This window comes from Dendrobium catenatum, unplaced genomic scaffold (genome assembly GCF_001605985.2).
Source record: "Dendrobium catenatum unplaced genomic scaffold, ASM160598v2 fragScaff_scaffold_1089, whole genome shotgun sequence".
Taxonomy (NCBI): domain Eukaryota; kingdom Viridiplantae; phylum Streptophyta; class Magnoliopsida; order Asparagales; family Orchidaceae; genus Dendrobium; species Dendrobium catenatum.
In genome coordinates, this window is record NW_021319551.1 from 607,632 (window position 1) to 717,574 (window position 109,943).

General features: G+C 34.4%; 2 protein-coding genes and 1 long non-coding RNA gene across 5 annotated transcripts; 2 read left to right on the top strand and 1 right to left on the bottom strand.

Moving 5' to 3' along the window:
• Window positions 1-15,853: 15,853 nt before the first annotated feature.
• Window positions 15,854-32,844, top strand: LOC110098294. 2 transcript variants are annotated; one of them, XM_020825070.2, is made up of 12 exons: window positions 15,854-16,206; window positions 17,883-18,004; window positions 18,653-19,097; window positions 19,346-19,455; window positions 19,546-20,359; window positions 21,227-21,655; window positions 22,053-22,241; window positions 22,449-22,676; window positions 22,971-23,201; window positions 23,308-23,386; window positions 23,948-24,131; window positions 32,049-32,844. In XM_020825070.2, exons 1-12 carry the CDS (start codon window positions 16,000-16,002, stop codon window positions 32,500-32,502), a joined length of 3,492 nt encoding a protein of 1,163 aa, XP_020680729.1. In that variant the 5' UTR covers window positions 15,854-15,999; the 3' UTR covers window positions 32,503-32,844. The 2 variants fall into 2 exon arrangements, with proteins under 2 accessions (XP_020680729.1, XP_028554292.1); XM_028698459.1 differs by lacking the exon at window positions 15,854-16,206 and adding an exon at window positions 16,587-16,611.
• LOC114580545 lies at window positions 29,260-32,041 on the bottom strand. Its single transcript, XR_003701992.1, has 2 exons — window positions 30,893-32,041; window positions 29,260-30,719 (listed from the first exon to the last, which is right to left on the bottom strand). It is a non-coding gene; the product is annotated as an uncharacterized LOC114580545 (long non-coding RNA).
• Window positions 32,845-43,471: 10,627 nt separating the features above from the next.
• On the top strand, window positions 43,472-82,725 carry LOC110098301 (calmodulin-interacting protein 111). Of its 2 annotated transcripts, none has more exons than XM_020825080.2 (12): window positions 43,472-43,852; window positions 51,567-51,725; window positions 51,827-52,692; window positions 56,079-56,268; window positions 68,380-68,587; window positions 69,609-70,096; window positions 71,008-71,434; window positions 74,473-74,553; window positions 74,760-74,950; window positions 75,121-75,263; window positions 80,950-81,203; window positions 82,640-82,725. In XM_020825080.2, exons 1-10 carry the CDS (start codon window positions 43,562-43,564, stop codon window positions 75,253-75,255), a joined length of 3,036 nt encoding a protein of 1,011 aa, XP_020680739.1. In that variant the 5' UTR covers window positions 43,472-43,561; the 3' UTR covers window positions 75,256-75,263; window positions 80,950-81,203; window positions 82,640-82,725. The 2 variants fall into 2 exon arrangements, with proteins under 2 accessions (XP_020680739.1, XP_020680740.1); XM_020825081.2 differs by lacking the exon at window positions 82,640-82,725 and adding an exon at window positions 82,045-82,210.
• Window positions 82,726-109,943: the final 27,218 nt, after the last annotated feature.

Sequence of the window (109,943 nt, forward strand, 5' to 3'; positions counted from 1 at the left end):
CCTTTGTGGACATGTGTTATTGTATAATAACTGACTGAGTATTGACTTTTTGTAATTAAGTTCACTCAACACTTAAGGTTTTGAATTATTTTAATATTAATTTTTTAATTCCAAATACTTCCTAGATCCACATGGCCAATATATAAAAGCTTAATCTTATTATTATTTTAGAAAAATTTTACTTGAAGTTTAATGATAATTATTATGTATTGTACAATTATTATTATAATGTCAATTTTATTAAATGTTATTATAAGTAAATATTTTCCATGATCCTTTTTTTGTAGAGAAAACTTATAGCGGGGCCTATGCATAAATAATGATAAAAATTACATGTCCTTAGAGGATCATAAGCTCACTAAAAGAATAGCATTTGAAATAAAACCTAAGAGCTTTAGATCCTATCAATTACAGAAAAATAAAAGCAAAGCCAAAATGAAATACAACAAAACTCCAAAAAAGAAAAGCACCAACAACAACAAGTTTCTAGGCCATCATCCCAATTAACGGCTACTAGGAGCAATCAAACGACCCAAAACCAATCCAAGTAAAGAGGGAGATAACATCCAAAAAGACTAAATCTGCAGTAACAACAACACCAAAACAACTCCCAAAAAAAAAGGACAAACGATCCAGAAAGCGACAGCCCAATGAATAATCTCCACCAATAGCAACTGGATGCCCAAGAACAAAACCATAAAGGGAATAAAACCTGCAAGAACAATCATAACCAAAAGGAAGATGGGGTAGCAACCCAACCCCACAACCAACACCAAATACGCACCAACAAGTCGAAGGGCCAACAACAAAGCCGCCAGCTAAACACTAAACAAAACACCCAAACAACCAAATATCTACATTCTAGATTTCCTCCTACAATGCTTATTGCCACGAGAAAGTGCCTTCTCAGTTACATGGCTAACATCTAAACCATATAATTCCTTAAAGGAATCATCAGCTCCAGGAGGCACTAACTCACTTATCTGTTTGGGTAAATCATTCTTAAGGAAAACAACATCAATAATAGGGTTCTCACCCAAAAGAACGGGAACTGCATTAGTAATAATTTTATTACCCACATCCATATCTAAACCAACCACGTTAGGCACAAGAATATTAACTAGTAAAGGATTTAAAATATGACATTCGACTTAGTGTGTCCCAAAATGTTATAGTGAGCACAATAGGTAGTAAACTCCTCCAATTCAACATGTTGAATGAACCCCATAGATTACGAACGAATCGAAACTTGGTCAGAGTACCTCTTGGTGACATCTAACTCCACAAGTACATGAGCAATCGAGGGCCTCGAGCCATTTAACGTAGCATTATCCGTTCGCAAATGACGGCCTAACTAGGAGCCAAGGCCATGTAAAATTTGGGGAGAGAATAGATGAGGATGCAGATTGGGGAAAGACACCCAAATGGGTATAGTAGGAGAATCAATGTTAATATCTAAGAGAGGTGTCCATTTAACCAACTTCATGTAATAGTTGCTAACGAAGTAAGATAAGTGCGAGAAAACATGACAATTGACATGGTCATTCAAAAATTTAATCAAAATGTTCTTTGAGTTCAGCAAAGTGACATAAAATTCACCACAAAGCCTAAGTTGAAAGAAAAACTTGTGAATGGCATCCAGCGAAGGCCGCCAGCCAGGAAATTTTCTTACCAATGCAAACTCAAAAGGAACAGCTAAAGCCCTCATTTGTTCATCAGAAATCGATAGAGAAGGTAAATCATCGCAAGAAATGATTTTAAGGTCAGGAAAATCCGAAGGAGGCGAGGATAAGGCATCCCGGAAAGAGCGCGATTTAAACTTCTCCTCCAAAAAACCAGGGTCACCCACACGATTAATAGCCATCCAACCAAGAATCGCAAAAGGAAACCAGGAATTATATAAAAATGAATAAGATTACTGAGAAATTGCAGGCGAAAGCAAAAAGGAGGCGGAACTGCAAGAGATCCCTAACCCTAACCATTCCATGATCTTTTTTTCTTTTTTTTTTTTTCATTCCATGATCCTAATATATATTTTTTTATTCCATGGTCCTAACATTTTTTTTTTATTCCATGGTCCTAATATAAATAATGTATTCATGTGCTTAGAGTTTGTTTGGGAAAGTTACAACTTTTAATAAAGATGGTTATAAAACGATTGAGGTGATTGTATATTTTTTAAGTTATTATAAGAAATAGTTTCTTAGCACAAATTTTATATGAAAGCACAAGAAAGTAATAACCAAATAGATTTGTGATTGCATTTTGAAAAGCAAAATGATAAGAAAGTTGTTCCAAACCAACTCTTTGGTTTCATTTGGGACAGCTTTGCTATTGTTTTCTAAAGCAATTTTCTAATTCAAAAATATTAATTAGAAATTTTTGTACTAAAAAATAACATTAAAAAGACTCTCAAACGAAGCTTTAAACTCATGACTTTTAAATCAATAAAAAGGCAATATAATGATTATTTAATGCTCATCCTCTACTTATGGGTATCATTTATGTAATACTTTAATAAGAAGGCATTTATATGATAATATAACTGCAAATATTATATATAAATTATTTTTTTATTAAAATATAATTTGTCAAATATGACTGTGCTATGCCAAATTGAGAAAGGCATCCAAATTTCCTCAGCATGGGTGGGCCCTTTTTGGACAATTACCAAAATTGCCCATCATTTTTTATAAAATCAACTTTGATGGCTAAAATTCATTTCCTTAAAAAATAAAAAAAAATAAAAATAATTTAAAAAAAAAAAACGAAACGATGGTTGTCCAAAGTTTAGTTAAAACAATGGCTTATTATTATTTTATTATTTTGATGTAGATGTGTTTCGTCATATTCAAATAGCTACACGCTTTTTTAGTGTTTAAGTAGAAGAAAAGCAATGCCTTTTTTTTATAATTTAGTTATGAAAACAATTTATTAGATTTAGTCTTCGTTTGGGACGGCTTTTTTATTGCTTTTTAAAACGAAGTTTTAGTACAAAAATAAAAAATTTGTACTAAAACTCCGTTTTAGAAAGCAATAAAAAAACCGTCCCAAACGAAGCCTTAGGCTTTCTTTGAAACAACTTTTTAACTACTTTTTAAAGCAGCTTTTTAGTACAATAATTATAATTTTTGAACTAGAAATATATTTTAAGATGAAGTAAAGAAGCTGTCCCAAACGAAGTCTTAATATGTCATCAAAAATCAATTTGATATTGCTTGAATGTTGATATATATTTGAATTAAAAACTTTAGGATCATTTAAACTCCGATCTCTTCAAACTTATCTGCAAACACAAACTAAATAATTCATTGAGATGAATATATCAATATCGAAAAATGAAATGATTTGACTAAGTTCAAATTAAGCATGTGAAATGTAATTGAAAATTTTAGAATGCTTACAGTCAAATTGAGCATCTCGATAAGATAAATCCAAAAAGCTCAAAATCGTCTAATTTTATCATCATTAAAGTATTTACTTATAGAATTAATGACTATGCTTTAGAGAATTCGGAATTGTACCCATCAACATCGAGGTCTAAGGCTTCGTTTGGGACGGCTTTTTCATTGCTTTCCAAAACGGAGTTTTAGTACAAAAATAAAAAAATTTGAACTAAAACTCCGTTTTAGAAAGCATTAAAAAAGCCGTCCCAAACGAAGCCTAAGTCTTAGAGTCCGGACGTTATTATTTGATCTTCTCTATTTGATACAATTAGCTAGGCCTAGCTCTATAAATTTTTCCTTCATTAAATTTTTAGTGTAATAATTCTTACTTCTATTTTAAGCTTAAGCTCCTTTTAATTTATATGTGCACATTTTTTATGCAATACTAAGGTGTCGTTTGAGACGGCTTTCTTACTGCTTCTTAAAGAAGTTTTTTAATACAAAAAATTTAATATCTTTTACTTAAAAACTGCTTTAAGAAGCACTAAGAAAATCGTCTCAAAACGACGCCTAAGACAGAAAACTAATTCTATATCGTAATAAAATTCAAGATCTTATATTGATAATTAAAACTCTCAACTAACAAATCAAGATTAAACTCTTAAAAGACCAATATTAACAGCAAAAGATTCAATGGAAGGGCCTTATTTCCTTGCATCATTTAAGGGATGATGACGTAAAGAATGACAGCAAAACGAGGCTAAATCTTTAGTCAACACGAAAATTATGAGCTAAGCTACTTCTAAAATTGGGAAAGCAAATGCATTTTGTTAGGTTAATATGAAGCTTCCGAAGCACATTAAGCGGTTGGAGTAATTGCCACAAGTAGACCTGTCAATTTTGGGTCACAGGTCGGGTTCGGGTCGAACACGGAACTGATCCGGCACTATTCAGATACAGGTCAACCCGACTTGTTTTTGCAAACAGGTCGATTTTCCGGACCCGAACCCGATCTGCTTCAGGTTCGGGTCAACCCGACCAGAACTGACCCACGTTGGCAGTGTGCACGCCGTGCAGCAGACCCGGCAGCGTGCAGGCGGGGGTAGCAAACGCGGGGCAGCGGACGCTATTGACAGGTCTAGCCACAAGCTAAAAATCAAGTACAATGAACTCCAGAATTCTTAGAGAACTAAAACTCCTTCAAATTTAAGAACAAAAAATACCTAAAACAACTATGTTGATTTTATCATCCATGGCATCTTAAAATTTGACCAAGCATAAATTTTTTATTTGAGACAAGAAAATCAAGCTATTTAGATACTTAGAAGAGCAACATGGAATACAAATTATGACTAAAAGTATACTCCAAATGATAAATTTATTGATCAAATGATCATCTAGTTTTGATATTTCCACGTCATTAAAATTATGTGAATCTGAGCAGTTTATGTGCCTTAATCGGACAAAAGAATCAGAGGCAAAAAGGTCTGAATCAAATTAGGGGACTAAATTTGCCTCCTCTTTTATTGCACATATGTTGAGCACATAAGAGAAGGTCGCCACGCCCCCAAACTAGTAGGAGGCGACTAAAGAGACACTTTGGCATCAACTCTCTATAAGCTTCCTTGTGGTGCCCTCCAATTATGACTAGATGTGTCGGATTTCACTTGATTGATCCAATTAGATCTAGAAGCATTCACATTCTAACTTTCTCGATTTTATTTATAAAATTAAATTCTATTCATAAAATCCGCACCCTAAATGACCATACTCTCCATCCAATTAATGATTCTTGATATATCTTCAAAAAATTATCTTGATCAAGCACGAATCTCGAGACGAAATTGAACCATAAACTTCAAAAATTAAATCTGGGAGCTCCCAAACTATGATTTTAGCGAGCTTATATTCAAACTGAGCGTCTCAGAAATACGAACCCAACGACACCAAATTCAACTCGATCCGAGCCCAAATGAGCCTAAATCAAGCACCGAAGTGTTGTTGGAAAGCTCGTACCATAATTTGAATTTCCAAACGGTCTCCAATTTTAACGAGCTTATAGTCAAATAGAACGGCTCGACGAGACGAATCCAACGAGACCAAGATCATCGAATTTTGACATCACTAAGACCTTCAAATGTCTAACGAACGGTGCACGATCAAGGGATTCAATATCAGCCATCCATTCGACCACTCCCTATTTGACCCTGATCTCACACCTATTTACGAGCTATGCCACTCCAGAAAAACTATAAATAGACCCCTCATTTCTCAAGAGAGGGGACTCAAGAAAGAAGAAGGGAAGAAGAAGAGAAGGAGAAGGAGAATCAGCTCCTCCTCGACCACCGCCGGAGTTCTTCCCACCGCCTGAACAAAGCCGGAATTCTGTCAGATTTTCCGGAGACGCCGGAACTCTGCACAACTTTGTAACTGAATTTCAATTCAGGAGAAACACATTGTAATATGATCGTCCTAACTTGTGGAACGAATCAGCCTTTTGTATCTCAAACGACACTAGTGGAACTTTTCAACTGGGCGTGGCCCCGTGATTTTTTCCCCTTTTCAAGGTTTTCCACGTAAAAATCCTGGTGTTCTTTTATCTTCTATTTGTTTGTGCTGAATATTCGTACAATGCTCGGACGTAAAATTACAAACTCTACCGCCGCGTATATTCTAGCCAGCAACAATTCTAGTGATCCCAAATTCTAATCTCACTGGCGATATTAAGTCATTCAGTCCATCTCACTTTAATCAAGTGGTGTCTTTTTCGTATTTCTAAGGAAAGGCCAATCTCAATGATCAAAAGCATCTCCACACTCTAAAAAATATGACACATTTTCAATTTGATGACTATCTTAGTATAGGTCATCACTTAAAAATAATAAAAAACTTATTAATAATTAATTAACTCTCTTTATCTCTCTCTCAAAAGCATCTCCACACTCTTAACTATGGCAGATTACATCCTTATTTGGCGGGATTGAGGACACCGTTATGCATCGGGATGTCAACATTATAGGTGATTTATGTCGTATCTTACACTAACAGATGTATATTGATGATGGTAGGTAATTCGAGGATACTGACAGTCAAAAACAGCATGCATGTAGCGTAGCACATGCTACCGCAGATCCATACAATGCTAGCTCTTCTCTTACACTAATGAGGTCCCATCACTTACAATTCCTACACTACCAGACATTAAGGTTGCATTTACTCCATATTTCGTATCATCATCCTTACCTTAAGTATCCACCACACAGTTTGAAGACATTGTTGACGAGTAGCACTACCTACGCATTAGATTGTTGCGTGAATCACAGTATTTTGCTCATGGAAGTGATGCGATACCACATCTTCATAAGAGGAGGCATTACTAATATGTATTATATACCTTTTGGATATTATAGTTATATTTATGATGTTCATGTTGTACTCCTTTGGCATGGATTATATAATACTTCTTCATTCTATTACATCTATCTTCAGCATTTTTTGTTTAAATGTTTCAATTTTTAGCATGATAGTGAAAGTCTATCTAAACTAACTACAGTAATTACCTAAACAAACTAAGTAGTTAATTTTTAGTAGTAGCTTCTAACAATACCAACCTAGCCTTCATTCATGAACAATTAAAAGACAATAAAAAAAAGAAAAATTACAGCATAATATGGGTTAAACATTAAAACAGAGAACAAACCTAAATACTTCCAATAACATCAACACAAAAATATCAGATCTAAAATAAATAAATTAAAAAAAAAAAATCAGATCACATATTTCTAATTAGCAAGTGCAGGCGAGCTTGAAGCTGTGTTTGAGTTTGATAACATTTGATGGTATACTCAAGCTCTTGTTGAATATATTATCAATTTGTTTGTTCCATTTAAAAACTTCTTTCCTTGCACAACATATCTCATCAGCTTTTTATAGGATTCTAACAAGAATTTATCGAGTCTATGATACCATTTATGGTACAAACTACAGTGATCTGCATAAACCATTGAGCTTTCAATGACCACCTCAACTGAACCTTCTATATCACACCCGATTTCAAGAATTCGACCCTTAAGAAAGTTCAGGGAAACCAAATGGCCACCATATTCCGTGAACCTCTACTATAAATATCTCCATCCCACGCCTCTAAGATCATCACCCGCACAATACGGTTTTATGCCACAAAAAGAAATCTTCATTTTTATGCCAAAAAATTCTTAACACACTGAAATATTTTATTACATTTTACCTTTGTTCCAAGGCTCTCATTGTTATATAGGACCAAACTTTCGTTCGACTAAGTGCCTCCCTCTAGAATATAATCATCTGCTTCGTGGGAATTCTTCAAATCTTATCCATAACTGACGAATACATTATTGAATAATATATAAGAGGTTGCACAACTCTTGCAAAAATAATTTAAGACTACACGATATAGGTCCTACTCATCCTAGGAAGCTCTATATATACAACTTATATAGCCTTGAAATCACAGGTAAATGATCTAAACTAAAAAAAAAAAATCATTTAATCATATTTAATGCTATTGACTATATTACAAGACAACACAAACATATATATATATGATTTTATAATACACATTAATTTTATAAGACAACTTTACAATTCAAGGAATATGACTACTCCCTGCAACACTTTACTACTCAAGCCATACCAAAGTTGCCACATGTAATGTAAAGCTGTAAAATATATCTCGAAAATATAACATTGATTGATTCATATAAGTCGCCCTACAAACGAGCAACTGTGCATTGGGCGACTTTGGCTATTTTAAAATTTCTTCTTTCCATTAATTATATGGCGAATTAACTTTAATTAGTATTTACTTTAAAAATTAACCCTAGGCAGAACACTTTCCAAAAGTCTCCAGCCGGAAACAGTTCCTCCGGGCCACTCCATGTCTCCATCATTAACCTCCTAACCGGCGCTAGTTATAAGCCCAAAGCTCCACCGCTTCTATCTATTCCGTAACAACCACCACAAATGTCTTTCACACTTGGGCTCCAAGAAAAGGAGAGGTGGGTCGTCGCGTCTTCAAAGAGAACTCTAGCTTCTTCTTGATTGTGCTTATCATACTGAGCAGGCGTCCTCTCACACGCTTCTCCTACAACCATATTTTCATTATCCGAATGCTTCTTAGCTATATGATATATTTCTGTTGGAGCTATTTGGAATTTTTTTTTTTTTAATTTTTAATATTATATATATAACAATTATACAACAATATCAAATATATTTTAGTTTATATATTTGTGATTTCATATTGCCCCTTCATTAATACTGAAAATTGATATTATTGATGGCCTCCACGCCTTCAACTCCATTACAGATGGAGAGCTTTTATTTATTTATTTTTTTTTTTGACATTTAAGTCAATTAAGTCAAACTTATACATACATCTCATATGTAAGACTCGAATCTAAGACCTTTTAGTTGATAACTAAAGCTCCCAACCAATAGACCACATTGAGCTACGTAGCTTCTACGAAGTAGTTCACTTGCACTCATTTTAAATTCTCATAATCTTTATTCTATAGTTAGATAATATGTTGATAGCAGACTTCTCATTTACTCCTACAAAGCTTAAAAGATATCTTGTTAACTCTCAGCAAAAAAAATTTAAACTGTTTAGCTATGGCAAGTTGATTTATTAACTATATGGACAATGTTATCGGGAGGAGTCACTACTAAAAATATATGTTTTTCGTAGCATTTATTAGCAGCAAATTAAATACGGCTGCTATAGACAGGAAATCACGTACACCGGTCTTAAACCGCTTCTTACTATGTTATTAATTCGCGCGAATGAAAATTAAGACGCCAAATACCGCGATTGGAAATAAGCCATAGCCTCCAAGCGCATACCATACCTCGTCCCGAACTCTCTCTCGAGCGAACTTCTCCAAGCGACCTCTCTCGAGCGATCTCCTGCGAGCGCGAGCGATCCGCCTTCTCTGAGCGCGATCTCCGTCGTCGTCGACGGCAACGCTGACGCTGAAGCCGACGCCGATGCCAAACCCTAGCTCATTCTATACGTCGTTTGGGCCTCTCGCGATCTCCTCAGCAAGCGACCTCCATCCTCCGCAGCCGCCTCCTCCCCAATCATCGACGACGCCGAGGGTGACGCCAAATCCAACACTGTAGGTTAAAAAATGTGATGTAAAAGCCTAATTTATTAGTAATGAGTCGGCAATGCATGTGACCTTATGAACTATGGCAGGCCAGTTCCCGGTTATACAAAACCAATATCACTAGCCATGACTAATAACGACTGGCCGGTCCTAGAATATTAGTTCAACGTCCATAAAGATTAATATGACAAATTGGCAAAAACATTTTTCATATCAAATTCTTTATTATTAGATCTATATCATGCCATTCACGATGGTTGAATTTCTAGCACACACACAGATAAGGAGTTGTAATAAGCATCTAATTTTTAGATGAAACTCAAAAAAATGAAAAAATTAGGGGGTCTGATACAGCTGAAATGATTCTACTATATTTATTATCAAATACAAATCATGTCATTCACAATGATTTGGGAAATTGTTGATATGCTACAATAAACATAAACTACACAAGAAATTTTATGGTGGGGGTTGCAAGAGCCATGCAGTATGGGAGTTATAATTTGCTTGGTTGTTTTTCTTTAAGGAATGGAGAACAAAGACTAAGAAGTCCAACATATAAATTGTTGTTGATTATTGGGAGTCAGAGTTGGTGTCGATGGTATGCATCGACCTTATGAGGTGTGGCATGCATTTATGTTGTTAGTGATAGCAAGCGGCAAAGTCTGGTAACGATAGTTAGAAGACCGTAGTTAGGCTACATCGATCGGAATAATTTAATTTGGCAATAATGGTCAGATGATCATATTAAGGTAACAATGGTCAAGGGACCATAATCATACTATGGTAATTGAGATACCATAGTTGGGCAAGGCGGTTCGAGAAATGTAATTAGGCAAAGAAAATTGGAGGATCAAATGTGATGCCCCAAAATTTAAATATGGAATAATTACGTCTTTTATCTCTTAATTAATCTATCAAGGCTACTAATTTCTACTTATTTAAACAAAAGTTAGCAAAAGCAATTATATATATATTAAAACATTTTTAATATTCTCCATTCTTCCAAAATTCAATTACAATAATCAGAAGTTCAATCAATACATCGGTACATCAGTCTTTCTTTTAATGCTTCTAACTACAAAAGAATAAAATATAAAATACAAAAATCTTAACCTGAAAAGCCTAATCAGCCTCACTCCACTATGTACTGAGCTCTTCCTGAAAATATTTAAAAATTACAGATTAAGCTAATAGCCCAGCAAATTATCAAAACCTACCACTGCAAGCAATATATTTTTTTTTCAATATTTTATTATTATTATATAGTAAGAACTAGGAAATATCAATATGAATAATATTAATTTTTATAAGCAGTGGGAATTAATATAAGATATGTAACTTTTGACCAGTGATCAGTAGTCATAATATAAAGGATCAATATGTTCTATCATTCATATAATTATGACCAATATAACACAGTAGGTCATATTTATAAATTATACTTTATTTCAATTAGTGTGTGTGTGTGTGTGTATCTTATGTATGTTGTATAGTATCAATATATGTATATCATATTCTCTATCATATACAATATATTATCATATACAATATATCATGTATACCATGCATTTCATATATATCATATACCTATATCTATCTTTTTCTATATCATTTTTATATTATATATGCATATGTCATATGCATATATAAGCAAAACAAGACACCTGACTACTTGTGATGTTTTTTATATATCAAGTTTGCAGGTTCTTTAGACCGAATATGAATCAGTCTTAATCATATTAGTTATGCTTCCAGAAATGAATCTCATATCACATATTATAAGTCATGTGCCTTTCATTTAAAAAGACATCACTACTTTCCCGTCATTGTATTATATCATATCAATCCATCTCATTATATCTCCTTTTTCATATCACTTAGGATTATATCATCAATTTTATTTAAAGTTAAATCCATTGGCCCATCTCCTGCACAGGATAACATGTCTTCAACCAACCTAGATCAGTTAATCTTTTTTAGCCAGTCTTTCTTCCTTTTACACATATTTAACATCATGAAATTAATAATAACAAATATCACATACACATCAGATGTAATGGTCTTATCATGTAGATCTATCCAATGTGTTCATCAGTATGCATGTATTATGTTAAAGTGTATGTTAGACCAAATGAATAGTAAATTAATGTATATCAATATATTTCATGTTTAGATGTAGTACACTAACTCATGTTAATTTTATATTTAATATTATTCTACTCATTTAAAATAAATTGGCATATATTCAAAAATAATAAATAAAATTTTAATATGAACATGCCAAAATATTTAGGATAATGATATCTATCACATATCAAACATTACACAGTGAAAGTTTATTAGAATAAGAGATATTATATTTTTATCAAATTAAGGAGAGAGAAAAGAGATGAAACTCAAAATCATCAAAAACAAAAGAAGGTTAAGGCTACCTACTATGATTAAAGCACTTTTCATAGCTGAAGAGATAGAAAATACAAATATGATGTATACTTTCTGTCTTATTTTCTCTCCTCTCTTAATCGATATGCATATGAAATGGGAGTGGGAAGGCTTAGGTGCTAGCTTTTAATAAAATGGAATTTGATATTTTTATTTTAAATAATTAAGTTTTTTAACCTAATGCCACGATGGTCAAGACCCTTGTGCCACTGTGCTCAGTCTAACTCTTATAAATATGAGAGTTTAGCAAGCGGTAATACTTTGAAACCACTGCGTGACTATGCAACTAATTTTAAATCTCTTAGATAAAGAGGATAACATCATTACTGTTGTAATCATAACATTGTAGATTTGTAGGTCTCCTAATCAAAATTCTAGAATTACAGGAATTTTATTAAAATTAAATATGAGGCTATTACAGTCTACTCACCTTAGAAATCTTATTCTCGATATTTCTCACTAAAGGCCACTAATAAACAAAACAAACTTACTGATCATTGGTCACATCAATTATATAATCATATAATGTATTCATTCATTCACACATGTATGCATGTTAATCAATCAACCATATAGCATGTTATACAAAATATTTTAATTGTCAGTAATAAAATTTCACAACAGTATTCAAAATAGAGAGCTATACTAATAGATTTCTCAAGTGCATCTCTCACTTTCTGCTAATTAAACTATACACTCTTAACTGAACTGGTGCTTCCATTATTGATGGTGTGGATTATCAAGTCCCACTTTTATTCCTTCCATTTGTGACACTCATGGAGCCTTAACTAGATATTCTAGATTATACAATCCTTTGTTCATTTGCCTATCTAGAATGATCTATCTTGGATCATGATCTCTCTCTATATCCTCTATGTGGGTAATCCATCATGTGTTTGTATTGGCCACATTGAAACCATGTCCTGTGATCAAATAAAACCATCATGCATGCCTCTACTATATCAAGGAAACGTATGTATACTACAAGTTTGTATCATAGGTCCTCTCCTAAAATTAATTAAGCTACTTTTCTTGCCACTGCTTCCTCTTTTGATCACTTCTTCACCTGCACTCTTCTTAATATCATGTTTGAATTAGGAAAAAACTAAACCATTTTTCACCAATCTTTTTCTTTCTTTTGACTAAAAAATTTCATGAATCCTCAAAACCAATAACAAATGCCTCAGCTTATCTTTTAATCAACTTAAAAATCTATAGCATGTCTCCTTAATAGTACTAATCGATTGAGGTGCATAACTAGATAATATAACTCAGCTTCATATTGCAACATTGCCTTATTCCCTTACTCTAATCTCATAAAATTCTCTTGTGTATGTTGTCATGCTGATAAATGTACAAACCAGTCACTAAATGTACTAAAAAAACTCCTCACATGTATAATGAGTTTAACTTGCACTAGAATATGATATCCTATCTACCATCTTTCAACTTCACCTTCAAATAAAAATATTGCAAGTATTACTTCCCCACTTTTTAAACATTACATGCTTCCAAATATCTTTAACTTCTCAGTAACCAATCATCAGCTGCTTGTAGCTCTACATCTCCTTTAAATAATGGGGCTTTAATATATAGAACATCTATAATTGCTTGTGTTCCTGAGTCTCCTTACTCCGAACCTGTCTACTCTGTGCAACACTCATCAATTAAGCAATATAACTAGCAAATTACACATACTTTTAAAACTCAATGGGGCTACTGTACTCCATTCATTTGATACTTTATGACCATATGGGTCTATCACACTCAATATAATTCTCTTTACCTAACAAATTATAATTAAATTATATAAATATACATGTAACTATAAATGCAAAAAATAAATTTACCTTAAAACTACCAACAATTTTCCCATCTCAATCAATTCATATACCATTGATTACGATTTAATTCTTCCACTAACTATTGCTCTAATACCACTTAAAAACCCCAAAATCTAAATGTAATATAATTACCTAATTAATATATCTCTTATTAATCTACTAGAGCCACTAATTTCTATTTATTTAAGTAAAAGCCAACAAAAGCAATCATATACATCAAAATATTTTACTATATTCACTACTTATCCAAAATTAATTTACAATACTCAAACATTCAATCAATGCATTAGTATATTAATCTTTCTTTTAATATTTTTGACCATAAAAGAATAAAAAGCCTGATTAGCCTCACTCCATTGAATATTTACCCCTTCCTAAAAATATTTAAAATTATATAGTGAGCTAACAACTCAATAGGTTATCAAAACCCACTATTACAATTAATGCACGGTAGTAAAAATAATATGCATGTAGTCATTCAATCCAGATTAATATAAGCATGTAATAATAAGAACCAATAACCATCATTATGAACAACATTAATTCATGCTACGACCCAATATGACCCATAGATAAAATATGTCATATCCTAGATAGAACATATCATATCCTATTGGAGAGTGTTAAACCAAGCCTATGATCAAGTTTTGGAGACTTTTCATATTTCTTTTAACTATTAACGGACTATAGAGCTTTAAATTAACTTTTAACTGAATAAAAGGTAAACTCATTCAAAAATTTTCTTTTCTTTTCATTCATCTTCCAAATGTATATATAATAAAATTTATGCAATATAGTACATGAATACGAATTAGAACAAAGCTATTAAAATTTTGTATTTTTAAAAATTGAGATAGGAAGAATGTAACTTAACTCGATTCGACAAACTTTCTAAATTAGGCCAACAGAAGAAAAATTGATCGAAGCCACCCAAAATAAATTCTCTAGAAATCTCTTTTATTTCTCTCTCTCTAATTGGATGCCTCACTTAGGAACTTTTATTACGTCCTTTGACCGGACGTAGATCTACGTTCGGTCAGAGGATTGTTACTCGATTTTTGCTCGGTATTTGGTCGGTATTGCTAGGTATTATTTGATAATAACGAGGAATATCACTCTGGGAAGACCAATACCGAGTAATACCGAGCAATACCGAGCAATACCAAAAAATACCGAGTTTTTCTAGAAGAAACTCGATATTTTTTGGTATTACTCGGTATTGCTCAGTATTACTCGGTATTTTGTCTTCACATAATGATATTTCTCCTTATTATTGGTATTGATCGGTATTTGCTTGGTATTTCTCAGTTTGTGTCTGCGATCTTAGTGCCGGCCGAACGTAGCTCTACGTACGTTCACCGGACCAAATAAAAGTTCCTCACTTAGGGGGAAATATTTTGGCAAAATGGAAAATGACATTTCTTATATAATTTGATTTTGGTGTATACTTTTAATTTGTTATTGTTATGGATATTCTCACTAGACATTTGCAAGATAATTTATCTTGGCATATGTGGAGAGATAATGAAATTGGATTGTCGTTTGGCGTACATTTGGCTAATTTGACTATGTTTAAATTTTTATAAAATTATGCTCCTTCACATAATTTAAATTTTGATGATACTTCTTAAAATTTTGCCATATTAAATTTCAGATGTTTGATATATAAATAATTTTTTTACTGTTTTACATATGTTCATTGCTTTTTTGCGTTATAAATTCTAGTTTTATCGCAACCATCCAACGGCTCTTTTGATAACGTCCCACTATCAGGCCACTTTACCATGAGGCATGGTCCCAATGTCTCCCGTCCGAGGGTATTCTCGTAAAAAGATAGCATGTCCTTAAGAATGATGGGAAGGTTCTCTTTAGTTCGCCTGTCCGTTGGCTAAAGCCGTTCTCAATTTATTTCAGGAAAAGTTAAAAAGCAAGATGCGTATAATACACGATTAAAAAATGACTGATAACGACTAATTTTTAATTAAATTAGATAAATTCCGTTTTATTATATACATTCGAGGGAGAGTCGGATCAAAAGATACGTGCTTGCTTCCCTTTCGTTGCCCCCTTTCGTCTTCCCTCACACAATTCTTCACCAAACTCAGTTTTTATCTCTCTTTCCCTCTTTTCAGCCGCGGGGGTGGTTGCTTGCTTCTTCTTTGTCGGATCGATTTGATGGAGGCGGCGGGCAGTGTGGATGTGCCGGAGGGGGGCCGGGCCACCGCGATCGCGCTGGATTTCTCGGTTGGGGAGCCTTCTTCGTCGACTCCGGTGAAGGTGCCGAGGAGGATCCGGAAGAGGTTGCTCGAGTGCAGGAGCAGCCCACCTTCGAGCGTGGAGGAGATCGAGGCGAAGCTCAAGGAAGCCGAACTCCGTAGGCGGGTGTGTTTATAATAGTTCCGCTTGTTTGTTTCCTGGATTTTTGACTTGGTATTAGACGTGGGCTGTTTGGAATTTGATGATATTTTGTTTGTTTGTTTTTAATGTCGGTGCTTTCATCTTGAGATTCTTTTTTGGCTTTTTTTTTTCTGTTTTTATCTCCCTTTATAGGGTTGATGATCGTTGGATTAAAGCCTTGTCCTTTTTCTTGACCGGTCTAGGGGCAATTCGATTTTCTTTCAGTGATAGATTGAATGATTTATTAGACCTGCTGGTATTATCATGCTTGTTTTTCATTTCTCCCGTGTTGGTGTTGTCCTGGGAACTTTCATGGCTTGTTTTATGTTGATTTTGAAAAATTCTTGCCTTTCCCTCAACCCACTCTCGCAGGAATAATAATCGTTGCCTGTAAGTTGAGTTTATATGTTTGTGGTTTATTCTTGTTGAATTTTGTCTCTTCCTGTAGTTGCTAATATCTTCTTTTTGGTGGATGGCTTTGCTTTTTGTTGTTAGTAATTTTCATCCATTTATTCAATTAATTCAACTAATTTTTAATTGACAGCTTGATTGCATTTGCAAGGTTCCAGAGTTTTGTTTTTCGGTGTTAAAGCTTTTCAATTTTCGGCCTCAAGTTTTTAAATTTAATGTTCTTAACCCGTTTCTTATTAATTTAGCTCAATTTAAAAACTTGCGGGTTTCTTGATATTTGATTCCTAGTTTTCTTTAGGAATCTTCTCTATCAAACGATGTAGCGTGTATGTAGATTTTGTGAACGAAGGCCTTCTACCTGCCAACGATCCTTTCTATGTAAAAAAGAGTTGCCTATACCCTAAAGCTCAAGTTCTCTTGTCGGATTTTGTCCGTGGTTTTCTTATGTTCTCTGGAGAATTTTTATTCTCTAGGTGGGGGTTATCCTCCCATTTCCTCTCATACTAATATCTTTGTTAAGTATGATTGAATAGCGTTAGCAAGTATGCAGCTTCTCCGCATATATTCGATGGGTTTTCTGGTAATGACTTATGATGCATATAAAATGTACAACTATAGTGTTTCAACTTTGTATTACCATTGGCTTGAGCTGGCATGAGCATGTCCTTTCCTGCCCATTGGTTTTTCAATTGCTATAAGGTAAATTGAAAGGCAATTGTCTTCAGTTTATCTTTAAGGTCACTTGCATTCGGTCTTGAGCGTCTGAAAGTTTTTGCTTTCCTTGTGGTTCTCATTCTGCAATTTATTTCTAGAATGCTTGGAAGTTGTTTTATAAGCCCTTGAAATTTTTTAGGATTGATCTTCGTTTGGATTGCATAGAGGCTGCAACTTACCACACTTCCATGGAAAATAACATTTTATTGGTGTACTTTGTTAAGACTTAAGAGTTGTGTTTGGCTTATGGTGCAAGTTAATTTTCTTCTCATAGTTAGTTGCAAATGCATCTATATGAATACTTACAGAAAGTGCATAAATTATCATTATGATAGTGTTTGTGGATTTGCTTTTGGGGAGGCAGGATGGCAAGCGCTAGTTCAATGTTCATTGTTTTTTGTTGTTAAACATTTTGTTTAGTTTTAAATTTGTAGAAGATGCTGTATGTTTTTCTATTCTTCTGTTTTCTACATGTTCTTGCACAAAACCATTTCAAAGTACATGCTGCATATTAACTTGTAATAATATTTGAACAGCAATTTCATGAGTGGTTGTCAAGCAAAGCTAGGCCAAAACCAAGGAGTCCGTCTTGGTCATCTCAAGAAGAAGATCCCGGTCAGCGGCTAGAGGCAAAGCTTAATGCAGCCGAGCAAAAAAGGTTATACTTACAAATCATCTTTTCTTTTTCTTTTTTTATATAAAATGCTTTGTCTTTTTTTTTTCCTAGTTTTGTTATCCAACATGATAACTTACTAGGTTTTTTGTTTAGGATTCCCTAATGTTTTAATTATAATTTAGTTTATTGTGGATTATGAACCTTTTATTCTAGTATGGTATATTTTTGAGATATTGGTTGGGGCTAGGATTTAATGTGCAGGCTATATTTCATTTACTGAAATTTTGATGGTGGAATCCTGAATCTTCCTTAGTTTTTTATAATTGTTCTGAATACTATCTAATTTAAGTGAAAATAAATTATGAATTAAGTAGTTATTATAATTAGATTTTATTTTCTAGCATTGATACAGTATTATATGAGGTGAGCCCATGCCCTGTAATGGAGATGCTGGAACTTTCTATTCCTCTTTTCCTGCTTTGCCTATGCAGGGATCTTATTTCTAGCTCATAATGAATGAATGTTATGAGCTTATAGCTCATAATGAATGAATGTTATGAGCTTAACTGTCGTTAACAATTGTTCCCAATTCTAATTTGACTGTTAGACGATAGGTATTTGTCTTAATTTATAAAAAGATAGCTTCATTGAATGTTATTCTCATATTGAAGAATTTTTTATGTTTTCTAGGTTGAACCTTTTAGCAAATGCACAGATGCGTTTAGCTCGGCTGGATGAGCTAAGGCAAGCTGCTAAATGTAGTGTAGAGATGCGCTTTGAAAAGCAACGTGAAGAGTTGGGTTCTAGGGTCGAATCCCGGGTGCAACAGGCTGAGGCAAATCGGATGCGACTTCTTAAAGCTCATATGCAAAAACGAGCTGTGATCAAGGAGAGAAAAGCCAGATCCTTGTTGCAGAGAACCGCACGAGAGAATAAGTACAAAGAGTGCATTCGTTCAGCTATCTCCCAAAAGTGGTATGCTGCTGAGAGGAAGCGGATGATGTTGCTGGAAGCAGAGAAGTCACGAGCACAAGCTAGAGTAATGCAAGCTTGCAGGGTAGCCAAATTTGTTTGGTGCCAAAGAGAAAGTGAGAGGAGAAAAATGAAAGAGCAGCTGGAAAGTCGTCTCCAGAGGGTATGAAGATAGTTGTTTTAGCTGGTGTTTGTCTGTTTGTTTTGCTTGTTTAATTGTTTCTTTAATTTAAACGTTTGTGTGGATGTATCTTGGTGGTTCTTTTGGGAGTGTGTGTGTGTGGGTGGGTGTTGAGCTGGGTTTTGGGAGTTGGGGTGGGCATTGGAGTGGCTATTTGATGTTTTGATCCTCTGATATATTCATTTGAGATATTGCTTATCTTGTTTCTTATGGACCATGATGGCAAGCAGGCAAAACGACAGCGTGCAGAGCACTTAAGATTGAGAAGTAATGCACATAATGCTGCTGCTCGTGTAAATTGGATCAGACATGGCGATCTTCTTTCGAGAAAGTTAGCTTGGTGAGGCTTCTGGCTATATGTTTTCTTTAGGATTTCTCTTTTAGGTGTCACCAAAAAAAAAAAAAATTTCACGTTTGAGTGGCCATTTAGGTTCTGGAGACAGTTTGTGAGATGTAAAAGGACTACCTTTGCTTTAGCTGAAGAATACATTGCACTGGGTATCAATGAGAATACTGTCAAGACTATGCCTTTCGAGCAGCTCGCACATCTTATAGAATCTGCCGCAACACTTCAGACTGTAAAAGCTTTGCTTGATCGGTTTGAAAGCCGTTTCTTACTCTATCAGCCATCTAGTTCATCTAATCCTGAAAACATAGATCATCTGCTTAAGCGCTTATCATCTCCAAGGAAAAGAACACCACCTGGTAAAAAGAGTAGAGTGGTGGATAATAAGTGCTCTGCTAAGATTTCAAGTTCTGGAGCAGGTAAATTGTCCAGGTATCCAATGAGGGCAGTTCTCTGCGCTTATATGATTTTGGGGCATCCAAATGCTGTTTTCAGCGAACATGGTGAGCGTGAAGTGGCACTTTCTAGGGCAGCTGCGGATTTGACTCGAGAGTTCGAGTTGTTAATCAAGGTCATCTTGGATGGCACTAATAGTGTTCTTATGTCGAAGCTTCCATCACCAGATGTTCTATTACATGATTCAGAGAATCACAAACAATCTGCAACTCAATCTCCTCCAGAAAATACCTTTAGAAAGCAGCTGTTAATTTTTGATGCTGTGTGGCGTTCTTATCTCTATTGTTTTGTTGTTTGGAAAGTTAAAGATGCTCGGCTGCTTGAAGATGATCTTGTCAGAGCGGCCTGCCAGCTTGAACTCTCAATGATGCAAACATGCAAGCTGACTTCTGAAGGAGAGGCAATTAATCTAAGCCATGACATGAGGGCTATTCAAAAACAGGTGCTTATCTGACTACTTAAGTTTTTATATTTGGCATTTTGTTTTTAGTCTCTCTATTATGGTTATAAAAAATACAACCACACCACCATTTTTTTTTTTTATCCTCCTTTTGATGAATGACCACACTCTCTCTTCTTAACTTTAATTTAGCAAATTGGGAAAATAAAAGAAAATCCAAGCGATGAATCCAATTTTTAAATAGGCAGAGGCCTTCAATATCCATGTTTATGGCAACTGGGGACAAATACTTCCGTTCAAATATGCTCTGCCATTTTTGTGCTGTGTATTGCATTGTTTTTTGGCCAACCAACCCTTACACTGCTAAAACCTGTAATGTGAACGAATTAGAACTACTATTACAATATAGCATTCGAACTTCCATACAGAAAGTAGCCCAGCTATGTCATTTGATTTGGAAGGTAAGCCAAAATAAGAAATTTAATTGAAAAAATAACCAACTCTTTGAATTCAAAATTTAAAATTTCACTGGCTTTCATGGTTGAATAGAATAGAAAACTAAGCTATTATATTACGTGTTGACTTCATACATAAGTTATACAGATTCAAAATCATTATTTTTAATTGTTTTATGCATTATTTTTAATTTAGATAATATATCTTTTTTGGCCTTACACTGTTTCTTTAGGTTCCCCTATTAATAGTGCTTTTATTAGATGTTACGCTTGTTTGAGTTATATGAGAACTCAGATAGTTGAGGTCGTCAACATGTGTAATTTTACCCTGGGACAGAGTTCTGTTTCTCTTTTATATCCAGTTTGTGTTGATGTAGCTTCTTTTTGTTCCTTTCATTTGTTGTCGAGTATCATCTTTTCTAATTTACCTTGCAATTATTAATCTACTTTTTAGGTGGCTGAAGATCAAAAACTTCTTAGAGAGAAAGTGGAGCATTTGAGTGGAAATGAAGGTCTTCTACGGATGGAGTGTGCATTGTCTGAGACGAGGTCTAGATTCTTTGAAGCAAAGGAGAGTGGTACCCCTTTAGTTGGTCATGTTGCTCAGCTTTCATCACCAAATGGCTCCAATTCATCAGTGAAATCTGTGGTGGATTCTGTCTCCAGGGAACATTTTATTGAGAAAAGGGGTTCCAAACATGTTGCTCGTTCTTTGTTTGGACGCACCTCATTGCAACCACTTCCAAGTACTCATTCAAGTTCCACAACAGCTGGGCAGCTACCTTCTGACAATGAGCTTCTTGTGAATGAGATTGTTCATAATGATCAAAGTAGTTTTGCTGATGATCTGGATGTCCAAAATGCAATTGGAAGCAGCATCAAGGTTTGTATTTTAAAATTTCTTGATCGGCATTGAGACATGCAGTCATATGATTAGATATAATAACAATGTGCGGTAGAGACTTAAGAAAGGACATTCTACAATTTAAAGATGGATAAATTGATAAACTTGACCGGGATTGAATTTAGCTTCTTTCAACAATAAAAATTGAAGATTAACGGCTAGTTTTACCATTTTTTTAAGAAGCCTTCCACAATAGTTAACTGCTGAAGTTAACCTGTTGACTGAAATAAGAATTCCATAACTTAACTGAATGGATTTCACTTTCCTTTGTCGTTGACATTTTACGATACTGAGTGCCTATTTTATTTTGTTGAATTTGGGTGTTTTTAGCGTCTCATGTCCCTGCTCTCAGCTGTTGTTCACTTTCATCTTGCAGTCAAAAGTTAAGGAGACCATGGAGAAGGCATTCTGGGATGAGGTTATGCAATCTATGAAGGAAGATTCTCCTGACTATGGTCGTATCATAGGACTTGTAAAAGAGGTGCGGGATGAACTAAGTGAGATGGCTCCTCTCAGCTGGAAGCAAGAGATTCACGAAAGTATAGATATTGATATTTTATCCCAGGTAAATATGCAATGTGGAATCCCTCTTATCTAATAATTATCTATTGGAACTTAATGCAATTTATATTTATAATAATTATTTCGGAAATATATACCCTCTTAAGCATGATTGTGATTAAATTTTAGTGTTGATAAGCTTCACGGTAGTTGGGAAGTTTTGCAGTATTGCTGTCTATTCATAAATATATTTATTCTTTTATTTATTTAGGTGATCGAGTTAGGAACTCGTGATAGAGATTATCTTGGAAGGATTTTGGAGTATGCTCTACTTACATTGCGGAAATTGTCTGCTCCCGCAAATGAGGATGATCTGAAAAAGTCTCATGAGAAGTTATTAAAAAAATTGGCTTCAATTGCTCAATCTGATTGTGAAAAAGAAAGCACTTTTACTATTTCCATGATTAAGGGTCTTCGCTTTGTTCTGGACCAGATCCAGGTAATTCCTTTGTACTTAATCTATGGATTTATTGGAGCTTCTTTTTCAATTTTCCTACTATCCTCTTTCTACTTATGTGCTTCATAATACCTTACTTACACCTCTCTTTCTTAGCCACCCCACTTGGCGTTTATCTCAATGAGGATACAATACCTTTTGTATTCGTGGGATGTTATTTTGCTGATTTCATTTCCTTGCTTTTTCTGCTATTCCCGAATTGTTACTGTTTTTGTGCTTGTGCTAGAAAATTACTTGTATGCTTGTTTTAAGACTCTCCATCCTTCTGCTTGCCAGGCTCTGAAAAAGGAAATTAGCAAGGCACGTATTCAGATGATAGAACCAATCATAAAGGGCTCTGCTGGTTTGGAATACCTGCAGAAGGCATTTGATGAACGCTATGGTCCACCCTCTGCTGCTGCTGACACACTCACTCTAACGAAACTGTGGCTATCACCTTTGAAAAACATTGCAGATGAAGAATGGAATGAATATGTTGATTCTCTCTCTCTATTGGCTGAGAGTCATGTAAGAACCATTTTTACATATTAAATTATCTTCAAATACATCTATTGGATTACGTTGTTTTTTTTTTTTATGTGGAGTTATTAACTATTATTTATCTTCTCGGCAGGCTCTTCCTCCGATTACTTCTCTTCGAACAGGTGGAAAAATGCCTTTGGCGCATAGGGAGCCTTCTGCTGAAGCACCAGGTGCATATAAGAGTCCTTGTCCCTGAAATAACCTGTCTTTTCACAATAGTTTAGTTCTTATCCAGTTCAGTTGATTTTCTTGAACCAAAGATGATTTTTTTTCTCTCCGTTTGAACGAAGTAAATGGGATTGGTTTGTATTTATGTGGAAATGGGGATGGGGTACAGCTCTGCAAATGATATTTGGGTTGGCTGTAGTAGTTCTTCCCTTGAACTATCGTTCAGATATGCTCCAATTACCATCAGACCATTTTTCATATGAGCCAGTTAAAAAGCTTTGAAAATTATCAAAAATGTGTGTTTATTAAGGACAAGTTTGATTATATATACCTCCATTTTTTTTATTTACATGAATCCATTTCAATTGCTTTCTGCGGTGTTAATAAAAACAATGAGTTATGGATCTGCAATGCAGTTTCTAATATATGTTTCTTTTGATCATTTTTTAATTGATTTCTAGGCTGTTTACAGCAAAGAAGCATTGTATTTGCAATATGCTCGTAACATCTAGCAACTGATTGGATTCCATTTATTCATATTCATTCTTTATCTGTATGAGCAGTTGATGGACAACCAGAATGCACTGGTGAAAAACTTGATGTATTGTTGAGGCTTGGCTTGTTGAGGCTTGCAAGCAGCGTGGAAGGACTGATTACCGATACAGTACCTGAAACTCTGAAGCTGAATGTGTTACGATTGAGGTCTCTTCAGAGCCAACTTCAACAAATTATTGTCATTTCCACAAGGTAACAATTTTTATAAGAATGTGAATGAAAAAACTAAGTATTTCTATTTGTATTGTGTTGCATTTGTTCCTACAATGGCGTACATTATTTTGTATTTAGTTTGTTAATCTCATTTATATATTCTTAGCTTTCACATGCTAATTTGTTTTATATATTTACTGCTTCCATGATGTGCTATTATTATTATAGCGTTTCCATTGCATTGTGTTTAATTGTGTGGGATTTCAGTTTAGAAGAATTTATAAAAAAAATTTAAACCAAACACAAGCAACAAAAAACCTTGCAGCCTTGGAGTGCCTTAAACTTTCGAAGGTATGACCAATGGAAGGAGTGAGGCATGAGGATAATTAATATGATGGAGGCAAGATAAGGAGGGAGAGAGAGACAGAGACCAATAGTTTTGGTGATCAAACCATATAATTAGGAACATGTGAGATAGTGTGTGAGCGCTGCAAGAGAGACCATTAAATTTTGGGTGCTTAATTATTGAAGTTTAATTTATATATATATTAAAAGCAATTACCTACAAAGTTGAAGTTAATTTCCACTATTAAATTTAGCATATAAAAGATGTAAGCAATGCCCCCCCTTCCTTTTCTCTATTTTTCTTGCTTTTGGTTGTTCGGTTCCTGCTCTCACTGCTTTCTCGGTTTTCCTTGGTTTCAGCTATTCGATTCCTGCTCCCTGCTTTTCCCAGTTTCCCTTGCTGGGCTATTCGGTTTACTTTTCCCGGTTCCCCTTGCTGGCTATCTTGTTCCTGCTGATGCCCCTTGGCTTTCCCAATTTTTGGTTGCTCGGTTGGGCTTCTACTGTGCATTTAATGTTGCCTTTTTCTTTTTCCTTTTAGTTGGCTGTAGTGGGCGGCTGAGCATGGATTTTGGCCTCCTTTTCTTTCCTATTTATAGGGGTTGTTTGTGGCTATTTTAGAGGAGTGAAATGTAGTGATTTTTGGAAAAGAAAACCTGCAGGTTTTATTCTAGCTTGTGAGCTAGCCTTGTTTCCCTTTCCCCTTTATTATTTCATCTCGGAACTTCTAATATATTTCTTCTCTCCACAAGTTACCATTCCATTGTATCTTTCTTCTCAAAAGTTGTAAGACTTGATTAGTCATATAGTATTGTTGTGTTCTTTTATTTAAAGTTGTAAGGTGTCTTTAGTTTTAAAGAAAGGAAACGATTATTTGCATACCTAGTACGCCATAGTTTTTTTTTATTGCATCAATAAATCAGTTGGTGTGTAGCTAGGGAGTGTGACTAGAGTTGATGATGAATTGAAAGATGGCTATGTCAGGCAAAAGGAATAGGTGAGTCAGAAGGAGAATGAATATGAGGGGTGGATGGATTATGGAGGAAAGGATAGAGTCTAATAGATTGGATGCGTAATACATATAATTAAGAATAATTTAGTGGGAGGGGCATAAATAGTGTAGGTGAATTGAGAGGGAAGCAAGACAATGTTTGGTAATAGCGGGGAGGCACAAGGATAATGATTAAGGCTATGTTGCACCGATACCGATACGGCGACACGGATACGACACGATACGAATACGGGACACGTCAATTTTTAAAAATACAGGATACGGGTACGGTGCGGATACGACATCATAATTTATAAATCATACATAAAAATTAAGAAAACAATCAAAGCATAATATTTGAAATTACAAAAAAAAATGACAACAACATCATTTGTAGCCTTGTAGCTTATAATATCAAAATATAAGTAAGCATTAAATGTCTAGTACAACAACGAAAGCATAAACATAAATTGTCTAGCACATAAAGTTTCAACTATTCAATAGAATGAATGATATGATTAGCTTCTTCAGTGGTTTGTCTTTACTTCTATATCATCTTCAATAAATATCATAGATTTTAATTCAGGCTCATCAAGTGAAAGATTAGTAATCTCTAATATTCTCATATCATCAAGAGACTCAAATCCATCTCGGAAATGAGAGAACGTTGCTCGCAGCCGTGGAAGTAAATACGACGCATCTTTTTTTTTCAGATTTCTTTTTGTTTTCAACGGACACATGTATCGGATACGCGTGTCCTTTTGAAATTAAATAGTATTTTAATTTGATATGTCTTTGGCGCATCCGACACATATCGGTGGAGTAACGGAGGCGTATCCGTGTATCGGATACAACACGCCTTCATAAATAGGTGTATCAGTGCAACATAGGATTAAGGTGAGCAAGATAATAGGGATGTAGGGAGACCTATAGATATGGCGATCAATCCATGTATTCTAGTTGTCTACTTTCTAGTTATGATATCTAGATGAATTTCATACACAATTGAAATTTTCTTTCAACTTTTAAAGTTTGAGACTCTATGTAGTTGATTTTGTGGTTAGAGGGTGCCCTTGGTAAGGTGAGGCAAATAGAGAGAATGACAAGAGTAAGCAGAGGGAGGGAAAGAAGTAAAAGAACAGTGAGCTTGCAGGTCCTTTCCAAAGTTGTGATGAATAGAGAGAGAGGCATGAGGAGAATGAGTGTGATCGTGGAAAAGATAGAAAGGGAGAAAGGCCCATAGAGTGAGGATGAATAAAATGAGTTGACAGAATTTGTGTGACGGTGGACAAAATAGGGAGGGATAGAGAGGTCAATAGATTAGTGCTTGATCCATATTATATGCTTTTATCTTATGATACCTAAACGAATTGCTTAAATCATTGTGTTTGACTTGCCCATAAAGCAAGGGAGCAAGGTAAGGGAGCAAGGAGCATGCAAGGTGCAAGGATGTTTGAGAGGTGGGAGATAACTGTTAGAGCAAAGATGGATAAGGAGCAATGGACAAGGAAATTGAGGGAAGGAGGGTGGCAGGAGGGAGTGGGAGTGGAGTGAGCAAGAGAGGAAGGGAGATCGAGGAAAAGTGGGCATGAGGGTGTTAAGAGAGGGAGGTAATGAGAGAAACTATTAAAGTGAGGATGAATAGTAGGAGAGAAAAGTGGTTGAGAGAAGAAAGTGAGATAGGAGAAGAGTGGGCATGAGGGTGTGTACAAGAGAGGGAGGGATGGTGAAAGACCATCAAAGTTAGGATGAATAATGGGAGAGGAAAAGGTGTTGAAGAAAGGAGAAAGGCAAGAAGAGAGTGAGCTAGGTGAGCAAGAGAGGAAGAAGGGAGATAGGGGTAAAGTACGCATGAAGGTGTCTAAGAGAGGGTAAGAGAGAGAGGGTGGTGAAAGCCCATCAAAGTTAGGATGAATAATGGGAGAGGAAAAGGTGTTGAAGAAAGGAGAAAGGCAAGAAGAGAGTGAGCCAGGTGAGCAAGAGAGAAAGAAGGAAGATAGGGGAAAAGTGCACATGAAGGTTTCTGAGAGAGGGGTAAGAGAGGGAGTGATGGTGAAAGCCCATCAAAGTTAGGATGAATAATGAGAGAGAAAAAGATGTTGAAGAAAGGAGAAAGGCAGGAAGAGAGTGAGCTAGGTGGGCAAGAGAGGAATGGAGATTGGGGAAAAGTGCGCATGAAGGTGTCTAAGATAGTGAGGGATGTTTAAAGACCATCAATGTTTGGATGAATAATGAGAGAGAAAAATGTATTGAAGAAAGGAGAAAGGCGGGAGGAGAGTGAGCTAGGTGAGCAAGAGATGAAGTGAGATAGGGGAAAAGTGGGCATAAAAGTGTCTAAGAGAGGGAGAGATGGTGAAAGACCATTAAAGTTTGGATGAATAATGATGCATACAAATAGATTAAAGAAAACCAAAAGGAGAACACTAAGGCAAGAACTTTTCTCAATTCATAATTTAGTAAGCCAACACTAATAAAATCTTAAAACAAACGAAAGTTAGACAATAAATGAAAACCAAAATAAAAATAAAATAAACTACCCTCAGAACAACCAGCAAATGGTCACCTCACATGCATCAAAATAGTAGAAAAATGATTAGTGCTCAAAGATATGCAAACCAGTGGTCTACCACAGCAACTTTGGGCCAACGTCCACCATAAACTCCTCTGGCAAATGCTACCAAACCGGCCAACAACACCTTCAAAAGCTTTAGAAGAAAGATACAAATGCGGTGGAAACTTGTGGAGAGAAGAAGTAGATAAGAGCCTGGGAAGAAGTCAAAGAGAGGAGAAAAGAAAGTGGATAAAGCTCGCAAGCTGTTCAAGAAGAAAACCCTCAGGTTTAAGTAATTTTCACTCACCAAAATCTGCTCCTAAATGTTACAAAACAACCTCTATTTATAGGAGAAGAAAGGGAGCTAAACAGCCGCACACTCAAACCAATCAAAAAAGGGGAGGCAAAAGGCCAACAGGCAGCCGGATGGAGCAGCACATGAAAGGGGGATACGGGACACAACAAACGAACGGACAACACCAGGGGAAAGAACTGGGCAGGCAGAGGAAATGAAAAGGTAAACAAGGGAAATGAACCTGGACAGCCATAATGAGCTGAAAAAGGAAACATAACTCAGTAGCCATCAATTCAAGGCAGCAAAACCCGAAATAACCAAGCCCAACCCAAGGAGCTTGGGACAAACCAAGTTAGCCCATATGCCTTGCCACCAAAGAAACTAGCACACCAAAGGCATAGCATGTCCAAGAGCACAACCTACACATGATCATTGGTTGCCTTCCATCATAGGGTAAGACAAAAACATAAAATTCAAATTACAATAAAGTTCAAAATAAAATTGAAATAAAATTTGCATGCATCAAATAATGAGAGAGAAAAAGGTGTTGAAGAAAGGAGAAAGACGGGAGGAGTGTGAGCTAGGTGAGAAAGAAAAGAAGGGAGATTGGGGAAAAAGAGTTGGCCATGAAGGTGTCTAAGAGAGGGAGGGATGTTGAAAGATCAACTTTAGGATGAATAATGAGAGAGAAAAACGTATTGAAGAAAGGAGAAAGGCGGGATGAGAGTGATCTAGGTGAGCAAGAGAGGAAGTGAGATAGGGGAAAAGTGGGCCTGAAGGTGTCTAATAGAGGGAGGGATAGTGAAAGACCATCAAAGTTTGGATGAATAATGAGAGAGAAAAAGGTGTTGAAGAAAGGAGAAAGACGGGAGGAGTGTGAGCTAGGTGAGGAAGAAAGGAAGGGAGATAGAGGAAAATTAGTTGGCATGAAGGTGTCTAAGAGAGGAAGGGAGGGAGAAATACCATCAAGAGTGGGAGAGATGGAGAAAAATCATCAAAGTGGGGATGAATAATGAGAGAGAAAAAGATGTTGAAGGAAGGAGGTAGCAGGAGCGTGAGTGGTGTGAGCAAGAGAGAAGGGATTTCTTGCAGGTGTGGCCATGAGTATGTCTATGAGACGGAAGGGTAGTGAGAGATATCATCATAATGAGGATGAATAAAGAGGAAAAGGGGGTGAAAGGGGTAGGGAGAGAAACCATCCGAGTGAGGATTAATGGTCAAGGGTTGTGAAAAGGAAGGGAGATATGAGAAAAGTGGGCATGAGGGAATCTAGGAGAGGCAAGGATGGAGCAAGGCCATCAAAGTGGGGATTAATAATGAGATGGAAAAAGGGGTTGACAAAGGAGGGAGGTAGGAGGAGAGTGAGTGGTGGAGCAAGAGATGAAGGGAGTAAGGGGAAGAATGGGCATGAGGGTGTATAAAAGAGGGAAGGATGGGGAGACCATAATGATGAGGATGAATAGTGAGAGAGGAAAAGGGTTGAGGAAGTAGGGAGATAAGGGAAGTGAGGGTGTCTAAAAGATGGAAGGATAGGGAGACCATCATAATGAGGATGAATGGTGAGAGAGGAAAAGGGGTTGAGGAAAGAGGGAGATAGGGGCAGTGAGTATGGGGTGCTCAAGAAAGGGGTTGAGGGAGAGAAACCATCAAAGTGAGGGGATAAGGAGAAAAGGGAAGTAGGGAAATAAGTGGTGAACAAGTATGAGGGTGGTTGAGAGAGGAAGGGATGCAAGGGAAAAGTGAGCATAAGGGTATTTGCGAGACATAAGGAGCGAGAGAGATCATCAAAGTGAGGATGAATAGTGAGAAAGGCAAGGGTGTGGGAAGTTGGGCATCAAGAGGAGAATAAGTATAGTGAGGGTGGCTGAGACAGGAAGGGAAGCAAGTAAAGAATGAGAATAAAGGTGGTTAAGAGATAGATGGAGGAAGGGAGGGAGGGATAAGAATGTTAAGAAAGGCAAGGGTTTTTATAGAAGAAGGGAAGCAAGGGAAATGAAGGGTTCTGTGTTCACAAAGAGGAAGGGAAGCAAGAGAACTATAAAACACAAACACTTCCATTGCCTTATGCTTCTGTGTTGAACACAAATACAACTTTGACATACTCTAAAGGAGGGAGGGGGTGGTTATGAGGGTGGCCAAGAGAGGAATTAAAGAAATGGAAGTGAGCGAGCATTAAATTTGTTAAGAAGGTGGATAACTATGAAGCACAGACACTTATAAATGCTTTATGTTTTTGTGTCGAACACGAACACAACTTTGACATGCTCTGATAAAGTGTAAGATATATGTATATGATATCATACCTCATCTTTCGATTTCTTTAATAAAAAGTACTTTAAATCTTTTGTTTTATATTAATAATCATTGTGTTTATAACATGTTATGTGCAACTTTTAACAAATATTTCATGTCATTGCATATCTGCCGTGCTGAGTCCTTGACTACCTATCTATATCTATGCTTTATAGTGGAGAAAAGAAGAGAAATCATAAGAGTGAGGATGAATAGTTTAAAGAGGAAAGGCAGTTGAGGGAGGGAAGCAAGAGGAGAATGTTATGTGCAACTTTTAACAAATATTTCATGTCATTGCATATCTGCCGTGCTGAGTCCATGACTACCTATCTATATCTATGCTTTATAGTGGAGAAAAGAAGAGAAATCATAAGAGTGAGGATGAATAGTTTAAAGAGGAAAGGCAGTTGAGGGAGGGAAGCAAGAGGAGAATGAGTGTGAGTGGTGGCCCAAAGAGAAAGAGGAGACAAAGGAAGAGTGAGCTTAAGGATGGTTTAGAGAGGGAGGGAAGAGAGGCTATCACAGTGAGGATGCATAGTGAGAGAGGTGGAATAGGGAGAGAGACAAGTGGATGTGTGTTGGAAGGATGAACAAGGAGAATGAGTGTAAGGGCTACCAAAAGAAAGGGGTGGAAGATAGGTGGAAGACCGACGAAGACAGAGAATTCATCATAAGGGTGTCTAAGAAAAGAGGGGGGTAGAGAGAGAGAGAGAGAGAGAGAGAGAGAGAGAGAGAGAGAGAGAGAAAGAGAGAGAGAGAGGCTATAAAGTGAGGACTATGGCTGAGAGAGGTTATTGGATGTGCGATGGAAGGATGAACAATGAGAATGAGTGTGATGGAAGTTGAGAGAGGTAGGGAGGGAGAGAGACCATCAAATTTGATGCCAAAGCAGTAGCGTACAATTGTAATGTGTGATATCGAAGTGCTCTTTGTTAATAAAACTCTTTTACTTTCTTTGATGATGTTATAACTTTTGTATTATTCTATGGAGATTTCACCACGAAGTATATAGACATATATTCTGGATCATTATAATCATAATCATTTTTATCTTCTCTCAACTATTTGTTGTTAGTTTTATGAATTTGCTATTCTTCAATATTTCCTCCTGTTGCATGATATGATAATCATATCTCGAGCAAATTTTTAGCATCTTATCCATCCATGTTACCTTTTACTCTACACTGCTTTTCTTTTTAATATTTTCAACACTTAAACCTATTTTATTGGTATATTTCCTTTCTAGTGTTGGTCGTGCCCAAATTCTCTAAACAATACATCTCTCTTTCTTTTTTTTTTTTCTTTTTTTTTCTTGACGACGTTATGACATATTGCATAACTCTATTGAAATATTTTGTTCATCTTGGCACATCTTTATAATTATTTGTAGTCTAGATTACAGAGTACTATCATCAGCATTTAATTAATCAATTTCAACAGAGTTCACAATGTGAATTGACTAATTTATATTTTCACATGCAGTATCTTGGTACTCCGTCAAATTGTCATCAGTGAGAGTTTAGTACCCTCTTTATCAGAACTGGATACAATAATATCCAACTCTGTAAAGAGTCTTTCCGAGCTTCTTGACAATGTACCCGACATCGGCATTGAAGAAATCATTGAAACAATAGCTAACTCATTCCCAGAAGAAAAACTTTCAACCAGAAAGCAGCTGATGGCGAGCATACTAAAGAAGAGCTTAGACAATGAAGACCCAGTGTTCAGAAAGGTAAACCGCTCCATCTATTTGGCGACCCGAGCTGTTCTGTTCGCCGGAACCGGACATCGCGGGCGGAGACTGGCACAAGGGATTCTGCAGAAGGTAGGAGCTGCTATGTTATTAGATAGAGTGGTGAGAGCTGCAGAGGTATTGATTATTATGGCCAAAGTCTCCTTGCAAGTTCATGGCTCATGGTACCAATTCTTGGTTTGAATAGCAGAAGAAACTACAATGATATTTGTACATAGAATGGATGCTAAATAGACAATAAAGTTAGGCTGCTGTGCTGTAAAGGGTGCGGGACCTGTAAAGTTTGCAAGGGAATTTACAGTAATTGTGTCCGTTGAATATTTAAATTTAGGTTCTAGAAATCTATTATGTAGTTTTCTATGTTAGCAGCTTTGTCAAAATGCAAGCAAATCTGTATCTGTTGATAATGGTTATGTTCTGTGCGTTAGTATTTGTTAAATCAATAAACAAATGTAATAATTGCTCCTTGACTATGCTGCTTTTTTCCTTGCATTACAAGAACATATAGCAAATGGATTTTCAGAAGTCTATAGCAAATGTTTGTAATTCATCATAAGCTTGCAGAAAGTTATAATCCATTGCAAACTTTTTGTATTAAGTTTTTTTTTTTAAGCAATAAAAAAGTTGCCATAAACAAAATCTTAATCAATCAAGTCCCAACTCATTAAAATTAATTCTAATCACAAACATGACAATTGATGATTTCATATTCTAATAAAATTACCAATATGTAATAGATCATAATACATTCAATATGACAATTAAAATACAATTAATAGTCACAGCAAAGTCACATTCAATAAAATCATATAAAATGCATTAAATTTTAAATATGTAGCATCAATGTAGTAGGTTTAAGCTCTTTGCCACCTATAAGAAAATTAATATTCTTAATCCAAAAAAACATAAATAACCAATATAGGGTCAAAACATCATCGTTATAATTAGAAGTGTCAAATTGTGTTTGCGGGTCTAACCTGACTTTGACAAGCCAATTCTTAACCCCACCCGTTTAGGATTCAGTTTCATTTTTTCAACCCGAATCCGACTTGGTTCAGTTTCAGGTCAACACGACCTAACAAAGAAACAATTTTATAATTAAATTTACATATTTAACAACAATAGGTAAAATTTTACATTAGAACTTTAGAAGTAAGTGTATAAATTATTTACAATATTACATTTATAAATACTACATTATAAAATTAGTATTTATATCTAAGGACTTTCAATTTTAGCTTAGAAAGTTTCTCATCATTGCTTGAGCTTTCATAATTTTAGCATTTACCTTAATTCATCAAATAGATAAACTGATAAAGCATTCTAAGTTCAGATTCAACAACAACCAGATAGCCAACCAGAAAAATAGCATTACAACAGCCATAACAGGCTTCAGAAAAACAACAACCAACAGGCAAAAAAGCAAAATAACAAAACAGTTAAAAATCTAGCAATTGCAAAAAAAATAGACACCAAAAATAGATGAAGCCGGTTCCCAACAACAAATTAGGTTTAATAGCATTATAATAATAGTTACACAAAAAATAGATGAAGCATTCAAAGCATGTGTAATAACAACATCTAATAAACTTCAACATCGTGTATTGCCAACATCAATAGCCGAAAATAGATGAAGCATTTTAAGCATGTATAGTAACATTGATGTAAGCATTTTAACAACATGTACAATCATTTGTATTTTATACTATAATTATTAGCATATACCCGATATCATGAAACTGCTGCACTCTGTAACAACAGGTATAATCATTGGCATAATAATATATATAGCCAACAAATGAAGCCTTTTTTTTTATTTAGTCAAGGTTCACTGACAATTCATGTTTCAATGTTGCATAAGTTGTCAAAATGCATGGAAAGTAAAGATTTGTTATTAGGTACTTTGTGCTAGATATAACACACGATATGTCATAGAAAGGAGCTTAAAATTAGAAATAGCCTCAACCCTCTCCCATTCTAAAGATGTAGGATAAGATTTATAGTTGGAATCACCCAACTCTATGTGTAGAAAAGCCCTTCGATAGTATATAGCACTATCAAGCATTATGAAAGTGCAGCTCCGCTTTGTCATAATATTTTGTTGTAGATCTTTTTTTTATTCCAAACACTCTACTTAATACAATCAAAAATCCTGACGAAGATAGGTCAAAAGTGCTCGAACACCCACCCATTCAATACATTGGAAGGACAAATCATGCATAATGATGCAAGCAGTAAATAAATCAAGAAATTATGTCAAGTCAAACTTATAATCAACCATAGAAATAGATGAGTTATAAGTGATTTGCAATATGAGCTGGCCTATATCACATGTATCTCTTTTCTTGTAATTTTGTAAGTGGTGTCTTAAGTTACCAGCCCCATTTTTGTTATCACATAGATACTGTACAATATTTTTTATATTTACACCTTTGTTTACCATTTTTAGGAGTAGAAAATATCTCAAAATAATCCCAAACAACAGAAGTCGTCCTTCTACGTTTCTTTACTATTATCGAACCATCATTACATACACCATCAAATGATTCTACCACATTATCAGCAATGCCAACTTGCTCATTCTCATCAATAAAAAACTCATGAATGGTGTTTGAATCCTACATTTAGTGAACCAATTAAACTATATTATACAAAGTATGTATAATAGTAGTTATAGCTTGTATAACAGAGAGTGCAACAATAGATATAATTGTATAATAACAACAGTTACAGCAAATAGTGAACCAGGAATCAAAAGAGAGCAAGAGATTTTGAGATAGCATCATATAAGATACAACATTACAAGATGAAGCATTTTTGCATAATAAATGATGAAATTCACATCAATTATTCAATGATTCAAGAATTTCAAGTTCAACATTTATCCCCGCCAATAACCACAGGCCATTGTCATATTCTCAGTCACAAACATGCTCATATATGACATATCAATTACACTGCATTAACTACATGTCTGCATTAAATCCCGGATGTCACTGCCACATAATATAATTTATAAATCCCCAAATTAATAAAGCATAATGGTGCTGCATATAACTAAAAAATCCCTAAAAATCCCTGATGAGTGATGCCAACTAAACATACAAGGAGTACAATCCTTTAATAGCAAAACTAAATAACCCTAAAAATATAAACCCTAAAAAACTCGAAAGGAGAAATGGGAAAAAAATGATGCCCTAACCGACATATCAAACCCTTCGATGCAAAAAGCCAAAAACTAAAAAAAACAAAAACCCTAACTGGTTTAAATTGGATGAAACCGCCCTTTGCTTTATCCTTCACACATTTTGATTAAACTAGCGAATGATTTGAACTACTATAGGGTCTTCTGTCATCGTTCCTACCTTGTGTTCAACTGCTACATGAAGCTCACGAAATGGTCGCCTAGCTTGGATGTTGGTGTTGAGTTGCCTGTTATCTCGGTTTGAGTTTCTTTTCTGCCTTTGCATCCAGGCCTTTATACCCCTAGTATTCTTCATGCTTTAGGAACAATTTTTGGTAAACCCTTAAAAATAGATGCAGCTCCGCTTATTTTTCCTCAGCTAGGGTTCCGTCTCTGGCATTTTGTCGGGGTTCCCCCACCCTGCTAGGGCCTCCCCCCTTATGGTGTCGACGACCTTGGTGATTTTCAGGGAAGTTCTATCATCCTTGTTTTGTGTTTTTCTAGATTTTGAGTTTTCTCATTTTCGTTTTGGTCTCTGACATTCACTGATATGGCGCCGATTCGTCTAAACAAAGTTTGAAAAACATAGTTTGAACCAGCTCCTGGTTTGGGTTTTTTAGGGGGATTGTCTCACTCGCGCTCATTTTTGGAGGTGCTTGCTGGTTCAAACTTTGTTTTTCCAGAGCTGTGGACCACTACGTTTCATGGTTTACCTTCCCTGTGGATTTTCGATCAGGAAATCAATGAACTGGCCATCCCTTTTCAATTTTCCTTAGTTGGTTATTTCCCAACTAAGAAACATTCTCTTGATTCAATCTGCAAGTTCTTCTTTAACCTAAAATTAAACAGTGAATTTTCCATCACTTTGCTTGATCATTCGCACATTTTGATTAAATAGCGAATTATTTGGACTACTGGAGCGTCTTCTGTCACTGTTCCTACCATGTTTTCAATTGCTACATGAAGCTCATGAAATGGTCACCTAGCTTAGATGTTGGTATTGAGTCGCCTGTTATCCCAGTTTGAGTTTCTTTTCCGCTTTTACGTCCGCACCTCTATACCCCTCATATTATTCATGCTTTGGGAACAATTTTTGGTAAACCCATGAAAATAGATGCGGCTACCTCTACGGGTTCCTGGCTTTAATTGGTTCGTGTACTTGTGGAGCTTGATATTACTAAGTCCTATCCAAACTGTATTTGGTTAGGTTCTGAGAGTTTAGGTTGTGTTGACTTCCCCCTTTGATTGTATCGTCTGCTATCCCTGCTCCTATCATTGATGGGCAGGTTTTGGGAAAAGTTGTGGATGTTTTAAGGGTTTGTGCTCTTATGAATTTGAGTCCTAAGGGTCTTGATTTTTCTACTATTGTAGTTCTGATTGTTAATTCTGTTTTAAATAATTCTCCTCCCCCTCCTGCTGTGTCATTGCTTTCTATGGGGAATTGTTCAACTGAAGCGATTGCTGTTGATTGTGGCCTTGTAGCAAATTTTGTGGGGTATGTGGAGGTTTCATAGGGTGTTTTACCTGTGAATTATGTTCCTTTATCTCAAGTGAATTATATTGTGGCTAGGGTTGTGCCCGTTGCTCAGGGCTCTCGGGTTTGTGCTAGTGATGGTGGTGCTTTGTGTAGTGACTTTAATTTTATAACTTTTTTGTCTAGTGTGGGTGATGTGTCTGTCTCGTGTGGTTTGACTGGGATTATTGTGCCTTGTGATCTTGTTGAGCAATCTGCTTCATCACGTTCCCTAATTCGAGAATTATCCCCTGTGTATCAGGAGGCTGCCAGCTCTTCGGTTAATTTGGGCGTGGTTAAATAGGTTCAATCGGATTTACCTTATGCCGAAGGCTTTGTGAGCAACGTTAATATTATTAATATTCCTATTTCTGTGTTTGTTGACCTCGATTTTGCCCAGACATGGGCATGATAGGTTGAGTTGACCAAGTCAACCTCTGACTTGGTCAACCCAAGTCTTAATGGGTCAAAATTGACCCATTAAGCCCCTTTTGAGGTGCTCCTTCGGAGGCCCACAGTGTTGTCTAACGCTGAAATGAAAGTTCACGTGACTATGTCTGGAAAAAAATCTATTTTGCTTCAAACAGATTGGTTAATTTTAGAAGATGATTTATCTTCTCCTTCTAGTGGGGATGAAGAGGATTTTCATGTAAGTGAGGAGGAATTCGTTGGTCGCTCTGCCGATCGTGGTATTCATAATGCGAGGGTTAGTAGGTATAATAGGAAAGGAAATAAGTAATTGGATTTGGTTTTATTCTTGTTTGCTTGGCAGGTTGGCAACCTGAGTGCAGTGTGTTATGGCTTGCTTGATTTTTTCGTATAGCTGTTACCCACGGATGGTATGTGATTTGGCTCTTGTGATCTCTTCGTGGTTTTTGGAAGTTTTATGGACGATAATGAGGCCCCGCTTCCCCTACGTGGCTGAGCTGGTTGGCAACCTGGGTGCCTTGGCGTTGGATAGATTGCGATCGTTTACTGCCACCAATGGATGGTCCGTGTTTGGCTACTAGGCTGGTGCTGGGGGCATCCATTCCTGAGTCCCATTTCCTTCATTATTTTGCTATGTTTGGTTTTTTTGGGTCTTTACTGTTTGTATCCAATGATGTTAGTTTGATGACTTTGTACCCCTCCCTTTTTATTCAATAAATCTTTTGTTAAAAAAAAATCAATAAACTGATAGCGACAACAAATAAAAAATGAAATAGCGAAATACCCTAAAATCTAAATGGCAAAACTCAAAAAAGTAAAAATGATAATACCACAGAGGCACAAAGTGCACACTACAGGATTAAGATAGAGAAACTAAGGAGAGCTTCGAGTAGGAGGTGGAGGAGAGGAAACCTTAAACTACTAAACAAAAAATGAGGTGAAAAAGAGGAAGCAAGTGGCGAGATAGAGACGCGAGAGTTGAGAGCCTGAGACTGAGAGCCTGAGACTGAGAGCCTTAAAGACTTAAAATGAAATAATGAATATGCGCATTAGGATAAACCTAAATCAAGCATCCATCTATGAATACACATATAATTAGACAGACGAGACTACTTGCATGGTTCCTTGGGCAAAAATTGAGTTTCTGGGTTGACCTGAGCTAAAATTTAAAATGGGTCGAAATTAGGGACTCGAACCTGACCCGTTCTTAAACGGGTTTCCCTAACCCACAAAATTTGGGTTGGGTTTTCGTGTAATGTCAATTTTTGACACCTCCAATTATATTCTTTTTACTCATTTGAAGCTTAGCATTTACCATATAGGTAGGTTATCACAAACTTACTCCACCTATATTATCTAATATTGTGATAACCCTACATGATATTAATACTTGATATTATCATCAATGTGGATGACACAAGAGATAGTGTTATGGAGATGGGCAGAGCTACAATGGGGTCCAAGGCCCATCAATTAAAAGGCCTAAATCAATTTATTTTAAAAGCTAAATATTACCTATAACTAATAAGAAAGGTGACTCTTATAGAATTCAAACCCAGTTCTTAACTTTCACATGACAACATCTTATCTATCAAGCCATAGAGTACTTAATTTATGCTTTAGTGCTCACTGTATTTTAGTTAAAATATTATTAAATCCTGCAAAGATATATGAGGAAATTTCGTGTTAACTTTTCATATATGACATAAATTTATAAGTAGTAACTTACATTCTTGAAAGTTTAAAATACTATTTTACTATGAATTATTTTAAAAAAAGAAAATAATAACAAAAAATAGTAGTATATTAAAAATCATCAATTTGTGCACCGTGCTAATAAAAATTTCAAGATCTCCCCCCCTGGTTATGGAGCTTAGAGGAGATTTTGCTAGGTATGTATCTATACATTTGATATTTTCATGAGTTATTTCTTAGTCTTACATTATTCATGGACATAAACACCACTTTGACACACTATTGCCTCCTAATATTTTTCAGTGAGTGGCTATCATTATGACTAAGCATTTGATTGATATAATTACTATTATATTTTTTTTAATAGGCTTATTGTTATATATTTATATGCTAAATTCACATGCCAATACTCAACTTGAATGAGCATTAATAAACTTATATGCCTTCTTTCTCATAGATTCTATGCATAATAATGCATCTTCTCTTTTAACATCACTCGCACAAAAATTTTGACTAATAAAATATATTTTACTAAGAAATTATACTTAGTCCTGCTAGAACTCATTTACCAACTCATTAAAATAATTTCTTTATACAAAATTATTTTAGAAAACAGTAAGAAAATTATTATAAAATAAAATCTTAGTTAATCAAGTACCAACTCATTAAAATCTCTCCTAATCACAAACATGACAATTAATGAATTCATATTCTAATTACATAACCAATTGTAATAGATCATAATACATTCAATATGACAATTAAAATACAATTAATAGTCACAACAAAGTCACATTCAATAAAATCATATAAAATGCATTAAATTTTAAATATGTAGCATCAATGTAGTAGGTTTAAGCTCTTTGCCACCTATAAGTAATAAGAAAATTAATGTTCTTAATCCAAAAAAAAAAAAACATAAATAACAAATATAGGGTCACAACATCATCATTATTATTAGAAGTGTAAAGTTGTGTTTGTGGGTCCAACCTGACTTTGACAAAACAATTTTTAACATGACTTGATTTAGGATTCGGGTCCATTTTTTCAACCAGAAGTGGACCTGGTTCAATTTTTGGTTAACACGACCTGACCCGCAATTCCATAATTAGATTTACATATTTAACATCAAAAGGTAAAATTTTATATTAGAACTTTAGAAGTAAGTGTAAAAAATATTCACAATATTACATTTATAAATAATACATTATATAATTAGTATTTACTTTTTCTACAAATATAACTGCTTGGGATGTGATATATTAAACTGCTTGGGATGATTTTCATTAGGATAACCATATAGGAGTCTGGATCTAGATTTTTCTTTTTATATTGTAATGTAATTTATTATGCATTGAGTTGTGAAAGTCTCTAAAAGTCTGACATTTTAAACACTCGGTACCCAAAGAGAATAAGAAAGACCCCATCTCGGGAAATTTCTTAGTCATTTGAGTACCCTTCCGGAGGACGAACCAGATGGAACCTGAAGGAGATGATTCGAAAGGAGATGATCCAGAGAAGGAAGATCCACTCGAAGACGAAGGCTTGAAGAAAAAATTCTCGGCTTTTAAGACTTGCGTCATTTATTAGGATTAGAATCCATGATGTTATCGGTGGAGCCTGGCTACCACTACTTTTCTACATACCATGGGTTGTACTTATACGGCACTTGCTGTGGACTTTACTTTACTATGATTTTTCTGGATTTATATTGATATGTTTATTTTCGGTGCGTAGTAGAAATCGTCTGTTTTTCTTATGTTTCTTTATTGCATGTGTGTGGCCTGATCTTCGCTAGGCTCTTTAGGATAAAAAAACTTTTCTACTCGTAACTAATATTCAAAATTTTAAGGTTTAAATAACATAGAAATCTAACGAGCTAGGAAATTGCAGGAATCGTCCGGGGTCGCATGCATATCAATGCATTTTCTCTCTCCTTCTAATAAGACACCTCCCCGTCTGTGGGTAGAGTTCGGATAATCTGACCTATGAGGATGAAGTGCCGAACTTGAAGAGGCCCAGTCTTTTTCTAATTTTGTTTATATAAGCTTGTTTTTAAAATCTTATGCATTCATGATTTGGACTTTTTAACTAGCATGTATTATATTAGAAACTACTAATTAAAAATTTAATTGCATTAGAACTAGGGGCATTCACCCTACATAAGTCCATTGCCAATTAAAAAACTCTCTAGATGTCAACCCTACTTCCAAAACATTCAACCTATATACCTATCTTTTATAAAGACTGGACTGTATGGATTTTATCTGCTTAGATGATTAGCTGGCTTTCCTTTTCAGGCAGGATGTAAGCCCAAGTGCATTAGTTAGGACACGGGTGTTAGTGTTGGGTAGAACACTAAACCCATCTTATATTTAACGTTCAAGGCTACTACATTCGGGTCTCGTACTACGCCTCATCGGTAGGTAAGTTCCTTTTCTTCGGGAGCTATAAATCCTACCTATCTGCGTCACATAGATGACACCACTCCTATCCTTTCTCTATGAATATTTTGAGTGTATGATTCTCTTTCTGTCATTACTGCCTTAGTCCCTCTGGATGCTGAGATGAACTGTGTATGTTGACTAAGCCATTTGAGTCATTTCTTTCCTTTTGAGTAGAATTTCCTAGTCTCCTCTTTTGTGTCAATCCCTCTTTTGTGAGAAGAATAATATTAGATCCTTAATCGAGAGTTTTTTTGGGCCCTAGGCTCGAGATGTAATTAACCAAAGGGGCTTGCGCCCGTTGAAAATGGAACTCTACCATCAAATAAACTCCACTAAGCTGATGTATATGGTGGGGGAAACCCATTATTTTAATCAGGTCGTATATATTACTACCAATCGGGGTGCGCTGGCGAGAGCCGCTATCCTCAATGGTTAATTGTATGTACGATCTAATCTGCCCTTCCATTGACCCGTTTGTGAGGAGCGTGGAGGCCTGCGATCGTCTCTACCCCTCAGGGTGATGCGGTTGTATACCTTCTGCACTCTGCAGTTGGCGATGTCCTTTCGGAGGTTCACATACATATGAAACAAAAAATTACACAAAATGCAAAGTGATAAGTAATAAATTATATGAAATAGAATTGAAATCTAAATATCACATGAGAAAAATAGCATAAAATATATAAATTGCATAAATGTATTATATAACATCAAGTTTAGATCTAAATTTATTCTTTCTTAATTCCCTACTCATCCACATTTAATTACTAATAAAGTTAAAATAATTAACAACAAATCAGAAATCATTTGTACTATTATTACTAAGGGGATTTTTATTTGAGTCATCATAACAATTTGGCCTTTCATTTGCCTCATCATGTAGGGTCCAATACCTATCAATCTACTTCTTTATTTATTTCAACAATCTTCTTCTTTCAGATACATTTTTCATCAATATAAAATAACAGTAATGCTTAAATTTTTATAGGAGATGGTGACAATATGCGGATTTCAAGTTATCCCCTGTGGTGATTATGAAAGTGGTGGCTACGGCGAAGGTGATGGGCTGGAGGTTGAGGCATTTGAGAGGAAGTTAATGCGGCTTTGGAGCGCAAGAGGGCATGATTTTTTTGGGGCTTTCGTATAAGATTTAGCTAAGTTTCAAATACAAAACATACATAGATAGAGCGAGGCGTATGCCTCATGCCAGCGATATGAGGTGCGCCTCAAGGCGGGCCTCAGACAAGATGAGGTGTAAGCCTCATAAAAAAAGTTTGAGGCGTAAGCCTCGAGGTGTTTTTCACTGAAATTATGTTGAGGCGAGCCTCATATTGCACAATTTTAAACAATGATTTGGTGTTAAATTTTTAAGATAATAAACTATTGCCTAGGTAAAAATATTATTTTTTATGCATATTTATTTAGAGTGGAATATTTTCTTAGGAAGTTAACTTGAGATCTTATAAATGATTATAAATGAGAAAAATAATTTAAGTAGTGGACCCCACGTACCCCACACAGTGAGAAAAAGGCTTGTTGTTCTTATTGTTGATGTTGTGTAATCACTTAACATTATCTTTTAGTTCACATAATAAATTTGATTACTAAAAAAATAAATATGTATGCTTATTATTTTATAATTTGGATTTAAAAATTTATTAGTTAATTAATAAAAATAATTTAAATGTATTATAGAAATTTGAGTATTTTTTTTGAAAAGAATTAAATGTCAAAATACAAAATTACTTCATGATGTATTTAATCACACAATTCTAATAACATTAAAGAGCTTAGCAAGTAAATTATTAATTATGTGATCAAGCACTAATCTTCAATTTTTTTTTCTATAAAATGTCAATAAACTATTTTATTGAAATTGACCTCCGCCGACTTCGCCTTGCCCGAATGCCAGGACTTCCGCTAAGGAGAGAAGCAAACGGCGCCGCCGCTTAAGCGCAATCCAATCTCGGGCAGATGCCTTCGAAGGGTAAGAAGCAGTCGAAGTCCTCGCTTGGACGCTCTCCCGCCGCTCCATCTCCGGCTACTCCTTGCCGGGAACCGGTGAGCGAAGCCTCCGACGACGCCTTTAATAGGCGGCTCCTCTCCGATGCCGCTGCTCGGTTCCCTCACCTTATATCCGAGTCAGCCTTCCGCGGGGTAGTATCTGACGCAGAAACGTTTCCCTCCAACGGCAGCCACTCCAGGATTTGGCTTTCGGAGGCCTTTATGGTTTCCTCCTCCCTTCGCCCCGGGTTTCTCGTCTCGGTAAGCTAAACCCTTCAAGCCTTTTGCTTATCGAAATTATTTTCTTTATCAACTTATCAATGTAGTTAGTTCAACGGTTTAACTTCTTTTTTTCCTGTGCTTGAAATTCACTTCCACAACAATTCGAAAGGTGGTATTTTGTTGAGTTTATAAAATGCTTTCTGATGTCTTTTGAATTAAAAAAAAAATTGTGTTGGATAATGAATTAATTGACGGGCTTTAGTGATGTATGTTTCTTTGCAGTGCTATTTATTGCTTTCTGGAGGTTTGTGAAGTTTCAAGTTTTTTTCTCTTTTTGTTACATGGCTGGCTGGTTTCCATGGTTTCATTGAGCACGCTTTATTAGTTGCATCAGTAAAAAAAAATCATTTGAATCGATCTATGTCACCAAAAGCACTGCAAATCTTTGTCTTTATTTATTTATTGGGAAGCAGTTGAATATGCACATTAGAAGCTGGTATATCTTTCTCAATCTCATTGAACATAATATGATAAGGAAGTGCCCATCTCTTTAGATAGAATATGGTACCATGATTTTTTGTATCTCAAGAGTTATAAACATTTAGTCATTTCAGATATCTTTAGATAGAAGCTGCTATGTTCTTTTCATTATGTTTAAAGCTTGCAGATCAGAATATGACAATGTTGATCTCTTATTGATCCTTGAGCCATCAAGGCCCACCCATCAATATCTTTGGTCAAAGAAGACCTTCTAGCCATTCAGATCAAAAGTTTTCATTCTTTCCAAAGAATTTTGGTATCCTTTTGATTCCTTTGGTCATCAAGGGCCTCTTGTTGACACTTTGGGTTTTCAAGAACCTCCTAGTTGTGGGGTTGAAGGCATTGCTTTTGATTTCTTGCCAATTGATCTCACAATATCCCAAGGTACTTTTAGATGATTCATAGCTCATTCACAAGTCTCCCAATAGCTCTAGGATGATTCATATTATGAACCAGAACTAATTCAGCCTCATGAAGAGGGCCGTCTAAACCTAGGGGTTTAAGATTCAAATTCTACTACAAAAGTGGCATACAAAGTGGAGTCATAGAACAAAATCACAATAAACTCTTTTTAGAAGCTCTGGTCAGTCAAGCCTTGAAGTATTACAAGGGATTTGTCTCTTGCATATATTTAGTGATTTTTCTAACTTTTTTATATCCTAAAATTAAGGTGTTAGATGCTATGTTTTGGGAATTTAGTTGCTAATACATAGGTGGATGAGATTATTTGATAAATTTTTGAATGAAGGTTGTGAGAATACAATTGGCTTTAATGGCCTTAGCTGCCTAAATGAAAATAAAAATTTGTTTTTATCATCGTATTAGTATAATTGAAGTTGAAGAGGCTTTAGAAGTGTAGAAAAACAATAGGACATAATATTCCAATATAAATATGGAAATGCTTAGGAGATTAAGGAATTTCTTAGCTTACTAAAATTTTAAATATTATTTTGAGGACTAAAAAGATGTCAAATGAGTGGAGTGTGTTAGTTTCTATTTTTAAGAATAAAAGTGATGCAAAAGAGTATGCGAATTATATAGAAATTAAGTTATTGTGTGATACATTAAAATTATTGGAGAGAGTGATTGAGCAGAAGTTGCGATGTGATACTAATAGTTTTCAAAATTAGTTTGGATTCATGCCAGGCAGGTCTATTATGGAGATTATACATTTGTTGAAAGGTTTGATGAAGAAGTTTATAGAGAGGAGGGAGAATTTACATATGATATTTATTGATTTAGAGAAAACATATGATAAAGTTCCAAGAGAAATGCTCTAGAAAGTTCTAGAAAAAAAGAAGAAGTTAATAATGCTTTTGTTCTAGCCAATAATGATATGTATATAATAGTTGCTACTTGTGTTCAAACATAAAGTTGTTTGATCAAGTATTTTCCTATTTCAGTTGGATTACATTAAGGAACAACTTTAAGCCTATATCTTTCTGCTTATGTCATAGATGTTCTTACTAGATATTTGCAGGAGGATGTACCTTGGTGTGTGGTTTTTGCTGATGATATTCTTCTTGTTGAGAAGGCTAGAGAGGGAGTTGATGAAAAACTTGAATTATGGAGGTCAGCATTGGAGTCTAAAGGTTTTCGTTTGAGTAGATCTAAAACCTAATATATGGAATGTAATTTTAGTAGTAATAGATTTAGTGATAGAATTGTGACATTGGGTGATCAAATTATTTAAAAGAATGTACGTGTTAGATATCTCAGGTCAATTGTTGAAAGCGATGATGAAATAGATGGTGATAATATTGGCAGAATTTAAGTTGGATGGTTGAAGTTGAGGAATGCATTGGGTCTATTGTGTGATAGAAAAGTACCCCTAAAATTTAAGGGAAAATTTTATTAGATGGTGGTGAGACCAACAATGTTTTATGATGCAGAATGTTAGCAATTATAAGGGAAGTATAAAATCAAGTAATTTATAGATGAGGATGGTTAGGTGGATGATGGATTTACACTTAGAGATAGAATGTGAGACGAGTATATACTTGAAAAGGTTGGAATAACTCCAGTGGTAGATAAAATTAGAGGTCACCTTAGATGGTTTGATCATTTAAAATTTCAGTCTTTTGATGACCCTGTTAGGACAGTAGATGTATTAGAACTGACCTATGTTAAGAAAGGTAGAGGTAAACCTAAACAAACTTGGTTAAAGTATTGAAAATGACCTTTCTTATTATATTTAAATGAAAATTTGACTCTTAATAGAATATAATGGAGAAAAAAGATTCATGTAGCCGACCCCATGTAGTGGGATAAAGGCTTGTTTTTTTTTTTTTGAATGTTGATTTGAATTTGAATTGTATTTTTAAACTGATTTTAGTTTTTCTTATAAATAAAGTGCAATTATTTTTTTATTTCAGGCTAGTTGGGCTGAGTGAATTTGCAAATAAATTTCTCAAAAAATTTCTCCACCCTCACCTCTCTCCCTCTTTCAATTTTCCCAGAATAGTTAGGTTCTTGGTCCTCTCTTCCCTCTTTGTTAGTAATAGCTGACGATCTCCTACAACCTAAAATTGGTATTTATGCATCCATAGTTGTTTTGTAGCCTCTAATGAAGGGTTCGACTTCCAACTACTATCCTCTTTTCCAATCGTGCTGAAAAAGTTAAATTGCCTTTTGTTTTAATGTTGAAATCTAGCAATGACCAAATGTGGTAGCAAAGCACACCGAGGGAGTGTATAATTTCAATCAAAAGAGTAAATGGGAATGGCTTCAATGTAAACTCTAGCTTCAGTTGATTTATTATATATATATTTTTTAACTAATTATTCTCTAAGATATCATTACCTTCCAAATTGTGTTCCCCCTTGTTGATTCACTGCTGGCTCTCCTTGCCAATGCCTAATAGATCCATTTCGTAGGATATTTAAAAAATTATGGGAAGCCTTGTGAGATCTAATTTATGCTTGGGGTAATTACTTCAAGAAGCATAAAATCTCTCCTTACGTACTAAAAACACCTAAGGACAGCCTCCAAACGACTTGGAAGGCTTTAGGCACCAATTATATCATAGGAAGTTTTGGATAAACTATTTCCAGTGATGAGCCAATATCATCTAAGATTATTTCTTAATGTCTATTTATTTGTCAATCAGGTATTTTTGTGTAGTTTTATGAACATCTATTTGTAATGGAAAGTTTCAATATTATGGATCTTACTGGTCATATGATGTTTAATATTAATAATCAGGCATAAATTCTAGTGGACACAGCCAAGCGCGTCACAAGCTGACGTGGCAGCGGGCCGATACTCGTTTTCCAAAAAAAAAAAAAAATCAGGCATAAATTCTCTTTTATATAAATTGACCTTTTATTAATTATCATAATTTTTTGGTTTTTATGATTAAAATGTCGGTCTTCTGATTAGGAGAGTAGATGTATTACATCCAACCTATATTAAGAAAGATAGAGGTAACTTCAAAAGATTTGGTTAGAAAGTATTAGAATTGACATTTTTTATAATTAGATTAAATGAAAATTTGACTCTCAATAGGACACAATGGAGAAAAATAATTCATGTAACCAACCCCACATAATGGGATAAAGGATTGTCATTATTGTATGATTAGAACACACAAATCTAATTTTATCCTCATTAAGAAATAATTACTGTTGATATACAGTACTAATGAACATCTCAACCCCATTAAAAAATTCATTTGTTAATCCCTTTCTTTGAAGAAGTAGCCTATCATACATCTAACTAAGAGACTCTTTAATATTTATATTTCAGTATTTAACGTAATACAAAAAACATGCTAAACCTACATTATTATAAATATTTCTATCAAGCAACTAACATACACAAATAATTATAAACATATTAAGAATAGGATGATAAGCTTAAAACATGCATGTTTTACTTTTATAATTTTCAAAATCTCTAAATATAAAAGTTCATTATAATTTATTAAATTTATTCACATAAACTCTGAATAAAAGAACAAATTTTTTAGAAAATTTCTTACATAAATTATGCTATACTGTCAACTAACATCTAAAAATTTATTAATACTCCAAATTTATTCTCAGAATCTAAACCCACAAATCAATAATTTTTCCATAAAATTTACCAATATAATTGAAAAATCAATACAAATTTTCATATATTACCTATGAGAAATAATAATGAAAAACATTCAAAGAAGGCATTATATTGAAAAATAAACAATGATAAGAGAAGTTTATATCATTAAGAATAGTGGGAACGAAAATGATGAATCTAAACCCAAAAAAAAAAACAGAGAAATAGACTAGATCCAGCTACAGCCAAAACTCCTCAACAATGGAATCTACTTCTCCTCAATAATGAGATCTATTTCTAAAATCCAAAATATCACAAAAATGGAGGAGAAAATTGGGGCTGCTGGTGGTTCCTGAGATAGGAAGAAAGGAAAGATTGAGGAAGACTAAAGAGGAAGAAGGAGCTAAGTGAGGTGGGGAGGAGAGATCTAGAAATAGTGAGGAGGAGAAAAGAAGGAAATGGGAGTGGTTGGGTGCAATGCCTTGTATTTTGGTTGTATTTGATGGATTCTTTAGGGAAATTTTATATTTTTTACTATAGAAGTTTGTTAGTATTAAGTAAAAAATTAGTAAGTTTTTAAGAGAAAATCCAATAAAAATTAAAATATTATGAAGGATTTTCTGTTAGAAATATTCTACATTTTTTTTTATTTCAAAATTCTTGCGGAAAATTCATTGACAGTTTTGCCTGAAATCCCATTTTTGGTAAATAATCCTTTTAAAAATGCATAGCTTTTAAATTCATAAAAAATCCTATCGGAATAATTTTCGTTAGAAATTCTAATGAAATAACTTTTTATAAAAAATATTGATAGAATAATTTTTATAAAAAATTTAGGCAGAATAATTTCCTTTGAAAATTTTAATTAAATAGGAGTTGTTTTCTTATATCTTGGGTCTATTGTTCAAAATGATGGTCAAATTGATGGGAATATTATTAGTAAAATTCAAGTTAGATGGTTGAAGTGAAGTAATGCATCAGGTTTGTTGTGTGATAGAAAAGTATCCCTCAAACTTAAGGGAAAATTCTATAAGATGGTAGTGGGACCTGCAATGCTTTATGGTGCAGAATGTTGGCCATTTAAAGAGAAGCATCAAATTAAGTTAAATGTTATAAAAAATGAGGATGCTATGGTGGATGAGTGGCTTTACTCTTAGAGACAAAATGTGAAGCAAGTATATACGTGAAAAGGTTGGAGTAGCTCCAGTGGCATATCAGATTGGAGAGTCATCTTAGATGGCTTGGCCACATAAAATGTTGGCCTTCCAATGACCCGATTAGGAGAGTATATGCATTAGATTTAGTCTTTGTTAAGAATGGTAGAGGTATACCTAAAAAAAAGATTATAAAGTATTATAAATGATATTTTTTATTAGATTTAAATGAGAATTTGACTCTTACCTAAACACAATGGAGAAAAATGATTCATGTTGCCGACCCCACGTAGTGGGATAAAGGCTTGACATTGTTGTTGATGAGTTGTTTTCATATAGTGAACATTATGGCTTTGTGGAGTAGAAGATGCTTATTTGCTGCAACCCTATTATGTTGGAGAAGGCATCTAAGCCTCACGGTGGTTTAGGAAGCTTTTTTTAGAAATTATTTATTATATTGTGTATGTTTCTGGAGGAATCCATTGCAAACATTTTGAGCCTTTGATAACTTTATAGCCTCTTGGATCGTAGTCTATTTGTCAAATCTGTCCAGATAAATTCTTATATGAACTCTTATGCATGTTTGAATCAAAAGAAAGCGGAGGAAATAAAATGAAAATGAAACAATTTGTAGCTTGATTATGAATTTGCATCCATTGATTTGAGCTTTTTATTTTATTTTTTTCCATTTCATTTCATTCAAATTCATAGCATCCAAACTCAACCTTACTCCATCTGACATTTCTAGATAAATGTTCAATGGGAAAATTTTGTAAGTCTCAATATCTTCTGCAAAAGAGAATTCTCTGTACGGTTCAACATTTTTTATACGTCTCAACATTATTTCAGTCAAATTCTTAGTACTTGTCAATTTCTTCTGCAAGTTTTGCCTGGCCTGAGGGGAAAACCTCGTTAAGTACATTAAGCTTCCATGTTCATGAGGATCAAGGGGCTCACTTGTTTATGATTTCTGTGCTCCAAGTGTTGATACTTCGTTGACCACATATGGGCATTTTCTTATTTGGGAAGAGTTACCCATATCACTCCTTATTTTTCAATATGTCATGCAATGGAGTGTTTTTTAAAATTAACATTTTTTATAATTATAGAGCATGTTTTTCTTTCCAGATTGCTTGTTCTCCTCTTTTGTATATTTTTTTCCAGTAAAAAATGATATTTTAATGAATCAAAATTGTCAAAATGAAAGTAAAAGTGACAAAAAAATTACCACTAATATTTTTTCTATACTGTCACATCATTCCTTAACATTTAGCCAAAGCTGAATTCGATATCTACAATTCCCTTGCCAAGAGAAGAAAACGACGCTAATTTATTGACTCAAGTGCCTGCCAAATCTTAGGCATATGACTTCGAAAGTTAAGAATCCATTAGAATATGGTCTACTTGACCACTCGCTGCCTTTTTCTCACCAGTGATATTTCTGCTAGTTTTAAAGGTCACAGCTACCATGAGTCACTTAATAGGAGACTCTTGTCCATTGCTGCCGCTTTTCTCATAACCTCATCTCTGGGTCTGCCATCCGTGAAATATTTTCTGACATATAAACTTTGCACACCAATAAACATGATGCTAGGGATTGGCTGTTGGAGGCCTTTAATGTCTCCTTGTTCATTCACTTATGCTCCTTGTATAGGTGAGCTAAACCCAAAAAGCCTAGTAATTTTCCCATTAATTATTTTTTCGACCTCTCAATTTAGTTATTCTAACATGCTAACTTTTTATTACTTGGTTTAAAATTGGTTTTAAAAAAAATTGAAGGTGGCATTTTGTGTTTTTGAAGTATAGATAGTACTTGTTGATATCATTTTCACCAAAAAATTTGTATTTTACTAGGATATTTTATGTGGACAATGAATCAAGCCATAAAAGTTACAAATACATGTTTTTCTACAGCATTAATTATTACTTTCTTGAATATTGAGTAGTTTCAAGTCTTTAATTTACTTTGTTTATCATTTTTGGTTTATCAATCTTGCTGATTCTATGTTGACGTAGAGCAGGTTGCTTTAGCTGCATCAGAAAAAGAACCTTTGAAGGAATTCCCGTTGTACAGTTTCGTGGAGAACAGCATCGTAAATTTTGGATTTGATGTTGGCGGTAGCTTCTTAAATAAAGTGGGATTTTACTTTGCTATTGCCAGTGTTTTTTCTTCTAATAAGGTACAAAGATTTCTTAAATTTCTCCACAATCTATTCCCAGACTTTTCATTTCAATCCACATGAATAACTTTTAATTGGCATGGATTCTGTTATTTTTTTAGCTTCAAAAGAATGGAGTGAGGTTGTCATGGGGTCTTTCTTGCACCATGGGTTTTCCTGCAATTGGCCAAGCATTATTTATTTTTTCCATTGGAGATTTTTCAAGTTGTCACAATGAAAGCAATAAAAACAATACTTGCCATCTTCGCTTGCACAAATGCAGGAACCTTAACCTAAATATGCTTCCAATTACTTTTCATGACAGCATACCTACCAACAGTAGTTTAACAGAGTCTGCCTCCACAGCAAATGGATATGGAAATTCTGAATCTCCAAAAACTCCATCCTATCACTCAAAGCTTCCTTCGACTTTTACTACTCCGCTACACTTGAAAATTTCCCATCGCTCATCTCAAGGTAGCTATTCCTCTGCATGTTTGGATGTGTCAGCATTGAAGTTGGCATTGGCTGATGAAGAAAGTAAATTACTCTATGAGAAATTTTCTTCTCAATGGCTTTATGGAAGATTTTTACTTCAAGGAAACCTTGTTGCTGTTCCAGTATGTGGAAAAGTTTTGTTATTTTCTGTGGAAGGTGCAGACGAGTTAACAACAAGATGCTCTAGTCAAGATCTGATCTCTCAAGACAATAATGATATGCTGCTTGATGGGGCTAAGAGGGTTAGCTCGTTGGGTACAGAGTACACAGCTCTCTATGTGGAAGCTAAAACAAAAATTTCTTTCTCTGGTCCCATATCTAGAGCTTTTGGAAGCTCAAGTGAACGAGTAATTCTTGGAGGGAATGCATCTGAATTTATTAATGGAAAGGAACCTAGTGATTTACCAATATTGGGTGGTTTATCTAAAGAATTTGCTGCTTTAGAGGAAATTATTAAATTTTCATTAGCACAGAAGGATCCTTTACTAAGGTCTTTCTCTCTACGAACAACTTCTCATTAGTTTTTTTATTCATGTGGTTAGAATTGTATATTTGAAACATGAATGTTTATGACTTTCTCTAATTTACTAGCCTACTTTGATGGGTAGAAATTACAGATAGAATCTATTTGATAATACATGTTTAATCTGTCTTGATCTTTACATGCTATTCTTCTCAAGCATTGAGGACTGTTCAAGGGATACATGAGTATCATTTTAAACAATAATTATTGCATAGGATAATGAAAATTAACTAAATTATGTTTTAATCTGCACACTTAATTGGATGATGTAAAAAAGTCTAGGCTTGTGCATGGGGTTTTGGCCCAAAGGAATTGATATCTTTCATTAAGTTTTAATATTTTTACATGCATTGTCTATATTTCTCTTAATTTGAAGGGCACCAATTTTCTCCATATTTCTGTTGTTTTTTTTGAAATGAAATGCAATAGATATTATAGCCAATTGTATGTTTTTTGTACATTTTTGTTTGTATGTGAAATGTAGATTTAGCCAAACCATGAAAAAAGTTGATGTTTCAATTTGTGTTAGATATAAATGCTTACAGATTAACCTCAATATTGTTTGAAACGTGCATGCACCGCATTGGTTTTCTTAATCATTCTAGGAATGAATGAAACACATTAAATTTCATTATGATACTCAGATTGCTCCATGCATCATCTTCATCTTTATCCTTATACCAAAATTAGAGGTATTGCTGCAAATGCTTATGCTAGTAGATCATTATGATGACAATGCATCACACAATATGCAAACTTGACTTGATGATGCAGCCAATAGGAGGGTTCTCTTTCACTCTTGTCTATGTTGCACCGATACACCTATTTATGAAGCGTGCTGTATTGGATACATGTTGGACACGATACGTGTCCGATACAGCACTGATACGTGTTGGGTACGTCAAAACCGTATCCAATTAAAATACTATTTAATTTCAGAAGGACACGCTTGTCTGTTGGAAGACGAAAAAAATATGAAAAAAGATGCGTCATATTTACTTTCGCGTCTGTGAGCGAGGTTCTCTCATTTTTGAACCCGCGAGCCATTTACATTGACGTTAATTTTCTAGAAAATATGATATTAGGGCATCAATTATTTTGCATTTGTAATGCTTTGATTTTTGATTCATATATTAAAAAATTATGTTATTGTGGTTTGTATGTCTTCTTAAATGGAAAAAAGAAGCTTTGCTCTCATATATTATTTAGTAAACATACCACCAAATCATGCAACAACATAATTAGTGGAATCATGTCACAAAATTCTTATAGGCAATGAGTTTTAACTCTTCCCTTGACTCAATGCATACTTTTATTTTGATATTATAAGCTACAAGGCTACAAATGATATTGCTTTCATTTTTTTTGTCATTTCAAATATAATGTTTTGATTACTTTTTTAATTTCTATGTATGATTTATAAATTATAATGACGTGTCTGCGTCGTAGTCGTATCTTGTATTTTTAAGAATTGACATGCCTGTATTCGTATCGTGTCGTATCCATGTTGTCGTATTCGTATCGGGGCAACATAGACCCTAGTTTGTGATCAATTAATGGCAAATTTTTTAACTACCCTATTGTTTAATAATGAATAGCTTATAAATAGTTACTTTGGATAATTAGGGTGAAGAATAGTTGGTTATGTTGGTCTTTTGGTGTGCATCTGCATTGATGTGACATTGTAAATTTCAACCAAAATATAATTCTTTAAGTTTCAACTTAAGTATGTAATTAAGAATAATGTTAAGAAGCTTTATTTATTTTTTTGAGCTCCTTAGAGAGAGTTATCTTGATCTCTTGATGAATTACAGGAGAAAAAAGGTATTTTTTCCATTTGTTTTAAATTCTTAGTTCTAGTCCTATTAAATAAATCTTCAGTTTCATATTTTTCGTGTTATTATTTCTTCTATTTTTTCTTTCTACTTTTCTTTTATAGGTATTAAATTTCATCCTCTCTTGAATTTTTGGGCAAAGAGAAAAACTAGTGTGTGTGTGAGAGAGAGAGTATTTTATAGCCTATTGGATTTAGGGGAGAGAGGCAGTCATCCTTGCTTAGAGAGAGGGAGAGAGTATTTGGAGCAATATTGAAATTTGCATTCAAATAGCTATGAAAAGTCAAACGCGATAACTAGTCTATTTGTAAACTCAAGATAATTCAAAAGAATTCAAATTCTAATCATTTCTAACTCTGTTTTCATGCATTATTTATGGGAATACTTTGATTACATGCAACAATGTGGAAAGTAACTTGCATAATATATTGGTAAGAGAGAGTCTCCTAAATGTAAGCTAATTGCTTAAATATCCTCCTTACTTTTCTCTTTTCCTAAGTACTTCAATATTCTATTAGTATTAATAAAATTTTATATTTAAAGTGGGTTGGCTGGCCAAGCTTTATTCAATAATGTAGTATGATTATTTGTCTAAGGAAGAACAACAAGAGTGTGTGTGAGAGAGAGACGGAGAGTGTGAGAGAAGGTGGCGAATACCTCTTTTTTTTGCTTTGCGTGGCCTTATGTGGCCATGCATTCCATGAAACATTCCATGCAGTTTTTTTCCTACTACTTGGTCAAGCCAGATTTGGGTAGGATAGGTTTACCGAAGTCGTTTTGCCTCTTCTTTAGGCTTGGTCTATGCTTATGTAGGTTTGCATGGTCTGCACTCTCTACTAGTTTCTTAATCTCTATTAAGGTTTCCATCTTTTTTGTAGTTCCTCAGTCAACACATAAGCTTGGCTAGTTAATTAGCCAAACTTCATGCTAGGGGAACCTCTTATGTCATGACTTTCCCTTTTAGGCCATATGCTTCTGCAACTGAACATTGAAGATGAGGGAAACACCTTTCAGAGGGTTACCTAAGTCTACTTCGGTCTCCACACTTTCTTGACCTACCAGTTAGAGTTAGTTTGAAGGATTGAGGCTTCTTATCTTTCCTCTTGAGGGGACTCCTCACTTTTGCTGTGGAGTGAATCCTTTCTTTCTGGAAATGTTTCACCTATGCGTATGGTGTTCGCTTTGCTTGTTTGGCATAGTAAGGCTGCTTTTTCTTTTGAAATTCCTCTGGTTGGCATGGTAGCAGCTTCTTTTGGATGTGATTGAATTAGCGATGTTTTGCTTCTTCTTTTGGCATACATGTTTGTTTCTTTTTGATGCTTTTACTTATTCCTTGAGATGAGTTAATATAACAAGGAAACTGAATAATTTTTCCTTCTTGTTAAATGTGCATTTCGGCAACATGGATACATCTTTGTTCATGTTCCATTCCTTAACTGCCATATGATGATTCTTCTTACCAAATACTTCAAGCTTCTTGCATTTGCTTCTGATTAATTTTTATTTTCCCAAATTCAGGTACACTGGTGTACTTCTTCATGGTCCACCCGGCACGGGGAAAACAACCTTGGCTTCATATTGCGTTCGTGATGCTGGTGCTCGCCTTTTCTTGGTCAATGGGCCTGAAATTGTTAGTCAATACTTTGGTGAAAGTGAGCAAGCATTAAATGATATTTTTGATTCAGCAAGGAGAGCTGCTCCGGCTGTGGTATGAATTTTGTCATAACTTTTGCCTTTCCTTTGTTCTCATCTTTTCATTTACATGGTGTTCCTGCTATGGAAATCATCTGCTGCGACCTGTTTTTGACAATTCTCTTACAATCTGTTTTCCTACAGGAATGTAACTCATCAGCTTTTTTTATTGACTTATGAAGTTAATGGAAATGATGATTTGGATGTAGTCAGAATACTTCTCTAAGTTTAATCTCCCAACTGGTTTTTGTGTTGGAATTTGCATAATTTACACTATACATTAGTTATTCTGTATTGAGTTTTATTTCAAGAAACATATGATTAAAAAAAGCAAATTATTACTGTATATACTGAAGCCTCTGCACAATGTCAAACTTAAGTGAGTAATAGAATTCACTTTTGCTTAACATTACATTATTATGTCAACATGTTGTCAACTTTATCAACACTTTTCACTACATAAAAGCAATAAATCCAACTAATATGTGATGGTACATACTTGATTACAGAAGCACGTATGCACTATTTTGATTAAATATGCTTATTCAAATTTGGCAACAAGTGATATTGGCAGTAGATTGGTTATCAATCACATTAGTGAAAATTTTCGGACTTGAAGATGTTGAATGATAGGGAAGATGTTGAATGATAGGAGAAGCATTTGATACCAGTGTTTTAAAGTCTTCTTTTGTTGTTATTACGACTTAATTGAACAAATGAAATGTTGCTAATGTGATCAAAATGCTTACTGTGTGGACAACCTGGAGGTTGTTGTTACACTGTCTTTCAATCGCTTGAATTCTGACTGTTTGACTTTTCTTTAGCCTACTGGAAAAGGCACAGCTTGGGTTTTTGGCTTGGCACAAAATTCAGTTGTGTTGAATGTCAGTTTTACTTTTAACAAGTGATTTTCTCCTTTTTCCGAATTTGGACGAATATGGAAGAAATTGAGTAATTCAGTTTTACATTATAGACTACTTCAATTTAATATACATTAACCATTCCTGTGATGCGATATGCTAATTATTTTCATATGTAATCTATAGCATTCTAAAATTTTTGGCTGGTATGCATAATCATATTGATAATAAAAGCACTTTAAATTTACATGGGAAAATTTGCTGAATGCTTATATGCAGGAGAAATTAAAGTGGCTGTACTGTTTATTTATACAAGTAATTTATGAAAGGATAACCATGACTTGTAGGATGGAAAATTGGTACCTTGCTACTCCACAGGTTTTTGAGGTCACTAATCTCTGAGATTACCGCTTCAAGATCTTGAATTTCATAACATTTTTTTCCTTACTTTGATGTCTTCCATGTTTCATCAAAATTTAGAATTTGTGAGGTCATCTATTAATAGGGCTGTAAACTATGATGCATGGACACAGATATGATATGACACGGACACAGGACATGTCAATTATTGAAAATATAGGACATGGACACGGTATTATAGCTTTTATATTTAAAAAGAAGTGTATAAAAATTGTATAAGGATAATATTAAAAATAATATAGCTTTTTATGCAGTAGGTATTGTGCGTCGATGTCAAGAGGGCATCTGTTGTCGATGTTGAGAGGGTGTTGGTTGTTGATGTTAAGGCGACGTCGGAAAAATATGAGTTGTCAAGTTGCGGGTGTAGAATTGCTATCATCGAACATCAATGTCAAGACAGTGTCCGATTTTGATGTTGAAATGGTTTTGAAATGTCGATGTTGTAACGGCGTCAGACATCGATGTTGAGATGACATCGGGCATTGTTGTGAAACCAAAGTTGTGACCCGTGAAAGAGAAATAAAAATGAGAATATTTGATGAATGAGGTATTGAGTGCGGGCAATTAGTTTGGTGTTGTGGATAGGAAATAAAAAAAATAGTTTTATATTTAAAAAAAATTATAAAATATTTAAGACACGTGTCAGACACTTATGTCCAATTTGTATTTAATATTTTTTAATCGATCACATTTTCGGTGTGGCCGACACGTGTCGGAGGCGTGATGGATGCGTGTCGTGTGAGATACGTGTCAAATACTACATGGCTCTTTGAGGAGAAGTGTCGGTACATCATAGGCTATAAACTGCAAGATTTTCTGAGTTTTTTAGGATTTAGGTGCAATGATGTTTAGTTAAAAGTTATGTATTGTTTGTTGATGATTTGTTTGGTGCATTGGGGTTTAGCCTGCCTCCTTGGAGCTCGCCATCCCCATTAGGGCTGCAAACTATTATGCACAGACACGGACACGGCGACATGGATACGACACGACACGGACACGGGACACGTTAGTTATTGAAAATATAGGACACGGACACGGGTTGGACACGGTATTATAGCTTTTATATTTAAAAAATAGTGTATAAAAATTAAATAAGTATAATTTTAAAATAATAAGTCATTTTCTAGTATTTGTGCTTAAAATGATTAGTATTAGGCTGTCGAGAGTCAGACGTCGATGTCGTTTATCAGTCACTAAGAGAGGAGATGAAAATACTTTCACTGCAAAAAAAAAAAATGAAAATGAGAATATTCGATGATTGGGTATTAAATGCGGACGTTGATTTGGTGTTGTGGATATGAAATAAGAAATTTAGTTTAAATCCCGCAAAATACAAGAAATTATATTTAAAAAAATTCATAAAATATTTAAGATACGCGTGTCGGACATGCATGTCCAATTTGTATTTAATATTTTTTAATCGGACACGTTTTCGACGTGTCTGACACGTGTCGGAGGAGTGTCGGACTAGTGTCGTGTTGGATACGGTGTCGGACATTGCACGCCTTTTTGAGAAGAAGTGTCGGTGCATCATAGGCTGCAAATGAATCGAGCATTCAAAAAGGTACTCATACTTGGCTCGATTATAGTTCAGTTGTGATCGTTTGATTAAGTAATCAAACAAGTTTGAATATTTTTCTAAATAGTTGATGGTTAAATAAACAAGCTTGAACAATTATGCGTTAAACTCATTTATGTTCATGAACAACATCATTTAAAGTTTTTGAACAAGTTCAATACGAAGCTCGATTGATGCATGCAAATTTCAATTTTTTTATTTTTTTTTATTGTAATCTGAATGATATAGTTTTTTTATTTTTTTATGCTATCCTATGATGACAAACATCCAATGATCATGAGTAGGTAGTGCTTGGGCTTGACAATCTTTGGGTGTGCTAGCTATTTGGGTTCTTTGGTCTTTGAGCTGATGGGTGCTTCTCGGGTTGGGCTTGGCTGCTCGCTTTTGGGATGTGTTTTGTTCTAGCTCATAAATGTTTGAGCTGCTGTTTTAGCTCATTAAGTGGAGTGGAATTTTGCCTTTTTCCCTTCTCTGTGACCCCTCGGTTATTTTTTCTCTCCTGGCTCTGTTTCCCGTGGCTGGTTCCTTCCCTCTTTTTGGTTGTCTGTTCCGGTTCCTCTGTCTGCCTGTTCCGGTACCCTGGCTGTCCATCCCGGTTCCTCTGGCCGTCCATTCCTTCCCCCTTGGCTGCCTTTTCCAATTTTCTGGGTGGCTGTTCGGGTGTTGTTTCTGGATTAAATGCAGGCCTTCTATTTCTCCTTACCTGATTGGTTCGGTTGGAGGTGGATTGGCTGTTTGGCTGCCCCCTTTTCTCTTATCAATTAGAGGTGTTTTGAAGCATAAAAGGTTGTTGATTATTTGAACAAAGTCTGGTAAAAAACATGAGGGTTTCTTCTTCCTTGGAAAAGCTTGAGAGCTTGTTCCATTTCTCTCTTCCTCCCCACTATTTCGTCTTGGGCTTTTAACCTCTTTCTTCTCTCCGCAAGTTCCACTCCACTTGTATCTTTTTTCTTGAGCTATTGGAGGAGTTTGTTGGCTGATTTGGTAGCATTTGTCGGAGGAGTTTTGGTGGACGTTGGACCTTGTAGCTGTGGACCTTTGGTTTGTAAGCCTTTAAGCACTTATTTTATATTGCCTACTTTTCGTTGCATGTGAGGAAACAGCTTGTCGGTTGTTCTGAGGGTAGTTATTTTTAATTTTAATTATTGTTTCATTTGTTTGGCTTTCATTTGTTTTTGAAGTTTGTTTGGATGTTGGTATTCTAAGTTTTGAATCGAGTCATGTACTACTAGGCTTGGTGTTCTCCTATCTTAGCGCTTTCTAATCTAGTTGTCTATCGATTCATGTTTGTTTTAAGGTTGGCTTCAAATTTTATTTGGTATATATCCTCATATTAGTTTTATGATAATAAATGATTCTTATTTTATAAAAAAATTAATTTTATTTTTTATTTTATACTCTTTCATTTGAATGAATTTGTTCATGAAATGAGGTATTTGTTCATGTTTGTTGGATTGTTTATTTAAAGTGTTCATGAACAAGCTTATTTATAAGAAAAATCATTTTTAGAGCTCGTTTGTTCGTGAATAGGCTTGTTTGGGAGATCGAAAACTCTCACTAGATATGCTCGTCAACAGGTTCATTTGGTAGCACGAAAGCACTCGCTAGATATGTTCATATGCTATACGATAATTATTTGTTAGTAGTCTCAATAAGGCTCATTTTTTAAGCTAATGAATATACTAGAAAGTAAAGCTTGTTAATAGTTTGATAAATCTCATTTGTTTAAAGTTTGAAAAGCACAAAATGAACCAAGTATGAATCGACCAAACATGAACATCTATCATTTTAAGTGAACCAAGCTTGAATACAAATAGAAAGCTCGAATCGAGCTCAGGTCGAGCTTGAATAAGATGATAAGAAACAACTCAAATATGAACAAGCACTTGCTCGGCTCATCTCGTTTATAGCTTTATCCCCATTGTTGGATGGACCCTTTGGTTAGCTTACATTGGAGTCTGCTTGTTCTCTGACCATTTGCATCATTGGGCTTGTTGAAGTGGATAGGGTAGAGATTAGTTGGAACACTTAAATTGCCTTATACTTTACTACTATTGACTGTTGTGTCTCTTCATATGATCAACTGCCACTGTTGCAGTCCTTTCATTCATTAGCCAATGTTTTTTTTTAGTTGCCTCAAAATTTTGTTTTGAAAATTTAAAGATGATAATATAATAATAATAATATTGTTGATCAACATTTTATTATCATTATTTGTTGTCAACATTTTATTCTTTGATAACTACTGTTGTTGATCCCTAGCTCGGATGAGAAAGATTTAGGTTTTATGTTAGATTGATAGCCTATTGTAAACCTTGTACCAAAAATAATGAAATGAGTCCAAATATGAATTTGTTTTAGTGGTAGGGTATTCCCCAGAAGCAACACTCGACCTAATCCGATTGCATTGAGAAGTAGGCAGGTGATGGAACTTAAGTTGCAAAAATTCGGAATCCAAGAAAATAGCCCAAAAATAGTGGAAGAAAAGAAGATTTCTTGGATGAAAACACTCACAAACACTTCCTTTAGTCAAATATCAAAAGACTTACAAGTTTCCACGGATACAATGCTCCCAATTCGAGAAGGGAAGCTTTCTCCCAAGCCCTAGAGAAGAAGAAAGCTAAAACAGCCACAAAACAAGATGCCCTCAAAATAAACCCTAACTCCCCTTAAACCCTCACATGATCCCCTCCAAAATACCCTAAACACCCCTAGGGCAAACCAAATTCCCTCCCTTATTCATTTGGTGGGCCCCTTGGGCCCACCCGCCCCCCTTCTTTCCCTTCGGCCGACCGCCCAGGCATGCGGGTTCTCCGCCTGCAGTAAACAAGAACCGGCCCTTTTTGGGCCGGTGTTGAAGGTGGATGGACCGGCTGGTCCGGTCCATCATCAGGTTGGAGCTCTAGCCTTAAGTGACACATCATAATTTAACCTTATTGTCGTGAAAATTAAGGAAAGGTGGACTAGAACGTTACTCTTAAGTGATATGCTACAACTTAACCTAGATATGATGAAAAGAAAGCAAGGATTTTGTAGATCTAAATTTGTGATTAGATTTGCTATATGGATTTTGGGGTCTTTGAATATGAAGATAAGAGAATTAGTGGGCATAATGATTAGAAGAAGAAACTAAATGAAAATGATAAAAATTCATGAATATTGGGTAAGGTTATAAGTTATTGTATATTAAAAAATATTTATAATACTAAGCGGGTTTGGATAGTAGTGGATAAAAAGTTGCAAGATAGAATTGTTGATGTAACTACAGTTAGTGATAAGGTGATTCCTACTAAGATAATCAATGATGAGGACATTATGAATGAGGTTCGCAATTATGCTCCTCAAGTTAGATTACAAAATGTTTAAAAGATCAATTTTGGATAGAGTATACTTGATGAATAATGGAAATTTGCTAGAGGTGATTTAAATGGACATATTGCTTCTAATAGGATGGGCTATGAGAGGATTCATGGTGATTAAGAACTATCACATAAAAATGGAAGAAGTTATAGTTGATTTCATAGTAGCATATCATCTTGTAATAATTAAGATATATTTAAAAAAATGAGAAGAACACTTTGTTACTTATAAAAGTGGGCAAACCACAAATATATTTCTTTTTCACTTAGAATGAAATAAAATCTTTTTGCAAATATTGTAAGGTGATTCCAATGGAGGGTTTGACCACACATCATAGAGTAGTAGTTATGGATGTATATTTTAAGAGTATAAAGAAAAAACCATAGCAGTAGGTTAAGGTGGTGAAGTTTGAAAAGCAAGAAATTGTTAATTTTTGAAAATACATTGTTAAGATAGACAAGTTTGAATTTTTTAGTTAAGCTAAAACTAATTTGAGATGAAATTGCTAGTTCCATTAATAGGATTGTTATAGAATTCTTTTTAGAGTCTAAAAATATAGATCATACAATAATGAGATTTGATGGTGGAATAATGAGACACTGTGGTTATTAAGAAATTGAAATGCACTTTGAAAAGTTAAAAGTGAATTCTACTTGAGCTTATAATAATCATCTGAAAAGCTAAAAGATTTTCAAAAAATGTTGTTCTTAAAGAAAAAAAAATTATAGTTTTTGTTTATTTATATAATAGGCTTGGTATAGAGGAAGGTGAACATGAGATATCTTTTTTTTATTATTTATTATTTATTATTTTTGTTTTATTTATTATTATTATTATTATTTTTACATGAGATATCTATATCATAGCTGAGATAAAGGATTAGAGATTTAGATACTTTTATCGAGTTAGATGGATTAGAAATAAAGATAGTAAGATCTTGGTGAAAGATGAAGACATCAAAGAAAGTTGAAAACACTTCTTTGATAAATTATTAAATGAGATCTTTAAAGAAGAAAGTATATCTTAGAAGAGCATAATAAACAATATGATGAAAGATATTATAAATTGATTCAAAAAAGTGGAGTTAGTTTAAAGAAGAACAAAGGTAAGTATTTATGTGTAGATGAGATACCCTTTGAGATTAAAAAGTTATGGTGGATATTCTAGTGACTTGACTAACAAATATTTTCAATAGAATTTTTAAAACTCGAAGGATGCTAAATTTTTATAGAAAAAACATTTTATATCAATATTTAAAAGCAAAGGTTGTGTTATGTATAGATGAGTTAAACTTATGATTTATGCAATAAAGCTATGGAGAGTGTAATAGAATATGGGCTTAAAAAAACTATATTAGTTTGGAGAACCAATTTGATTTGATGCCAAAAAGATTTACTATGGAAGCAATTTTTTGTGTTTAGACAATTACTTGAGAGTAAAGAAAGGATGTTCGCATGATTTTTATTGATCACGAGAAGACATGATCTAGTGCGAGGTGAATTAGTTTGGCATGCATTAAGATGTACATGTTTGTATCAAATATATGTTGCCATTTACTAGTGTAAAGCCCGAAAAATGTCAATTTTAAACCTTGTATGCTTTTCGCCGCGTCACGACGAGATTTAAGTGAATTTTTCAAAGTCGTCAGAATTTGACGAAAATTATTTTATAAATTTGTACATAAAATTCCGAGCAAATCGGTATAAAGGACCTATATAAAATTTCGATTAGTTTGAGAATTAAAAATCGGCGAAGTTTTGAAAACTTTCAATTGTGACTAAAATGCACTTAGTGATTTTAAAATGAAGATAAACCATATGAGGGTAAGATGGACTTTTGGCAATCTCTAACTTCCTAATTTTATGAAGAGGCCGATTCCTCTTCATTTCATTTGCTCATTTGTTCGGCCTAACTGAAGGAATAGGCGGAGGCGAGAGGGAGGCGCACGGACGGGAGGCTAGGACGGCAACTCCGGCGGTGGTTTCCGGCGAGGGGATTTGGGGAAATCGTAGAGGAGACTAAGGGTAAGGAGAAGGTATGTTTAATTTAAGCATTCTCCTTATCTCAAAAATTTTTTGGAAAAGAGAAATCTAGGGTTTGTTAAAAACTTAAATTTTCTTAGGGAAACTTAGGGGGAATGTTAAGGAAGATTTAAAAACATGTTCTAATTATGAAATTTGTTCTTTCCTCCATAAATCCTTAAGTTCAAAATTTAGGATTTTTGCCGAATGTTAATATCTATGGAAAGTTCTTAACATGTATTATCCCAAATGATAGTATGAGAGTTTTTAATGATAGAAATTAGGATTTTTAATGAAAATTTTATTTTCCTATTTTTTATTTTAAGAAAAATCCGAAAATAGAAATTAGTTTAAATTAAATTAGGTTAGGGTAAAAGATTTAATTTGGATAAAATATGTAATTAGACTAAAATATGAATTTTTAGAAGATATACATGTTTTATGTGTTCAATTAGAGTGAGAGAACTTAGAGTGGTTTAAAAAGAGAAGAAGAATTTTAATTTTAGATTAATTTTGTAGATTTTTTAAGGAGAAATTATTTTTCATATAGGTGTTTATTTGTTGTGACCTCGAAGGAAGGAGAACTAGTGTGAAAATCAAATCCCTTGAATCTGTGAGTGCTCATGATTCTTTATTATAGTGATACATTTATTTCTCTTTAGTTATATGTTTTGAAAGTCCAAACATGTTTATGAAATTTTTATGATTACTTTAGATCATGATTATGTTATTCTTATCCTATGATTGATCATGCGATTTATATGTTATACTTCATGGCATTATCACATAAAGTTCATATATTATAGAAATGAGATGATATGATATGGTATAGTATGTTTGCATGTGCATGTTGAAATGATGGAGCTCACCCCCTTATGGTCTAGCTAGGGACGTTGTACTCGTGCATGTTAAAATAGTAAAGGTTATGAAAAAGGAAATGATAAAGGAGTACATTTATGGTACTAGACGGTGACTCATGTGACGGTTGTACTATATATGAAATGAGAAAGTTACGATATTGATATGATGAATGTAAAATGAATATGAAAGATATAGATTTATGATTTATGTGTATGTTTAATGTTATGTTTATAGGAAGAAAAATTTATGATATGTTTTAATGAAATGTGATATCTAGCATATTACTCATTCTGTCTTGAATTATTGTTGTTTAGAGTCATGTTTTACTTACTAAGCATTGACTTACTGTTAGTTGTTAAAAATTTTCAGGTATAATTATTTTAATCATAATGAGAAGAATGGGTGGAAACGTATACCATAGGAGAGGCGCGCCCTATGTTGCACCGATACACCTATTTATGAAGGCGTGTTGTATCCGATACACCGATATACGGATACACCTCCGATACGTGTCGGATACACCAAAGCCGTATCCAATTAAAATACTATTTAATTTCAAAAGGACACGCGTATCCGATACGCGTGTCGGTTGAAAAAATAAAAAAAATTAAAAAAAAAAGACGCGTTGTATTTACTTCCGGGGCTGCGAGCAAGGTTCTCTCATTTCCGAGATGGATTTGAGTCTCTTGATGATATGAGAATATTAGAAATTACTAATCTTTCACTTCATGAGCCTGAATTAGAAGTTATGATATTTATTGAAGATGATATAAAAGTTCAAAGACAAACCAATGAAGAAGCTAATCATATCATTCCTTCTATTGAATAGTTGAAACTTCATGTGCTAGATAATTTATGTTTATGCTTTTTTTGTTGTATTAGACATTTAATGCTTTCTTATATTTTGATTTTATAAGCTATAAGGCTACAAATGATGTTTTTTTTTTTTGTAATTTCAAATATTATGCTTTGATTGTTTTCTTAATTTTTATGTATGATTTATAAATTATAATGCCGTGTTCGCACCGTACCCGTATCCTATATTTTTAAGAATTGACGTGTCCCGTATCCGTATCGTGTCGTATCCGTGTCGCCGTATCCGCATCGGTGCAACATAGGGCGCGCCATAAGAAAGATTATTATATGAGTCTTAATGAAATTATGTTTATGTGTTTTAAATTTTATTGTTGTAGTGGCTATTTCAAATGTTATGGTGATAGTTTAGAGATTGGATATTTTAGTCTACCGTCCGACCTCCGTTCCCGCCTCGTCTATGCTAGCTCACCGGGCCGGGTCGTGACAACTAGTACTAGAAATAGTTGTGTAGTTGCCCTAGAATTTTCAATTATGATATATTTAAATCTAGGATCAACATTGAATTCATATATATATATATATATATATATATTTTATTCGTTATGGACATGATCATGAAAGGTGTTCAAAGTAAGTTATATGGTGTATAATTTTTTATGGTTGATGTAGGTATTAACTGGGGAGACATCCATTGTAATAAGCCACAAATTAGAATAATGAATGAAATATTTTGAAGATATTAGACTTGAATTGATAGAATAAAAATTGAGTATATAATATGTAATTTTAGTTGGTGATATTTGTAATTATCAGTCAATGTTATTATAAGATACAACGATATCTATGTGTGATAGATTTAAATATCTTGGATTTATTATATAGAATAATGAAGATCTAAATGAGAATTTAGCTTCTATATTTTAGACTAAATTAAAATGAAATAAAAAATTGTGTGATGAGATGATATCATGTAGACTTAAGAGAAACTTTATAAAATTCTAATTAAGTTGATATTGTATGAATTTGATTTTGGGTTGTAAAAAATTCATTGATGTCTTATTTGAGCTTGTCAAAAATGAAAATGTTATGATGGACATGAGAAAAAAATTATGAAAGATAAATTAATGAGTGATTATATCAAAGAAACTATTGGAGCAACATTTACTGAAACTGAATAATTGAAAATGAATTTAGTTAGTTTGGACATGTACAACGAAGGGTAGAAAATATGCCTACCTAACAAGTTGTTAAAGTTAATATTAGAGGATTAGGAAGTGAAGGGGTAGACCTAATATTACATAGATAGAAGAAGTTCTGAATAATTTGCATAATAGATTTAATTCCTTGAGCAACACTTTGTAGGAACAAATGAAAAATGAGAATTTATAAAATTGAGCCGAATAGTTGGGATTAGGCTAATGATAATAATAATGCCTCGTTTTTCCTTTGTTCTTCAATATGCATGCTTCTGTCCTATCTAGAAGATGCATATGCGGCTTCTATGTTATTTGTTTTCAGCTAACCTTTTTATACCTTAAGAAGTTTAGACTTTGTTTTCTATTTACGTACTATTTTCTAGTCACAGAAATCTGTGCTTGTGGGTGGAGAAAGTTACAAAAGACTTGGTTGACTTCATTATTCTATCAAGGGCAAGAAAGATAATAATCTATACTTCCTGTTATATATCTTATACATTGCTTCATTCTTTCTAGTTCATCTTATAATTATTTGATGTTTCCAGGCGAACCTATCTGCAGATAGGCTCATTCCCTTTTTTATTACAATTTATTGAAAACTGAATACCTTCTATATATTAAAAAAAGTTTAAATTATGATATTATCTATTTTAAGGGGTGGGTGGCTTCTCGAGTTGGTAACTTAGCTACCTATATATTGATGGGTTTCCTGCCTAACTAAACTTATTAACATAGTATAGTTACTCAACCGTGTAGAGTATTTTTTTTTCATTTTCATTTCCACTAGGTAATGAGAAATAGCTTGTCAATCCAAGATTATAGGTTTCTATAGAATATTATTGAGGATTTATTTCTTAAATATTTTTATTTTATTCATGAACATTTTTGGATGGAAGTTATTATTATTCTACAACACAAGAACTTTTATATCTCAGCGTTTTGCCCAAAATGTTTTATTTTATTATCTACTTGAGACCGTCACTATTTGACAGAAGTTTGGATATTCCTTAAAAGGTCTTTATTGATGAGCTGGATGCCATTGCTCCATCACGGATGGGTGGAGGGGAAGAGTTGTCTATTAGAATGGTTGCAACTCTGCTAAAACTGATGGATGATATCAAAAGATCAAATGGAATTCTTGTAATTGCTGCTACAAATCGACCTGACAGCATTGATCCTGCCCTGAGACGACCTGGCAGATTAGATCGAGAAATTGAAATAGGTATGGACAGATGATCCTTGTCCTATAAGCTGTTATTAATATTACTATTTTTTTAAAGCTCACATTTTTTGTGAAGCTGAACCTTATTAACTGGTAGAAATGGAGAATAATTGCTCTCCAGGCTTAATCAAAGAGCTTGATTAGTTTAAGATACAATAATTTTGTTTTTAGCTCTATGATTAGTATATCATATTTATTGCAGATCTGATATAATAAATGTCAGTGTCTCTAAAAAAAAAATGTCAGTGTCTCCCTTTTTTAAGTATAGTTTTCCCCATTTTCTGTCTTCTTGCATGAAGCTAGCTGTATGCATATAGGGATGCAGATTTTCTTCAAATACCATGATAATTAGAAGCGCCACTGTCTATTTCCCTGTTATGGATTCCACATGGATTGGATGGGATCAAGTTCCTCAAAGTTCGAGCATTTTCCAAAGGAAATGTTGTTTTGGTCTCAATCATCCACAGAAAATCCATAGCTGGGTGAGGTAATGTCAGTGTCCACTCAGCATTGTAATTGAAAAGGACCTCATCGGTACTTTCTGTAGCAAATTTTTGAACGGTGTTTTGCCTTTTCTTTATTTGAATTTTATATTTTCTCGAGTTACGTTTATATTTAAAAAATTTAGTATTCATTAAAACTACAATGTAATACCAAAATTGCCCATGCTTCGGAGCTTTTTAAAGACAGTGGATTTTGCTCTTGCTGATCCCGCAAAACATAAATACAATGATGCCATCGACCTTGCACATAATCTGTACCAAAATGGTGATTTTGCGTAGTGTTAAAGGGGAAAACTTTCTTGTCTCTTATTAACTACTTGGAGTGCCTATATGATAGAGTTAATACTAGAGGTAGGAAATAAATAGGGAAATATCCTGAAATCTCCTGATAGTTAGGTAAAAAGTGCTTTTCTAATGTGTTATTTTCTATCTGGTACTTCCATCACAGAGAAATGAAGGTGAACTTATTGTTTCATTGATTTGAATCTGTTTAAATTCATTGCGGTATCTACTTTCAGGAGTGCCGTCTCCAGTTCAGCGGTTAGATATATTGCATACTCTTCTTAACCACATGGATCATTCACTAAGTAACAGTGAGATTGAGTCATTGGCTTTTGAAACACATGGTTTTGTTGGTGCTGATTTAGCTGCCCTATGCAATGAAGCTGCAATGACTGCCCTTCGTCGCCTTATTAAATTTGAGAAGCTTTTTAAGTGCTCACATTCCAAAACTGGTGCGGTTGATAAGGATAATCAAGCTCCTAATATCCAAGAAATTGGGAAGGCATCATATAATGATGATTTGAATTCTTTATCATCATTCTTATCAGAATTGACTGTGTCACCAATGCCAGTTTGGCAGGATAATTCTCTAAATTTTACTGAAAGTAATAGACTGTGCTGTTCACGTGGTTCTGATGGAGAGGGACAAAATATTTTGTTAAAAGTAAATGCTGAAGATTTTGAAGTCGCAAAGATGAAAGTGAGGCCTAGTGCTATGCGTGAGGTACTAGTTTGCATGAATATATGATTCAAAAACTTGCTTTCTTGTGTCAACTAAGCTTAGCTAGTTTCTATTGGCCTACTAATTAACATCAATGCATATCAATCTCTTTATTGAAAGCCAGTTACAGATTGTGATGTCAATTTTCAAATTAATGAGCAATTTGAAAATTGTCATTGATCTATAATTCTTTGGTAATCTTAGAAAAGAGTAGGTGATTAGGAAAGTCTAGTTTGTTCATTCTTTCAATGAGTCTTTATACTGAAAGCTATGTAGAAGAAAAAGAAAATAAATAATTACAATAACAACAAGAAGTTTTTAACGTGGGATCAGCTACTTGAATCCTTTTTCTTTATTGTGTCCTATTAAGAGTCAAATTCTCATTTAAATAATTACAATAACAAACATAAAAGTAAGTAATCCCAGTAGTTGTCTGCGTGGCCATTTGATCTATTTAGGTCTTACCAATTGATGTCAAGAGAGAGCAATTCATGGGCACTTTCTTTTCTTTCTTGTATAGGAATTTGTGGGAGAGGTATTTTCTTGTAAGCGATGAATCTGTGGCCCTAATTTTCTTACCTGGAACTTTTGCAGCCTCTCTTGTAAGAATCGAAGAGCCATTGGATTGAGAGGGACCAACAGGGGTGATAGATAGGAAAAATTCGAGGCCACGGATGCATTGCTTGAAAGGAAATACATTTCTCATGGTTTCGTATATAAGAAATGAAAGAAAGAGCACATGGATTGCTCTTTTGGAATCAATTGACAACCCCTAATATATCAAATAACAACGAGCTGATGCTATGATCATTTATTTTTATGTTTATTCACCTTTTTATTAATAAAAGTTATATGGGGATGACTTGCTGAATGTCCACTGAATTGTAGAACATTTCGTTTTTCACTATTTTTAGGTAATGCTTGAGCTTCCTAAAGTTAGTTGGGAGGACGTTGGTGGCCAAAGAGAAGTAAAAAGGCAGTTGATTGAAGCAGTTCAATGGCCACAAGTACATCCAGAGGCTTTCAAACGTATTGGGGTTCAACCTCCTAGGGGATTATTAATGATTGGTCCTCCTGGTTGTAGCAAGACCATGATGGCCCGAGCAGTAGCTGCAGAAGCAAAGCTAAACTTCCTTGCAGTCAAGGGGCCTGAACTTTTTAGCAAATGGGTTGGGGAGTCTGAGAAGGCTGTGAGATCAATTTTTGCAAAAGCAAGGGTGAACGCTCCTGCAATTATATTCTTTGATGAAATAGATGGCCTAGCAGTAACTCGTGGAGCAGAAAATGATGGTACTTCTGTTGCTGACAGGGTTCTGAGCCAACTGCTGGTAGAAATGGATGGTATGTTGCACATTTTTACCTGAAGTTTTGCATAAATTGGCAACGCATTTGTTAATATGTCCAGCTGGTTCGGTAATATATAAAAAAATACATGTTGATGAGCATTTAAACCTTGTTCCTTTAAACTGGCAGCAATTGTTTGTCAGTCTTCTAATTTGTCAATCAAGTCAACTTCAGACTGCAAGCATCATGTCAATCAAGTCAAGTTCTCATTGATGACATTAAGCTAATGCCTTGCTCTTATGTATAAATTTTAACATACAAAAACCCATGACTGGAGCTTGAATTGGGTTATGTTAATTTGTTTTATAATTTTTTTATAAGATGGTGGTGAGACCTATCATGCTTTATGGTGCTAAGTATTGGCCATTAAAAGAGAAACTTAAAATTAAGTGTTGCAGAGATTATGATGCATTGGCGGATGAGTGGCTTTATGCTTTGAGACAGAATGTAAAACGAGTATATACGTGAAAAATGTTAGAGTAGCTCTAATGGCAGTAAGATTAGAGAGAGTCGCCTTAGATGGTTTGGTTATATAAATCGTCGGACTTCCGATGAATCTGTTAAGAGAGTAAATGTATTAGATCTAGACTATGTTAAGGTAGAGGTAGACCTAAAAAGACTTAGTTAGAAAGTATTAAAAATGATCTCTTTTTTTCTTAGATTTAAATAAGAGTTTGACTTTTAATAGGACACAATGGAGAAAAAGTATTCATGTAGCCGATCTCACATAGTGGGACAAATGTTTTTTGTTGTTGTTGTTGGAGTAGTATTTGACAGACAATCTGATGGGGACATCAGATTTCGACACGTGTATCATCGCCGGCGGCGCAGATCGACGGCTACGATCCAGAGCCTCTATTTCTGATTTATTTACAGCTTATTTCATATGTATTTTAGTTTTCCTAGTTTGCCCCTGAGGGCATTATTTTGCTTATGTACGCTTGGCCTGTGTTAATTCTTTTCAAGTAACGGATGACTGCCAATGGGATTAGCAGCAAGCCCTTTTAGGTAATCCTTTTTTTAACATTAAATCTGATATTCACATGTCAGATTTAATGATCCCGTGATTTCCTCAGGAGAAGCCACATGAGAAATCTGATTGCTCCCTCTATACTCTCACTGGGGTCGGCCACCTCCTCTTTAATTTTTCTCTCTCCCAATTAATTCACAAACTCCACAAAATCAGCCTCGAGGTGTCATTACCGCCTCCTCTCCTTTTAGAATTAATTTGAAATCTCAAATTATTCCCTCCCATGTAATACAACCTGAAATAATTTCAGCTTGCTGAGATTTTTCCTAGCCTCTCCAACCTAGCCGACTCTTCCTATCTTTCCCGCCAGTCACCCTCTCTACTCCAACCCACAGCCTTCCCCTTCCCCTATTCTCCTCGGACGCTACCTTAATTCCGGGCAATAATGCATGGCGGATCCGGAGCTAGAATGGGGACTTGTGTTTGACGCTCACGGCAACCTCGACATCCAACGATCACCGTTTTTCAACGCGGGATTTGACTCCGACGACGATACCGTTGGGGCCTACTTGGATCGGATCCTACCGACTCTCATTGACGTCATTGACAAATAACGTCCAGACTCCGAGTGGATCATTGACGGCCGTCCACCCGCTCCTCCGAACCCGGCTTCCTTCCTGGCGACGAGTCCTCTCAAGATCACGTCTATTAGTGGCATCGCTAAGTCTACTTACAATTTTTCTCCGCTAGCCACCACTTTCAGAATGAGCGAAGGACTTCAAGGTGAATGATCTAGATATTAAATTTGGGGCTTTTGATTATTTCTAACTATTTGCATTATTTCAATTTTGGTGTTATTTTGTGAGGCTGCTCAACTCTCCACATGTAATTTATTGTCATTGCCTAATCTACCTATATCTTATTCTTAAACTCAACTTGAGTAAACAAAGAGTTTTGATAGCAAGCTAAAAGTCATTGCTTCTATTAATTTCTTAAGTGCAATTCTTAATTCACCATATGTGGTTTCACATCACAATCATAAGCTTGAATTGCCTTATTACCCCAATCATGAGAGGAATCAACATTGGGCCATTGGCCAAACCTATAGGTCCGCTCATTTATGACATTTTGATGAACAGTGCTGACTGTTTTTGATCTGGTCTTAACATCCCATAGAGAGACTGATTGGATGTCTTGGATAGGCAGTCTTATACGTGACCCTTGAAATAATGAATTATCCCCACCCCAACCCCAAAAATCAGGATTTTGTGACATGGTTCTTCCCTTTACAATAAGGGATCACAATGCCCATTTCGGGATTAAAATAATGTTCATAATCAAATCAGATCAGTGGTAAATACTGGGAAAGAAATTTGGAGCGCCAGTGCCTCCAAAACATGTTGAGTAAGAAGAATTCATGAAGCTCTAAGACAACAGGACGATTCCTCCTATGCCTCCTAACCACGTCATTCATGCTATCTATTAAACTTTTGCCTTCTAATTAGGTATATGCTAAGTTAACTCACACACTTGTCAACTTTCCACATGCTTGGGGACTCGATTAAAAACCCTGTAATTCTATGACTGTTATCATGCACTTACCATTTATTATCCTCCCAACTTGTGCTTCTGTCTCACCATTCTTCATTACAATTTATGGAATTGAACTAAATAGCAGATTCTGACAATTTATATTAACCAGAAAGGAAACTTTTACCCGTTATGTACTAAATCAAGCTATATTTTTTTAGGTAGCTCAAAAATTATTTTTGCGAGTTACAAGATCCTAATGGTTGGTCATTTGAATATAAGATTGCTGTTGAAGTTTATTAAGTTGAAACTGTTTCCTATTATCATCCAAAAAAGTTTGTATTTTCGAGCATCAAACATCAATTTTCAGCTTTTATATTTCAAGCAAATTAAGTCTTTTTTGCTCAACCTTTTCTCTCGCGTGTACAAAACTGTTTTAAGGAGTAGTGATGCATTTTTTATTTTTTGAACTTCAACAATTATTTGTAACTTCTAATTTTTAACTTTTTATGATTTTTACAACATTTTTTATCAGGTCTTGACCAGAGAGTCAGAGTTACTGTTATTGCAGCTACTAATCGTCCTGACAAGATAGATGCTGCACTTCTACGACCAGGTTCTGCCGTAAACTTCAAGCATTCTGTTGATGTATTTTATCTCTTCTTGAAAGGGCCTTTTCCTTTTTTCTGAATTTGAATTGATGATATTACTACTTCACAGCTGGCCGCTGAATCTAAAACTGACATTAACTTTGCATTTCAGTCATCCTGGATGTCATGTTGTTAAGCTTACTTGCTGATTCATTAATCTTGATCTGAGCAGGACGATTTGACAGGATTTTGGATGTTCAACCACCAAATGAATTGGATAGGGAAGATATTTTTCGGATACATACACGTCATGTGCCTTACAGTTCTGATGTCAACCTATCGGAGCTTGCTCGCCTTACTCCAGGATATACTGGAGCAGATATAAAGCTTGTGTGCCGAGAGGCAGCTGTTGCAGCACTAGAAGTATGCTTCCTTTTTTCTCATTGTTTTGCTACTTCTCTTTTTGGAAATTGTTCAGCATCACATTATTTTGACGGGAAAGATGAACTAATTGATAACAATTTGCAATCCAGTCATATCAACATTTTCTTCATTTTATACCATCCAACCATAATTTATCTTCTTTTTAACAGGAAAACTTGGAAATATCTGAAGTATCCATGGAACATTTCAGGATTGGAATAAGAAGGGTATATCCTTCAGAAGTTATTTTTTATCAGGAACTTGCAGAGCAGTTTCGGAGGCTTGTTGATGGTGGATCTACCTGAGCTGAATGGTATCAAATATTTGATTTGTCAATCCTGTTTAACATCATATTGTCCATGACCATATTTAAATTATCTATATATAAAGTTGTACATTTTTATTTGCTTAATGTCGGAATATGTTTACAACCACGTACTGGCGTTTTAGTTAGTCTTGTATGGTAAGGGAATTTGATGTTCTTAGAACTAGCATCTCTTTGACATCTTATCGCTAAAGTTGCTTCTCTTTCCAAATATTTCCAAATATGTGTACACACATATGCACTTAGACACACAGTTGTGCACAAGGCCAATTAATGGTCATAAAAGAAGTAAAGAAATGAGACAAGTGGATATATATATATATATATATATATATATATATATATATAATATGTTTACACAAAAGTGTACAAGTTCTAAACTTATGACCAAGAAAAAAAAAAGAAAGTGTACATCAAGGTAATTGTACTTGTAAACCTCAATAAGATTTTGGTGCTCACTTTAGTGGTTTGTACCTCTTCCGCAAACCGAGTCAGTGCGGCCTCAACATCTAATATCACAATCATGAATTTGATAGCGATGTTGTCTCTTTCGGTTTCTCAAACCTATCTTTTATGTTACTTGAAGATCCATTTATTAGGATATCAAATCTCTTATCACCTTTGAAAGATTCTTTATGTTTGAGGAGAGGTTCTCAGTCTTTGGTTGTCAGGCTGGTTGATTTATGGCTATGTTGTTTCATGGCTTCAACACTCTTTTTAATTTCATCATGAGCCATGTTAGCAATCTCTTTGACGGATCCTGATCTATTCATGGAGATTGGACAATAAAATTCTTGTTCGTACAATAGAGAGAGATTTTAACTGACAAAATAAAAATTTAATTTCTCGACATAATCCTTCCCAATATCTTAAATCATTAACCTCCAAACCGATATGTGCCAAAAAGCCTAGGCTGGTATTGGCATTCACTGTAAAGTGATCAGATGACTTGGGCGATGTCGATTTTAGCTGAAGTCAAATCCTGAAGGATCATATTTTGGTCATGCATTTTCCTATTTATTGGATCTATGAATGATGTACACCAAAAATATATCTCAGGTTAGTAGTCCACTCATTCTAGCATTATATGAAAAGAGAGAAGTGAAATATTATTCTTAAGAAATAAGAAATAAAATGAAAAACAGAAGGGAGCAATGAAAAAGGTTCTACTTGAGCTCAATTCTATACATGTTAGGGGCTACTAGAAAGAGGTTTTGGATACTGCAGCTAACTCAAGAGATGCTGTGATGTACGTGGTGCATCATACACTACGAGGGGGTAGTGATTCCAACATTTCACCTAGCCAAAAAGATGAAAGGGGTCCATGAGGAAGCTTGGTTCCATAAAAGATGTTTCCACATCAGGAAAGATGGGATAAGGTATATGTATGCTTGACGTACCTATCATATAACCATTAAAAGGACTATGCCTCATACCTGCAGGCATCCTAAAAGATTCAAACAGTATCTCCTCCAGGGTTTGTAGTTGATGAGTATGGGACTTCCGTAATTACAAAAGCATGAACATGTTCACTATGTTGGAAATGTACACGCTTTTGTTCTGGTGAAGGGGCATTCTTGTAACCTGCATAGGGTTACTTGATTCATCCTTTGGTGGGAGAATGAATATTCTCTTATGTAATTACTCGGCCACCTTTCCATCTACTATTAAGTTAAAAAAAGGACATCAAACGTAGGAAAAAAGGTCAAATGGATGAAAGAAATAATTCATAAACAAGTAGGGTACTTCCATTGCTATCGGTTTGTGGAAACCTTTATTGAGGTCTTTGACCACTGGTGGTTGAATAGTCTCTTATGTAATTACTCGGCCACCTTTCCACCTACTATTAAGTTAAAAAAAGGACATCAAACATAGGAATGAAGGTTAGTAATGAGAGGCGAAGCGAAGAAGAAAGACATATGCGCTTCTAGGTAGAGGATGCTCTCATAAGTTGCATGGTAATGGCATATCATTTATTCATGGAGTAAAAGCTCAAAATAGTCCCTCAATTATTGATAAATGTCCAGTTTAGTTCTATAGTTTCTCATTGCTCTAATTTAGTCCCTCAACTATTAAAAATAGAGTCAATTTAGTCCCAAAGCATAAAATAAGATTTAAAGTTAACTCCAAAGTTAAATATGAAGAGTATTTTAGATACTACAAGTGGATATGAGATTATATTGCTCAATTTTATCAATTAATAAATTATAGTACCTATTTAATTTACTGCATCATAAGGGTGAATAAATAAGGAAAAAACTTATTTTAAAGCAAAATCTAACATAATATAAATTAAAAATTTATATTATTTAAATATAATAAAAATATCATAAGTCAATTTCATATCATTTAGTTCATTAACAAAGCAAATTTACTTTTTGTATTAATTTTAATTTACATTTTAAGTAGGAGTTACTTATTAATTCTAATTTAAATTTTTGTCAATAAATTACAATTATAAAAATAATATAATTATAAAATAATTTAATTATGAAATAACTTATTAATTTTAATTTTGATTATATTTTTAGTTATTTGTGAGTTAATTATTAATTATTAATTTGAATTATCATTATTAATTAATTATTATTAACAATATAATTAAAATCTAAGTTAGTTATCAATTAATTATTTTTTAATTACTTTATATTAATTAATTTTAATTAAAATAGTTAAACTAATTTAATTTGCTTGTGTGATAGAAAAGTCCTCTTCAAACTTAAGGGAAAATTCTATAAGATGGTGGTGAGACCTACAATGCTTTTATGATGTAGAATGTTGGCCATTAAAATAGAAGCATAATACTAAGTTAAGTGTTGCAGAGAAGAGGATGCTCAGGTGGATGAGGGGATTTACCATTCGAGATAGGATACGAAATGAGCATATACGTGAAAAGGTTGGAGTAGCTCCAGTAGAAGATAAGATTAGGTAGACCCGCCTTAGATGGTTTGGTCACATAAAATGACGGCCTTCCAATGACTCGGTTAGAAAAGTAGAGGTATTGGATTTGACTTATATTAAGAAAAGATAGAGGTATACCTAAAAAGACTTGGTTAGTAAATATTAGAAATGATCTTTCTTTATTAGATTTAAACGAGAATTTGACTTTTAACAGGACTCAATGGAGAAAAATGATTCATGTAGCCAATGTTTAAAATTGCGTATTCGGGTATTGAGCCGTTTTTCATTCGTGAGGTGAGGCGTAAGCCTCAAGGCGTTTTGAGGCGTAAGCCTCAAAATCAAAAGATTGCGTAAACATAAAATGATAAATTTTTTATGTACTACTGAGTGAATTATATAAAACATAAAAAAACATAAGATATGAAGTGAAATCAAAATATTACAATAATAAGACAACATGAAATATAGTTCAACTCAAAATTCTATCTTTTACAAATCCCAGTATTCTTTTCATTAACATATAATTCAAATTTCCAAAAATAAATAGTAATGACATATCACATAAGAACTCATAAGTCATTAGCACTGTCATCACTAAGGGGTTCTTCATTTGAATCATCATTATGATGAACTGCTCTCTCCCCTTTCTCCTTGCTTATAAAGTCCAATGTCGGGCATTTACTTTAAGATTTATGTAAATTTTAATATATATAGCGTGAGGCGTAAGCCTCATGCCAGTGAGGTGAGGCGGGCCTCAACCAAGTTGAGGCGCTAGCCTTATAAAAAAAACTCGAAGTTGATTTGTTTTTTATTGGAATTGCGCAAAGGCGATCCTCATATTGCACAATTTTAAACCATGCATGTAGCCGACCCCACATAGTGGGACAAAGGCTTGTTGTTGTTGTTGCTGTTATAGTTGTTGTAGTAGTAGTAGTTAAACTAAATTAATTTGTTCCTTTGTTATATTTCTCTGGCAATGCTTGTTCTACGGTCTTTCTATATCCACAGGTTTGCTTTTCCTTTTCTCCAGTTGTTCATTGCTATTCGACTTTGTCCGGCTCGCAGCCGCACATGAATCCAAAATACGAATCAAAGCACACCGCAACGCATCTCGCTCATGGCTTGCTCGCTTGTGTTGCCTTGCTCGCTTACGTCGCCTTGTTCGTAGCTTCTTCCTCGCAAAATTTGATCTCCAGGGCTTATAGCGGGAAGGTAAGTGAGCATGTAACAAGTAATTTTATTTAAATGTTTGGAAAGAAGCGAAGCTCTCCCGCTTTTTCTATTAAGTTAAACGACAAATTTAACCTAGGGACTAAATTAGATAATTTTTAATAGTTGAAGGACCAAATTTGGGCAATAAGAAACTCTGAGACTAATTTGAGCAATAGTCGGGGGACTATTTCGTGCTTTACTCATTCAAGAAGTATGAAAGATAATCCGAGTAACTGAATGCTCCTCAAATATGAATATGAATCTAGGCATAAATATAATGTGTAAAAACTAGATCTCTGAGACTAATTTGAGCAATAGTCGGGGGACTATTTCGTGCTTTACTCATTCAAGAAGTATGACAGATAATCCGAGTAACTGAATGTTCCTCAAATATGAATATGAATCTAGGCATAAATATAATGTGTAAAAACTAGATCTTACGTGTTGACCAAAGCATTTTTTGTAATTTTTTTGAAAGTCTTGTGCATCCTAGTTAGTACTACAAGAACCAAGGAGGTGTTGCTGTTGCAAGAAAGAAGGTTGGCTGCTAGCAAAGCATGACACCAATTAACCAAAAAGCTTGTTAAGAGTAATCATCCATACCTGGGATGACAGAGGTCATTTATCCAAATTCTACAAATAGATCAACAAATACTTAAGATATATCATCAGCGCGCTCCATATCAAATTACAAAGAGTCATGTAAAAGAACGGTAGGTTGAACAAGACAATCCTTCCAATGGAGGAAGAATGGTGCGAGAGCATATCGATAGTCTAGCCATTATGCTATGAATCTAGTGGTGCGAGGGCATAACAATATATCACCTATGGGTAATGACCTAGGTTCTCGGGGAAGACCGCAGGGAAAGTGAAATTACTCATGCTATGAATCTAGTGGTTTTATTCATATACTAGTTTAGGCTATGAGGTGATATATTATTTTCCTAAACTAAGCGGTCTTGTTTTTTATATTAAAAACTTTTTAATCTTTGTGTAGGTCCATATTTGACATTGCTAATAACTTTTTTATTTGTCACAAATATGTACCTGATTTTTTAACGTAGATCCCAATCTTGTATTTTACTAATAGAACTGCCAATGGTAGCGTTAAATGACCAAGCTGCATTTAATGGTTTTTTGACATCAGCTACTAGTAGGATCTTATATCATAGGTCTTGCTATATGAAATCTAACATCGTCGGGATCTTGAATACCTGTGACGTCGATGAAATTTTTAAGGGTTAACAATGGCATTTGTATCCCAAATATATCAACTTTATATGCTAGCATGGACCTACACACTGAATAGACATAAGAAACGAGGAAACTTACTCTAGCATGTCAAACGTAGTTGCAATCTGTGTGAAAATGATAGGGTTTTATGCTAATTTACGGTATAACTTAAATTATCATTTCATCTTGTTGGCACCTTGAATTTTATTTCTAATTCTAACTTTTCCTTTGCTTTTTTCTTCTATTTTCTTCTCTTTTCAGTGGTCTGTTGTAAAGCATTAACATCAAAATTATTTATTGATTAAGATTATCAATTTCCCTCTTTCAGGTCAATTTGACTTTTCAAGTGGACCTAACTTTTAGAGATGGTCAAGTCGACAGATCTGACAAAGGGAGTTTTGCAATACATGAGGTTATCTCAATTTGCTCCTTTACAAGAGAAGAGGAGGTTGCTATCCAGAGTATGAAATCCCTCTTTGATGATAGGATTGTTGATCATATTACTGTAGAATTTACTGGTGGAGACCCTTGACGTTAGAGGGAAATCACTTAAGGATTATCGGGCGTCCGGAGCCTTTGAAGGTCTGTTTATTACTTATTTCTGTTTCATTTTGAATTTTTAACCATTTAGTTTTTAGCTAGTTGCATATTTGTGCTAGTGTTTCTTTTCCATCTAGAAGGGGAATTTTGACCTTCAAAGTAGAATTTCTCCTTGTTTTTTTTTGTTAATTGTTTTTTAGTCATGTGAAATATATGCATGCACTTATTTCCCCTCATGCCGTCATAAGTAGAACCGGTCTCATTACTTATTTTAACAAATGTTTGAATTATCGTCTTTATTTAACATTTCTGCCCTCCATATTGATATTTATTTTTAATAGGGTTAAAATTAAAAAGTTCTACAAAATGTTTTGATGATTGAAAAAAAGTAGTACTTATACAACTCACTTTGGTCTGTTGGTTGGGAGCTTAGGCTACCAATTAAGAGGTTTTGGGCTTGAGTCTTGTGTATGTGATGTGTGTGTGAGTGGCCTAAATGTGCAAAAAAAAAAAAAGTACTTGTTCAATAGGCCAAACTTTACAAGAGGATATTAGCTGCATTGTCAAGAGTGGGAGGACTATTGTATATGTACCTAATTGACAACTCATATAACTCATTGGTAGCAAGTTCTTCATTTTTTTTATCTGATAACTGAATTAATAAAAATTTAGGTTTCGTTTGAGACAACTTTCTTACTACTTTATAAAGCAGTTTTTTCGTGTAATTTTTTTTTTAATTAGAAATTTTTGTACTAGAAAATTATTTTAGAAAACAATAAAAAAAATGTCCCAAATGAAGCATTAGTCTCTCATTTTCTACTGAAGCCGTATTCTATTTTGCTTATGCAGTTTATGCTCAGTATTTTTTTTCCCTTTCTTTCAGGTTAAATGAAATTGGGGATATGTCATACGAATTTTTTTCCTGCCCTATACAATTGTTCAATCTGCAGAAGTGCTACATAGTTTTAGAAAGATGCATTTCTTGTGTACCGAAGTGCTAAATATTTTTATCTGGCATTCTGACTGTAAGGCCAGTTGGTTCCCTGTTATCTGGTTGCAAACTCGGTTAGATAGCACTAGTGTTTATTCACTTTGTTCATATTTGTAGATCAATCTATAGTAAACCATAGTTAGTGAAATTTTAGGCTATCTAAATAGCATCCAAATCGGGCTTTCGTGATTCTGAAATTCTCTAATCTGTAGCCAAAATGATGTAGGAACATCTTAGATAAGTGCAGTTTTAGGTTAAGAATACATCTTTTACCTATTTTTCTAGTGTTTTCCAGAATATTCTATAACTAACTTATATATGAAGCATTGTATTAGGATGGGGATATCATGAATAGTAATCTCCTTTGGAAGCTTTAAGCTTGTGTTATTGGATTTCTGTCAATGTTCTTCTTGTATCCTCTTCTTTCAACGATTCAACGATTAATTGCCCACATCACAAAAGAATTAATTTACCGTTCTTCTTGCAGATAAGAAATGAGGGGACGCCTAAGATGCGATGAGTTGAATTTAAATTATCTCCAAATTGAAGGAAAGTAGCTCTCAATGGGCAGCTTCATTAAGATTAATGGTGCTCTGTGCTAATTTGTCTTTTTTGACAAGTGATTCCTGTCTCGATTATTGTTTCCCAAGCACCCTGATCATTCTCCAGCTAAAATAAAAATTGATTATCTCAATTGCATTTTACTTCCAGTCTAAGTTTTATTTCAATGGTTTGTATGTCTATAATCTGAATAATTTTATTGTTTTTCTTCATCTTTCTTTGTCTGGCTTTGCTGTATCTGGCTTTCCATATTCTTCATTGTAAACCTTTATCAGCATAATCAAAGAATTTAACTAATCTTATGTTCAACGGCTTTATCTCTTGTAGATGCTATCTGTTTTGTGTTTAACTGTCCAGCTTTCTGTGGATTTTTATAAGTTTTACCATCATTCAGTTTCTGCAGTTATAGCGTTTGGTATGCTTGCATGAACCTAAAAACATATATAAATTATTTGATTGTGTTATTAGTTTTAACGTCTTAGACATAAAAGATTAAATTGTCTTTATATTAAAATTAATTATGTTATTTATTTTTTTAAATTCTTAAAGACATTAACAAATATAGAAAAAATTATGTTATCTCATTTAAAATATCCTATACCATATTCAGATATTTTAAATGTGAAATTTTTAATTCATTTAAAATTATAAATAATGTATCAAGATTTAACATATATAATTTGTAAAATAATAATTCTAATATAAAAACAGGTATTAAGCTTTGTTAACTTTCATAAAAATTTTTGAATTATGGGATTTCAGTTTGGAAGGTTGTGAGAAGTACAAAATGCGAATGAATAGATTTTTTTTTTATTTTTTTATGTTGAATTTATGTGAGGCAAATATGCCTAATAGTTGAAACATTTACATTTTAATAAATATGAATATAATAATTTATAGGAAAAAAAATGTTGTACTGAATATCTGTCTCATATTTTAAAATACAGTGCCTCAAATAGTTTAATATATTGAAAATAAAAAACGAGGATAAGTGAAATTGTTAATTTTTCTATGAAGCTGAAGTAATTTTCTTTTCTACTTGTCAGATCAGAAAATTTTACTAACTCAATTTATTAAAATAATTGATTGATCAATTTTTACAAATAGAAATATAAATCTCAGATTAAAAATATTATAATAAATTTAAAAAACTTTGAATATTTAGAATTTAACACGTGAAGGATCATGGTAGGAGAGCCCTTCAACAATACCACAAGAATTATGATTGAAGCAACAAAGCTAGCCATAATACCAATCATAAATGGATGATTAGTTGAAGTTTGAAGCCACTTCATGATCACTTCCATTACATTTATCTCTTTAGAACCTCACAGAATCATTGAAGCATCCATTTTACTTCATCACTGAACCTTCTGAGCTGCCATTAATGGAGTTGAACAATTCTTCCAACACTCCTTACCCTAAAGCAATCAATAATTTAAATAGAAAGCTTCATTATATCAATCAATACAAATAATCTCAATTACATAAACATAAACTCTAACAAAAAATAATAATTAAAATCAATATATTTCATTTCAGTGATACTTTGAACGAATTTTCACATATTGAGCATCATATTTCATCAGCGCACATGAAATATATGAAAAAATTAGAATCAGAACTTCCTTCATCAATAATAATAAAACTAAAAAAAATAATAACACATTTCCTTCAATATTCAGATTTATCTAACTTTGTTAATGTAAATATAATACCTACTATAATTGTATTGTTGTATTGCAATATTATTTCTAAGATCGGGCCAATTCATTTGCACATTCACCATCAATCAAATACACATCATTATTCATGCAACCATTCTGGTCAACTTGTTGTGAAACTCTGTACTCATGTGCCACTGAAAAAAATAAATTTCTCATTGATCTTGCATTCATCAAAATTTGGATCTACAATGACTAATGTCTTCGTATATAAGTATGTAAAGCCATTGTAGCTACAACTTGTCACAACCTGGCCCGATATTACATAGGTCATACTGTGTCTGATTATGATAATAATAACTCCAAGATGTAGTTGGAGAAGTATTGAAACAAAACTTTTAATTTATATACTACACAACAACTATTGAATGCAATATAAAGTCAAAGACTACTAAATCTTAATATGATTTTTTTATATATCTTCCAAAATATATCTAATATGAAATCTATCTATAATAGCGTTTGATAACAGAGAGAACAATAAAAATAAAAGAAAGCATGCAAAAATTAAAAAAAAAAAAACTAATAAAAAACATACCTAAAACAATTATCAGAGCCTATTACACAAACTACTTGTGAGAGCCAGTTTTCCATGTTTTCCTTCCAAGATCGTCAAGAACGAAGTTGGATCGTCCTGGGACGATCGGTACAGGTTTGTACAGAATTTCTGGCTGGGAGGTTCGTCCCAGGACAAAGTAGGGTTCGTCTGGACGAAATTTGTCGAGAGAGCAAGCCGTCCAGAGATGATTACTATTCGCGTCTGAAATAAATTCGTCCAGTCGGCAAATCGTCCCGGGACGATGTTGGATCGTCCAGGACGATCTGCATGGATATATATGAGTTTGAGATCTTTTGAAGAGAGAAAAAAAGCCCAGGAGAGAGAAAGTCGAAGGAAAAAGGAAGAAAAATGATTTTTGGGCGACTTCGGTCCGTTTCCGCTCGTCGCTGTAGTTGGAAAAATTGACCGATTCGAGGTAAGACACATTCCGCCTTTCTCAATTTTCAGAAACGAGAATTTTGACGACTTTTCTTTTTCGGATTTTTATTTCGGTTAGCGAATATTTGGTTTCGTTTCACACTGATGAACTTTTTACCGCGTAACTTTTGGTATGTTTCTGAGATGATGTTTGTGCACATTTTGAGTATTTTCTTGAAGATTTTTATATAATATTTTGGATTCTGCGACGTTTTAATCGAACTACGAATTATCTGGATGTCAAAAAATGTTGCTTCAGTACAATAAAAGTCTTACAATAATGTTTTGTATTATTTGTGGTAATTTGGTAAATTTATGAATCTGTGAATTCTGTGTAAATTCCGTATACTGCCGTTATGTTGCTGACGATTTTTCTGACGAAATCTGATTTTCTGAAATGAATGCTTTGATGTGCTGTGATATCAGAAGGGAGTTATAAGGGGCCAGAATCCTTTGAGATTCTGTCTGTGTCAGGGAAATCTGAAAAGAAAACATGTTATGTTATGAAAATTCTGTATATCTGTTCTGTTATGGTGCTATGAGCACAAAGGGATGTATAAGGGGTCAGAATCCGTTGAGATTCTGTCTGTGTCAGGGAAGGGAGGCATAAGGGACCAGAATCCGTTGAGATTCTGTCTGGGTGAAGGATATCTGGTATCTGATTCTGATGTGTGAAATGTGATTTTATCTGATTTAAAATCTGTTATGTATGCTTATGTTTGTTCTGTACGATTATATCAGTTCTGTAAAATTGACTTGATTATTCTGTTATGTAAGGTGAATTCAGTTCTTCTGTTCTGTTCAGTGGTTTGATTTCTATTTGATCAAGTATCTGTTCTACGATTTCTGTATGGCTACTATTCGGATGTATTTTTGGTTGTGAATTTCTGGAGATTTTGATTGGCGATTGTAGTCTTGCTGAACTGTTAACTCATCCATATTTTCTGCGTGGTTTTCAGGTTCTTGGAAAGGGAATGAAGTTTTGGACAAACAGTTCTGTGTCTGATCAGTGATTAGGTATTTTGTACTTTTGATTTTTGTATAATCATGACTTTTCTGTTATGTTCTTTCTATCTATAGCCATGCACTGTGTTGTACATGATTATTTTGATGAAAGAAAAAAAATGATAGATGAACTGTTCTGTATATTTGGAAGTTATAGTAGCTATGTGTTTTCTGTTCTGTATGTCTGAAATTTGGAAGAATGTCTGAAGCAAATTCCAAAACTAGATCATGTATTTTCAACATTTGTCGCGTCCCGACGCGAAGGGATTCTTTCCGGTCGGGTTGGGTCGTGACACTACTCATCTCGCCTCTTACCCCTCCCCAGGCTTGAAAATAGAAGTAAAAGAAGGGATGGACTAACACGACTCAATAGACAATCACAACCTAAAACATAAATCAATAACTAAAATCAAAAGAACTGAAAACACTGCACTGAATCATATATTGAAAGCATTTGAAAGAAAATTGAACGGTTCCAATGCTACACTTCGAAGCATCAATAAATAATTTGCATTTAATAAAAGGTTAAGTACAATGAAGTTTTACTCCTTCCAAAATATACCGCCCTTTGTATAAAAGAAAATGATCATGAGTACTTGTTCATATCCATTTAAAACTTTGGATATTTCATTGATTAAATCCTTGCTCCTTATTTTCTCAAACTACAAATATTAAATTCAACTGAACTAATTTATATTATCTGAAAACGATGAGTCAAATTTCAATGATACCATCATACATGCCTACTAAAAGAAAATTCTCATTGATCTCACATTTATCAAAAATTGGATCTATCGTAAATGATGTCTTCATATATAATTAACTACAAGAAATTCAGGTATTACCGACGGTTTTTTCCGGCGGTTCCTCTTAATATGAATAACGGCTAAATACTGTACGACTGATGGGTTCTTTTTAATAACTTGTTCTCTTTATTTCCTTTATCTTCTATATATTCTCTTGTAATCTCACTTTCTCAATATACAGAATATAATTTCTTATTTTTCCTCTATCCGTACTCTTCTTCCTCTCTATTCTTTCATGGTATCAGAGCATACCTGGTTCTATGGCTGATCAAGAATCAGTCATCTCTCCCACCTCCCCCCCTCTCTCTACCGCCGGCGACACCTCTGCCTACACCGCACCGGCTCCTCTGAAATTCCTAATATCCAACCTAAAAACTCTAGTTCCCAACTCCTTGTCATCGGATAAATATCATGTTTGGCGCATTCAAATACTTCAGCATTTTTTCGCTAATGGGTTCGCCGAATTTCTCACCGGCGAGGCTTCTTGCCCCTCCGACAATTCCAGTGATGCCTTCTTTAAATGGAGCCTGATCGATAAGAATCTTATCTCGGCACTCTTCTCCACTATATCCCCTGCCATTCTTTCATATGTCTTGACAGCCTCCACCGCTCATGACGTCTGGCAGATTCTGGAACGGCGGATGCAACCCAACATTCGCTCTCGAATCATACAGCTCAAGAATGAGCTCCACAACATCAAGATGAACAATGCCACTCTGAAACAATATCTAATGCAGATCAAGAATATTGTCGATAACATTGCCTTGTCGGGATCTCAGATCGACACCGAGGACATCCTCATCTACATTCTGAACGGGCTTCCATCGAGCTACAACTCATTCAAGACTTCCATTCGTACGTCTCTACATCCCATAGATCTAGACACTCTCTACTCTTTATTATGCAGCGAAGAAATCGCTCAACAACGGGAACATCAGAAAGATGCCATGGCTAGCCAAGATAACTCGGCTTTCTATACCACTCGGTCGGTCTCCAATCGAGGTAACGGTTTCAGCCGAAACCTCAGGAACAAGAAATCTGACAATCGGACTACTCCCAATCCATCCTATGCTCGGTCGAATCAATCTCCTACAAGAACTGAACGACCAATGTGCCAGATCTGTGGCAAACAAGGCCACATTGCCTTGAACTGTTGGCACCGGAACAATCCTAAGTATGCACCCACCTCGAACAATTCGCGAGCCCTTCTTTCTCAATAGACCCCAACGCCTACTAAGGATTGGGTCCTCGACTCCGGTGCAACCATACATCTGACGTCTGAGTTCAGCAATCTTTAGAACGGGTCCACTTACCATGGTTCGGACACCATCTCCACTGCAAATGGAGCATCTCTACCTATTCAGCATGCCGGTCAAGGTCTTCTCCCTCTCCCGGATTCGGCTCGTAAGCTTCATTTACGCAAATTACTGCATGTTTCATCTCTTACGCACAATCTCATTTCAATTTCTACCTTAACCAAAGATAACAACATAGTAATCTCTTTTGACGCTAACGGATTTGTCATTAAGGATGGCCAGGATCACCGCCCTCTTCTTCATGGTCAAATGCGTAACGGGCTCTACTGTGTGCAGAAACATCACCACGGTCTCTCCCACTGCTCTCCTCACCCGACAGCAATCTACCCGCCTCTAGCATACGAGACTCGGCCACCCGCACACAGGAGTTCTCAACAGACTTCGACACCTGCTACCATCTTCTGATATTGATTCTGCATCTTTTCATTGTAATTCTTGTAGTATGGACAAATGCCACAAACTTCCTTTTAATAAAAGAACAACCGAATCTTCACATGTTTTTCAATTAATTCACTCCGATGTTTGGGGTCCCGCTCCCATACAATCTTTAAACGGTTTCAACTACTATGTGATTTTTGTTGACGATTACTCAAAATTTACTTGGCTATATCTTATGCACTCAAAAAATGAAACGTTTTCAAAATTTAGTCATTTTTGCTCTCTCGTTAACAATATCTTCAATGCCACACCTAAGGTTTTGCGTTCAGACGGCGACGGTGAATTCAACAGCACTCAGTTCAAATCATTTCTTGCAGCTCGCGGTATTATTCATCAAACCAGCTGCCCTCACACCCCTGAACAAAACGGTCTTGCAGAACGGAAACACCGCCACCTAATAGAACTCACCCGCGCTCTTGTACAAGACGCCCATCTACCCAAGCATTTTTGGACAGAAGCCGTCGCAACGGCGGTTTACCTAACAAACAGACTACCTTCCACAGCCATTTCCAATCAAATTCCCTACCAAATCATGCACGGTACTCCTCATACGTACGATCACCTTCGCACCTTTGGCTGCCTCTGTTACCCGTGGCTTCGTCCGTATGCTAACGACAAGCTCTCACCCCGCTCCCAACCATGTGTCTTCCTCGGTTACTCGTCTCATCAAAAAGGGCACAAGTGTTTCAATACTATCACTAATAAATTACATATCTCTCGCCATGTTACTTTTCAGGAAAACATTTTTCCCTATCAACAAACGACAGAAAGTCTTTCTCCTCCTTCGGATACACACGTTCAATACATTCCACCTCTCATACTCACGCCTACGCTCCTTCCGCAACCCGCATCCCACGACAGCCCTCGTCCGAACTTGACCACTCCTGCTAACCACGCTCCATCCTCAGACGAGGTCAACCAAACTACTCCCATGCTGCCAGATCCTCCTACAACATCTCCGAAAATCATTCAGAAGCACTCTATGCAAACAAGGGCTAAATCCGGAATCCATAAGCCAAAACAAAATTTTGACCTCTCATCTATCAACACCAACGTGCTCACTCCTTCCACGTTTGCTCAGGCGAATAAAATTCCACACGGGCGGGCTGCTATGCATGAAGAATTCACCGCCCTCATACGTCAAGGCACGTGGTCACTTGTACCACAATGTGCTAACACTCCAATTCTAGGATGTCGTTGGACGTTCAAAACAAAGCAACTACCAAACGGCTCTGTCGATCGCTACAAAGCCCATCTTGTAGCACAAGGATTTGATCAAAAGCTTGGCGTCAACTACACTGAGACCTTCAGCCTAGTCGCCAAAATGCCAACCATCCGGGTTCTCCTCACTCTGGCTATCCACCAGCATTGGTCTATCTTCCAACTCGACATATCAAATGCCTTTCTCCACGGCGATCTTACCGACACAGTTTATATGCGGCAACCGCCCGGTTTCATTGACACCACACGACCGTGTGCAAATTACAAAAACTCGGTTTCATTGACACCTTCCGCAACACGTGTGCAAATTACAAAAACCCCTCTACGACCTTAAACAGGCACCGAGACAGTGGTTTCATAAACTCACCTCTCTACTTCAACAATTCGGGTTCAGGTTTAGTTGTTCCGACCCTTCTCTCCTTATTCTTCATCGACAAAATGTTCACCTATACTTTCTGATTTACGTTGACGACATTCTTCTAACAGGAAACGATCCCTCCACGATTCAGTCTCTTCTTCACTATCTTCGGTCGCACTTTGCCCTCAAACAACTCGGCAACGTGTCTCTTTTTCTCGGAATTCAAATCCTCAAAACTCCCTCCGGATATCTACCCAACCAACGTCACTATGCCCTCAAGATTCTTCAAGATGCCGGACTTCAAGACTGCAGCGCAGCTCCAACACCGATCACGCCATCACGATCCAATTCGACCGCTGACGATCAACCATTCGCAGATCCTCACTTATACCGCAAGGTTGTCGGAGCTCTACAGTACCTATCCATTACCAGACCAGACATTGCATTTGCCTCAAACCGAATCTGCCAACATATGCATGCTCCTACTGATTTTCACTTTCAACTCATCAAGCGACTGCTGCGGTACATTAAAGGTTCACTCAACAACGGATTACCAATCTCTCTCGGCAACCTCTCTCTCCGGACCTACGTGGACGCTGGTTGGGCCTCTGACACCTCCGATTGGAATTCTATATCAGGTTTCTGCACCTATCTCAGAAACACTCTCATATCCTGCTCCGTCAAGAAGCAGACAACTGTAGAAAAGTCATCCATCGAGGCCGAATACCATGCTCTTTCTGCCGCTGCCTCAGACGTACTATGGTTGCGACGCCTTGTTGAAGATCTTCAATTACCCCAACTTGCTCCTACCAACATTTATTGTGACAACACCTCTGCGATCACCTTGGCAAAAAATCCCGTCTTCCACGCTCGCACCAAACATATCGAATTGGATTATCACTTTCTTCGCCAACATATGGATAGCGGAGCCATTTCCATTTATCACATCAGCTATGCCGATCAGTTAGTCGATATCTTCACTAAACCGTTGGCAATTACCAGATTTCAAAGCCTTCGTGACAAATTGATCCTTCCTCTACAAGAAGATCAATTTGCGGGGGGATAATATGAATAACGGCTAAATATTGTACGACTGATGGGTTCTTTGTAATAACTTGTTCTCTTTATTTCCTTTATCCTCTATATATTCTCTTGTAATCTCACTTTCTCAATATACAGAATATAATTTCTTATTTTTTCTCTATCCGTACTCGTCTTCCTCTCTATTCTTTCACCTCTAAGATTTCAACCAGTTTCGTAGAATACCGGCGGTTTCCACCGGTTTGAAAACCGCCGGAATAAACCACGTAGGAAACGATTTCCGGCGGTCTATTTCCGACGGTTATAATCATCGGCGGCTTTCCAGAAGATAGAGTTCCATAACAAGTTGACCATAATGGTTCGGAAAGTCGCCAGTGATTATAACCGCCGGAAATAATTTCCTACGTGGTTTATTCCGGTGGTTTTCGAACCGCCGGTATTTTACGAAACCATTGGAAATCTTAAAGGAACCGTCGAAAAAATCCGCCGGTAATGCCTGAATTTCCTATAGTGAATCAATAACTAAAATCAAAAGAACTAAAAAAAATGTGTTGAATCATATACTCAAAGCACTCAAAAGAAAAATGAACCATTCCATTCCTACACTTTTAAGCATAAAAATAAAATAAAATTGCATTAATAAAGTTTAAGCTACAATGAAGTTTTATTCTTTCCATCACATATACTCCCCTTCGTAGAAAAAAGATCATGATCATGAATACCTAATTAAATCCTTGCTCCTTAATTCCTCAAATAAGAAATATTAAATTCAACTGAACTAATTTGTATTATATGAAAATGTTGAGTTAAATTTCAATGATAACATTTTATATGCTAACAAATTTATATAACAATTTGAAGTCAACCTTAATAATGAAATTAGATACTTCGTATTGATAATATTACTAAAGAAAACTAAACTATTACAATGCTACATTTCCAAGCATTTATAAACAATTTGTATTGAATAAAGGTTAAGCTACAATGAAGTTTTATTCCTTCCATCATGCACATACGACCCTTCATATAAAAAATCATGACCATGAGTACCTGTTCATATCCATTTAAAACTTTGAATATTTCATTTATTAAATCCTTGTTGCTTATTTCCTCAAATAACAAATATTAAATGCAACTGAACTAATTTGTATTATATGAAAATGTTGAGCTATACCATCTTACATGCCAACTAATTTATATAATAATTTCAAGTCAACCTCAATAATGAAAAGAGATACTTCATATTGATAATATTACCAAATAATAACCAATAATTTATATAGCAAACATCATTATATCATTCAATACAAATAATCTCAATTACATAAAAATAAACTCTAACAAAAAAAAAAAAAAAATCAATATATTTCATTTCATTGATACTCTAAACGAATTTGCACATATTGAACATCATATTTCATCAGCATGCCTAAAATATTTAAAAAAAGATTAGAATCAGAATATCCTTCATCAATAATAATAAAACTAATAATAATAATAACACATTTCCTTCAATATTTGAATATATATAACTTCGTTGATGTAAATGTACTACCTACTTTAATTGTATAGTTGTATTGAAATATTATCTCAAAGTTCAATTATTTCATTTGCACATTCACCATCAATCAAATACACATAATTAACTATGGAACCATTCTAATCAACTTGTTGTGGAACTCTGTACTCATGTGTCACTGAAAAAAAAAAATTCTCATTGATCTCACATTCATCAAAAATTGGATCTATCATGAGTGATGTATTTATATATTGTTATGTAAAGCCATCATTACTACAACTTGTTACAATCTGACCTGATATGACTCGATATGACACATGTCATACAATGTCCGATTATTGCAAGATTGACTCCAAGATCAAATTGGAGAATTAAGTACTGAAATAAAAAAAATTTTAATTTATATACTACACAATCACTATTGAATGTAATATAAAACAGAAGAATATTAAATCTCAACATGATTTTCTATATATCATCCAAAATATATGCAATATGAAATTTATCTACAATAGAGCTTGGCAATAGAGAGAACAAAAAAAAAAAAATTAAAATCAAGCATGCAAAAATTAAAACTAATAAAAACATATTTATAACACATATCAGAGTATGCTATCCAAACTACTCAGCTTACTCCATACTCTTTCCTAAACTTGAAAATAGAACTGAAAGCAGGCATGAGCTAACATGGCTCAGTAGGCAATCATAGCCTAAAATATAAATCAATAATTAAAACCAAAAGAATTGAAAACACTGTGATGAATTACATACTGAAAGCACTTGAAAGAAAATTGAATTGAATCATATGCTGAAATTGAATACAATTAAACAAATACTAAAATTAATTGAATTATAAAAAAAAACACTTCATAATGATTATCATAATAGTTCTTAAGCCCAAATTTCATGTATGTTCATAACCAAAATTCCACCTTGGCGCCCACTAGCACCGGCAACACAACACTTTGGTAACAAAATCCGACTTCACTCGCCTACTAGTGTTGGATACATAACGGTAACATAATCGATCCAACCTCGGTTGCCCACTGACACCGACATCACAACACTTCGGTGATAGAATCCCACCTCAGTCGTGCACTAGGGCTGGCATCATAACACATCATACATATTTCTTTCATATTTTTTAATGCAATTCATTAATTAAAGCATAATTGAACTAAATTAAAAAAAAAATGTCAAAATATCCTAATGGTAGATAACAAATTAAATACTACTGAGAAAAATTATAAAATTTTAAAACATAACCAAATTACTAGGGATTATATAAGATATGATTTTCAAGCTTTAATTAAACTAAAGCATTATTTTTAGATGTCAAAAAAAAAAAAAAAAAAAAAAAAAAAGTTTAGATATTTAGGCTAAAATAATACTTTAATAATATTATTATAATTAAATTTTAATATAAAATTCATAAAAATTCCTTTGGGGATTTAAAAATTATTGAAAATATCCATAAAATAGCTCATTTGATTTAAAAAATTCTTGTGAAATAGTTTGTAAAATGGACAACTCACAGTTCTAAAATCCCCACTAGTACAGTTAAGTATCAATTTCTTAACAAATTTAACGAGTACCTCAAAATTATAAAAAAAACTAAAGGACAATAATAGCTATGTTATAGAGAAGACGGTTTATAATTTAAATTTATAATGATTTTCAAATAATTTTTTATTGTTGTAGATAAAAATATATATTTTCCAAAATTTTGAGTTATAGCAATCCACCCTCCTTAAAAAAATATCATCATTGATATTCCTAGATCAAAATAAGTCAGAATAAATATGGATAGAGCTGTATCATCTTAGATTCCTTCTCCCAAAGAAGATACATGAAATATATTATGTATATTAGACATATGATTAGGCACCAACAATTGTAAGCATAACTGCTAATCCTCTCAAAAATCTCAAAAGGTCCAATATATCATGGACTCAGCTTACTGATTCTTCTAAAACTGCTGACACATTTCATCGGGCTGACTTTGACATAAAAAAAAATCACCAACCTGAAATTCCACTAGCATGTGTTGTTGATTATACTACTTTTCTACCTATCCTTTGTAGCTCTCAATCTTTCTCTAATAAGATAAATCTTTGATGTAGTGTCATCCACAAAAACATATTTATCACATGTCTATCACCCACCTATGTTAAATTAAAAGGGTTCCTGCTCTTTTTATTATATAAGACTTCATAAGGAGTCATATCTATGATGGACTAATAATTATTATTATATGCAAACTCTATTAGTGAGATATAATCCTATCAACTGCTGCCAATGTCTAAAATATAGAGTCTAATCCTATCAACTGCTGCCAATGTCTAAAATATAGAGTCTCAAATGATCATTTAGTACCTAAATAGTCCTTTCGGACTATCCATTTATATGTGGATGAAAAGTCGTACCAAAATGTAATTTTGTATCCAGCCCCTACTAAATGGATCTCCATAACCTACCATCCATCACAATCAAATATAATCACTTTTGGTACACCATGAAATTTAATAATATCTGTAACATATATATGTGCTAACATATCAGTCTATTGATTTGGAATGAAATGTGCTGACTTCGTCAGTCAATTAACTACAATCCAAATGACATCATGCCCCTATCTTGATAAGATTAAACCCATAATAAAGTCCATCATGACCTCTTCCAACCTTCACTTAAGAATAAGTAACGATTCTAGAAAACTACCTAGTCGCTGGTGCTTTGCCTTTACCAACTGACTGGCCTCACACTTTGAAATGAACTCCACTACACCTTCAATCTAGGTCACCAAAACATACCTTTCAAATCTCCATACATTTTGTTACTTCCTAAATGAATAGTATATCTCGAATAATATGCCTCTTATAGGATCTCAACTCTCAATCTTACAACAGAAGGAACTCATAATCTATCATTATAGAAAATAACCCCATAATTAGATAAGAAAAGTTTAAGACTCTTACCAGCTTTAATCTGACCACTCAACTTTAGATACTCTATATCTGATTTTTGAGCTTCCTGAATTCTTTACTATAAAGTAGGATGAATAGTCATCTGAGCAAATAAATCTGAACTTGTTTTAGTGAATGTCACATCTATCTCCAACTTCTCCAAATCTAAAATAGGGAAGTCTATAGAAGTAAGAAACAAAAGAAAATTACTTGATGACTTCCTACTTAAAGCATCTACTACCACAATCATCTTACTAAGCTAATACTAAAAAGATATATCATAATCCTTGATTAGTTCTAACCACCTTCTCTGACTCAAATTTAGATCATTTTGAGTAAAAATTTACTTCAAGCTTTGATGATTAATAAAGATCTCACATCTTACTTCATATAAGTGATTCCTCCAAATCTTCAATACAAATACAACATCTGCTAACTTGAGATCATGGGTCAAATAGTTCCTCTCATATGGTTTCAACTATTGAGATGCATAAGCAATTACTCTACTGTGCTGCATTAGCATGCATCCTAAACTTATCAATGACACATCAATAAAAACTTGAAACCCCTCCGTACATGAAGGAATGGTTAAAATAGGAGTAGAAGTCAAATAATTCTTTAGTAGCTGAAAACTCTCCTCACACTCTAGAGTTCATATGAAAGCTACTGACTTTTGAGTGAGTCTCATCAAAGACAAAGAAATCCAAGAAAAATCCTAAACAAATTTTTGATAATAACCAAAGCCTAAGAGACTACAAACCTCAGAAATATAGTAGGCATTGGCCAATCAGAAACAACCTAAATATTTTAGGGATCTATTGAAATGCCTATACTTCTTAATACGTGACCTAGAAATGAAACGCTCCTCAACTGGAACTCACAATTCAAAAACTTAGCATATAACTGATGATGCCTTAGAATCTCTAGAGCAGTCCTCAAGTATGTTGCATGCTTTTTCTTAGATCTAGAATAAATTAGAATATAATCTATAAAGATGATCACAAATCGATCTGGATAGTTATTGAAAATTTGATTCATCAAATCCATGAAAACTGTTGGGGCATTAGTTACTCTGAACATCACGACTAAAAACTCATAATGCCTATACCTCATGTTAAATAAAGTCTTTGCCACATCCTCTTTTCTCACCTTTAGCCGATGAAAACCAGATCATAGATCTTTCTTTTAAATTATTGAATATATAACCCATAGAGACACGCTATTAATATGAATCCCTTGTTAACTAACTCATGAATCTGAACCTTCAACTACATAAGCTCCTTACATGCCATTCTATATGCATCTTTAGAGATAAGAGAGGTACTAAAAAAAAGATCCATACAGAACTCTACCTCTCTATCTGGTGGTAAAGTCACTAACTCCTCAAGGAACACATCTGGAAACTCCTGAAGTATAGAGACACTAAACACAAATGTTGAATATAGTCTCAATCCTATGATAGATGATAAAAAAAATTGGCTACCTTTTCTCCAAAGCCTATCCACTTTTAAAATAGAAACAAGACAAGAAAGAACACATATGAATCATACAATGCTCTCACCTTCTAATACAAAGTCACTTTCTTCTTCAAGCAATTAATCTGAGCCCCATATCGAATCATCCAATCCATACCCAAAGTGACATCAAATATAAAAATAGGTAAAAAAAATAAAAAAAGATCTCCAAACTCTATCAGAAAACTCTAAATCATAAAAATAAAAAATCATATTAACTATCATTCCATCTCCCATAGCAAAAACCATAGACAAAGAAACATGTAATAATACATAAGGAAAATTAAGAGAATCAAAATAATGCTTAGACATGAAAAATGGATAATTATAAGTTATACATATTACAACATCTGGAGAGTCGCTGGCCTCTTACTGCGTCAGATCGTAAACTCGTGGTTGTACCGGGGTCAAAGCAATAAAATTAACAGCAACCCTCAAACCTCCATAATGCTAACCTCTTGCTGATAGACATGCACCCCTACCACTAGAAACCTAAGAATGTGATTAGAGTGGCACTGCCCTCAGCCTACCCACAGTCGGCTTCCTAGAGCTAACAGTTCTCATGTCAGAATATATATCAAAACCACCCTATGGACACTCAACAATTTCGTGTCCATATTGACCATAGTGAAAACATCTACTTGATGTTTTGAAACACTAACCATTGTATCTCCTATCACACTACTAACATGATGGGGCTCTGTTGATTACACTACTAGAACTAAAAACTACCTCTATCATATCCCAAAGGAATTATTATCAACTGTCCCCTCCTAAACTAAGTAGGTTCATTCTATTCTTCTAAGAATGGCTATTGTTAGCTACCTCACCACCAAAATGTCTTCCTACTTGTAGTTCATCATTGGTTCACTGTTACCAGATCTCTCTTTATCCTCTTGGCTCTCTCAACCAATTGAGCAACATTTGTGATATCTTGTGCCCCAATGGCTACCTTAAAGCATCTTGGAGTTCCTAAAAAATTTTGTAACACTTCTCCTTAGAAGTGCTGCCTTAGAAGTGCCAACTAACCATGGAGCATACCAGGAGAGAGTAGTAAACTCTACCTCATACTACATCACTAATATGCTTCCCTGAATCAACTTCATAGTAGACATGGGTTTAAACCATGTCCTGAATGTCTCAACAATCTTATCCCAAATAATCAGGGTATTTACACGACCTTGAAACTTCTCTCCGCTGGCCAACGATCAGCGCTCTGCCTCACCATCTATTAAAAATGCAGCTAATGCAACTCTCCTATCATGAGGATAATGTATCTAATCAACAGTTATCTATATCCTCATAAGCCAGTCCTTAGCTTCTCTAGGCTTGATAACACCTGAAAGTCAAGGAGACTGTAATCTCATAAACTTTTGTAAATATATGTCCATATCATTAGATCAGGTACCAAATACTAATGCGTGAGCCTCACTAATCAGCTATGCTACTATACCGATAATATGAGAAATCATCTCAGAATTGATCACATGAGTTGTACCCTAAACCTAAACTACCTAATTGGAGCTCTGACCATTGGTCGTATCTGGGTCTCACTGAGGTGGAACAACCATTTCAAAATATTGAACACAGTTATATGCGACATACCCATAAAAGTATGCAAAATGAGGGCTTAAAACTACTGAGAAGCATCTCACCTTCTACAGATTAAATCTATGCTTTTGTTACAATTTACTTCTCTAATTTATGCTTTTATAACAAAAAGTTTGTCACAACCATGCCCGATATGACCCAATACCACATAGGTCATACTATGTCCGATTATTACAAGACTGGCTCTAATATCTAATTGGAGAAGTACTAAAATTAAAATTTTAATTTATATACTATATAATTATCATTGAATGCAATATAAAGCATAAGACTACTAAATTTCAAAATGATTTTCTTATATCCTCTAAATTATATATAGTTTGAAATCTATCTATAATAGTAATTGGTAACACAGAGAACAAACAAAATAAAAGTCAAGCCTACAAAAATTAAAATTAACAAAAATATACCTACAACACAAATCATAGCCTACTATCCAAACTACTCAGCTCCTGTCTTACCCTTTCCCAGGACTGAAATAAAAGCAAATGTCGAGATGAGTAACATGACTCAGCATGCTAGTACAACCTAAAATATAATCAATAACTAAAATCAAAAGTGTTGAAAATGCTGTGTAGAACCATATACTGAAAGCACTTGAAAGAAAACTAAACTAAATCATATAGTAAAATTGAATATAATTAAATAATTACTGAAATTAATTGAATTATAAAAAATGCTTCATAATTATTATTAGAAAAACTCTTAAGCCCAAAGTTTTATATATATTCGTTATCAAAATCTCACCTCGACACCCATTAGCATTGATATAACAACATTTCAGTAAAAGAATCTCAACTTGGTCTTCCACTAGCTCTGGCATCATAACACTTTGGTAATAGAATCCCACATCGGTCTCCCACCAGTAATATAATCCCACCTGAGTCACTCACTAGTGCTAGGATCACAACACTTAGGTAATAGAAACCCATCTCGCTTGCCCACTGGTGTCGACATCAAAACACTTCACATCACATTTCTTTCACCTTTTTTATGCATTTTATTAATTAAATCATAATTAGATTGAATTAAAAAATTGTATAAATGTCCTAACGGCAGACAACAAAATACTACTAAACAAAAAATGCATAATTTCAATACACAACCAATTTATCAGTGGTTGTACAAAATATCATTTTGAAGCTTTAATTGAACAAAAACACTTTTTTTAGATACCAAAATAAAATTTTTAGTAGATAAAATCACTATTTTTTCAAAATCACCGAGCAAAAATTTTTTAGAATATACTGAAAATGTTCATAATCTCACTTTTAATAAAATATAAAAAGTTACGATGTAAAAGTTTTATCAAAATAAAAAATAAAGTTATCCTTGTTTTTCAGTAACAAAAAGACATATTTGATCAAAAAAAATATCATAAACATCGAGATGGGCAAATTTCTCAATTAGACTGATGGACAAAAATCACTCTATGACTGACAAACCCAAGCTTTTCTTCTCTCTCGTCTTTTTTCTCCCCAATTTCCCCAAACATTACTCTATTAAATAAAATGGCTTAGGAAAAGAGATTTAAATAATATATTAAGTGGGTTAAGATATTTATGATAAAATAATAATTTAATAATATTATTATAATTAATTTATCAATATTAAATTCATAAAAAATCTTTTGGTGATTAAAATATTATAAAAAATATCTATAAAATAACTCATTTTATTTATAAAATTTTGGAGAAATTAGTTTACAAAAGGACACATAATGGTCTAAAACTCTCACTTGTAGCATTATGTACCAATTTCTTAAAGAATTTAACCATCTTAAAAATTATAAGAAATTTGGTAAAACTAAAGCATAATAATAAATATGTTATAATGAAACGGTTTGTGATTGGACTTATAATGACTCTCAAAATATTTTTATTATTGTAGGTAAAAATATTTATTTTAAAATTTTGAGTTATAACACAACCGTAAGATGTTTCTTGAAAGAGTAATTTAATATATCTCTTAGAATTCCCCATTTTTTTACAAACAGTAATGCACGCTCAATTATACTTCATAATGATGAATGTCTTTAATTGAATACTTCCTGGTGACCCCTTATAGGTTGCAGGCCCATAGAAAATCTGGTAAATGATATATTGCATTTTGGTAAGGCTTAAGAAATATTCTTTGAAGAGGGTAAGCTGCATCAACTAAGTAATATTTCTCTGTTAACAAATTTATTTGTTAAATTATATATGACAATATATATTATATCAATAATATAGTATTCATGTATTGATAAAACATTCTTGGTGGAGGTGAAATAAAATTAACTCTATGATCGATCACAACATGTTGAAAAATATGGGCATCATGAGTTGAACATTCTCATCCTACTGAGACAAATGTGAAGCACATATTAAAGTCACAAACATCCATTACATTCTGAGTAGGTTTATGATGCCGCCCTACGATAGTAATTTAATGTTTCACAACGATGTGTTCGTGAATGTGAGTTTCATTAATTTCCCTAATACAACCTTTAAAATATGGCATATATCTCATATCACTACGAATGTGCACTGCAATATTTTGAAATTCCTTTTCTAATGAAATAATCCATTATCATGAGAGCTAATACTTCAAGTCCAACTGAAAATATCTATTGACTATTTCAGTGGAGTGTTAGAATCTCTCGAAGTTGCTCGAACAGATTCATTCTGTCCTAAAATAAGTAATGTAATTGCTATAACATCTATGATGTTCATTCTTTATGATTTATGCAACCAGTGATATGATTCAAGGAAGCAAAGCAAATCCTTAAAAATGATTTGTCATTCTGAAAAATATTATGAAACTTAATTAGATGGCCAAAAAGTAACTCAATAAACAATTTATCTCTATGTCATACAAGGTCTCTTATTTAAGTACAGTGAGTAGTTATCATGAATTAAAAAGGTTGAAGCTATCAAAACATGATTAAATTGAATAATGGCCTTCCTAGCATCAGTTTACCTCATTTCTTCATCACATTCATTACTTGAACAATTCCTATTCTCCTTAGACATTGCTTTTATGTTTCACTTTCAATCATTGCAAATAAGTTTAATTCAACTAGCATTAAAATAATTGTTATATTTCTTCTTGAATAATAATACAAATACAAATTAATCTAAAACTTTACATATACCATTTCAGCTTAATATTAAGCAACTATTAATCTTAAATCAAGAGCAGTACACCTAAATTATCTATTAAACAAAAAATTCATGACAACTCTTATTCACACACATAAACTAATAAAAAATTGGTTAGATGAAAATGAACGAAAATTTAAGTTACAAAATTAAAGTATCTAAGCATAATGCTACTGCGAGAAGTATCCCTGGAATATGTGTTCAATACTTGACTCTCATAGAACTATCTAATAGGAGTGTAATTTCCACCAAATCAGTGAACCTCAAGAAGAATTTGGGAAGAAGAACACACCACAAAACTTTTGCAAGAAATATGAAAGAAATAGCAATATATGATTAGATATTCAATTAGAGAGGAAGACTCGACCCTCATAACCTAAGAAACCCTAATTTCAACAAACACAAGCATAACAAAAAAAAAAATTTGAACTCTAGAAAAAAAATACCCTAATTTCAACATACACAAGCATAAAGAAAAAAACTGAACCCTAGGAAAAAAATATATTTAAAACATATAATAGAAAATCCAAAAAATGCTCCTTGCTTTTTCTTCCTAGCCAACCCCTCTAATATTAAAATTTTCTCCTTGGGCACACTTTAAAAGGGTGGAATTCCCCCCTGTCCACCTATCTTAACCCATTTGGAAAATATCCTGGCTAGTCCAGGGTGGACTGGCCCTTCAATGACTTATCCAAGAGGGACCGATCTATCAATACCCCTCCCAAAGATTGTTATAATTATAACTCAAAATTTTGAATATTGCATTTTGTCCAGCAATAGTCAAAAATTTATTCAGGAGTCGTTATAAGACCGAATCAAAAACCGTCTTTTTCCATAACATTTCCTTTTTTTGTGCTTTATTTTCTCTAATTTTTTCATAATTTTTTGGCACTGGTGAAATTCCTTAAGAAATTGGCACATGATGGTACAGGTGGGGTTTTGGGAGCGTCAGGTGTCCATTTTGTAAATCAATTTCATCAAAATTTTTCAAATAAAATAAGTTATTTTATTGAGAATTTTTCTATAATTTTTGAAAACTTATATGTATTTATATGAATTTTATATTAAAAAACTAATTATAATATTATTATATTATAATAAAAAAAGAAAATATCTAAAAGCACTAAGTTTATTCCTTAAGTAAACCCCCATTCATTTTAGGTTTGGAATAGAGAAAAAAATGAAAATAAGAGAAAAGGGAGGAGAGAGGAAGAGAGAATCTTGGTTTTGACTGCCGTAGAGTGATTTTTGTCTGTCGGACCTATTGAGAAATTTGCTCGTCTCGAGGTATGTTATATTTTACCTATTTCATATTTTAGAAATCTTATATTTTTGATATTTTTTCACTCAAATTTGTATCTATGTTATCGAAAAACGACGATAAATTTGTTTTGGTAAAACTTTCAGTGTAACTTTTTATATGTTGTAGAGAATGTGATTATGAACATTTTGAGTATATTTTGGAAATTTTTTGCCGGATGATTTTGAAAAAACAGTGATTTTTGTCCACTTAAAAATTTATTTTTTACATCTAAAAATAATGCTTCGGTTCAATTAATGCTTCAGAATGATGCTTTACACAATTTTTAGTAATTTGCTTATGTTTGAAAATTGTCAATTTTTACTCAGTAATATTTCCGCTGTCTATCGTTGAGACAATTTGGCAATTTTTGAATTCAGACCAATTATACTTTAATTAATAAAATGCATTGAAAAATATGTTATACAGTGCTGCGATGTGATGCTGGCGCTAGTGGGCAGTCGAGGTGAGATTCTGTTATTCCGATTTTAGTGGTGATCGAGGTGGGATTCTGTTATGTTGGCGCTAGTGAGCAACCGAGGTGGGATTCTATTACACAGGAGCTAGTGGGTGACCGAGGTGGGATTCTATTATGCCAATGCTAGAGGGCGACTGAGGTGGGATTCTCTTATGCTGGTGAGATTCTATTACCTAAGTATTATTATGACGGAGCCAATGGGCAATTGATCGAGGTGGGATTCTGTTATGAAGTGTTTGCTTATAATTCAGTTCATTTCAGTATTTATTTAATTATATTTAATTTTAATATATGATTCAACATAGTGATCTCAGTTCTTTTGGTTTTGATTATTGATATTTATTTTAGGTTACAATAGCCTACTGAGTCATGTTAGCTCATTCATACTTTTGCTTTTGTTTTCAGTCCCGGGGAAGGGTAAGAAGCAAGCCGAGTAGTTGGGATAACAATATATTATATATATTATAGGTATGTTTTGGTTAGTTTTGATTTTTGCTGGCTTGGCTTTTATTTTTTTTGTGCTCTCTATTGCCAAGCACTGTTGTATGTAGATTTTAGATTATATATGTTTCAGATGATATATAGAAAAAAAATCATGTTGAGATTCAATAGTCTTTTGCTTTATATTACATTCAATAGTGGCTCTATGTAGTATATAAATTAGAAGTTTTATTTTAGTACTTCTCCAACAAGATCTTGGGGTTACTCTTGCCAAATTAAGATATGATAGGACCTATGTGATATCAGGTTATATCGGGTTAGGTTGTGACAAGATTTTTGGTATTAGAGCAAGCTTGGAGAAGTGAAATATAATAGAGCTATATGATTTAATTTGTAGAAATGTGTGAGATGATTCTGGGTAGTTTTGGGTGCTCATTTTATTTATTTTTACTATGTATGTGTTGCATTCAGTTGTGTTTTTAGATGGATGATCAACCTCATTTAGATCCAGATATGACCAATGGTCAGAGTTCTATTCAGGCAGTTCAGGTTCAAGGTATAGCAATTATAATTAGTTCTAAAGCAATTTCTCAAATTGCAGGTAGAGTAGCATAGCTAGTTGGTGACACTCACACATGGGTTGTTAGTACCTGATCTAATAACATGGACAAATATTTGCAAAACTTCATGAGATTATAGCTTCCTAAACTTTCAAGTGTTATTGAGCCTAGAGAAACTGAAGATTGGCTTATGAGGATAGAGAAACCCTGGATGGGATACATTATCCTTCTGAGAGGAGAGTTGCATTAGCTACATTTTTATTTGATGGTGAGGCAGAGTGCATATGGTTGGACCAACAAAGAGATAAGTTTCAAGGTCATGTTAATACTCTGATTACTTGGGATAAAGTTATTGAGACATTCAGGACATGGTTTATACCTCCATCTGCTAGGAGATAGTTACAGAGATCTTTTCTAAAGCTAATTTAGGGAAGCAGGTCAATGATGCAATACGAGGCAGAGTTTACTTCTCTCCAGGTTTACACCATAGTTAGTTGGTATTTCTGAGGAAAAGTGTTACTGTTTTCTAGAGGGACCCCAAGATGCTTTGAGGAAGCCACTGTTTGCACAGGATATCACAGACATTACTTAGTTGGTCGAGAGGGACAAAAGGATAGAGACTGATTTGGTAGCATTACAACAATGATGGGTTGCAAACAAGAAGAGATTTGGTCGTGAGACAACTAGCAATAACCATTCTGGGAAGAAGTGCAGGTTTTGATCTGTTGAGTTCAGAAGGAGGGGACAACTAGTGGAAATTTCTTCTAAATTAGATAGAGGCAGTGTTTTTAGTTCTGGTGGTTCAGTGAGTGAGACCCCATTATGTCAATAGTGTGGTAGAAGACATATTGGTCAGTGTTATAGAGTATCAGATAGGTGTTTTTGTTATTGTTAGTTTGGACATATGATTGCTGAGTGTCCACAAGGTGGTTTTGATAGACATTCTGATTTCAAAGGCTCTACACAATCAATAGTTGGTAGGACAAGGGCAGTGCCACCTAGCCGGGATATTGGTCTGGTATCCTGAGATCATCATTATGGAGGTTCATGAGGTGTAGGTAGTTTTGTTGCTTTGACTATAGTGTATCCACGAGTTTATAGTATGACATAGCAAGAGGCCAATGAGTCCCTAAATGTTGTGATTGGTACGACTTATATTTATGCATCTCCTTGCCGTATTTTATTTGATTCTGGTGCTAACCGTTCTTTTATGCCTGAGTAGTATTTCAATTCTCTCAATTTTTCTTTCATATTATTACTCATTTCTTTGTCTATGGTTTTTCATATGGGATATGAAATGGTAGCTAGTAGGGTTTATTTTTGTGATTTGGATTTTTTTGATAGAGTTTGGAGATCTAGTTTGATTTTGCTACCTATTTTTATATTTGATGTCATTTTGGATATGGATTGGATGAGTCGATATAGGACTTAGATTGATTGCCTGAAGAAGAAAGTGATTTTGTATCAGAAGTCGATATAGGACTCATATTGATTGCCTGAAGAAGAAAGTGATTTTGTATCAGAAGTCGATATAGGACTCAGATTAATTGCCTGAAGAAGAAAGTGATTTTGTATCAGAATGGTGAGAGATTCATATTTCAAGAAATTATATGTGTTCTCTCTTGTTTGATTTCTTCTCTAGAAGTGGATAGACTTTGGATGAAAGGTAGCATAATATTTTTAGCATTTTTCAGAGATATAAGACTCTCATCTGATTCTATAAGTAGTGTCCTTGTAGTTCCGGAGTTTCCAAATGTCTTCCTAGAGAAATTAGTGACTTTATCGCCAAATAGAGAGAGAGAGTTATGTATTGATCTTTTTCTGAGTAATACTATGATCTTTAAAGCTCCGTATAAAATGTCACCTAAGGAACTTCAAGAGTTGAAGGTTCAGCTTTAGGAACTAGTTAATAGGGGATTCATCTGCCCTAGTGTGTCTCCATGGGGAGCACCTATTTTATTTGTAAAGAAGAAGGATTGTACAATGCGAATGTGCATTGATTACAAGGAGTTTAATAAATTCACTATAAAAAATAAGTATTATTTTCCTAGGATTGATGATTTGTTTGATCAACTAGCTAAATGTTCAATACTTTCTAAGATTGATATGTGATCTAGTTATCATCAGTTAAAGGTAAGAGCAAATGATGTGACGAAGACCGCATTTAGCACGAGTTATGAACACTAAGTTTTTATTCATGGAATTCAAAGTGACTACCGCCCCAGAAGTCTTCATGGATTTGATGAATAGAATTTTTAGGAAGTATTTGGATCAGTTTGTGATCGTCTTTATAGATGATATTCTTATTTATTCTAAATCTGAGGAGTTACATGCAACACACTTAAGGATTGCTCTAGAGATTCAAAGGTAACATCAATTATATGCTAAGTTCTCAAAGTGTGAGTTTTGACTGAGGAGCATTTCATTTCTGGGGCATGTAATGAACAGTGGAGGCATTTCAATAGATCCCCATAAGATTCAGGCTATTTCTGATTAGCCAAAGCCTACTATAGTTTCAAAGGTTTATAATTTCTTAGGCTTGGCTGGCTATTATCAGAAGTTTATTCAAGGGTTTTCTTGTATATTTTTGCCTTTGATGAGATTGACTCTGAAGTCAGTAGATTTCATATGGACTCCGAAGTGTGAGGAGAGTTTTTAGCCATTGAAAGATTGTTTGACTTTTGCTTCAATTTTAACTATTCCATCAAGCACTAAGGGGTTCCAAGTTTTTAGTGATGTATCATTGAGAGGTTTGGGATGTGTGTTAATGCAACATTGTAAAGTGACCGCTTATACATTTTTGTAGTTGAAGCCATATGATAGATAATTGAAACCATATGAGAGAAATTATCTAACAAATAATCTTGAGTTAGCTGTCATTGTATTTGTATTGAAGATTTGGAGACACTATTTATATGGAGTCAGATGTGATGGTCTTTAATGACCATCAAAGCTTGAAGTATATTTTTTACTCAGAGGATCTGAATTTGAGGCAAAGAAGATGATTAGATCTGATCAGGGATTATGAGCTATTTATTCAATATCAACCTGATAAGTCGAATGTGGTAGCAAATGCTTTGAGTAGGAAGTCTTCAAGTATTTCTCTTTCATTGCTTACTTCTATAGACTTTCTTATTCAAGATTTGGAGAAATTAGAGATAAAGGTTGTATCTACTGATACAAATATGAAACTACTAACTTAGATGATTATTCTATAGGAAAGAATTCAAGAAGCAAAAAAATCAAATACAAAGTATTTGAAGTTGAGTGATCATATTAAGGCTAGTAAGAGACCTGAACTCTCTTTATCTAATTCTCGAGTCATTTTATACAAGGATAGATTATGGGCTCCTTATGTTGGTGATTTAAGAGTTGAGATCCTGCATGAGATATTACTCGGGTTACACTATTCATCTAGTATGCAACAAGATGATGGATATTTGAAAGGTATGTTCTGGTGGCCTGGATTGAAAAAAGATATAGTTGAGTTTGTTTCAAAGTGTGAGGCCTATTAATTAGTGAAGGGAGAGCATCATCAACCAGGTGATCTTCTACAGTCGTTACCTATCCTTGAGTGGAAATGGGAGGATGTGACAATGGATTTTGCTATGGGTTTTCCTAGATCAGCCATTTAGGTTGTTGTTGATCGTTTGATGAAGTCAACACATTTTATTTAGATACGATGAATTGATCTAGCTGACAGATTGGCACAAATATATATAAGATATATTATTAGATTACATGGTGTGCCGAAGGTAATTGTATATGATCGTGATGGATGATTTACCTCCAAATTTTGGAGAGGCATTCATCAGGATATGGGTACAAAATTATATTTCAATACAACTTTTTATTCGTAGACAGATGAACAGTTTGAAAGGATGATTTAACTAATGGAGAATCTTTTGAGACTCTATGTGCTAGACTTTAGAGGTAGTTGGGAGGAGCATCTCCCACTGATAGAGTTTGTATATAACAATAGTTATCAGTCTATCATTGTCATAGCCCCTTCTGAAGCCTTGTAGGGTAGGAAGTGAAGGACACCTTTATCTTTGACAAAGGTGGGTGACAAACATGTGATAAGATCAGCGTTTGTGGATGACACTATAACAAAAATTCAACTAATTATAAAAAGCTTGAGAGCTGCGCAGGATAAGTAGAATAAGTATTATGATTAAAAACACAAGCTAGTGAAATTTCAAGTTAATGATTTTGTTTATGTCAAGGTCAGACCGATAAAAGGTGTCAATAGATTTAGAAGAATCAGAAAGCTGAGTCCAAGGTATATAAGACCTTTTGAGATTGTTGAGAGGATTGATAGTTTTGCTTACAAGTTGTTGTTATCTAATCATATGTCTGATATACATAGTATATTTCATGTATCTTCTATAAGAAAGTGGGCATCTAATTTTGGAAAGAGATTATCTTCTAATAATGTGGAGGTTCATTCGATTCTACACTATGAAGAAGAGCCAGATAGAATTTTGGCATACAATGTTAGAAAATTAAGGAGCAAACAGATTCTGATGCTCAATGTGCAGTGGAAACATAAGACCATCAGAGAGGCTACTTGGGAGAAGGAATCTAAGATGAGATAGCTCTATCTAGGTCTATTCTGATGTATTTTGATTTGGGAATGTCTAGGACGATATTTTTCTTAAGGTGGGTTAATTGTTAAAACTCAAATTTTTTAAAATTGCATTTTGATATGCAATAGTCAAGAATTTATTTAGGAGTTACTATAAGCCCAAATTATAAATCGACTTCTCCAAAACATTTCTATTATTGTGCTTTAGTTTTCCTAAATTTTTTA

Bases quoted from the DNA above. Each gene is read 5' to 3' on its own strand.
- LOC110098294 (XM_020825070.2), top strand. From the start codon at position 16,000: ATGGAGGCGGCGGGCAGTGTGGATGTGCCGGAGGGGGGCCGGGCCACC. The intron at 16,207-17,882 runs GTGTGTTTATAA...ATATTTGAACAG, and splicing joins AAGCCGAACTCCGTAGGCGG to CAATTTCATGAGTGGTTGTC. The intron at 20,360-21,226 runs GTGCTTATCTGA...TCTACTTTTTAG, and splicing joins TGAGGGCTATTCAAAAACAG to GTGGCTGAAGATCAAAAACT.
- LOC110098301 (XM_020825080.2), top strand. From the start codon at position 43,562: ATGCCTTCGAAGGGTAAGAAGCAGTCGAAGTCCTCGCTTGGACGCTCT. The intron at 43,853-51,566 runs GTAAGCTAAACC...GACGTAGAGCAG, and splicing joins GCCCCGGGTTTCTCGTCTCG to GTTGCTTTAGCTGCATCAGA. The intron at 52,693-56,078 runs GTCTTTCTCTCT...TCCCAAATTCAG, and splicing joins CAGAAGGATCCTTTACTAAG to GTACACTGGTGTACTTCTTC.